Source organism: Lissotriton vulgaris, chromosome 3_1 (assembly GCF_964263255.1).
Source record: "Lissotriton vulgaris chromosome 3_1, aLisVul1.2, whole genome shotgun sequence".
Classification (NCBI taxonomy): Eukaryota; Metazoa; Chordata; class Amphibia; order Caudata; family Salamandridae; genus Lissotriton; species Lissotriton vulgaris.
In genome coordinates, this window is record NC_141689.1 from 307,061,927 (window position 1) to 307,206,105 (window position 144,179).

Here is a 144,179-nt window from a genome sequence, read left to right on the forward strand (position 1 = left end):
ATAACTCTCGAATTCATTTTTCACTATTGCAAGACCAACCTCCCCATAGGATAGGATTGGGTTATTTTATTTCATTTACTAAGTGATAATTTCCATTTGGGAGCAGATCGGAATATCATGTTTGGTGTCTGAGGAACTGTAATCTAGAACCCTGTTCAACGGTTAAGTCGTATTTTAAGTCACAATTCTGAAAATGGCACTGTTCGAAAGTTGTCATTTTCTTGTTGTAACCATTTGTTGCCTGCAGCCTGTTCCTGGGTTAAATGAATAGGTGTAGTTGGTAATTGTCCTTTGTGTTTTCCTCTAAGACAGCCACACAATGGAGGGTTTAGTATTGGCAGGATGGGCTATCCTGACTTGATGAATGATGTGGAGCTGTCACTTGCCACACTTGCACGTCGGAGACATTGCCTCAGCTCACAAACCAACAATTTTACACTAGCCTATTGTGATTGCAGACAGACGGGGACCAGGACATGGACGTAGACAATTCCTGGCACTTCTGTAGGGGGAAGACTGCAGTTCCTCCCACTTCAAAGTGGGCAACAGGTATAACAAGCATTTGCAATGCAATAGGACTCGCATTTACGTGAGACCTATTGCATTTGTGACGGTACTGCGGGTGGGCGCAAGAAGGCACGAGCACAACTAGGAGTGCGCGGGAGGCGGGCCCCAAAAAGTCACGGACTGTGGGAGGTGAGAATGGGAAGAAAGCATTCTGTGCAGTAAAGGGGCCGGTAGCCATGGAAGGACACACATGATGACATGCTCGTCATAAGGTGGGACTAACATGGCTAAAACCAATGGGAAGGCAGCATTTAGGACCTAAGCCAATCAAAAAGATGGGTGGAGAGTGGGTGGAGCTTCCACAAAGCTTCCACGCTATAGTGTATACTGCATGCCTCGCAAAGCAAGCACCGCATGTGCGCTGTAACTCTAGGCGAGACCTAAAAAGGAGACCCTCAGACGCACTCTTCAGTACACTCCTGGACCTGTGAATACTCTGGAAGAAGGACTGCCCTGCTGCCAGAGGACTACCTTGCTGCATGAAGCCTGCCCTGCTGTCTGAGAAGGAAGCATAGACATGCACCCTTTACCTCAGTCTGAAGGGACTCTAAGGGTCAGCTAACTGACCTCCTGTTCTGAGCTACAGGGACACAACAAGCTTGAGGGGCCTCGCTGCAAATGTCCAGCTGACCTGCTGTACTGGGCCTGCGTGAACCTGCAACTGGACCTGCCTGAGCCCTGCTGGTCTCAGCTGGAGAGAGTTCCTATACCTCAAAGCCTAGGTGTGGCTTCAGTTGAGCTCCTCCTAAGAGAAAAGAAGAAATCCTGGAGTTTTTAGATTATCATTGCTGTGAACAGGCCCAATTGCGCAAAGATCTTGCTGCCCGCACCGACCTCCAATGAACCCTACTCTTTGCGCTACAGCGACAGCCAGCAATGATCGGCAACACGAGATCAGCACTTGGCGCTATAGCACCGACATCCTTCAGTAATTTTCAACAGAAAGCTCCAGTAATGACCAGCTGCAGTGCCCGACAAGATTTTCACCCTATAACAACCATCCAACACTCTCCCTTCTCTTTGCAACCTCCTCTACTGCAAACAGAATCCTTTGTGCTGGACTTAAAAATGTAACTTTGTCAGCAGGACTAACTTGGTCCATGTATCTGGCCTGTGCTCCATTGAGTTTGGTCTTAACTTGTTCCTTTTACCCACTCTCGCAAGACAAGATAACTGCGAGTGATGATTTGTGCTTTTTGCCGCTTCACCTACCTAAAATCTGAAATTGCATATTTCCGGTTCTATTCATTTTTGTATTTTGGTGTCAATTTTTCTTGCATTGTGTTTTCACTTTATTACTGTTTGTGTGCTGCATAAATACTTTACACATTGCCTCTAAGTTAAGCCTGACTGATTTTTGTGCCAAGATACCAGAGGGTTAGGCATAGGATTAGTTTAGTGACTTTTTCTGGTTCACCCTTACAAAGATCGCGACTGTTGCCTTAGAAGGACTCACACCCCTTCAACCAACAACCCAATTTCTCACACCAAGCCTTGTGGTGAACCCCATGTCACACAAGAGTGGTGAAGGGTTGTCCACTCATGGGGGGTTGGGTGCAGGGTTCTGGTTGCAGACTACGCTATGCTCATTAGGAGAGGTGGATAAATATAATCAAAAAGCACAGGAAAGTTAAAGTAATGTTATAGTAAGGTATAGTATTAAGAGTTTACTTTACGTTAAAAAAAGAACACTGGAAGTTCATTGGCAAAAACATAGGTTAAAGTGGTGTTATAGTTAGGTAATTTTTTCTTTTTTTAACTAGAAATTCACTGAACAAAACAAGGGTTATGTGATGTTATAATTAGGAGTTGCAATAATATAAAAAACTAATGTTTAAAACAAAAAAACACTGAAGTTCACCAGTTATGGTGTACTGAGCTATTATAATGTAAATATCACAGTACAGGAAAGCTGAAAATATTCGTGGACCTTAATATTACATGTCATGAATATATACATGCAACCTCTATTCCATGGTATCAAAATTATTTTTTATTATTTTTACAAATCAATGATACTGAATGAACACATTAAAAAAGGAAGAGAAAACATATGATCCTCTATATTCAAATGTACACTGTGATCTGGCAGTGAAGATTCAAAAATCAATTCTCACATTGACCCAAAATCAAGTACAATTCGCACACTGTCAATAGTAGATGTCTTTGAAATGAAGTTGTTTACAATAGTTCAATTTATATCAATACATATACATAGTGAGAGAATAATCACTTCATTCTGTACAGAGGGCATTCGTTTCCGGCATGGCACTTGGAATTCTGTGTCCTACACGCGTTTCCGCTGTACGTCTTCATCAGGAAGCCATGTACGTAATCAATTAAACCTAAATAGGGTGCATATAGATACAAGATATATATCAATATTAGAAAAATGGTCCTACTAGGTTTTTAAATGCCCCAAAAAATGGGTCTAAACATGTACTAAAACAAGTACGAATTAAAAACACTAATTGCAAATCAACCATAAATACAATAAGCACGTAAAGCATAAATGGACTATACACCATCTCATTTGTGCTTAGATCCCATCACCAAGTGTAAGACAAAAGTTCAACATTCAAACACCTGAGTGTCAGAATTAGAGTAGAAAAGTGGTATCCCAAGTTAAAGAAGAAAGAAACCGGAGTAAAATCGCAAAGTCCAAAATTTACCGCCCTATATCCCTCCTCCCCAAACCTGCTAAGGTTCTGGAAAAAGCCGTGCAGCTGCAGCTCACGGAATACCTGGAGAACAACCGACTTCTGCACGACTCGTAATCTGGGTTTCGGGCAGGATACAGCACGGAGACGGCCCTGCTGGAGGTCTCGGAGACCATTCGAGAGTGCGTGGACAGAGGCGAGGAGGCCATGCTGGTCCTCCTCGACCTGTCCGCGGCATTCGATACGGTATCCCACTCCATCCTCCTTGACCGACTACGACAGATGGGCATTGGCGGCACTGCCATCAGGTGGATCGAGTCCTTCCTCTCTGGAAGAAGTCAAAGGGTGCTGTTGCGGCCCTTCAGATCGGAGAAAAAACCCTTATCTTGCGGTGTGCCACAGGGCTCTGCCCTCAGCCCTCTGTTTTTTAACATATACCTTGCCCCTCTGGCAGGCGTGGTGGAGTCCTATGGAGTCAGGGTGGTCTCTTATGCTGATGACACTCAGCTAGTGTTCTCCTTTAGGGGCCACTCTGACTCCGCGTTCTCCAGCTTCCGCCGGTGTCTTAACAACATCAGTGATTGGATGTCGGAAAACCATCTGCGACTCAACGCTGACAAAACAGAGGTGCTGTTTTTTAACCAGAAAAATTCTATCCCCTCCTCCTGGTGGTGGCCTACTGCATTAGATCCCGCCCCTTCTCCGGTCCATTCGGCCCGCAACCTGGGCTTTCACTTCAATGACTCTCTATCCTGTAAAACCCAGATTCAAAAAGTGACATCGGCTTGCTTCCTAAAGCTGCGCATGATCCGGAAAATCCTTCCCTATCTCCCTTTGGATTCCCGCCGGACAGTCACCCACGCTCTCATCACGTCCCATCTGGACTATGCCAATAGTCTCTATGCCGGAGCTCCTCAATACCTGACTGATCGGCTTCAGATTGTCCAGAATGCGGCAGCGAGGCTGATTGGCAACATTTCCTATCGTCAGTCAGTTGCCGCATATCGTAGGGAACTGCACTGGCTTCCGGTGGCTAGCCGAATTCAGTTTAAGATCCTCACTCTGACTCATCGAGCCATCAACGATCGCGGACCTAACTACCTAAAAAAACGAGTTCTAATATCCAGATCCATCAGATCTTTAAGATCCAATGACCTATGCCTCCTGATCTCTCCCCGCTTTAGACTTTCCAGAATGGGCGGCAGAGGATTCAGCGTCATTGCTGCTAAACTTTGGAACTCCCTGCCAGTTGATCTCAGATTCTGCTCCTCTGAATCTGTCTTCCGGGCCAAACTCAAGACCTGGCTCTTTTCCAGACTTTGATCTTCATGTCACATCCCCTGTCTGTTCCCCCCCTTCCCTTTGAGACTCAGGTTCCAGCGCCGGGACACCCCTTCGGGGGTAGCTGTGCGCTTTACAAGCTACATAAAATAAATAAAATAAATAAAAATGAAGAGAAGGTTGGAGTATTTACTAGTCGGGTCTCCCAAGACTGTAGGTTATTCTTGAATACATGACAAGGGGAGAGTTGTGATGAACTGAAATTATTACCACATGGAAGAATGACTTCTGAACTAAGATCGGGTGGGCCTCAGACTTGATATAGGGTAATAAGGCCTACACAGAGACAACAAGATATAGGAGAATTGAAGAGTAGCAAAGCTATACCAATACTAAAAACAGAGCAGTGTAGGGATAATAGCTACGCGAAATGCGTTACTTTTCGTCCAATGGAATCCAAACTGAATAGGAAACTCAACAGTGGAGATCATTGGGTCCAACGTGGATAACCAGAAAATGGTTAGTAGTGATGCCAGGCAGAGTATGACTACAATCCACTGCAATAAAAACAACAATGGAGACGTTTTGTGGTTTAATGGGTTATATATGAACTGAATTTTTTTTTTTACATCTGAGAGCCTGATCTATATCTAGCTGTACCACTCAAAGATCTGAGAAGAATAGATCTGAATAGAATAAAGACTACTGTGTGACAGATTGGTTAAAGGCTAGGAAACCGACAAAACGGTCGCAGGCAGTAAAGAAATACTCCCGACCATGTTGTGGTTATTCCGGGAACAGGGTCTGATTGGAAGAATGTCTCACATGAATGATTGTCACCTAGATATTACTGGACATAAGGGTATTTTAAAATTTGAGCAGAGATCGTAATTTACAAAATGTGTACCTGCACGGTAGAATAGGAAAAATGCAACTGGCATATATCTCAGCAAGAAGCAAAGGAACTCAGGATAGTGCTGCAAAGAACATGACTAGTGTTAGCCAACTACAGCCATTACATAGGTAGACCTAAATTAGGTTCAAGGTGGAATACGTGCAAAACGACACTTACCAATTGTTTTGTTTGTACGGCAGGAAAAGTTTCGAGCTACGGTCCCAGAACTGTCTGAAGTATTTGGATATTTATGGCCATGCCTCTTGGTCAGGGTGCCGCTCAGTGGCGCAGTGTTATGGTTGGCGTGTTATAGTGCAAAAATCAGAAAAGGGGTTAGCGTTCCGATTCTGATTCACCTCCCATATTACAACGCTTATGACATGCTAAAGGACATCATTTATCTCAAATCACACTGTTGATGACAGCACTGATGACATCATCAAGTTACTGCTTCACAAATAGAAACATGGTTGTGCTGGAGACAAATGTCATTCAGTAGGGTAAAAATTATCTGAGAAAGACTTTTGCTACCTGTGAAGCTGTAAGTTCAAGCAGTACTTCACTAAATTGCATAACTATTGTGAGTTGCAGTCATATCTTACAAATAGGTCAGAAAAACAAGAATTTCTCCTTATAATTCAATATTTTTCTGTGGAATTCTGAATAAATGCAGACATGAAAGAGTTGTCTTGTAGTACCACAGACAATTTCTATTAAAAAGATTTATAATGTAGAGAAATGTATTTCCAAACGTCCACTGAAAATTCTTGGATATACATTGGTGTAGAAAGTAAAACACTTCAAATCACAATATGATTGTTTGTGTTTTAAAAATAATGTACAACATTCTGCTAATTTCGGGAATATGTATAAGGTATTTTTCCATACAACGAGGTTGTCTATAGGGCCTTCAGTCATCTAATTCCTCTTGACAGGGACCTAGGTGTGATTTATGGCGAACCACGAATAAGCTGGTCAGGTACAAAACCAGGTTAGTACTAGGCGGAAGATTTACCTTCTGACTTAGGGCCTAATTATGAATTTAGATGGACCCCAAAGACCCATAATGGCAGTACCACTACCGGTTCAACACCTTCATACCGCAACTTTCATTCCGCATACCTTCAGTCCGCATACCATTATAACGAAAGTACCATCAGTCGGCAAAATTTTAAAACGCATGCCATTATTTCTTATATGCTTATACCACGCATGCTTTTACAACGAAATTAGTTGTAAAAGCATGAATGGTAAAAGCATACGTTTTTAATATTTAAGTGTAAGGTAAGTATATGGTTTTAGTTTGGGGGTGTTGGGGTATATGTTTTAGGGGTTCAAGAGTATTTTAAGGGTGTGTTTGGGGGTGTTGGGGTATATGTTTTAGAGGTACAGGGGTATTTTTAGGGTTTAGGGAAAGGTGTGGGTTTTGGGGTACAGGGGTATTTTTAGGGTTCAGGGCTAGGTTTGGGTTTTGTGTACAGGGATATTTTTAGGGTTCAGGGATAGGTTGATTTTTGGGGTACAGGGGTATTTTTAGGGTTCAGGGCTAGGTTTGGGGTTTGAGGTACAGGGGTATTTTTAGGGTCCAGGGATAGGTTTGGGTTTTGGGGTACCGGGTTTTTTTAAGGGACCAGGGATAGTTTTGGGTTTTGGGGTACAGGGGTATTTTTAGGGTTCAGGGATAGGTTTGGGTTTTGGGGTACAGGGGTATTCCTAGGGTTTAGGGATAAGTTTGGATTTTGGGGTACAGGGGTATTTTTAGGGTTCAGGGCTAGGTTTGGGGTTTGGGGTACAGGGGTATTTTTAGGGTTCAGGGGTAGGATTGGGTTTTGGGGTACAGGGGTATTTTTAGGGTCCAGGGCTAGGTTTGGGTTTTGGGGTACAGGGTGTATTTTTAGGGTCAGGATGGGTTATTGTTTAAGGGTGCTGGGGTATTTTAAGGAGTAAGGGTGGGTTATGATTTTGGGGTGCAGGGGTATTTAAAGGGACCAGGGTTGGATATTTTTTAGGGTTTACAGGGTATTTAAAAAAAAAATATATATATATACATATATATATATGTATTAAATATATATATTTAAACAAATATATTTATAAATATTTCAATTTAAATGAAAAAAAGTTTATTTTTAAATTAAGTAAAATATATTTGTATGTATATGTATATATATATAAATAATGTACCTTTACAAAGTATATGCCTTCACCACGCATGCCTTTGCGGTGTGATGGCATGCGTGGTAAAGGCATATGGGGAGTAAATGTTTGCGGGATCATGGTATTTCGTTGTATTGCTCTTGCGTTATAAAAAATGTGGACTAATGGTATGCGGGATATTATCCCGCGGAATAACGTCATTTATTCACCACTACCACTACGCTGGCAGTCCGACCACCGTATTCCGAGTTGGACGTTCGGACCGTCAAGGGACCGCTGCTACAGCCAGGGATCCGTGATCAAGGCTCACTCCAGCAAGCCACCAGTAGAGTCCAGGGCAGACCAAGTTAAAAACAGTTGGGTTCTTTAGGAAAAGGGGCTTCTTGCAGCTTTTTGTAGCACTGTTACTTAGTAGAACATCAGCTAACTGGCCTAGGAAGCATAACCAGTCCTTCAAGTCTCCTCACAGGCATCAACAGCTGGTGTAGTCAATCTTCCAGGTCCAGTAGTGTTGTGAAGAGAGTGCCCAAATGTGACATATTTATACTTGGAACTAGCATGCAAAAGGGGATGACTCCTGGCCCTTCCTAAACAATAGAGAGAACGTTCCCAGGAGTAATCCTACTTATGCTTGCCTCAGTTTCTGTGTGGTCTAATGCAAACAATCTTGTAGTGCCTGTCTCTGGCCAAATCCAAGATGGTGAAACCTGTTTCTTATTGTGCAGAGCCTTTGTGTCTACTCCATTGGTGAGACTAGGTAAATGAACACCCTTCCTTTGTTGTCACTTCAAACCAGTTCTAGTAGCAGCTTCTCTCCCACTGAGATTGGTGCCTGTCTGACTGAGGGACAAATGAGGGCCCATCCCAGGTGTCACCTAGCATTGGCCAGTGATAGGGTAAACCTCTTTGAAGTTAATCAAGTTCCTCGGTACAGCCCAAATGGTTGTCTTGCCATAGGAACAAAAAAACATCCAACACCCAAGGTAATGGTAAGCCTGGAGTCATGTTTGCACTATCACTGTAATGGGTTGCACAATGGATGCTGAAGTCCACTAGTGACATTTAACTCATAAGCCCTGGGTACACTTTGTACCATATAATACGGACTTATATGTCAATTCAGAATATAACCAATTTCAACATTTTAGGCGTCTGGGCACATCAGAATCTCAGTGCACAGAATAAAAAAAAACAGCAGAATCCGGCCACAAAAAATATAGGTGGGATCATGCAAAAAGAGGCATCTTCTTACGAAGCCTGAAAAGACCAACTGAATATTAGTGAGAAGTAAACCATGCATAGTATGTTAACTTGGATGTTTCTGCATTAACAGACTAAAAGTGTCATTTACTGACTAGGCTCGGATTACAAAGTCTACTTTCAGTCTAAAAATTACAATCATGTAACGCGGCTTAGGAAGAATAAGAATTCCCATTCTCGTGACATTTTTTCCTAAACAGAAAAAGACTTAGGGCCTGATTATGATGGACTGTTGAACTCATTAAGGAGGTGAGGTGACAGTCGGGGACCAGTGGTCCAACCGCCGGATTAGGAGTACGGCGGTCGAACCATTTGGGAACTGCTGCAACCGTCGGGGATCCGCAATGTGAGGCCGCAATATGCTTGCTGGTGCAGCTGTAGCACCGCCCAAGCATATTATGAGTTTCCTCACTGCAACTTCATCCACAGTGGTGATCCCACCATGACTGCACCAGTTTGCCATTGGTTCAATTTTCAAAAGATTCTTCAAGCACTCACAGTGTGGATCCGTGGTTGCCTAGTGATCACCGTCATCGAATGCCTGCCATTCTACCGAAAGATTCTCTTCACCACGTTCTGCTCTCCGTCACCTTGTCTCTGCGAGCTCACACATGATTGCGCAATCATCGGATGCCTGCCATTCCATTCTACGAGGATTATCTTGGCGCGCTCTGGTTTCTGTCAGCTATCAGCACAAGTCATGGCGCTGTGAAACATGTCACAGCGGCCATTTTTGCCTGAAATTCATTAATGTTTCAGAAGAGTTGAGAACAGCTGTCTGTATTTTCTATGCACTTACTGCTTACTGGTTATTGACAGTAAGTGTATTATGGGGAATTTAACTTATGCATTTCATGGAGTATTTGTGGTATAAAAATTGTTTTTCTATTCATGGATTACTGTTGCTACGAAAATTGAGATCCACATTTTTCATTCGGAGTTACTCGGAGGGGATTCTGAGCGTGACATCTGTATGATGCAGTTTGACCCTCCAGCTAAGTTTCTTCAAAGTAAAAGAGAACCTCCTATTCTATGGACTAGGTGGAAGGAGGAGTTTTCCACATACATGAGAGCTATAGATGGGGAACGGATGGGAGCGGAAAACAAGAAAAGTATTTTCTTGTACTGTTTAGGTTCAGAAGGTCAAGTTGCTTTCAGGACTTTACCAAAAGCTACTCTACCAAGAGGGCAACTTGACATGAATGCTTACAAGGAAGCCATGTTAAGGATAAAACTCAGCTTAAAGCCCACCATGAGTGTTGCGCTTAATAGGTTCAAATTCAACAATAGAGCACAAAAAGAAGAGGAATAATTTGATGATTTCTTTCCAGCTTTGAGTGGTTTATCCATGCATTGCAACTTTGCCCTATATTGGATGAGATGATCAGGGATCAAATAATTGTACATGTGAAGAACAAAAAAACTCAAGAACAGCTGTGGGTTATGGAGATCTCAAATTGGACGAAGCTATCTCCAGTGCTAAAGCATTGGAGCAATCGGAGAAAGGATGTCTATGATTAAAAATGTTTTTCAGCATGTGAGGGAGGAGGAAGATGTGTGTGGGATTAAACATGCTGAGGTTGAGTAGCGAGTGGATGATTCTCGTCCTGACAAATGGGGTACGAATGCCAGTAGTATGCATCACAATGGAAGTGGCAATACCAAGAGGTGGGACAAAACTGATAGATCTAGCCCACATTTGTATTACAGGTGTGGGAGTTGTTCCCATTTAGCTTCACATGGTGGTTGTCCTGCAATCAACAAAGAATGCTTGAAGTGTGGCCGCGTGGGGAATTTCACACTTGTGTGTAAAAATTCCAAGAAAGGTGTCAGTCAAGGTGGGGGTAGTATTTCATGTACTATGGAATCCTCTACATGTAAGTCTTAGTGTGTGTGTGTGTAGTTGTTTGGGTCACACGTAGAAAGGCATCTTGCTCTCCATTTAGCACAGCGATGTAGTCACAACTTCTTCAGAGCATCCCAACTAGTTGTCTCCCAAGTGTCTTGTGACCGTAGCTGGCATACTGTCGACTTTATTAGTGGACTCAGGTTCATCCTGGACTATTATTACTTGAGAGTATTTCAGTGAAAAATGTCAAGATATGTTTATATTAGGGAAATTGGAGCCACCAGATGTGGTAGCTGAAAGTTTTGATGGGTCAGTTATTGACCTGGATGGTTATATGAGCGTTTCTTTAGTGTTTAAGAACAGGATTGCTCAGATCAAATTATATGTGGCTGCCAAAGGAGTGAACGTGTTAGGCTGGAAGAACCAGTGGAAATTGGGAATCATTCTCAACCCACAAGCGGATGGTCTTGTCCAATTGTGCGAGGGAATGGAAGTGTTGCAAGTTATGTCAGTTGATGAGACTGCATGTGGAAAAGTAATTGTAAAGCGCTTTCCGGAAGTATTCACAGATAATTTAGGAAAATTACGAAATTTTTCCCATAAAATCAGACTTAAGAAAAACGCTGTTTCTGTGAAGCAAAGATTGCGTGGTGTTCCCATTAATATGAGGGGGAACTAAAGGTCATGATGGATCATGTGGTGAATGGTGGTATAATTGAAGTCAAAGAATCTGCTGAATGGGTTTTTCCCATTATTTTTGCATGCATGGTGGCTCAACAATTGAGGCTATGTGTTAATTTGAGAGCATTAAATGCTAATATTGTAATTGACAGTCATCCTCTTCCCAACATCAATTAAATTGTTTCAATGTTAGAGGGTGCCAGCATATTTTCTAATTTGGACCTTAGGTATGCGTATCATCAGATCGAACTGTTTGAGGAATCCAAGCAACTCACCGCTTTCATCACTCCACTAAGCCTATATAAATTTACCGGGAGGCCTTTCGGCTTAGCGTCAGCCACCTCAGTTTTCCAAAGGGCTGGTGTCACCCAGTGCAGTAACACATGGTGTCACCCTCTCAGGTTTAACTGTAGGGAATCTTAAATCAGTTGCAAGTTGCCCTGGACTGGTCGCTACCTGTATCAATTAGAAAGTAGCACATATAAGGCAATGTACTCAATCGTGGCTTATTAATTCTAATTGCTGTAGCCTCAATTTCATATTCACTTGCACCCACCTTCAGTCAACTACTTAGGTTTGCCACCTAACTGGTTTCCCTTCCTGCACCGAGGCGGAATGGCTGTAGTAAAATATAAACCAATTGGATAAAACACAATGGTGTAATCTGACAAACCTTCGCTTCTATTAGCACGAACGCGTAATAAAATGAAGGGTGACTTACTTATTTTATGTCCTTCTTGTATTAAGGCCCTTTCATTCAGCTACAAAGTAAAAGCCAGAATATTACCTTTTCAAGTAAAAGTCGAGACAGACATACTCACTGCCTATGGTATCTTTCGCCCAGAATTACAAAGGCTTGGTTTACTAACTTTCTCTATTTTAGCCCCGTAGCCTGACTGGCCGTATTAGATATCATTGTGGAAAAGCCAAAACATCCTTACTTCCTCTATTGTATTTGCTTCACAATTGAAGAGGCTTGATTACTACCTTCCTCTATTCTAGTCCCGTACTCAGACTAACCCCACACAACTTCACTTTCCCTATTTAGGATCTATAAAAAAAAGTCTTCCCCCATGACGGCGTTCCTCATCCAGAACCTACCTCATTCAGGGAACCATCGGTGTCTCAAAACTTCAGTTTCTGTCTTTCGTGCAATTAAACGCCATCTCGCTATGTTGGCACCTTAAATGCCTCATCAAATTTTCTCCCACGTGAATACGTGAACGTCAGGGTCATGTGACCTGCATTTCTACATCTTAGCGGACTGTTAACTATTGGCACTCCGGTTTCGCAACAAAAACTTTTAGGAATTACATAAAACACCCGTATTGCACCTTCCATCATCTAATTATACGTTCAACATTGTAAATAGTCTCATTTGGGAAAGGTGTCACCCCATGTGATGGTGTTGATGGAGCAAGGATTCGCACGTAATGCGACTTGCTTGTATTCAGTCCTCTCGACATAACGTTAATATACTGATCAACATGTTTTGTCCTATTAATTTTGCATTACATGACATCTAAGTGAAGCTTGCATATGTGCTTTTACTAATGATAATCTGCTTGTATTAATATTGCTGCTGCTACGCAGGATTTCTTACTGCGCATGCGTCTGTCACACTCACGTGATATGACGTACTCTCTGCTTTTGGAGGGAATCTTTTGCTTCTGCGCACTAGAACTAAGATGGCTGCTCCATGTCCTCACATGCAAAAAGCTTGCACTGTTGCTTTTGCTAAGCAGTTGGTTCTGCTTAACTCTAATGCAATAGTTAAATATAAAGTAATGGGAATAGAGTAGAGATAAATGGTATAGAGTGAATTCATTTATTCTGTGTTCTAAAACTGTTTCTTTCTATTTTTTCTTGTAACTATAATCTTGGGCCTGGGTTGTGCTATTACTCGATCTTAAAAACCCATACTCCGCATGTCAAAGTCCAGAAGGAGATTAAGTCATTCGTCATTGAACCACAGCCAAGCTTACAGTATACTAGAAGATGTGCCTGGGAGCGTGAACTTTCAACCCCAGGAGAGGAAGCTGGACTGTACAATACTGAACGCTATTGCTACTAATTGATACATTCATTGCCGGGTGGAATAAAAGTGCATGGGAAAATAAAATTATGGGCGGGAATGTTAATTTTAATATCATCAAGAAAAGTCTTATTTTGGTATGGTGTGATGACCTCTCCTCTCTTCTTGTCCAATCAAAATTGGGGATCCTTACACTTGCAACATTGGGGGGTGGTACACTGACCTGGAAAACAGTATAACTAGAGTAGGCTTGGCTAGTTAATTTGTCCGACTTGTCCGAATAGCTGACCTTCCACTGACCCAACGCACTCAATAGGTGATTGGGAGCAGAGGTGCTGGTGGAGCCCTCTGTCAGAAGGTTCGAAACACAGATCGGGGTTCGAGAGCTGAAATGCTGGTGAAGCACTTTGTTGGAGAGATCGATAACTCTTACCGGGTTCTGGCTGTTAGCTGCGGAGAGGGAGTAACGCAGGCGTTGCAACTTTAACTGCGGGTGCCGGCCTTAGCCTGTGGTGGTCCTGTCCTGATCCAATTTGGCTTTACCTATCCTGATTCTGATCTGCGCCTGCTTGCATTTATGGTGCCTGCACTTTCGGGGTTCTGTCCTTTAAACTGACCCGTGGCCAGGGTTAGTTCTTCACGCCATATTACGTAAATATTCAATGTGGGTATGTCATTGTATTGTTTCCTTCTCTCTTCCCACCCTAATGTCAAATGCGTAAAGTTTGCTTTATAAAATCTCTGCATATTTTCATTCTAATCATTATTTTCCTGATTGAAAAATTTCTGATGTTTAATATTTGGATTAAGACTTTTAAGAAATGTAGATAAGAGTTTAAACCTAAATCGAGTTGTGGTTGTTTTATGAGTGCATATGTTCTTATTCTACCTATTATTCTAACACCTTTGATCCCTTAGGACTCTAGGTACCAATGACGAAGATTAGTAAGTCAATGGTATAGGTCCTAAATGAAATGTATAAATCACTGATTAGAGTAAGTGCACAGGTTTCCTGAATAAACTCTTAGGGCCCGATTCACAGAACGAACTTAAGACAAAATCCTAAACTTACTACCATTTTGGTATTCACAGAAGGCACTTACTCATTTTGGTATTCACAGAAGGCACTTACTCATTTCGGTAGCCACAGAAGTTAGGAGTGCTAACTTTAGGACTCTTAAATGCCTTCTGTGAATACCGAAAGTCTTAAAGTTAGGATTTTTCTAAATGTAGTAGTAGTAAAGTTAGGACTCCTAACTTTAGGACTCCTAAATTTCTTCTGTGAATACTGAAAGTCCTAAAATTAGGATTTTTCTCAATTTAGTAGTAGTGAAGTTAGGACTCCTAACTTTCGGACTCCTACATGCCTTCTGTGAATACAGAAAGTCTTAACATTAGGATTCTTCTCAACTTTACTACTACTAAACTGAGATGGTTCGACCCTAAAACGTGGTAAGTGCGCCTCGCGTGTGCCACTGATAATCACTATAGCCTCAACTACCGCGTTAAATGTAATTTTTAATACATCAAGCACTCTTTCATGCTCTCCCATCTTTCAGTACGAATAACGGAAGAGTGTGTTACATTAAATACCTCCCGTTTTTCAATCATGGCTGTCCTGATTGTATTGCACCACAGCCTGGACTATCTGACGACAGTGTCTGGCTAATTGACTTTTCAGCAAAATAGCTTCACCACTCACCGTTTTTAAATTAATAAACAAACAGGCCTGTAAGATGAGGCACGCATTGTACGCGTATCGTTTCAGATGCACGGCTGCCCTGTTAATAGCGTTTTTTAAGAAGGGGTGGGAGAGTCCACCAAAGGTCTGGGAGATAGCACTAACCTGGGTGAGTCTAACAATACTTCAATTGTGATGTATTATCATATACATATGAGACCGAAATTTACCCTAGGTCTCCGCTTTACCCCCCCAGGTGATCGATACAATCTCTACTTCCAATTCCTTCACCGGCTGGTGAGGAAAATCACAACATTTACTGAATAAAGTATGTACGAATAGGAACGTTCACTTTTTTTAAATACCAATGATTAGTTGGGTATTGATTATCAACCTTATCCGCAGATTCGGCTTCTGACGGATCCACTACCGAGGGTGTCGGCTGACCCCCCTCCCTGCCCAGACGACTGTTAAAAAGAAGGAAAACCTTCAAACCTTCAGGTGAGCTATGCCACATGTGGCAATGACTCACGGTTTTAGAACCCCCATTTTTTTACACACCCAGAACCAAAATAATTCCTTATTCGTCCCCAGGTTGTCCCCTGTTGTCTCTCCTGATGAAGACCCGATACGGTTGCCAGAAAGTCTGCACCTCTTTTTAGGGTCGAAACGTCGACGTTATGTTATCTGTCTGTCCATACTAAGTTTCAACCAAAAAGGAAAAATATACGTGTTTGTTGGAACAATTAGTTTCAAATTATTGACTGATATATATGTATACATCTTTGTATGGTATTGTTTCACTGCACAGTCATCACTTGTCACTATCACTCACTTGAGCACCTTATCGTAATTGTGATACTATGTTAGTAATGTTTTGGATGACCCTTGCTCAGTTTTGTTTATGATTAACACATACCTGATTTTAAAAATAGAATTTTTTTGTGAAAATCGAAAGTTTGCTGTGTATGTTTTCTTCCTTTTTCAAAAAGTTATGTTGTCTCTGCCTTTCCAAAAACAATTTAAAAAGTATTTCCAAGAATAATATTGTGAAATATATACAAAGGGCTACAAATAAATACTTGGATCTGACAAAGAAATGTGTGCATTCCCAACAGAACCATTGTTTTTGTATACATCTTACAACCCAGGTTCTGAGGGTCACCGGGCCACCCCATTAAATTTAATGGAAACAACAGCAGCAGGTAATACAAACCTAGTTACCTCTTGCACCTATGTCAAATTTTAGGAGCAAAGCACACCAGAGTGTGAATACCACAAATTAGGAGGGAAGTGAAAGGAGAGACACAGCAACATCACAATTTCTTTTGAGTGATACGTGTTTTAGTGAGGACACATACTGACGGTGCCTGAGAGGGGAGGACGAGGAGTGCGTACTTGCCGGTAGACCAGTCAGGACCATACATTGAAGGACAGGTTGAAGGAAATGATGTCACCTTTCTATTGGACACTGGTGCTACCCGGTCTACTGTGAGAACAGCAGACAGTCCAAGCCTACCCCTCTCGGGAGAAGCGATCCAAGTAGTGGGCTTTTGTAATAAACAAATTAGTACCCCAGTTACAGAACCAATGGAAGTTAGAATAGGCAATTTTAAAGAAATGCACAGATTTGTTGTGGTGTGATTCAAGTCCAGTAAACCTGTTAGGCAGAGACTTGTTGTGCAAAATGAATTGCACCATCTTTTGCACCCCAAGTGGTGTTGAAATTCAAACCCCAGACGAAGATGGAATTTATAAACTAATGTTAGCAAAACAAGAAATAAAAAGTTAACTATAGAAGATTTACCAGGAGAGTTAGAGCATACTGTAAATCCTAATGTGCGGGATTTTACTGGAAAAGATGTAGGACTATGGCAAATGTCGATCCAATAAAAGTGACAGTAAAGTAAGGTGCAGATTACCCAAATATTCGACAGTACAAAATGAGCCCAGAAATAAAAGCAGGTGTTGCAGCAGAAATAACGCGGGTAGTTGAAACAGGCATTTTACAAGAAATAATGAGCAGTCCATGTAATTCGCCCATAATTGGCATAAAGAAACCAAACGGCAAGTACAGGGTCGTACAGGACCTCAAAAAAGTCAATAAGATTGTTGTCCCATGCTGTCCAGTTATGCCAAATCCTGCAGTGGTTCTGTGTCAGATACCGTGGGAAGCAAGTTAGTTCACTGTAATAGATTTGTGTAACACATTTTTCTCGATTCCATTGCACACAGATAGCAAATTTCTTTGTTCTTCTGAATTCGACAGTCATGTGTACGTCTGGAACCGCGTTCCTCAGAGGTATACGGAGAGTCAATCGATTTTTAATCAGATTTTGAAAAAGTGCCTTGAGTCTTTGGTGCTGCCTGGTCAGTCAGTCCTGGTCCAGTATATAGACGACCTATTAGTGGCGTCAAAAACTCGAAATGACTGTGTTGTTGATACCATTGCTTTACTGAATCATTTAGATGAAGGGGGACATAAGGTGTCACCTGAAAAAATTTGCACCACATCAGTGAAATATCTGGGGCACCAGATAAAAAGAGGTGTCAGAAAGGTTACCTCAGAAAGAATCAGAATAATCAAAAACATGAATCTACCTCAAACTCAGAAAGAAATCTGAATGTTTCTTGGAGTTGTAGGTTACTACAGGCAATGGGTCGTGGGGTTTGCAGTCCTAGCAAAACCATTGATACAAATGACAAAGAAAAGAGCAAAATACCAAGTAGAATGGGATGACGAAAGCATGACTGCTTTCTTGAAATTACGAGAATGTCTGTGTACAGCTCCAGCATTAGGGATGCCTAACTATTCAAAAGATTTTGCACTATTCTGTGATACACAAGATAATTGTGCACTTTCAGTTTTGACCCAAACTCACGGTCTGATGAGACATCCTGTGGCATATTTTTCTTCCACACTAAACCCAGTGGCATCTGCATTGCCAGGATGCCTGAAAGCAGTCTCTGCAACCTGCATGAGCCTTGAGCAAAGTGAGTCCATTATTATGGGACATCCAGTCACAGTCTATGTTCCACATGGAGTTGTGATTTTGTTAACAAGGGCCAAGACTCAGTACCTCACTCCTAGTCGGCTGACTAAGTATGAGCAAATTATTGTAGGTGCAGGAAATGTCACCATTACCAGGTGTAATATTCTAAACCCAGCAACACTGCTAACTGATTCACACTTTGCAGAAGTGAAGGGAGAAGTTGAACATGATTGTATCGACTTGTCTGAATACAGTACAAAACCACGTCCAGACATAAGAGAAGAGCCATTAATTGATTCAGAATATGAGCTATTTGTAGATGGCAAATGTATGAGACATGAGGAAGGTGGTTTGAGTGCTGCCTATGCAGTGTGCACATTGGGGGCCCAGTTGAAGCATCCTATTCACCTGGAGTAAAGTCTGCACAAGTAGCCGAATTGGATGCATTATCAAAAGCCTGCAAATTTGGGAAAAATTGGAAAGTAACCCATTTACACTGATAACCAGTATGGTTACGGGGTTGTGCACGACTTTGGCCAATTATGAATGCAAAGGGAGTTTCTGACTTCTTCAGGTACTCCTATTAAAAATGGTCAATATGTAAAAGATTTGCTTTAAGCAATTCAATTGTCAAAAGAAGTGGCCATGGTCAAGTGTGCTGTTCACCATTCTGGAAATGACAAAGTGACAGCTGGTAACTGATATGCTGACCAGTTAGCCCAACATTGTGCAAAATTTAAAATGGCTATAAACAAGAAAATTGAAGTGGGTGGAAACAGCTGCCAACTTATGTTGCTTGAAGGTGTGAGAACGGGGGAAGAAGTGAGAGACTTGAAGAATGAAGCAGAACCAAAAGAAAAGGGAGAGTGGAGGAAGATAGGTTGTCAGAGAAGGGTTGAAGATGGTGCCATTGTTTACTTTGATGGTAGGCCTGTGTTACCAGACTGCTTGCTCCTATGGCTAGGGTGTTCCACGGAGATTCCCATTTGGGAAGAGATGCCATGATTCGTTTGTTCAGACAGTCATGGGTCAATGCGAAATTCAGAAACATAGCAGAAGCACTTTGCCATGGATGTTTAATTTGTCAACAAATGAATCATGGAAAGAAAACTGTAGTGTTACCAGGAAAGATTTGGAAGGCAGCGGGTCCCTTCATACGATTGCAGATTGATTTCATTCAGTTACCCCCTTGTCGAGGACTAAAAGACATTCTTGTCATTGTCTGCCTATTTTCAAAATGGGTGGAAGCTTACCCCACACATAGGAATGATAGCATCACTGTAACCAAACTTCTACTAAGAGAACTCATACCTAGATTCGGTTTTCTAGTAACAATTGAATCAGACCAAGGCTGCATTTTAATAATGAAATAATTGTCCTAATCTGTGAAGCATTCAACATTAAGCAAAAGCTGCACTGGGCATACCGCCTGGAGGCTTCCGGAGTGGTAGAACAACTGAATGGGACAATCAAGTCAAGACTGGAAAAGATGTATGAATCTACCTGATTAGAGTGGCCAGATGCTTTACCTCTTGTTCTGATGGGACTCAGAAGTATTCCAGACCGGAACACAGGCTTGAGTCCTCATGAAATATTAATGGGCAATGAGGCAGGCATGGGTGCCAGGACACAAGCTGATAAATATATCTGATGATTTAATACTGGAGTACTGCAAAGAACTGGCTGACCAATTGCGTTCTATCTCTCACCAGGTTAGGGAAGACACTGTCACCAGACAAGCAACTCCAGCACATGACCTAAACTCAGGTGACTGGGTAGTGCTAACGAAACATACTAGAAAATCTTGCCTTGCACCGAGGTGGGGAAAGCTACGTCAAGTAATCTTAGTTACCACCACAGCTGTAAATTGAGAAGGAGTTCCACACTGGATTCATGCCAGTCACACGAAAAGAGTGACTGAACCTGATGAAACTGAACCTGAAGGTTGTGCAGCTGAGGGGTCCCAAGATATCGATCCTGAAGTAGCTGAAGAAGAAGAACCGAGCACCAGTCAGGATGATTGGATCCCAGTAGTCGACATACCTGCAGAATACGTGAGAACCAGAAGTCAGACTTATCTAGACAGTCAGAGTGATAGTGAGGACGAGATAGGTCTCGAAGAACGTACTCAGATTACAGAAATCCAAGCCAGTAGTAATCCTGATGAAGAACAGAAAAGGAAAGATCAGAATACTCAGCCAAATGACACTCCACCAAGAACTCTTGAGTCTGAGGAAGGACAGATAGGTAATAGGGCGAGAGCTCAGGCATAAGAAAATATAGGGTTTGAAGAGCTTGAGCAGGGCCAGATAGGAGTAGAAAAATGTGTTCAGGAAGAAAAAGGTGAATTAAGTCAAAGTCAAATTCAGCAGATACCTGAACAAGGCCATATTAGTAACCAGGCAGAAGAAACAGAAATAACACCTGGACCTAGCCAGATAGAGAGGAATACAGAAGACAGCATTGAAATAGATGTGCCACAACTGAATGAAAATAAGAGAACACTTGAAGAAGGGCAGAGCACAGTGCCAGCTAAAAGGCTCAGAAAAGGAGACAAGTGGCCTAGGTTTGTCAAAAGACTGAGCTTTCGTCTAAAGACAATAAATGAAGAACCAGAACAAGTAAATGAAAATAACAAGTCAAACTGAAAAATCTACAGTGCAACCAAGAAGGAGAAGTCCACGACTGAAAAGGCTGAATAATACATTTAAAGGCCCTGAATGGACTTACATCGTCCTTGAAGATTTTGAAAACTTAGAAATAAGTGATGAAAGTGATGACAAATTGATTGCTAATCAGACTGACGGAGAAGTGAGACACACTTGAAAATTTCACAGGTTAAAAGACTGTGTAAAAGCTACAAAGAGGGGTTAAGTCTCCTTGGTCAGAAATTGCTGATCATACTGTTATTGGAAGACCGAAAAGAAACTGTTTAAAAACATGCTGTAGAATATGCACATGTAGTATAGCGATAGTACTCATAGCATGGTTAGGACTGACAATAGCTATTCCTTACATAATGAGTAGAGACATGAAGAATAATACTAATGAGCTACACACTATAGGTATACGTAGAATAATAGATACACAAGAGAAAGCACTTAGCATTAAACAACAGAAGGTAGATTTAGAAGCATCAGATGAGGAAGGACTACATTATACTGGAATTAAGAACAGAACTCACTGAAATGTATTTGCAAACCTATTAGTACACTATGTAGAAGCCATGGAAATAGAAGATTGCTATGTTTGTATGAAGTTACCTACTTCGGTAGCCGAAGGTGTGACTTACCATCATTTACCACTAACCTATGGTATTTCATGTAATATTTTAGCTAGTTTATTTTATAAGAAAGGACCTTTGCAGTATTACTATTCTAATTCAGATGTGATATTTTCTGAACTTCCTATACGTAGTAACCTGAATCCTGTACAGACTAAGAATGATGTAACACGTTATATGGGTGAATACTTTCTAACAATAGGTACAATAGATATAGCTGAAGCACACAAGAATAATTTAACATGCTTATTACGAGAAAAACAGAAAATATTTTTGAATATGGTTGAGAAAAGGAGAGAGAATTTCCAAAGAAAGGCGAATGATAGGAATCATAAAATTCCTAAATGGGCTGAAAATATAGGGTTCACCCCAAATGGCAAGACTCATGCTGCTATGTTGCTGGATTCTCGAAAAGAAGGGGAAACTCTTTGTCTCCACAGGGAAAGAACTAGTTATTATAACAATATATTCATTGGTTCCAGTGAATGTGAACACAATTATAAGGTAATTGGGGGTTGGGGTTTCAAGGATGGAACTGAACCTGTGTTTCCGTGAATTTATTTTATATGCGTAAACAAGGCTTATTACAAACTGCCAGATCATTGGTATGGGAGCTGTTATTTTGGAGTAGTCTTCCCAAAGATATATCATGTAAACAGAATCACTGGAAACAATGAAAAAAATAATGGATTAATACGTAGCAAAAGAGCTAGTTTTGGAGAAATAGTAGGTGATAAATTTAGTGCATTGATACCTACAATCGGAGCGGCTCTGAATACACAAAGAATTTGCAAATTGTCAACAGTAGTGGATTGGTTATCAACTGATACTGCTGGAGGGTTTTTTAATGGTCAATACCGAATTGGTTGCGATCAGATCAATGGTTTTACAAAATCGACTTGCTCTTGATACATTATTAGCAAAAGAGGGCAGAGTCTGTAGAATGTTGAAAGTGCAACATTGTTGCACTTACATACCTGACAAAAGTGTTGAAATTAAAGGGTCTGTAAGAAGTATTACACATTTGGAAAAAGAGCTCAAACCACTGGAGGTTAATAGTGCCTGGAAGAGACTTACCAATGGTCTCTCCTCTATAGGTAGTTGGCTTTCTAATGTAGGAAAAAGTTTTGTAGGTAGAATACTTATGGCAATGGTGGGAATAGGCCTACTGATTTTAGGGATAATAATCTGTTGCAAATGTCGGAAGCACAAAAAGACATATACAGTAAATAAGAGAGGGAAAAAGAGAAATATTGATGAGCTGGAATTAGAAGAGTTAAATGGAAATATATACAAGAAAGTAAAAAACTTTCCCACAAACAATGAAAAAAAAAAAATAGAAAGTTTGAAGAAATTGAGCTGAGTGAAATTTGAAAAGTTGGCATCTGTTTCATTATTTGGTGATGATATAAAATATCATCAAAGAGGAGATTGATGAAGCAAGGATTTGCACGTAATGCGACTTGCTTGCATTCAGTCCTCTCGACATAACGTTAATATACTAATCAACATGTTTTGTCCTATTAATATTGCATTACATGACATGTAAATGAAGCTTGCCTATGTGCTTTTACTAACAATAATCTGTTTGCACTAATATGGCCGCTGCTTCGCGGGATTTCTTACTGCGCATGCATCTGTCACACTCATGTGACACGACGTACTCTCTGCTTTTGGAGGGAATCTTTTGCTTCTGCGCACTAAAACTAAGATGGCTGCTCCATGTCCTCACATGCAAGAAGCTTGCACTGCTGCTTTTGCTATGCTGTTTGTTCTGCTTAACTCTAATGCAATAGTTAAATATAATGTAATGGGAATAGAGTATAGATAAGTGGTATACAGTGCATTCATTTACTCTGTGCTCTAAAACTGTTTCTTTCTATTTTTTCATGTAACAATAATCTTGGGCCTGGGAGGTGCTATTACTCCATCTTGAAAACCCATACTGCGCATGTCAAACTCCAGAAGGAGATTGTAAATGTAAATGTATTTGAGCTTATATAGCGCACAGCTACCCACAAAGGGTTTCCCGGCGCTTGCTTAGGGAACCCGTCCTGGTATTCCCCTGTGAGATAACCCCGGCAGGGTATCCACAAGGTGAAAGCCAGGCATCCCGCCGCGAGGGGCCGTTGTGGAGATTAAGCAAGCTATTGCCCAGAGTCGCAGAGTGTGAACCCATGAGTCGAGAAGGCACCGGAGCGAGAATTATCGAGTCCGTGGAATTTTTGAGCCCAAGACCCGCCGAGGCGGGGAATTGAACCCTGGTCCAGGGCCGATCTCAGCTTCCGGGTCTGCCGCCTCTAACCCCTGAGCCACACTTCTCCAGATTAAGTCTTTCGTCATTGAACCACAGCCAAGCTTACAGTACACTAGAAGATTGGCCTGGGAGCGTGAGCGGGAGCGTGATCTTTCAACCCCAGGAGAGGAAGCTGGACTGTACAATACTGAACGCTATTGTTACCGATTGATACATTCATTGCCGGGTGGAATAAAAGTGCATGAGAAAGTAAAATTATGGGCGGGAACGTTTATTTTAATATCATCAAGAAAAGTTTCATTTTGGTATGGTGTGATGACCTCTCCTCTCTTCTTGTCCAATCAAAATTGGGGATCCTTACACTTGCAACATTGGGGGGTGGTACACTGACCTGGAAAATAGTATTACTAGAGTAGGCTTAGCTAGTTAATTTGTCCGACTTGTCCGAATAGCTGACCTGACCTGTCACTGACCCAACGCACTCAATAGGTGATCTGGAGCAGAGGTGCTGGAGGAGCCCTCTGTCAGAAGGTTCGAAACCCAGACCGGGGTTTGAGAGCTGAAGTGTTGGCGAAGCACTTTGTCAGAGAGATCGATAACTCTTACCGGGTTCTGGCTGTTAGCTGCAGAGAGGGAGTAACGCAGGCGTTACAACTTTAACTGCGGGTGCCGGCCTTAGCCTGTGGTGGTCCTGTCCTGATCCAATTTGGCTTTACCTTTCCTGATTCCGATCTGCACCTGCTTGCCTTTATGGTGCCTGCACTTTCGGGGTTCTGTCCTTTAAACTGACCCGTGGCCATGGTTAGTTCTTCATGCCATATTAGGTAAATATTCAATGTGGGTATGTCATTGTATTGTTTCCTTCTCTCTTCCCACCCTACTCTCATATGGGTAAAGTTTGCTTTATAAAATCTCTGCATATTTTCATTCTAATCATTATTTCCTGATTGAAAAATTTCTGATGTTTAATATTTGGATTAAGACCTTTAAGAAATTAGATAAAGAGTTTAAACCCTTCCAGAGCTGTGGTTATTTTATGAGTGCAAATGTTCTTGTTCTACCTATTATTCTAACACCTTTGATCCCTTAGGTCAATGGTATAGGTCCTAAATGAAATGTATAAATCACTGATTTGAGTAAATGCACAGGTATCCTGCTTAAACTCACAATAAGTTATTTCGTTTTATGGGCCCAGGTGAGTATGGTAAACTGAGTCAGGTGACCTGCGCGCTCTATCAGTGTCACCCGATGCGGTCCACACCCCGCACCCTCCTAGTGACATATTTTCTGTTCTTCAAGAGGAGACTTCATCGCTGCTGGTCGCCCTAACTCGACCTCTCTCCCTGCTTTGCTGTGCCGGTCTCCCTCCCGCCGCCGCTGTTGTTACCTTAGCGGCCGCCGAGCGGAGGGAGACTACAACTCCCAGCCTGCCCAGCGACCCGGATCCACTCCAGCGGGGTCATCGCGCCCTGAGGCGCTAGAAAAACGCTGCTCCCTCGGCAGAGCGGGTGTTCTGTTCTTCAAGAGGAGACTTCATCGCTGCTGGTCGCCCTGACTCGACCTCTCTCCCTGCTTTGCTGTGCCGGTCTCCCTCCCGCCGCCGCTGTTGTTACCTTAGCGGCCGCCGAGCGGAGGGAGACTACAACTCCCAGCCTGCCCAGCGACCCGGATCCACTCCAGCGGGGTCATCGCGCCCTGAGGCGCTAGAAAAACGCTGCTCCCTCGGCAGAGCGGGTGTTCTGTTCTTCAAGAGGAGACTTCATCGCTGCTGGTCGCCCTGACTCGACCTCTCTCCCTGCTTTGCTGTGCCGGTCTCCCTCCCGCCGCCACTGTTGTTACCTTAGCGGCCGCCGAGCGGAGGGAGACTACAACTCCCAGCCTGCCCAGCGACCCGGATCCACTCCAGCGGGGTCATCGCGCCCTGAGGCGCTAGAAAAACGCTGCTCCCTCGGCAGAGCGGGTGTTCTGTTCTTCAAGAGGAGACTTCATCGCTGCTGGTCGCCCTGACTCGACCTCTCTCCCTGCTTTGCTGTGCCGGTCTCCCTCCCGCCGCCGCTGTTGTTACCTTAGCGGCCGCCGAGCAGAGGGAGACTACAACTCCCAGCCTGCCCAGCGACCCGGATCCACTCCAGCGGGGTCATCGCGCTCTGAGGCGCTAGAAAAACGCTGCTCCCTCGGCAGAGCGGGTGTTCTGTTCTTCAAGAGGAGACTTCATCGCTGCTGGTCGCCCTGACTCGACCTCTCTCCCTGCTTTGCTGTGCCGGTCTCCCTCCCGCCGCCGCTGTTGTTACCTTAGCGGCCGCCGAGCGGAGGGAGACTACAACTCCCAGCCTGCCCAGCGACCCGGATCCACTCCAGCGGGGTCATCGCGCCCTGAGGCGCTAGAAAAACGCTGCTCCCTCGGCAGAGCGGGTGTTCTGTTCTTCAAGAGGAGACTTCATCGCTGCTGGTCGCCCTGACTCGACCTCTCTCCCTGCTTTGCTGTGCCGGTCTCCCTCCCGCCGCCGCTGTTGTTACCTTAGCGGCCGCCGAGCGGAGGGAGACTACAACTCCCAGCCTGCCCAGCGACCCGGATCCACTCCAGCGGGGTCATCGCGCCCTGAGGCGCTAGAAAAACGCTGCTCCCTCCGCATCGCGGGACGCGAGCGGGACGCCCGGACGAAGCCCGGACAAAGGGCGGGCCGTCTGAGGCCGTCCGAGGCTGGACAAGGTTGGGTTGGGCCCGTTACTCTGCTAGAAAACCTGATTTAAGGAGGTGAGCCTGTGTTATAGCTGGGGGTTATTTATTGAATTATTGTCTCTTGGAGCACCTGTTTACCCCGTACTTTTGAAAAGCATTGTCTGTTAGTGAAATATGCCCAGCAAAAAGTTATCCCCTGCAAAAAACACTATGGACAACTATATCTTTCAGGTAGTTGCCAAAATCAATAGTGACAGGAGAACTTCGCTTGGCCGGAGTTCACCGTCTGCCTTGAGTTCACCAACTTCGCCGGCTTCAGCCTGTGCCGAGTCCACGGAGCAACCTACCTCCTACTGTCCACCTGTAAATGAATCTGACCAAGCTGATATCGCTGTAATGAACCGGTCGGCTCTGATTGAGTTAGACAGCGAGAGTGAGATGGACACTGATCAACAATTACCCGAGGACAAAGCCCCCACTCCGGTGCCTGCTCCACGATCCACCAGAGGGGCTAAAAAGCCACAGCCACAGCCGAAACGATTTGGGCTCAGATCAAGCCGCAAAAAGATTGCATCGCCCCCTAGCAAATCCGCAAGGGAAAAAGAAGTCACTCTGGATGACGTTTCTATGTCTCTTACTAGTGGTCAATTTAAGAACTTACTGAGTATGATAGACACTAAGATAGAGGACATTGTTAATCCGCTGTTAGGCAGAATTGATAAACTCACTAAGGAAGTGAATCGCCTTGGGGGTTTACTGAATCAAACCTTATCTGAAGTAGGCAAACTACCAGAAGCTGTTTCTAGCAGGGTGGAGTCCAGTAAGGCCTCTTCTTCTTTGGTGGGTGGTGGGGCTTCCTCACTACCAGTTCCTTCGGTGGCTCCCTTGATATCCATTATAGATAGTGCAGAGAACAAAAACGTTCCTTCAGATACATCCTCCGCCCCAGAATCTGTAAATGGCTCGGTAGAGTTGATAGTTGAGGCCTCTCCATTGGTCTTGGTTTTAGCCAATGTTCCTCTTTTGCAGCCTGGTCAGGAAGAATCTACCTCATCCCTATTGTCTAAAGCACTTTATTGGCTAACAAATAACATGGTAATAACTCCTAGGGGTAGGCACCAATTGGCTGACGAAATAGTAAAGGCTAGAAGGGTGAGGTGGATAGGTAATAGTACAAAGAAATTTCTGGGTGACTGCGTCATCCTACATTTTTCTGACCCAGAGGTTTTGGCCAATATTCTACCCAACCTTCTACCTCCGCAGCGGAGATCGACTGAAATCATTCCACTCACTTTAGACTTTTTCTATCAGTGTAGTGGGAGGGTCTCTAATAAAACAATGCTAAAAACTAAGTGGAACGTTGTCCCAACAAAAGGGCGGAGGGAAGTGAAGCAACCAGAGAGGGGTTTAAATCTAGAGAATAGATTTTCAGCCCTTTCCAATCTTGATGACTGTGATTGACTCTCTATAAATCTAAATCAAGTACCACTAGCTCATGGGGATCAAAATTCGGATAGCTTATCTACCCAGAATGTTAATTGCCTTACTAATGATTTGTTGAATAACTTGGTTGTCCAACCAGAGGGTGAGGCTTGTGTACTAAACTCTTTTCCTGGATTACGCCAGGGTCGCTTGTCTGGAGTTGCTAACCTACTCTGCTGGAATATAGCTGGTCTGACATCCAAGCTCGATTGTGGGGACTGGCTTGGCTTTGTTACCCAATTTGATATTTGTATATTCCAGGAGACTTGGGCTTGCGATCCTGTCTTTGTATTAAGCTATTTGAATTTTTATGTGGCAGCTGTCAAGGGTCCGAAAGGTAGACCTATGGGGGGGCTTACTATCTGGATTCGACAAGCACTAAATTTCTCAGTTAAAAATATAGCTACTGGACACAATGATATCCAGCTTATTAGGATTTCTAATGACAGAACAGGGTCACTTGATATTTACAATATTTATATTAGGAGTTCCAAAGGTCGATCTGAAACATTATTAACCTTGGCCGACCTCATCGAGGAGCACTCCATTAAAAATAACATCGTTATAGCAGGAGACCTTAATAGGACGTTTGAGCCATTGGTTGTGGGAGAGGCTTTCACTGGTGCTGATGAGGATTCCTTCTGGGGCATCCCTGAACTACAACTGAAACCAGTCTCCCGTTGGACAGAGGACATTATAGCTATTAATGCACTGTGTCTTGAAAAAGGTTTGAGAGCTATGAACGGGAGAACAGCTGGGGACAGAATTGGTTCACCAACTTTCGACAATGGGAGGCACAAAAGTCGAATTGACTATGTGATCTGCAGTTTGCATCTGTGGCCTGCCCTTTGTGATATGGAAGTCATCATAAGATCTGAGAGTGACCATAACCCCCTAAGTCTGACTCACAAATGGTGGCCTGCTGAATCAAACTTTAGCTGCATGAATGAATTCGTCCCTCCGCCCATTATCCCCGAGAACAATATGCGTAGGCTACGTTGGGATACTGTAGCGAGAAATCAGCAGGCTATTGATATTATTAACAGTGAAACTGATCAAGCCATTCTAGCTATGGAACTGGCTAATGCCTCTCCTAAGGACCTGGGTGAAGTGGTCAAAATACATGATACCCTCTTTGGTAAGATCAAGGCGCACTTTCTAAGACCTGATAAACATAAGGGGGTTATTACCAGAAAAGATGCTAGATGGTATAACTCTGATTGTAGGAAGGCAAGACTCGACCTTGGCCGGGCAATCAAGAAGCGAGACTGTGTGTCTGTTTCTCTAGCCAGGAAAGAATATAAAGTATGCATTGTTAAAGCTAAGAAGGATTGGGACGAGCAACACTGGTGCAAACTGAAAATGGCCAGTGACAGGAAGGATTCCAGAGTATTCTGGAATATTGTAAAATGGGGTTCTGAGAGAGCTGAAGAGTCACCAAGTAATAACGTCTCACAGGAGGCATGGGTTAAATTCTTTAGTTTGCAATACACTCTTAATACCCGGGTCTCAGTTGACGTCAGTACGGCTATGAAGTTTTTTGAAGATGACAATTTTAACTACAAAGAGATTATGTCTGCTATCTGTGCAGTAAAACGCGGGCGAGCTCCAGGACAAGATGGAGTACCCGCTGATATATTCCTAAATGATAGTGAACGCTGGTGCAAATATATACATTTGCTTATAAACTCAATTGCTCAAGGAGCAGATGTCCCTGATTCATGGAGGGGTGCAGTTATTATCCCCGTGTATAAGAAGGGGGACCGAGCTCAGCCCTGTAACTATAGGCCTATTAGCCTTATTGACACTGTGCAAAAAATCGTGGGTCGCGTGGTGGTCAATAGGCTTCTCGACTGGGCTGAGGATTTTAATATTCTATCTCCATTCCAAGCAGGTTTTAGAAGGGCAACAAGCACGATCGATCAAGTGTTCCGCTTCCAATTATTACAGTGGAAAACCGTGGTTCTGGGGGGGTGTAGCCTGTACGCGGCATTTGTCGACTTGCGGGCTGCATTCGACCTGGTCCCACGTGCAAAACTGTGGCAGGTCTTGCATAGCTTGGGGGTTTCCGATGAGTTACTAACCCTGATATTGCGCCTCCACGAGTCTAACTATGCAAAAATTCAGTGGGGCGGTCACGGGATGGTCACTCCTGATTTCCGTGTTGAAAAAGGGGTCAGACAAGGGTGCTCAATGGCTCCTACACTATTTACATTGTTCATAAACGGGGTAGTTTCTCGATTGGTAACTGCGAATGTTGATGCTCCTTCTCTTGCAGGACTAAAAATCCCCATATTAATGTTTGCGGATGACATGCTAATTTTATCAAAAACCCCTAGTGGACTACAGCGTGCTCTGACAATTTTTGAGAACTTTTGTGGGGAACATGGACTGGAGGTGAATACTACGAAAACTAAACTAATGAGCTTCAAGCCGCAGCGTAGCTTTAAGTCCAAAATTATGATGAGTGGTGGGCCTTTAGAGTTAGTTAAATCATTCACATACCTAGGTATCCAAATAACTGATGACCACAGGTGGAGCCAGCATATAAATATTGCTATTTTGCGACACAAACAAATAGCTGGCACAATTAATTCTGAACACAGGAAATCGCTAACCAAACCTGTTAAACCAGCCCTATTGGTATATGAAGCAAAGGCTATTGGGTCTGCACTTTACGGCGCTGAAATGTGGGGCTTTGAAAATCTTACATCTCTACAAGCCTCTGAAAATAAATTTTTAAGAACTCTTACCGGTACACCTAAAAGTACTCCGTTGTTGCCTCTCCGATACGATCTAGGAAGGAAACAAATCAAGGACTTGGCCAGATTACGCCCGATCTTGTATTGGCGCAGACTCTGGACCACTCCTGAGCTCTCACATTATGCCGCGGGTTTTGTGGATGTGATCAAGGCTGATGGCTTTCACAAGATAAGCTGGCTTAAATCATTGAAATCTATATTGTTTGAGCTAGGGCTGAGTTCTTTATGGCAGGACCCTGCTGGGACATCTTTCCCTTCTAAGCGTGTCTTAAAAGATATTTTTTGGGAATGGATTGCTACTAAAACTTTAAATGTTGCAAGCTTTGGGTCCATGTCTTCACATTTTCTTGAGGCCAAAATGTATCCAGTCTTGGAACCATATTGGGATATCATCTCCAAACCAGGTGATAGGAAGCTCTTATTCCAACTGAGAGCTGGTGCACTTCCTATAAAAATATTGACAGCTAAATGGGGTTCAGGTGGAAATAGCACCTGCCCAGCTTGTGGGTTGGGGGATGAGTCTCTGGGTCACTTTCTGTTTTCATGCGGATCATATGCTATTCCAAGACGAGTATGGTTAGCTCCAATGTGCAGGAACCTTGGGACATCAAGTAGTTCTGTAGCTATGCGAATTATTTGTACGACTCAAGTTTCTTGGATCCTGATAGCTACAGCAAAATATCTGGGTTGGGCATGGATGCTCAGGCAGAGACTGCTAGTTAAATAACTATTCTCTGCCCGACAATTTAGACAGAGACTGCTAGTTAAATAACTATTCTCTGTGTGACAAATTGGCCCTCATGAATTTGACATTACTGCTTTTTATTAATCAAGGACTATGTATCAAGATAGAGACTGCTAATTAACCAACTATTCTCTGTCTTGATAATTGATTTTTTGCATTTGTATAATTGCTTTTAGACTCCAGCGTTTCTCATCTTGAAAAGTATTTTTATCAAATGTTTTAATTCTTCTTTTAACCGAATGAATTTTTTTATATGTAACTTATAGTGTTGCGTCAATGTGCTGGATTGTAAATTTAATTTGTTTTTAAAATTCTTGTGTATAATATGCTTTTATGAGTAACAACTCGAATAAAGCACTTTGACTTGACTTGACTTGACATATTTTTAGAAACATCAATAGCTTTGTCAAGTGCTTCCAAAACAATAATTTGACTTTTTTCTAAAAATGAGAACGAACACATGGGACAACTCATGTAGGTTTGCAGTAGGTTGAAGTATCATGGGCTTACACTCAAAAAGAAGAAATGCAAACCGTTTAAAAGGTCTGTGGAGTATTTGGGGCACACTTTATCTGGGAATGGAGTAGTGCCTAAAAAATCCAATGTGGAAGCCATTGTTGGTGCTCCTGCCCCTGCCTACAAGGATCAGTTGTTGTCATTCACTGGTATGTGTGAATATTACAGCACGTTTATTAACAACTTTGCCACCAAGATGGAACCTTTAAGAGCGGTACTGAGGCACAATGTCTCGTTTGAGTGGTCCGAAGCCCAACAAGCAGCTTTTGATATCATAAAGTGTGACATTGTAAAAGCGCCCACATTGAAGCCGTTCTGTGCGGGAATATTACGTGCGATCACGGTGGATGCCAGCTTGTATGGTGTTAGGGCTGTTTTATCCCAGAATTGAGGCAAGGAGGAGTGGGATGTTTCTTTTTCTTCCCGTACCTTGAATGAAACCAAGCGCAGGTATGCAGTCATAGAAAGGGAAGTGCCTGCTTGTGTGTGGGGACTGGAGCATTTTAGGAACGGGGCTGCAGATTTGTGCTTAGGACCAATCACAAGCCGTTAGTGAACATCGTGGCCCCTGGTGGTAGATGGAATTCCACGGCGCGCATTGCCAGGTTGGCTTCCCTCTTCAAAGAGTACACCTTTAATGCTGAGTTTGTGCCTGGCAAGAAGAATGTGACTGTGGACTGCCTCTCCCGCTTGCCGTGCCAAATTAATGATGTTGTTGAAGTAAGTGAGTTGGCTATGGTTGCCAGAAAAAAAGATGTGTTTGATGGCGTGTTTGCGGGTATCTCTGAGGAGTTGTGGACGCAGTACAAAGAGTCAGATGAGGTTGGGAAGGATGTGAAAATATTTGTGATGGAAGGTTGACCCAAGTAGGGGCAAGTAAAGTAGGAGTTGGAGGGTTTGTACAAAGTGGCTGAGGAGTTTGAAGTGGAAGGTGGGTTGTTATTCAAAGGGGGCAAGTGTGTTCCGCCGAGGTGAGTTTGTGATGTCATTCTTAAGCTGGCTCACACGGAACATCTGTGCATGTCAGCGATGAAGCAATTGGTACGAGTTCATTTTTGGTGGCCTGTTATAGATAGGATGATAGATCGTGTTGTGAGGGAATGTGAAATCTGTGCTTCAAGTAAGAAGATGCTAAAGTTAAATGTTCCACCTTTGAAGAGTGTGGAGTGGCCTGTTTTGCCTTGGCAGAGGTTAGCTTTTGATATATCTCGAGTGTTCAATGTTTAGCCTGCAGACCTCAGTTTTACTTTGGTTTTGGTGCATTACTATTCCAAATGGTCAGAGGTCAAGTTTGTCCCATATATCACTACTGGTGCTGTGATGGATTTCCTCAAAAAGGTGTTTGCGAAGGAGGGTTGTCCCTCTACTCTTGTGACTGATACTGGAGTAGAATTGAAGTCTGATGACATGGAAGCATTTCTTGAACACTGCAACATAAAGCATGTTACTATATCATTGTATGAGCCCCACAAAAATGGCCAAGTTGAGAGGTTTAGTCGTGTTTTGAAAACATTTGTTGTGGAAGCACATGCTTCAGGGAGTAATTGGAGGAGAGCTTTAAGAGAGAAGTTATGGATGCACAGGATTACCCTGCATACCATCGCCAAAATCAGTTCTTTTTAAAGGGAGGAATCATGCTTCTCGGTTGTGTCCTTGGTGGTTCAAGAAGAAATGGTGTTGCCTTGGTGAGGAATGTGATGTGGTGATGTAGCTGAGAGAGTCAAGAGGAAACAAAATAAGGCCAAGGAGTGGTTTGGCGACTTTTGGAGGGCCAAACCTCATGGATTTTCTGTGGGCGATTGGGTGAGGGTACGCAAACCTGTTTATCAGGGCAAAGGTGTGCCTAGGTTTGGTAAGTCTATGAAAGTGCATAAGGTTTTTTCAAATACTATCATAACTCAGGATGGTATGGTGTGGAATGTTAGAAAGGTTTCAAAGTGCTTCAAGCCTGAAGACCATGGCCTGGGAAACGAGAATGGGAATGGGAATGGCAGTTGATTCAGCGCTACTCCGGAAATATTTTCTAAAACCCTATCACCTTTACCTGAAGTACCAAATCATACATCTAGTCATCAGTGGGGCCCATAACACTGCGAGTTACTCACAAAACACTTCCATCCTACTTCATGGATCAGTGAGATTCAAAGGAGAGCTGCTGTATCATATCTAAATCAAAACTAAATATTTATACTATTTACACCTGCAGTTTAAATGAGTTTTACCATGGTTTTATTAAAAAAGACATTTTATTCAGACACACCACCATTATAGTCAATGAATCTGCTAGTAAAAAAATTAGGCTTAGGAAAATACTAGACCAGCTTAATTCTCCATTTTTCTAAATTTTTATTAAAAGCTAAATTTAGCATGTCTAACAGTTTATTTGCTTTATTTATTTATTTCTTCAAAAAAATAACTTTAAAGGAGTAAAAGTTTTATCTCAAACAGGTATATTCATTTATTTCAGAGATTCAGAAATAGATATTATTATTTAGATTTCAGAACACAAATATTAGCAAAAGACAGATAGTTCCTAAAATTCATTTTCTCCTAACTTCCCTAACTAATAACCTCATCTAAAGCACAGTTCTCACTCAAAGAAATAAAACATTTATTCAAGAATTCTTTCATCTCAGGAAAATCAGCATACCTACAGCATCTCAGGAGGAAATCGAAAGAGAGTTTTTTCTTAAGAAGAGTCACAACTTTTTATACCCTTTTTCACTAACTTTATCTATCTACAAAAGTAACTATCCGAACAGACTCAAGTCCTGATTGGACAATTTGAGGGTGGATGAGCATCACCTCATCATCCTAATATTCAATTTCCGCTGAATTTTAAAGAGTCCTTTCTTTGGAAAAGTCTTTGGCCTAGTCACATCCTCAACTAGTTACTACAGGTTCCTTTTTCCATGATCAGTACCTCAAATGTTCATTCTGTTGGCAGTCATCAGGACTTCCAGGGTAAGCCGTCCTTGAACCGCTCTCACTCAGGCACAGGCAGCTCGCATTCAATTTTGGCTTTAGCTGCACCTGCGCAGTATCTTTCGCTGTCACAGTAATCAAAAGCCTCCATTTTTAGGTAGGCATCATGAGCCAGAATAGGAACTATCATAGAAACAAACACAAATAAATGTTCATTATTGAAATATAGCCCTTCTGTTTACCTTCCCCCCATACTAAGGGTTTCCCTGTTAGTTGATACCTAGCAAATAAGCAACACATATATATGCATGTTATACTCACCTAACTCCATGTTTTTGCCACAAAATACATAAACAGAAAGCACATGTATGCCGCTTTTGAATAAATTAAAGCCTTGCATTAATAAACAACATGACAACATTACTAAATTAGTCAGTTATAGTTTCCCATGCAAGCAGATTAGTATTCCCACGTATATTTATGTGTGCATTCTATACTACGTTGATTAGTTTTTCGAAACCACACAATTAATCGAAGTTACAGTTATGAGGAAATTACTTTACGAGGGGTATACAAAATTTTGTTTCTTAACCTCGCTCCATCACAGTGATTTCATGGTGAGTTTTAAGGTACCGGAAACATTTGGTTTACTGGAAAATGTTCACCAAGATGTTTCTATGTCGCCTCAGTCGTCTGAGAACTCAGATGCTTCCCGTGTTAACCCCTTCGATGCTTGTGGCAAGGTCAACTCGTCATGGGTGTTACCTGCGCTGTGCGTTTGACGAGTTGAACTTGTCACATAACAAGGGATTTTTAAAATTGCAGCACAGCACAGGAATGTGCTGTAGCAATGATGCGGTTAATGAAGCCAGCAGGAATCATTTTGCTCCTAAACGTTATGCTGATTTTGTTTAGAAGATGCTCTTTATTCTTGTTTCTGGTTTGTCGTTTCTTCTCTTGTTTTCTGTTTCTTCCCTGTTCTCTTCTTACTTCTTTTCTTGTTTCTTTGTTTTCTCTTTATTTTTCATTCTCTTCTATTTTTTGCTTTATCATGTACCTGTTGTGTTTATTTTCATCTTGTTCCTACATTCCATGGGAGTGCTCTTATGGAATGCTGAGAGCCAGTGCAATTAGTTCAGCAGCTTCTACTCTTGTGGCTGCTCATTGCTGTGTCACTGAATAAATGCCTTCTACATATATTGCCTGGATTTGGATTCTTACAGGGTGGCAGTGAGGTAACTCTGAGGGGTAATAGAGGGACCCCTTGTACCTCTGTGCAAGTGGGTGCATACAGGAGGGCACATGTTGAGCCATCTGTATGCTGAACACTGTGGTTGCCATTCAAAAGCTCGATTACTGAATACCAACAGCAACATTGTTTGCCAGATAGGTTAGGAGTGCTGGTGCTACTAGGAGCTTACGTTAAGCCACTCCTGAGCCAGTATCTTTCTGTGATCAGAAGGGGGTAGAAAACATAGACAAAGAAGGGAGACAGTGCACACAGACAGTTATCGCCACAGTGACATAAATTAAGAAGAGAGGTATTAAATGTTTCTACGTGGCAAGCAATTTATCTCAGGAAAAACTTGCCTTTTTGAATAGTTACCACTTCTAACAACCACCATCGTGAATTGGGGTGGTAAAACGGATGCATTTGGGCTATAGGCCCGGACTGGCCATAGCAGGCACCGGGCAATCCCCGGTGCACCGCAAGGGTGGGGGCCGGTTTTGAGCCCCTGGGGACCGATTTTGTTACAGGGCCGTTTTTGCAGCATAGCTGCAAAATCGGCCCTGCAACAAAATCGGCTGAAAACTGGCCCTAGCAAAGCGCTCGGCGGCACATCTCCAACCCCCCTGAGTGGGGAGGGGGGCCAGCCGAGCACTTTGACAGGGCCGGTTTTGGTTCCCAGTCCGGCCCTGTTGGGCTACTTACGCTAACCACAGCCATACCCGTTCTCAATCATTGCCTCTCCCACACATCCATCAACTGCACTCGGAATGAGACGTATTTCCACTATTGCCAAAGAAGAGGCTGGCAATAGACTGAGAATGGTGGAGCACTGTTATTAGCAGGTTGCAATCTAGGCAACACCGCATTGGTGCCTACTCTTTGCCACCTGCGTTCTTTCAATCCCCGATATTGAAACTGCTGCACCTAATTATGGGAAACCACAATGTCCACTATAATGCTGGAAACTCTCATGACAGAACTAAAAGATTTTAACCCCTCCCATGTCATGAGCCACGGTGCTCCGGTGCTCATGAAGAGCTGAGCTTGTCATGGCCCGTGGAACGCTCGCACGCTGGGCTAATTCCCCTGCTGTGCTGAGCGTTCCATTAAACGGGCGTGGTCGTGACGAGCTCAGCTCGTCATGAGGATAGGGGCACTGTGCCCGACCCCCCAGCACAGCAGGGAAATAGCCCCAGCAGCCAAGGGGTTAAAAATCAATAAACGTAGTATAATCCTCAACCGTAAAAACAATAAAGTTAAAAATACAGAAATAATTAACAATGCTGAAGGCTGACATAGACCAATCCGACAAACAAATCGAGGAACTAGAGGAGAAAAGTATGACATGTCCTGATCATTGGACATATAGTGCAACAATCCCAAGTAAGAAACCATGGACTTTACACCTTTGAGAGCCTTGATGGCATTCACAGCTGAAGTTTCCTAAAAAATAAATGTTCTCCGCAAAACAAATTCTTTCACTTCGCCTTCTCCTATGCAATAAATGTTGTACATATGGGAAAACATTGTAGTTCCAATACCCATGTGAATTAAAAAGAATGTTAGAACATCTTCCCCCCACCAGAAATGGAAATGGATTTAACTACAAACTAAGAGCATACAGAATGCCCCCCAAAAATTAGAGAGCACTGTAATAGGTGTAGAGTCAATGACTTAGACCAGAATGAAAGCACCTCAATAGAGAAAGACAGGGACAAATTGAGATTGCCACTAAAAGTTGAAAAAATTACATGTGCAGTCTTATCAATACCTTAAAAACAGCAGTGATATGAACATCATGTCAGGCTGCACATATACAGCATTCTACAAAATTTACATCTACCCATCATAAGACTAATATTTTTATTAATTTCGAGAGAGACTAGTACTTTGGGCTCACATGAACCCACCATGGAATGTGGTACACCCACTCACCCGCCTGAAGTACTTTGACTTTATAGTCTAGTTGAGACTGAGAATGAACTGTCACCTTAAGACCGTACTATTTATTAACCTACACTACATATATTAAACACGAAGCAATAGGACAACACCTAAGCTTCCAGTTTTTTTTAGTTTTACTAGACCAATAACAAGCATACAGCTATTCAAACATGACTCACAATAAAAGCCTGACAATATGGTCAATAAAAAAAGGCTCATCCACTACATTAAAAGGAAAGAAGTTCTATCATACATGGAAACTAAACTCACATATATGGGTGTAATAAAAGGTGACACACATGGCTGGAGTAGAATCAGAAACATGTAAAAGAGAATGGGTTTGAAAAATGATTTCTTCACCTACCAAACACAAGGACTGCACTCATACCTATTCCCCCACCAACAACAAAAGATAAATGGGGTTTAGAAAAACTATGTCTAGCCGAGTACATATGACATGGATCGATCTGAAAAAGGTAGATATGTCTTTGCCAATTTATCAGTTGAAGGCACAACGTTCATTATAGGGTGTGTCTATACTCACATCAATTCTAAATATAGCTTCTTCTTCCAACGATATAAACTGGTTGCAGAATATGGACATGCAAATATAATCATAGGGAGAGCATGAAATATAACCACCGACACAATCTTCGATAACTTGGGTCATTCTGACCTCTGGAATAACAATGACAGAGGAGTCTTGACAAATTTTATGAAAGATCGTATTCTGATTGAAACTGCCTATGGCAGTTGCAAAACCCAGGTACCTTTTGACGACTTAAGGTACAGAATCATGCATTGACTTCTTTTCAGTCAATGGAACATTTCTTCTAAAGTATGAGACTGTGGTGCAAAGGTGCAACCATGCCGCAATTCACATACTACTAGATCCGCAGGCACACTCGTGGCGAATGAAAGTAGCCAATTATAAGTCACAGATGATAAAAAGAAACTATACACAAATCTGAAGCAATAGTTGACACTCAATGGCCAACCCAATATATTTTCTCAACTGCTATGGGCTGAAAAAAATCATATTTTGTGACTGCCTAATCAAAAACTCATTGGAAAAGCGGAAAACTATAGTGCAACAAACTCTAACCCTAGAAAGCACCACCCAAGCCCAAACCAATGGAATACAAACTGAAAACTCTGTTAACTAAGAAATATGAATTAAGTGTGATCGTCAGAATGAGCAGTTACCATAATTAAACAAAAACTATATGCACTCAGAGAGAAAGGTGCTTACTATTGGCTAAGCAACTACACCAAGGAGATGCACAACAGAAAATATCAGTCTTTCATGATAGCAAGGGGAGGATCTTGACACATCAGGTGAAAATCACACAAGGATTTTCTTCCTTCTATGAATCACTATATTCCTCTGAGGCAAGACAACTCTAAGACCTCAATCCGCATTCTAATAATCCAGCAATATCTACAAGACTAGCTCCAAATTGACATATCGGACATGGAAGAATCGGAACCCATTAAGACAATGGTCAAGGGAAGGTACTGGGTGAAGATGAAGATTTCCGTTCCGAATTTAACATGACCTCTATGTAGTACCTCGAGTGCACCCATCTTGGGACAAACCTTCTGAGAAATGGTGACAGAGGAAACTAAAATACCAGAATTAAAGCAATCCTCTTACTAATCCGAAAACCATAAAGAGATGTTCTTTATTGCAATTACTAAACAATCTCCCTCCTTTTTTATGTCTTTATTTCTAAGTTCCAGAAAATGCAAAGTTCCAGAAAATACAAATGATCAACAATAACATTGCGCTATCATAGTAGGTGAGTGGGTGCGAGCCGCACACAAGAAATATCCAGCCTCCCTCCTCAATTGTGATCTGAATATCCTGGTGAATGTTTTTGCGGCAAGTCTAAGCACATTGATACCCCTGTTGATACACAAGAATTAAGAGAGTTTTGTGCCACATCATTCTTCAAGGAATGATAGTCACCTACTACGACACCTTCTATCACCTTTTCCCTTGATGCTGATAAAGTGTTTAACTGAGTGGTGGAATGGGTCGATGTATCTCATACAGTAGCAATATTTGGGCTTGGAAGTCCATTCATCAAATATTACAGCAACTTTATCACATCCCAGCAGCAAAAATAAGCTATAATGGCTTTCTCCCATGAGAAATCGTGATTACCAGAGGTAATAGACCCCTATCCACCTTGCTTTTTTTACTGGAACTTGTACCTCTAGCAACAGTAATTCAAACTTCAACCAACAATAAATTGATGCTTTACACTAATGATATCCTATTGACAGTAAAGAAAGCTGAATCTCTTTTGGTTCCCACTGTACGCTACATAGGCCAGTGACATAAGAATTTGAGGGATGAGTTGAAGATGAGCTTAGAATGTTGAGTTCTGACTTACACACAGCGGGATACAGACCTGTAAAATTACTCTCCGTGTGTGGCATAGTTATTTTGCAAGTACCTGGACTGATAGGATGATACAACTGGTGACAAGATAGGGCATACCAAGCCTATACATGCAATTGCTCTTCAAAAGAGTTTGCTGTTGTCCAGCAAACTGCTTGTACTGCTTGAATCAATGTTGGCAATAGCGGAGTTTCAGCTTAACACCAGTCTGTGTAAAACGCTTGAAGATAAAGAAAGCAACACTGACTGTCAATGTTGGTGGCGAAGAACTGAATGAAATGGCTGCCAATAAAAGGTACTGCCCATAAGCAAATTAATACAATACACTAAACAAGGTAAGTATACTATAGGTGGATGCAACCAGGCTACGAAAGCAGCGCACAAAAACAGATTAACCTGAAATTCATGCTCTATGAAACAGAGTTTAACCCAGTCTTTGTGAAGAAACATTTAAGCATAAAGCCAACCAAATATCATAACATTATCTGCTTTCATGGACTTCCAGTATACAAGGATTATCTACCTACCAAAACCATTAACAAATCATCGTGCCACAATGTACTGCGAAGCAGCCGCAGAAGGAGGGTCAGGAGACTGTTCTTGCAGAGCTGTCCCCAAAAGAAGTAGCCCACCACTAAAGCTGATGCTTCGAGGCTCAGAACAACTTCCTAGACTGTCATTAACTAATGAGCTCCAGTGGAGATCCAGAACGAGGTAAAAGCTCTGAAAGTTATTAGGGCTAACCCTGAAGCCAGCATGTCACAAGACTTCAGAGAAGCTTAGTGTGAACAGGTTCACCAAGAAGCACCTGAGAGACCATTACTGTCCACCAATGCATATATGCCTGCTGCATTCTTAGAAGTACCATCAGCATTTGATACTGCCAAAAACCACAATATTGGCAATACATGACTGCAGGGATAGGGATGTTTGAAGATTTCATAGATGCAATAGATGCAAAAGACGATAACAAGATTGTAAAGTATCTGAAGAGCATGGCTGGTGAAGGAGTGAAAGAAGCCATAAAAGACGTACCACAAGAAGGTGATGTGACATAAAATCAAATCAAAACAGCGTTGAATGTCAAGTTTAGTCAAGGGCCAAATGCAGATTATGAAAGATAGATATTTAGTCAAGAACGCCAGAGACCAGGTGAAACCATACATGAATTTGTGGAGAGGCTGGATGCTCTGATGAAGCACTGTAAATTCAATGAATTTAATGATGAGGAAGCTACCTGCTTCAGAGTTATCAATAGATGTCTGTCAGATTCCTTTCAACGATGAATGCTGAAGGAAACACTGAGCTTGGGACAAGTCCTCAAGGCTGCTTGTGCTAAAGAGAGTGCTCATCATCAAGCAATTGACATGGAAGCCAGAGGCATCAATGTGTGTCAGTCATATGCATGAAAAGTAAGCCAAAGTGCAAGGCCGAGGAGCACAAAGTGATGTCTCCACAAAAAAAGAAAACATGTTACAGATGTGGACTCTCATTTCCACTCAAAGGAAAATGTCCCGCCATTGGATAGATATGCATCGGCTCTGATAACGCGAACCATTTCATGACGATTTGCAAGATGAAGAGAAAAGTAAGTGCATCCCAGTGTGAAGACCAAATGGTCATCCAAACACTACCTCAGCGGTATTTGATGCACTCCCACAAGGCCTACAGTCACACCAACTGAGATAAATCGACACCAAAGTCGATCATCATCCAAATCATTGACAAAGAATTCCTCATTATCAGTTTCCAGTGAAAGTGACAATGCCAATTGTGCAATGTCAATGTTTACTCCACAAAGGCATACACATGTGGGACTAGTCAAATATGAGGAAAAACTCAAAGGTAAGAAAAATCAACATGAAAAAACACCAAAGACATTCAAATCTTGTCAGATGATTATCCTAAAGATAAATGGGTGATCATTACCATTCATAATTGACAGTGATACGTCGTTAAATATCTTGCCTGAGGAGAAGTATCAAGAATTGTCTCTATTACCACAACTTACAAAGTCAAAAAGTAAAATCCATATATGGGCTGCCTCAACGCCCTTAACAACTCAAGGTTTGTTTGTAGTCACAATGAAAACAAGAAAACAGTGTTACAAGTGCCCATTCAGGTACTTAAAGGAACTGCGTCAAGTACCTATATACTGAGTGTCAATACTGCTTATGATTTGGGCTCTCATTAGTGAACAACAATATGAATGCACGTCATAAAAATCAGCTTCCTTCATTATTTTATGGGTTAGAAAACTCAAAACAATTAAAGTAAAGTTACATATAAATGAGGATGTTCGTCCTGATGCTCAAAGACACAGACAAATTGCATTCATATGCAAGAAGTTGATGAAAAGGATCTTAATTTGTTGCCTAAGAACGACATCATTGAATGCACCATGGGTTTCTCCCATTGGAGTGTACCTAAAACAGATAGTGAGAGAGACATCCAGGTTTGCACACTGCTGATATAACTCAATTGAATGATACAAAGCTCGTCTCTCCATTCAACTTAAATAAAGGATATCACCAATTTGAACTTGAAGAAAAATCGAATTATTTTTCGCTGTATCCTCTGCTACAGGACTTTTCTAAGATGTAATTTGGCATATCATATAGCATGTAACTATAGCGATGACATATTGGTTTTCGGAGCCACTCAGAAAGAGCATGACAAAGCTCTCATGCAATTATGTTGTTTGCTGATGTAGACTTAGCTATAAATGTTGACAAATGTCAATTCCACCAGATAAGTAGGCCTGGGTGCTAAGTTCCACTCCGCTCGCAGAATTCAGCAACTACACGTTTTGCGTTACCAGCAAACTCAGTGAAGTGATGTCACTGACCATCTCATGAGTGATGTAATATGTGAAGTCATAAGCAGTGCATTGCGCCGTGCGCAAGTTACAGTTAGCTCACCTAACTATAACTGCTGAATTTCACTGGTTTTTTACGAGTGAAACCTGAGCCTAAATAAACGTCCCTATAACCTTTGGTATTTTGAAAGAATTTCCGAGGTTTTTTTTGGTTCCATTTCTGAACTATAACTTCCCTGTAACCTTTGATTTTTCCAGTGAATTTCACAGGTTTTTTTAATGCTAATTCCTAACTATAACGTCCATGTAACCTTTGTTTTTTTCAGTGAATTTCCATGTTTTTTTAACAAGTATTCGTATTTGCTGTGTGGTGGAGAAAGGGGGCAGGCCTCCGACTAGCTTTTCTGCAATTGCACTGTCTGGGACCTTCTGAAAGTAACAGAAAGGGTTCCTGACTCCCAAGAACACTCACCATCAAAGCGGATTTCAACCCCCAACCAGCAGTGTGCCAGGAGGCGCGTTTGCAGAGGGATGAAAAAAGTGCTTCGCCTCTCATAACCTCTCAGCAATTCCGCTGTGTGGGAGTTACTGTAGGTAACAGGAGGGGTAGTTGGCCCCCAATGAGCCTGAGCAGCCTTGGGGACTTTATCCCCCAACCAGCAATGCGCTAGGAGATACATTTGCAGAGTGGTGGAGACAGGGGGAGTAGCCTCTCAAGACTTCTCCGCAATCCAGTGTGGGACTTACTGGAGGTAAGAGGAGAGGTAGTTGGCCCCCAAGGACCCACTAGAGCCAAAGGAACTTCATTCCCCAACCAGCAGTGCACAAGGAGGTGCTATTGCAGATTCGTTGAGAAAGGGGGCATGGCCTATGAAGTCCTCTCAGCAATCCCTCTGTGTGGGACTTACTTCAGATAACAGGAGGGCCTGTTGGCCCCCAAGGACCCTCAGCATTAAAGAGGGCATCTTCCCCCAATTAGTAGGGCACCACAAGGTGCATTTGAAGAGTGGTGGGAAAAGGGGCGTAGCCTCTGACCACCTCTAAGAAATCACGCTGTGTGGGACTTACTGAAGGTAACAGGAAGGGGTTCTGGCCCCCAAGGACCCTCAGGAGGCAAGGAGACATCATCCATCAACAAGTAGTGTCCCAGAAGGCACGTTTGCAGAGTGGTGGAGAGAGGGGGAGTGGCCTCCAAAGACCTCTCTGCAATCCCACTGCGTTGGCCTTACTGGAGGTGACAGGAGAGCTTGTTGCCCCTCAAGGACCCTCTGGAGACAAGGGGACTTGACCCCCAACCAGCAGCACACCAGGAGGCACAATTGCAGAGTGGTGGGAATGGGAACAGGGCCTCTGGTGAGTTGCCAGGTGATTTAAAAAAAAATATTTAGGGCAGGGGGCTGCATAGCCCCCATTGCATGGGCTGGTTTTGGCCCTGGGGACTCCATCCCCAAGGGCCAGGTATTTTTTAGAATGAGAAGAGGGCCACATGGCCTGCCTCCCTGGGCCAATTTCAGCTTGGGTACCTCATCCCCCGTAGCCTGCCCCCCCTTTTTCTTTTTGAAGGGAGGGGGCTGTGTGTTTCCCTTCCGGGCTGATTTTGGTCCCGGCCGCATTCCCCGGGGCACAGCCTCTAGTCTGGGTGCCTTGGTCCCCTCCAGGGAACTCAGACACTTTGTTAGGGAGCCTGAAAGGCCCCTCAGTCCCTTTCGGCTCCCCGCTTTCTGTGGGAGCTGGCATTGCATGGATAGAGGGAGCTGCTGAACATGTAGCTCCCTCTGTCCAATAGCAATTCTGCTCTGTATTCAGCAAGCAAGAGCATCTTAATGCTCTTGCTTGTTGAAAGCTGGAGCAGCATTTGCTATTGCTTGGTGGGAGCAGTAATGCTCCCAACAAGCCATAGCAGACAGCTATATCTCAGGGGTGGGCACCCCGGGACATAGCAGGAGTCAGCCCTGGGGCCCAGGGCCATATTTGGCTCAAAGAGGGTGGCCGTACAGCCCCCTCCCTTCTCCCATTTTGCCCCGGGAGGTGGTGGTCCCCGGGGCTGCAGGGTAAAGCTCAGCCCCATCCGCATTACATTTTAGAAATACTCAAGGGAGGTAGAGGTCATCGGGGCAGGGCGATGGTCCCCGTGGCCCCTGCACATTACTTACAATTAAAGCTACGGGCAGGTGGCAGCCTGTCAGAACCACAAATCTGAGTGCTGGTACGTGCGGGTATGTTCCTTGGTAGAGGAGCAGGAGTTCACTAATTGTAGTACGTGGACCGGGCTGGTCCGCAGTTAGAGATGCAAGATGGCACTTAAGACGGCCACCGATGGAAGAACTGAGGTGAGCAGTCTAGTCTTGGTGCCCACAGCTGCAGGAGAATAGAGAAGCAGCGCGAGCGCCTTGTGACGATGCACTTCACCAAAGAAATCAGTCAGGAAGGTTTGTTATTTTCTCGCTCGTTTATAGAAACGTCCCAATCCATCTAGAGTATTATTTATTTCCTAAATTGATATTCGGAGAATTGTAGGAGAGAATTGCAGCGTAACTCTGCACCAGAGTCCGGCGCGAGTTATTTCCGAGAGCAGAAATTCGGAGGAGTGTCGAGGGCAACTCAAGGTTCCTCAGCAGATAGAGTCGTCAGTGAAGACTTGAACAGTTTGAAAGAAGTGACCCCAGTGAACTGAGCTAAGTGCAAATATTCTCGAAGTATGAGAATTGTGTAATCGAACTTACCAAGATAGAAGTCTAGTTGTTGTAGAACCTGAAAACAGAAAGGACAAACTTAGTTCTAATACATAGAAATTAATGAAAGCAAGAAGACTTCACTTGTAAACACTGTAAATACTTACCGGAACAGAACTTGGGGTCATATCGGAATACCTGCGATAGGAAGAAAGGAAAAGTTAGTTTTCTTAGTCTCCTCAGAATACAAAAGAAGGTCGAATGTAAAGTGTAAATATCTTAGAACAGAAGTCGAGTATTCCAGAAGACCTGTGAAAGAAAGAACAGGTTAAATTAGACAACATATTAAAGACAACAGCTTTAAGGAACAGATAGAGAAAAATAAAGAAACCCATTTAAAGGAGTACTCTACAGTTAGTGAGGTAAGTGCCCTTACAATTAAATTAATAAGATAAATAGGATAAGAAGAAGGTTGAAGAACTAATGATTGTTTTCTTTATCAGCTACAACTAATTGGTGAGGAAGACTGAAATTCATCCCAAAAAACCAGAAGAGAAGCAAGGTCCAGGAAAACTAAGGTGGGTGAGATGCACAGTAGAGTAAATTAGAGTAGAGTAGAAGTAAAGGTAGTAATGATGCATTATTTTTAGGTTCCACTGAAAGAAACAGAAGGCGTCTGCTGATGGCTGACTGAAGGAACCATTCCGGACCAGTCTCTTCTCTGTTTATTATTTTATCCAATTCCCCCGTCCCCCAAAGTAATGGTCTGGAGGTTCTGAATAAAGACCTACTAACATTGCCGAGCGGGACAAGGGACCTAGCATCTCTGTTCCCGTGCAAGAAATGGTAAGACATTTTTAAGCGTAAACTAAGTTCTGACACAGCCCCTTGAGGGTCCACACGCCCCCTCTAATTCTTTAAGCTTAAAGCCCTGGGGAATTAAATCTTGACAAAGCTACACTGCTTTTTGTCTGCATTCTCCCCGAGAGTGCACTGAAATGAACTTTTTGGATTTCTGAGATATATATATATATATATATATATACATATATATATATATATATATATATATATATATACTGACAAAACCATAGGTTTCAGCCACGTTATAGTTAGCTGGATGTTTCACTTATACAAAACCATTGAAATTCCCCCGTTATAGTTAGTTCAGCTAACTATAACTCGCAAACCCGCAATGCAATGCTGATGACGTCACATATTACATCACTTACGACATGGTCAATGACATCACTGATGACATCTCAAATGACATCACTGATGGTTTTTTCAGTGAATTTCTAAGGTTTTTTAAATGCTAATTCCTAACTATAACGTGGCTGAAACCTATGGTTTTTTCAATGAATTTCAAAAGTTTTTTAAATGCTAATTCCTAACTATAATGGGTGTGACACCTATGGTTTTTTCAGTGAATTTCAAAGGTTTTGTAAATGATAATTTTTAAAGGTATTCATTATTATATTTCTGTCTTTCTATACTAATTTCCTACATTTTTATTATTTATTTATAGTTATTTTATTTTTTAAGTTACATTTCATATTCTTAATATAAAATAATAACAAAACCAAAGTATTTTTTATTAATAATTTTTTTTCTCCAATTTATGAAAATCAAATTCTATATATTTGCTTATTCCTTTTTGTATAATTGTTTGTACGCGTACAGTGATCGCACATACTTTGTACAAGTAATCAGACACTGCGTGTACCAATGCATACGTTACAAATACGTTTTGACGTTACATGTCGCATTGACTCTTCCGTGTGATGTCATGTACGGCGCCCAGTGCGCGTACAGCGCGAAAGTTTCTAATTGTTTAATAACATATATTTATGTATTTAATGTACATACTAAGGAAAGACTATCTGGGATAATCATGAAAATACTTTTTTTTTAACTTTTAATAACCGTATATTACTTTTGAAAGCAATTACGAAAAATGCAACTGTACGTCGTACGTACTCGCAGGGTATACGCACAGTAAATGCACTGTAAGTGTATGCAAAGCCATGTGAGCATAAAAGGAAAGTTTTGATTCGTTCATAATACTTCACATTTAAACTGTTGAAAGACCCTTCCTATTTTTGATCATTTTACTTGGACTTTCTCAAGGGAAGCATCTATTCTGTGGAGCTGTAGTCCTTTAGAACCAAACTATACAATGGCTCCTCTTTTTGAAACTTCATCAGAACATTCCTGTGAGGAGAATTTGTTGCTGAGCAACTTCAGAAAAAGAGAAAAGAAGCTTTCATTTGCAAGTTTTTTTACATATCCTGAGGGACTGAAAAAAGTCAATGCACCAAAAGTAACTTGCAAGATCTGTGAGGTTGATACCATTAAAAAGTACTCTTTTAATACAACCAGCATGGTTCGCCATGTCAAAAATTTGCATCCAAATAACTATGCAAGGATGGCAACAAAAACATTGCAGGAGAATCCTCAACCTGAAGTTCCTACTACCTCAACTCTACCACCACCTCCTCCGAGCAGTCTGCATCCTATTATTGTGCCACAGTTTCCAGATCTGAAATTCCATTGTAAATATTGTAACAAATTACTTTGTTACAATCAGCAGTCTATTGATCTCATTGTGAAGACCAAAGAAGAGCACCGTTGTCCAAAACATTAATTTTATTTTTAACTTTTTTGTTCCTGTTCCACGCTTTTTTTGTTCCAGTTCAATTATTTTTTTATTTTTTTTAAACTTGTTGGAAAAATACAAACAAATTGAAAACTAAAAAGACAAATAACACAGTTCTTATCAGAACTACCTTCACTGGTCAAAGAAAGAACTATATTTCTATATTAGTCTGTGAAAGTTTGTCAAAATGAAAGTGCAGTTCATAAATGAATAAATGAATACATTAGTAGTGTATGGTGAATGTGAAACTGCCAAGTGAGATTGAAAGTGAGAGTGTCTGGCTGAATGCATAGCAGCTTCACTTTTAGAACAGTATATACATAAGCACATACTGCGGAATGACTCACTAGAACATTGAACCAGTAATGTGAGAGTGTTTGGTGACAGTCTAATGATACACACTAGGGAATAGAACCTATAAAAGACAAGTTTGCCGGTGCATAAAAAAATACGTATGTTGTTTATAGGGGTTTGAAACAGTCCATAACCTAAGACCCACTGTGCACCATGACTACTTGGGTAGTAGCTAAATGATTACAATTCTGGAAGCAGAGTTTCTCAAACCATTATTAATATATAATAATTCATTTATTCTTGTAACATTTCACAAGTTAATACAGCTTCCATTATAATTTCATCAGGAATTTCATTTTACTGGATCTCATTTTCAAAAGTCATCTGATGATTCTCAATCTCATCTAATGCTTCCAGAAAAGCATCATCCAAGGTTTCATCAGGAAAATCACACCTGATATCTCCAACATTCATTTCTTCTACTTCAATAACGTTGCTCATAAAAGCTATGTTCATTTCTTCTACCACAGTGTTAGTATTTTCAAAAATCCTCTTCCATATTGCTTTCTTGATTTTCCATTGTGAATTTGTTATGCAGACCTCCTTCTACAAAAACATAAACTTTATTTTATCTTTTTTCCTAATACAGAACACAAGACTAGCTTTATCAACTAATTTGCCCTTTAATAAATATTATATAAATACCATTCTCAACTACTTTATAACATTATATAATTATAATTAATTATATGAACGTTCAGTTTTGACATTTCTTAAATTACCAAACCAGTCACTCCTTATCACTATCTGAAAAAAAAACAGGCTGGTATTATAAAATACAGTAGCAAAAAAGTACAATATCTCTATTCACGTTACCTGGTCCAAACTAGTACATGTGTTGTAGTGAAATGCAAAGAATACTGGAACACTCAGTATATTTATATTTTAAGATTTTCTAATCTATATAAAAGATACAAACCATCTTTGTATCATTTACATGAATACATAACGGAAACTAACAAAGAACAATTATTTAATAACCCACTCTATCTCTATTACATATCTATAATGTAGTCTAATGCTGCTAATTACCTACTCCTTGGTCTTTCGAACTAGCCTCTCCTCTAGTGTTTATCTGCAACCTTTGTGCTTTCTCTTCAGGAATATCTCTGAAGCAATTCAAAATAGTGCTCTAATACTTGTGTATTCTCTAAACAAGTATCACTCTTTCATTGTTGTTCTGCAATTCAAAATAGGTCTGAACTCCGGTGCGTCATAGGTGAAGTGCGCACTCGTTAGGGAGCACGCGCCTCACCAAGGATTCCACACAGGTGTGTGATAAATGACCAGACGGACACTGCGTCTTTCCTCGACAAGGCCATATTTGAATTCCACTAAAGCACTCCAAGTCTATTTCCTTGCGGATTCTTCATCTCTCCTGCGCCAGCTAGGGTTTAGATAATCCATTATCGTATCCACTGATTAATTAGGGGTTCTGGCAGATACACTGACTATCTAATTTTTTTAAATGTCTTTAAAAATACAAACCATCTTTACACACTTATGTTCTCCAACCCTTGTTTTGTTACTTCAGCTCGGTTGAAGCACATTCCATTGACCATTTTCAACAGTTCTTTGTACTTACCTTAAGCATAATAAATATTTAAAAAAATATATATTATAAAATTACCATCTGTGGAAGACACAAAAAAATACAGTTACAATATGTCTTTTACAATACAAAATAATTTGTAAAGTATTACATTTGCCTTTTTTGCTTTTCTCAGAATATATTGAATTTAACTAGAAACAATGACTTCAACACTACTCATCACATAACAGCAGGCAAAAAAAAGACAATCAATAAGATTATCTTAAAAAAAACCATTGAACATTCTCAATAACAATCTAAGAAATAGAAATAAAACATATCTTAAATGTTTTTTTGTAAGAGCAATTTCTTACGTAAATATGACATATCTCAAACAATCATGAAATAACAAAGCATTATGAGTAATTTCCATACACTGTAAATAATGTTACTTACAAATATATGCTGACAAAATATACAACAAAAACTCGTTATTGCTTTCACATACTTTTCCGCTCGGCCAAATAGTATGCGTCAAATTCTTTCTTTGCAAACTGTCTAATAGTAATCCTGAGCATCTGCCTCCCAGCCTTCTGATCCAAAACCACGGACATCATTTCCTCCGTTCACCAGTCTTCATCCCTCAACCCGCGCTATTCAACATCTACATGGCCACCCTCACACAAGTAGCCCACCATCACAATTTAACAACATCTCCTACGCCAACAACACCCAGATCATCCTCTTCCTCACCAAAAAACGACACACTACCAAAAGCAACCTCCATGACACAATGAAGGACGTCATCAACTACATAAAGAGCAGCTCTCTAAACATGAACTCGAACAAAATGAAAGTACTCATCCTCCGACCCACCCCCTCAGCTTTGGACAACTCCTGCACAGCTACACTGTGGACAGTACCAACACCTACCAACCATGTCCACAACCTAGGATTCATCCTCAACTCCTCCCTCTCCATGTGTAAGCAAGTCTACACGATCTCCTCGTACTGCTATAACACACTACACATACTCCGCAACATTTAAAAGTGGATCCTAACCAAAAGAAGAAGAACAGTGACACAGGCCCTCATCAGCAGCAGACTACACTGTGACAAAACACTCTACACAGCAATTCCAGCCAAACACCTGCAACAACTACAACAAATCTAAAACACCTCCACCTGAGTGATCAATGTTACCTGCTGCAGACACATCAACCACCACCTGATACACCTACACTGCCTCAATATCAACAAGACAATCACCTTCAAGCTCCTTACCCTCACTTACAAAATACTCTACAACACCAGACTAATCTACCTTAACAGCAGGAATCCAGAAAGGCCAAATTTTGATCTTAAAATTTTGGCTTTAAAAATATTAGGTAAGAATTTAGTAACTCTTTAGGCAAACGTTGCTTAAAAACTAATTGACTATCATTACAATGTATCCAACCTTTCAGACATCTTAAATTAACAGTGTAATGTCCAGATGTTGTAGAAAGTCCATCATGAAAAATGATTGCAACAGCTACTAAAGTTCTTCCTGATATTGAAACTTGACCAGCTACAACATTTTTAATTAAAGTTTCCAATTTTCTTCCATCACCTCTACAATGTTGCAGCATTAAAATTACATACTGTCCATATCTTTGAATAAATAATGTTGATGACATTTTCTGATTTGCATTGGCTACACTCCATGTTTTGACTTGCGCCTTTAATTAGATTGTTATAAGACACTGATTTACAGTCAGGTAAAGTCAAATATATGAATCTTTCAGTGTCTATGTTAGTGCTACATGTAAACAAACAATTTTGACAGTCATGTTGCCATTTATAAGAAAGGCCAAAAAGCTTTTCAATATCTATACCTTCATCTTCCAGTACAGCAAGCATAAACATTAAAAATTCCTGACAATCTTGCTGAATATTCGGCGTAAATTGATTAGAACCAGAACATATGTCCAAAACATTTTGAATATCAGAAACACTTTGTATTTTACTTTTGTCACTACTACATTTCTCATAAACAGAATACAACAATGAACAGAATCTTTTGTCCCGATTTTCAACAATTTGCTGTTGCAAACTTCCAAGAACAAAAACAACATTAACAACTACATTAGCATAGCAGTTGACACCACAACTATTTTCAAACAGATAACCAACATTCTCTTCAAAACTGTCCTTTTTCTTTTTGCTTGCAGGCGCAACTTCATCTTCTTTTTTTTCTTTCTCTACATTTTCACTACAGATATTCTCAAATCTTCTTTTTCTACCTACCACACACTTTTCAAATACTGGATATTGACCTAAATTAGGTGCATATTCTCTTCTTAACCTATTATACCCTTTCACACAATTTACATCTGCACTAACCTTTGTCTCATCAAAATCAATCAAGTACAATCCAGATAAAGTTCTGACTCGAGACAAAGCAACATATGCCATACCCTCTTTAAACATGGTACTTCCAATATTCACTAAAGCACTATCTACACTTAAACCTTGAGATTTATGAATGGTCATCGCATACGCCAAAGAAACAGGAAACTGTTTTCTGCGAACATACAAATCTTTTACAAGCAAAAATCGAGCTGAACAACGACTAAATTGATGTACTTCTTCAATTTGAACAAATTTTATTTTCAAAAATTCAACACCATCTCTATTTACGTAATTAACAAAATCAACAACTTTACCCATTGCTCCATTTACTAAACCTTTTTCCACATTCAAATTACATCGTAAAATTACCCTACAGTTAACACATGCATACAAATTATTTTCTAAACCAGCAGTTTTACTCTTCAACTTTTCACTCAAAATAATAGTGATTCCTTCATGTTCTATTTTATCAATAGCTTCCAATTTTAAAATGTCTTCATTTTCCAACTTCAACATTTCTTCATTGAATTTAGAACATTCATGTAGTGTTGGCATTAAGCAGATTACAGATTTATTTTCTGCAATTGTCATGTATATTTTCTCTGGTACAATATTTTCATTTGGAAACAAATTGGAAAGTAATCGTCTCTGTAAAGCTTGTTTGCCATGTCCAGTAATTTTTCCAATTCTTATATCTTGAAGAATAGTTCCATATTCAACATCATTTGCGTATCGCATATTTGCAATAAGTTCCTTATACACAAAATATGAACAAATGTTTACATTTCCAATACTCCCCAAAGACTTTCAAGTATCTTCATGCAGCAGTGTTTTAAACACTGGTTGTCCTTTTACAGGAGTAAGTTGTAGAAGATCTCCAAAAACTATGACGTGCTTTCCTCCAAATAATACATCATACTCTGTTTTAAGAATTTGCTGCATTCTTAAATGCACAAAAGCAAACATTAGGTGTGATACCATGCTTACCTCATCAATAATAATAAATTTCATTTTCCTCAAAACTCTTGAAACTTGACAACAAGCTTCTCCAGACAGCTTGTGGTATTCTAATTTGTTTTCATGCTCTACTGGTAGCATTAATAAACGATGTAAAGTAATTCCTTTAATATTGTGGGCTGCTAATCCAGTTGTAGCAGTGAAAACACAAGACAAATGCGACTTAGTTGTTTTCTGTAGAAAACTTCTGATTACTTTAATTAAAAAACTTTTGCCTGTTCCAGCTTGTCCACTCACGTACATTCGGATTGGTTCAAATGATGAACAAGAGCACTCTTTCTTCTCATGAAGTAATCCATGGTCAATCTGTTCTCTCACTTGCTCAGATATTTCTTTCTGCTCAAGATTTAGTTGTTCTTCCAAATTTCCTAAGTTTCTAACATCTTCTTGACCTTGATACATTGCTGTTTCCACCTCTTCCATAGCAGTTGCTGCTTTATTTTGAACAATTGGTTCTCCTAGTGGGTCCTGACTTAACAGAGCAGAAGTTTGACTGTCTTAAGAACTGTCTCTAGCAATCTCAGCCGCAATTATAGCTTCTTGCTAAATTTCGTCATTCAACATTTTCACATAATTATCAAAAACAGCACATTGTATGGTATCTTTAGTTGCACTGAAGGAATCTTTATAGCTCTCGAAATCGCCAAGTAATTCCAATTCTGAAAGTTATGTTATGTTATGTTATAACAATTTATTATGCGCACAGCGACTCCAGCGAAGGAGCATCCTGGCGCAGAGACACGGAGCAAACACAACACAACAAGGAGATAATGCCACAGAAAAGTGCAAGAACAGACTAAAAACAGGAGGCTAGAACAGGAAGGTCTTTATGGCTCTACGGAAAGACAGCAAGTCCTCAAGTAGCCGAATTTCAACTGGGAGGGTGTTCCAGATTAACGCGGCTCTCACCCTAAAGGAGCGGCCCCCCATCCTGCTGAGCCTAAATCTGGGGACAACAGCAAGGGCCTGACCTTGAGATCGAAGATTGCGGGTAGGGACATAAAAAGAAATAGAGTTGGCCAGAATCTCAGGGCCTATGCCTCTTAAGATTTTGAAGGTCAGACACAAAACCTTGAAAAGAATACGCTTCCTGACCGGGAGCCAGTGCAGGGAGCGGAGGACATGAGACACCGGGCAGAACTTAGGTAGTCCAACAATGGCTCTCGCCGCGGCGTTCTGCACCCGCTGCAGACGGGTTAACTCAGCCTGGTTCGCCCCAGCCAGCAAAGAGCTGGCGTAGTCCAGACGAGAGATGATGGTTGCCTGGACCACAAGCTGTCTGGTAGGGGCATCGAAGAACTTAAGCACCGGCCTTAAACCTCTTAAGAGTCCAAAGCAACAGGCTGCGATTTTTTTGGTGTGCCCTATAAAAGTGAGACCAGCGTCTAACCAGACCCCTAGATTCTTCACCTCCGGCACCGGGGTCGGAGTGGGGCCCAACTCCGAGGGCCACCACTGATCGCCCCAAAGCTCCACTCCCTTCCCGACAACCATAACCTCTGTTTTTGTGGCATTAAGCTGGAGACAGTTACCTGTCAACCAGCTGGCCACCGCCTTCAGTCCAGACTGAAACCTGGGGGCATCCTGTTCCGCATCCCCGCTGAGAGTAACCGCCAGCTGTGTGTCGTCGGCATATGAGACCATGGTTAGGCCCCACTGCCTTGCGACATCAGCCAGCGGTCTCACGTAGAGGTTGAACTACGTGGGACTCAGCGAGGACCCCTGCGGACCCCCCATGGCCAGAGGCTGGAACCTGGACTTGAAGGGAGGGATGGCAACACAGAAGGAGTGGTTGTCTAGGAAGGAGCGGAACCATTGTAGCGCCTGGCCACCGATACCAATCTCCTCGAGCCGCTGAAGGAGGATGCTGTGCGATACAGTATCGAAGGCGGCGCTGAGGTCTAACAAAATCAGCGCCGCCGTCTGACCAGCATCCAACCTTGCACGGAGATGTTCCACCATCACAAGAAGGGCGGTCTCCGTGCTGTGGCACGCACGGAAGCCATTCTGTGTGGGATCGAGGGCATTGGACCGGGCTAAGTGTTCAGACAGGGCCAGGTTGACATGGGCCTCTGTCAACTTAGCTGGCCAGGGTAGCAGCGAGATGGGACGATAGCTTTCCGGCTTAGACGGGTCAAGAGAGGGTTTTTTAATGATCGGCGACACCACCGCCTGCTTCCAGCTAATGGGGATAACCCCCGTCTCTAGGGAGAGATTGACAAGGGAGCGTATAGCCGCGCGTCCCAAGAAGGTCTGGTCTCGAAAGAGGGCAGGCCTCACTGGATCGGATGGAGACCCAGATTTAACTTGCGTAGCAAGTTTGTCAAACCCTTCCAGAGTGAGAGGGGGAAATGAGAGCAAAGCGGGCTGGTGAGGTGTCTCCTTAGGACCACCCAACACTTTACCAGTGCTCGGGAATGTCCGATATATGGCCTGGACTTTTCCCAAGAAATAGGAAGCGAGGGATTCACAGTGTGTGACAGAGCTCTCAACCGTGGAGATAGACCGCTTAGACATAAGATCTTTCACCGCCTTGAAGATAGCCTTCGACGGGTTAGTGCTGTTCCGGAATTCCTCGGCATAAAATGCCGCTCGGGCACGACAAATGGCCCGGTGATAGAGCTTGACGGACGCGACATATGTAGCTTTTAACTCAGCCCCATATGTCTTCCGCCAAGCCCTCTCCGCCCATCTACAGGCTCCCTTCAGAGCGCGCAGAGCGTCATCATACCAGGGGCTTGACACTCGAGGATTGATCTTCGTTGTTACAACAGGTATCAAGGCGTCCAAAGCCCTAGTGAGCCAAGAGCAGAAGAGATCATACCCCTCTTCTACGTTGTTTAATGGGCCCAGAGGTTCCACTGACAGAAGATGGTAAAAGTCATCCAGCCTGAGTTTACTCCAGGGTCTCCTGGGTACCCGCTTGGCTGAAGAAGTGGAAATGGTGGTTATCATAGGGCAGCAGATGGATACCAAGGAATGGTCAGACCACTCTACAGGAGCCACCGACGTGACTATAGCCTCGGTCAGATTGGTAAAAAAAGGGTCAAGAATATGTCCCCCGGAATGAGTAGGCTGGGAGACCAGCTGAGAGAGTTGAAAGGCCTCTAAGTCCATAAGAATACTACGTGCTGTCAGACAGGATGGAGCATCGAAATGCAGATTTAGATCGCCCAGAATGGAAAAATTGGCACAGTCAGTGACCAAGGTGGCGACAGTGTCCGGGAAAGCATTCCTGAACGCCATGGCTTGAAAAGTTGTAAAAGAGCTAAATAGTAAAATTCCCTTTTGTCAGGTGTTCCGCAACTCAGTTTATGGTGATTATTCAAAATTCCTTTTCTTTGTTTCACCAGACATCCTTCGGAACCATTCACGGCATATATACCATTATTGATGTTTTCTGTAATATTCCGTTTAAAAATATAGTTTTGCAGCACTTCATAGAGACAAATGTTCTCAAGATGATGACTTCTATTTGGATAATATGTATCCAACGTATTTGTTTTCACAATATCTGTACTTTGTGGCTCTTTTTCAGCTAAATATTCAATTTCTTGTACAGATTTAAGAATTCTCTTATGTGTTGCAACAAGACCTAGACTCACCCAAATGATTCTTCTTGATTTGGAGTATAGACTTGCAGGTGATAAGCGATCCGAGCATTCATAGGCTCCAATTTCTCGATGAGATAACATCTTCAAACTGTAAGTATATAATTTCTTACTTAGACTCTTCTCGTAGGAAATCTCTTCCCACATTTCCTTCAATTCCGTCTTTTCTGATTTTGTTATGTACGATGTTACATATCGAGCAACAGCCATGGAATTGTCTGCAACATATTGAATATCCATGTTAGCATTCCACATGGACAAATTAACTGGGTTATAGTCATTTATGTATTTTAACTCTTCGTTTCTTCTTAAGTTGTAGGTATTTTTTGGAGACTTTCTTGTGATAGTATGTCGCAAAGATGACATAAAACTGTTCCCTCTTCCTTTCGATATTACTGGACGTGGAAATGCAAAATGACATTTGGTGTAGAATTTGTCCTTAGATTTGCACTTTCGATGACAGTATTTGCCACAACGATGGCTTTGGAATTGTAAGACTTGTTGTCTTAAGTCCTTATCTTGTGTACTTTTGGGTATATCACATGTAGCATATTCTTCAATAAAAGACAACACAGTATCATCTGAGTATGTACCTAATTTGGGAGCATCTTTAATCCATATTAGCATGTGTATGTGAGGAGCACCTCTTGCTTGATACTCCTTTCGGCAAAAGAAGCCCAGAACCTCTCCAAGAGGAGGATTTTTTATACTGGTGATAAAAGACATCATAGCTTCAAATCTATGATTGAAATACCTGCATACATTAACTGGATCCAAAGAGCACAATTCTCCAGGTGTCTTGTATTCAATATTTAGTATATTTGGATTTGCCTCATGAAGAAATTGAAGTAAATCATCCCAAGCATATTCAGCACAGCTTAGAGTAAGGAACCATGTAGGAGTTCCTAAGTTCCTTAGCATACATTTGAGTTCTCCATGACGACGGTACCAGAACTCATTAGTACCACGCTGACACGCCATGAGATTAATTAGCTGAGATTCCAAAACATTATCGTTCTGCAGTACTTTATCCATAAATTCCTTTGCCGAAACATTTTGCAGATGTACACCTGTTTTCAATAAATGGTTTACTGCATAAGAAAGCCCAGACAAATCACTCTCAAACAAAAGATGAAACAAATACAGAATACTTTGTCGAAATCTTGGATCTTCTGCATATAATCTTGATGTCCAGTATTCAGATGCAGGAATCTGCACAGGTCAGTCATCATATCGTCCTCCTTTTCCTGTGGGAAAAAATTGAGGGAAACAACGAGATTCCAAGCTTTTTTCCCATACACTAATGAGACTTCCTTTTGCTTCTTTAATTTGGAATAACTCTTTAGTATTCTCCATCACTTCTTTAGAATGCAGTGGATGAACATTGTAATGTTCGTAGATTTCTTCAGTTCTCGACACATCCACTTTTTCAATTTGTCCAGATGGCAAGTTACTATCTTCTTCTACAGTTATTTCTTCTTCTCTCACATACACATTTCTGTAATAATCATTATTTTCTACCAGATACAACGTTGTCTTTTTCACTTTCTTAACATCCACTAATTCTTGCCAGATTTTCTTACTCCTAGTAGGAACGCCATTACCAAGAATAACTAAAGGCTCATTCTCTACATTTTATACACCAATTGTTTCAATGTTTTTCTTTACATCTAGAGGCAAATACACCAACAAATAAGTTGCAAAATCCTTCCACTCATTATTATTTTCCTTTTCACCCTTTAAATACAAATCAACACTCCTGGTCTGATTTTTATAATGAGTTCATCGACAACAGACACAACAATAATTTGGCCTTTCAACTGAAATCACCTGAAATCACCTTAAACTTTGTCATTTCTTGCTCAAAATTATCTGTACTACAATGTTGTACATTCTCTGGACTTTTTGCACAATACAATCTTCTGACTAATTTCCTCATTTCAGAATGATGTACTGCTAACATCCTGAAATGGTAAAAAACACTTCAACATACTTTTTTAGAAACACAAGCCGGAGAATGACCTTGCAAACCAGTATTTTCTCTTACTCTGCAAGGGTCTAGTCCTTGCAACATCTTAATCTTCTGTTTCACACTTTTCTTTGTATAGTTACGTAAGAAATTGCGTAAAAAATCAATAGATTCTTGCCGTACACTACAAATACTACTACAATTCCAAGTGTACACTGGAGCTTTAGGACATCCACCCTAAAACTTCATCAGCTAACACCTCTTCTGCATTTCTAGGAACAATTTTCTCTTTCTCAATAGAACAACCATTTCTAACCTCTTAAGCACGACCACTAGTGTTATCTGCATGCAACAAATCATTCCTCTGAAGATAACTTTCTTCATTAAAAAAAGGCTTAGAACTTGAACTATGTTTCCATTCACCCAAAGAAAACTCACAAAAATTATTTCTGTTAATTACTCTTCTCCACTTATTTTTGGCCTTCATTAAATGGATTGGTTTTTCTAGTGATCGAATTCTATTTATTAATAAAATAAACAATTTTGTTTTCAATTCAAAAGCTTTCTCAAATACATTTTCTTTACCTTTCTTCTTCTTATAAACTGTTTTTTTACATCCCTTAATTTCTGTAATTAAATTTAACACAAATCTATTAAAAACATTTTTTTCCTGATTTCCATGAATTGGTTTTTCCTCTTTTTACTATAGACTATTTTTTCTGCAGTTGACTTTCCATGATTGTTCTCTTTATTCTTCTTTTTCTTTTTCGTTGCAGACACACTAATACCATTTTTTCCTTTGTGCACACTACTCTTAGTCTTTAATATTTTCCTCAGAAAGGTGTTCCTTCTCTCACCAGGTCTTTTTTCTTTTTCTTAACACATGGTTCTTCATGTAAATCTTGTGGATGCCTTCTCTTCAAATAAACACCTTTCTTTCGTTGTTTCTTCTTTTGACATTTGGTAGGCATGATACTGTTTTTTTCAGTATTGATAAACAGAATCTATTAATATATATAAAACATTACAAAAATAAATATATGAAATATTCTATAATATTACTTATAAGAACAGAGGGAGGATTATGAGAAACGTGAGACTATGAAAATAAAAGTACTTACAACAAGAGAGGAGGAAGTATGAAATATGGGAAAATATAACGAAAAAGGGGAGTATAAACAGACACTGCAATATAAAGGAATAAAGGAAGTATGAATAAACTGGAAAGTATCAATAGGTAAGACAATGAAGAGAAAGTTGGAAATATGAGGATAGAAGAAAGAGTATAAGAAGAAAAAAAGAAACTAAGAAGACAGAGGGGGCACTATAAGAAGACAGAGCAAGACTCTAAAGAAAAAAAAAGGAATATGTGAAAAGACGCGCAACTATAAGAACAAAAAGCGAATAGTAGCAAAGCACAGTGTGTATAAGGACAGACAGAACAGTACCAGAAGAGAGCACCAAGAATGTGGGGAAAAGTGGAGCATAAGGAAAAAAGGGATGTACAAGAACAGAGGATACAGGCTGAGGAGAAAAGAAGGAGTATAAACAGATAGAATATTGTGAAGTGTGAAGAGTGTATGACGAAAGAGGCAGAAGTGTGACAAGATTAACAAATATAAAGAGAGAGATTAGTATGAAAACACAGAGAATATGAGGAAAGTGCTGCAGAGTGTATGCAGGGAGTCAAGGAGGAGTAAGATAAGAGAGCAAACAATATCAACAGATTCAAGAAGTATAAACAGAGAGGACAGAAAACGAAAAGAGAATAGTAATATGAAGATCAAGAAGAAAGTATAAACACAGAGAGAAGGAGTATAGGAAAAAAAGGAATATAAGAATAACTCAGTACTATAAGGAGACATGCACAAGTAAGAGAAAAGAGAGGAGAATATGAAACAGGGGGGAGTATAAGAACAGGGGGGAAATGAAGAGATGAATATGACAATAAGAAAAGACGGCTATATTATTATAGAGTGCAAAGTATAAGAAAAGAGAGGAGAAATGTGAGTACAGAGAGAAGAGTATTAGAAGAAAAAGAAAAGTGTGAGAAAACAATAGGGAGTACATACAAAGAACAGCGAGAATAACAAGAAACAGAGAATATAAGAACAGAAGAGTATATATGAGGGAAGAGGAAAGACTGTAAAAAGACACAGAGACAAAAATGTGGACAAAAGACAATTATAATAGAAGACTGACCGTATAAGGAGAGAGGGAGTACTATGAGAAGACAGTAGGAACTATGACAACAGTGGTGAATATCAAGACAAGAGAGACTATAAAGAGGAGGACAAAAAGAGGAGCAAGTATGAAAAAAGTATAAAAAGAGAGCATAGTATAAGAAAAAGAAGATAGTATAATGATAGAGGAGTAAGACGAGACAGGAGGGAGTATAACAAGAGAGTGTAGAAAATATGCAAAAATGTTCAAATATAGGGCCATATTATCAAAATTATCGCCGGTTAATCAGCAGGAAACTGCTGCTAAAGTGCCGATAATGGGCTTGATAATACGCCCTTGTTTATTCTCATAGAAGCCCATGTTAACATCAGAACATGGGCTTCTATGGAAATTAACAAGAGCGTATTATCACGCCCATTACCGCCTTTTTATCAGCAGTTTTCTGCTGATAAAACGACGAAAATTTTAACACCGGTCCTTGATAATATGCCCCTTACACAATAAAACAACAAAGACGCACAAGAGGCTTGTAAATCGACCCAGACTATATACGGAGGGAGAGAAACAATAAAGAGGACAGAACTGGGAGTATCAAGAAAAAAATTAAATATAAAGAAAAAGGGAAGAAAATGAGGAGACAGAAGGAATAAGAGAAGAAACAGGAAAATATAAAGACAAACAAGGGCAATATGACCACAGAGGACAATATAAGAAAAAGACAGTAGTACCGAGAGAGAGAAAGGAGTAAGAGGACAGAGTATAAAAAGAAAGGCTAGAAATTATGACAAAGGGACAAATATAGGGCCATATTATGAAGAAAGGGCGGCACATTATTGCCGTTTTTATCGGCAGGAAACTGCCGCTAAAGCGGCAATAATGGGCTTGATAATATGGCCTTGTAAATTCCTGTTGAAGCCCAGGTTAACACCATAACCTGGGCTTCTATGGGAATTCACAAGGGCATATTATCAAACCCATTATCGCCGCTTTAGCAGCAGTTTCCTGCAGATAAAAGCAGCGATAATGTATCGCCCGTTCTTGATAATATCACCCATAATTCCTTAATGTACACAGATACACAATGTGATATGAAACAAAAAAACATAACAGCAAGCATTATAGCAAAACACATTTATGACTATAAAACGTTTAACAAGGGAAGAATATAGGGGCATATTATCAAGACAGGTGATAAAATTACAGATCAATCACGCAGTTGTCATTTATCACAGGCTATCACGTCAGGCTATTTTCTTTTCACATCACGTTTACTGCTCTTCAAGTCAATTTTTCATTACAATTCCCCTGAAGAAGGGAACCCCCCGAAATGCATTGGGCCTTTATTTCAAATTATGTTCTTTCATCATTCGATTGTTTTTGCAGTTTTGATTTAATTTATATGATTGACTGTGTTTTATTGTCTTTATAACCACTACACAATAACATTGATGCATTTGATTTTTTCACTATTATGTATAAATTCATCAGTTTCCTGGATTTGCAACATAAATGTATAGCTTGAAGAAATATAAGATTCTTTTTTGAAAAGATTCTCATGAGTGATTACTAGGACAAGCAACAATAGATTAATTGTTTCTAATGGCAATACTTTAAACAAGTAGTGCGTTTGGTATACTAGTGGAGTTTCCACCAGAGGTTGATCATGACTTGAGAATAAACCAGCTTATCTTATGTAACATTTTTTTCTATCAGATTTTCTTAACCAATAAAAACCAGGCTTTTTAAAAACAGAAACATGCATACTAGCTTAGTGTAGAATATTGTCGAACAACTAATCATTTCTTTTCTTTTTTCAAAACTGCATGTTCTCCCTCATTTGAGAAAAATCTTACTTTTCAAACTGCCATTTCATTTACAGAGACCTTCAGAGTGCATCTAAATCTCTCTTCAAGATGTTTACGGTGTGGATTGTGGGACACAGCTATATTTTCTGGAGCCAAAGGTACGCACAACAGAAAATAATTCACAGAGACCTAGGTTTACCAAATGTAGACATTAAATGGATTGGACAGAGAGGATTAAAGTTACATCAATTGATGCCATTGGTGAAATCCTTTTTACATCTCCAACACCCTGACCTCATAATTGTGCACTGGGGTGGCAATGAGCTAGGCACTCTGACAGGGGTAGGTCTGGAAATGCTTATGAAGGACACCTTTCAACAATTGATGACACTGTTCCCCAAAACTGCCTTTGTATATTCTAATATATGCCAAAGGCAGAAATGGAAGGGGTCCAACCACTATTGTCCATAGATTGAAAAAGCTAGGAAACATGTGAATACATCTGTTTCTGCCTTTCTCCAAGACTATAGAATGGGGTCCATCTACCACAACAATCTACGTTTCAATATGGATGGCATCTATAGGAGAGGCGGTGTACATTTTACAAATGAGGGAAACAGAGTATTACTCTTGAACTTCAGACTCTGCATTGCTACTTACTTGTAGGTACTAAAATCTCCCAATAAACACAAGGGCTCTTTTCAGAGCCACCCAACATCTAAACACATACACTTCATAAATATCTGAAAAATATTCTTCTTTTTCTTCCTTCAGTACGCTTATGGGACGACTTCCAATCTTCGCACCGTACATTGTCCATACGTGCTTGGTACACGTACAATAAATCAACCATAACAAATTTTGTATAATCCCTGAGGACCCCATACCCCGGGCCTCAAATGTAACGATGCGGACCGTGGGAAGAGCCACAAGGCCTCCACGGTCCCAGCCAGCTCCCCACTTCCTGCGGGAACCAGCATTGTTTTTTGTCACAGACAGCAGCTAACATGCTTACATTCTACTTTCAAAGATGATTTCGACAATTATACATTTTATGAAATAATATAGTACTGCACGCTAAAGGAGAAAAGTCAGCACAATTATACTAGAATAGAAACTAGAAGAAAAAAAATACTTCCACACTCAACCAACTCGTAAGCAGACTTCACAATTTAATTTAAAAGCACGCTACCACAACTAGTTTTTGAAACGCATTATACAATAAAATGCATCACAAAATAGGATACATACATGGTGACTGTATTGTACCGTACAACGAAAAGAGTATCCACGGGTCTGGGAAAGTATTGTCTGATCTACCACAAAAAATAAAAACACCCACAACTTATTAAGTTTGCTTCCCTGATAAACTTGTGAGTGATGTGAATGAGGAAACCCAGGTGATGAAACAGATCATCAAGTTTGGTGACTGATGGGTATCCAAGAAAGATAAAAATTATTTTTTATTCTTAGTGGGTGGTTTTATTTTTTGTGGTAGATCAGACCCGTGGATACTCTTTTTGTTGTACATTGATATTCGTAGGGCTAGGTATCCATGCTGGTCTTTAAAGATAGCCTTAGAACCTCCTCCCAAATAAGTTTTTTTTTACTGTATTGTAATGTCACATAGAAAAAAGAAAGCCTCTCTTACGCTACCAGAAAAACACAACAACACTATAAAGCCCAAATTTCCATTGTAGTGATTTCTTATTGCAAGTCTGTGTCGGATCGACACACACACTCCCTCATGACTGGTATGCACCCACACCACACCCATTCAGCGTATCCGTCACTACACATGTGACCCTATGTATAAAAAAGACGGAGCGCACAAGGTGTACGCCATTTTAGAGTAGTTCCCAAAGCACCGAACAAGGGGCCCACTACCACATTCGTGGCCTCTTTGATCACTGAGTTAGTGGTGCCAGAAGTACTGGGCGGGTGAAGAAACTGTGATGATGATGATGGGAGCACGAATATGTCGTTAGCCATAGAGATATCAAGACTTAGCACCATATATGAGACTTCTTTGTTGGAGATCGGAACTACCTCATGAAGAAGGAGTCTTTTCCAAGAAAAGGTGAGCTTGAGTATGCATCGGAAGGAGTCAAAGGGTTGTAGCTGACAACATACAAAAATGCAACTTAGTATTTTAGACAAACGCACTCCTACATAATGTATTAATTTACATGTTTAATTCTTTTTCCCAATAGCAGTAACGTTTTTATAATCGCTGAAATGTCCGGAATATATTCACAATACAATCAACATCTATAAAAGTGCTATATTATCTAACTCCAAATTAATATAGCAAGAATATCCAATCATAACATCTTTCTTTTAATATCTTTTAGATATACAGCTTCACGATGCATTTTGTAACACGGACAATGGGAATAGCACAAGGTGAGCAAACAAGCTGGTTTCTGAAACAACGACAAGTTATCTGTCAAAGGAGAGAATATGTAGTATGCAGCAGGTGCAAAAAAAACATTGGGCTAATGGGGCTTCAGCTAGGATGAGATAGCTTCCTGGGCCCACACACAGTCGCACCCGAGTACGTCACAGGTCTTTTAAAAATAATTTGCTTGTTAATGAGGCTTTGATAATCCCCCCCGCTTACATCCCCTGCAGCTCCAATCTTCTTTTTGCTTGAACTAAAGCCCCCACCCCAAATGTTGTCTAGCCTTCTCACCCCGATATTTTTGACTGTGGTTGTGCCTCTGGCGTCATGTACCCCTCCCCTGTCGTGTGTGTCTCTCCCACGTTTTAATGTTTTTTTTCCCTTTCTCTTTCTTACTCTCTCACATCATTTCTCTTTCCTTTTTAAAGATTTGGACGGCACTATCTCCACTCTGCTGTATACAACCATATCTGAATTGAAATTATTAACTCTCTTGATTACAGTGAAGTCTTCTTCCACACGTAGAGCACCATCTTTCAATAAAGCCAATGGCACTAGGTGACAAAGAATTTTGCTTCTGAATCAACAAATTATCTATGAAAGGAGTGAGTGGGTAATGTGCACCCTTTTCACTGTGTAAAATGCAAAATTACCTCCGAGCATTGACAACAGATAGGTTACAACAGTCTGACAAACAGATCTACAAGCTTATTACACCACTTTTGTGTCACTTTTAACATGGGAAAAGTGACTCAAGGAACTTGTACATCTACGTCTGACTTTTCAAGAAAAAATTTCAACTCTAGACTCTGCGAGTCAGTTTTAATGTTGTTTTCTCTCTCTTTCTCTCTCTCACTCTCTGTGACATAATTTCTCTTTTTCTTTTAAACTTATAGAAAATGCTGTCTGCTTTGACGTGTAGAAGCAAAGGTGTCTAGTGTTTGGCCGCAGTGTTTACACAACGGTAAGCACAGAGGCCTAGATATACAATGCCTTCATTACAATGCATTAGAAATAAGTCGGTGTATTTACAATCCCGTTGTGCCACTTTTGTGTCAGTGACGCAATAAGCACTTCCATATAGACACCACTTGAATGCGGCGGTATAACAGAAGTAAAATGTACCAGGCACACTGCACACGTAAAATCGTACTGCTACCTTGACTTGTAATGCTTCAGCTCCTTTACTCAAAGCTACATAATTCTAAACTCTAATTTTCTTTTTTGTTTAGCAGATTACCAATCTAACGTCTTTTGGAGTCCACTTCACAATTTGTTTATAATATTGTTTTTTTAAAGTTATTTTTCTAGTTGTTTATAATATAGTTATCATTAAGTTTTGTTTACAGTTATTCTTTTAATAAAAGTTAATTAAAAAAGAAAAGCGGATTTGAGTGGAAACAGCTTTAATTGAGTATACAGACCCGCCCAGGTGGGCGTTAGCAGAACAGGGCATCATGGTCTTTGTAGTGTAGCCCATCGTCGCTCTCTGTTATTTCCATACACAACCCGGTTGGGTACCGTTTTTCACCTTGGAATGTTCACAAATTAATGTTTACCCCAGTGGGCATGAGGATTGCCAGGACCGCTTCCAACCCAGCCAATGTAAATCCAGCAGTTAGGCCCTCTTCATTCCTGCCAGCGCTCGTCACCTCCGAGCGCCATGGAGCCGCAAAGCAGCGGCAGGACATCCTCGCGGCCAGGCTAGCCGCTAAACATCAAAAACATGAGTTGCCCCATATGAGGATATCACACATGAAGAGCTAACGCCCACATGGGCGGGTCTGTATACTCAATTAAAGCTGTTTCCACTCAAATCCGCTTTTCTCTGCATTATGGAATGAGCCAGTGATCAAGAGCATTACATGCTCAAAACGCGTTTGGCAGTCACGTTTTGAAGATTGGAGGGCTGACTGAGAATCCTGCTGCCAGCAGCTGTGTGCGCTCACCTCTTCATGTGTGATATATATATATATATATATATACGCATACAAACAGTTCCGGTAAACTTGCCAGTTCCGCTCGCGGGTGGGTCTAGGTAGGGCTCCCGGTCACCCTATATATTCAAAACAAGTTCCCATACTTGTACAAGAACGTACTCGACACTCCAAAGTTGCTGGTGCACGAAGAAATTTAATGGCAGGAAACAACGCGTTTCACCCCTCGGCTTGATCACGTTTCAGCCGTGAAAACCCAACAGTGTCCTTTTAACTTCATTGTTAAACAGAGAAATAGGACTATCCCATAGTGACAAACAAACAGTGCAGATTCGTGGCGGCCATTACTGACTGGTGTAACATATCGTTTCACATTAGTGTAATACACTTAATACACTTAATAGTGATGCAAAGTCCAGATTGTATATGTACCTTCAACACAAATGTTTTTGAGACATTCTGTAAGGTCAGGTTAAATCAACATTATAAATGGACATTATAAATGGGTTGCCCCATGTTTAAAAATGTCACGCTGTTGCATCTAAAAAAGCTGTCAATCAGTGGAAAAATACACTTAATTGCATTTACGTCCTAGTTGACAATAAATCAATTATTGATGAAAATTCATCTATCCACATTATTTACGTCCTGCCCTAGTGGGCATGTTGACAAATTGATACAATTTCGCATGTCTACAACATACAATCGGCATGTCACCCTGTGCTAGAGTCCTGCCCAAGTGGGCATGTACCCTGATCTACAAACATTTTACAGCACATCTCCATAGTGTATTGTTCCAACCGAATCTTTGCAAGTTATTCCACAAGTCTCTAAGGTATTTTTCAAGGTAATGGTCCAACCAAATCATTCAGAAAGCCTATAAAAAAGTTAAAAATATAAAATCAGACACCAGGAAGGCACATTTTAGATACATATCAATTCAGTACATAATATTCTATCATGCAAGATGAACAGCCAGTTCTTCATTGAAGTTTAAGCCCTTCGGGGTCATACATTCAAAGTCTAATATGTATCTTGACTCAAGTTTACGTAGGGCCAGTTTTCTGTCGCCTCCACGCATTCCCATATCAATCATATCTATCACGACCATTCTCAGTTTATTTACATTCTGGAAGTGATGCTCATAGAAATGTCGTGCCACAGGGTACTGTTCATTGTGATTTATAATTGCCCTTAGATGTTCCATAACTCTCTTTTTGGCTGTGTGTATTGTACTGCCTACGTACCATTTGTTACACAGGCAAACAAGCACATAGACACAGTACATGGTGTTACACGAAAGTGATTTGCGAATAGCAAATTCTCTGCCAGAAGTGGGGATAGTTAAAGTTACACAGTCCTTACTGTTTCTACATGCCTTGCATTTTCTGCAGCATCTGAAACCTGGCTTGCCCTTTGTTGGATTTTTACTAGTGTCAGAGTTAGGGCTCATTTCATCCTTTAGAGATCTACACTTTCAAAATGTAATGTGAGTAAAATAAGGTTTTGTAAATGCTAATTCCTAACTATATATGGTCTATAACCTATGGTTTTTTCAGTGAATTTTCAAGGTTTTGTAAATGCTAATTCCTAACTATATATGGTCTATAACCTATGGTTTTTTTCAGTGAATTTCAATGGTTTTTTAATAGCAAATATCAAAAATATCAAAAGATGTAAAATGTATTCTTCTTTTAAAGGAAAAATATATTTTATATGTATTTAATATAATTTTTTTATGTATATACATTTTTTTTTAATTATTTTTTTTGTTTCGCTACCGGTCCGCGCACCGGGTAGCTTCCCGTTAGCTCAATTTGGTGCTGCGACCCGATCCGTGCACCGGGAAACGTTCCGTTAGCGCAACTGCCACGTTCAAAAACAACATTGTGACGCGTCGCGTAAGCGCGACGTATCGCGTTGCCGCGTAATGGGTCTTATTACGCGCCGCGTTACACTCGGAAGTGCTCCGGAGCGCGACCCGAGGCGCGAAGCGCAGCACCCCAGAAGTGAGGGTGAAAGAAAAGAAGTAACGATACAGGAAAAGTGAGGGAAAGACTAAGGGAAGCAGTGTAAGAACAGTAAGCAAAGTGAAGGAGGAAAGGGAGTGAGGGAGAGGGAAGTGAGGTGAGGGAACGAATTTATCAACTATCATGCTGAAGAAGAGTGTGGGGAAAAAAAAACAAAGAGGAGGACTAAGAGGAAAGAACAATCAGTTCAAAAATACAATTGCTTTAAAGCATGAAGTGCTTTTCCACACATTTACATTTAAATAACCCATATTAGAACATACAAAATATCTACAGAGAAGACGGTGTACATTGAATTTTAGACTCTTCATTGGTACCTACATGTTGGTACTTACATCACCCACACAACACAACAGCTCTTTTCAGAGCTACCCTACCTCAAAGCACTCTCAAATATTATTTTACTGTTTCCCTTGGTTTTCCCCTTGTTACGCTTTCCAGAACGCTACCCGGTGCGCGGACCGGGCGCTAACCGGCTAACCGTTACGCTACCGGTGAGCTACCCGGTTCGCGTACCGGGTTGCGCTTCCACCGCAAAAAATCTTTTTTTTACATTTTTTTGCCCCGCGGGGCCCTTTAATAGCCCCCACATCAGTCCTAGGGGGTCAGGAGGGGTCTACCTTGCCCCCTTTCATTAATTTCCCCCTTCGTTTATTTCCACCTCTTGTCTCTCGATTCTACCGAGAGACAAGATGGTGGCCGCTCCGGACTGTTTAGAATGTTGACAGTCACCGGAGAGCCAATCCGCTTCTCCTCGCGAAGTTCCGTTACGCGTCTGGTACGCGAACCGGGGCGCTAACCGGGACGCTGTCAAAGATATATATATTTTTTTGAATGTTAATTTCTCAAAATCCACTGGAGCACATATCTTGAGACCTAGCAAAGGCACATCGGGCAAACAGTCTCTACAATTTTGCCAAGTTTCATACAAATCCATTCAGCCGTTCGAGCTAAAAGTGAGTCCAACCGTCCTATGGAAAACTCAATGTTAAAAACTCGTTTTGGGACCCCCCTTTTTTCTCGGCCCCCGCTTGACGAAATCCCCCCAAACTTTCACGGGACGCTCAGAAACAAAATGTGCCATTTTCCTGTAAATGTCAGCCAATTCCGTCTATCAACGCCAAAGTTATTCAACATAGAATGTTCAGAAATCCCTATTCAAAAAAATCCTAACTATATATACCTACTGGCGATATATATATATAATTTCTATGGCAAAATGAAACCCCTCATTTTGTTCCTTTTCAAATTAAATGTATTAAGTGTTACCACTTTGTTCCAATCAAGATGACTTCAGGTGTGCCATACTTTTGTCATAAGTAAGACTGTTAGCGTTCTAGTTGTTCTTTAGAACACTCTGGGACATTCTTTCATTGGGCTATAGTTGGGCTACATCTGGCTGATATTTGGGCTACATTTGGGCTCTTTTGTCTCTGGTGGCCATCTTGGGAGACTGCATATCAGAATTTTTTTAATGAAATATAAGAGGATTTGAGAAGTCACTCAAAATGTGCCCTAATTTTTCTTTCTTCAGCACTAATCATAATTTCTATGGCAAAATGAACCCCCTCATTTTGTTCCTTTGCAAATTAAGGGCCCGATGTAGGAAATCTCGATTTACCTACTCTTAAATACCGAATCATACCGATTCGGTATTTAAGAGTAGGTAAATGGGATGTAGGTAATTTCTATTTTTAAATTACCGAATCGGTAAGATTCTGTATTTACCGAATTGGTATTTACCGATTCGGTAATTGCCATTTATTCCTATGAGCCTGTAGGCCCATAGGAATGAATGTCAATTACCAAATCGGTAAATACCGATTCAGTAATTGGGGGAAACATTGAAGGGTGGCAGGGTGTCACTTTGACACCCTGTTGCACCCCTCAATCGTGTATGGGTGCACATGTTGCAGACATACATGCCCTAAGGACATATATGTCTGCAACATGGCAGCGTTTGAAAAGCAAAAAAAAATGCTTTTCAAGGCTTTTCATTATTTACCACCAACTTCTAGTTGGTGGTAAATAATGAATTCTGAAAGCCCTGTAGCACTGATTACAGTGCTACCTACATCGCAAAATACAGATTCGGTAATTTTACTGATTCAGTAATTTTACCGATTTGTTAAAATTACCGAATCTGTATTTTACGTGGTCCTACATCTCATTTTATAAATACCGGTCAGTAACGGCCGAAATTACTGAATTTCGGCCATTACCGACCGATATTTGCCTACCTGCATCTGGCCCTAAATGTTTTAAGTGTTAACACTTTATTCCAATCAAGATGACTTCAGGTGTGCCATACTTTTGTCATAAGTAAGACTGTTAGCGCTCTAGTTGTTCTTTGGAACACTCTGGGACATTCTGTCATTGGGCTATAGTTGGGCTACATCTGGCTGATATTTGGGCTACATTTGTTTTTTTTTGTCTCTGGTGGCCATCTTTGGGCAACATTGGGCTACATTGGGCTACATTGGGCTACATTTGGGCTCTAACATATATATAGCCCAATGTAGCCCAATATATATTTTTTCAAAGTTAATTTTCGTAAAAACCACTGGAGCACATATCTTGAGACCTAGCAAAGGCACATCGGGCAAACAGTCTCTACAATTTTGCCAAGTTTCATAGAAATCCATTCAGCCGTTCGAGCTAAAAGTGAGTCCAACCGCCCTATGGAAAACTCAATGTTAAAAACACGTTTTGGGACCTCCCTTTTTTCTCGGCCCCCGCTTGACGAAACCCCCCAAACTTTCAGGGGACGCTCAGAAACAAAATGTGTCATTTTCCTGAAAATTTCAGCCAGTTCCGTCTATCAATGCCAAAGTTATTCAACATAGAATTTTCAGAAATCCCTATTCAAAAAAATCCTAACTATATATACCTACTGGCGACCGCCAGTAGGTATATATATATATATATATATATATATATATATATATATATATATATATATATATATATATATATATATATATATATATTACCTACTGGCCAGTAGGTAGTTATAGTTAGGATTGGCTACCATAGAAAATCCGCAACATTCTATTGGGAATAACTTTGGCGCCGATTGAGAGATCTGCCTGTAGTTTTCCTTAAATTTGCCTCGTTGCACTCCGCTCCTTCCCCAAAAGTTTCGGGGGGATTCGTGAAGTAGGTGCTGAGAAAAAAGGGGGGTCCCAAAACGTGTTTTCCCCATGTTAATTTCCGTAGGACGGTCTGACAAGCCTACAGCCTGAACCTCTGAACGGAATTATGGCAAACTTGGCAAAATTGTAGGGACTGGTACGCAGATGTGCCTTTGCTATATTTGCTGAAAATTGCTCAAGTGGTTTTTTTGATAATTAACTTCAAAAACACATATATATCTACAGGCGCGCTCCGAGCGCTCACGGGTGCGCGTACTTGGGAGCGCACCCGGCGTGCGGGAGTGCGCGATCAGAAAAATGATTGGCTGTCCGGTGTCTGTCAACATTCTAAACAGTCCAGAGAGTCCGCCATCTTGTGTCTCGGTAGAAGCGAGACACAAGAGGTGAAAAAAGAAAGGGGGATATAATTAAAAGGGGGCAGAGTAGACATCCCCAGACCCCCTAGGTTTTCTGAGGGGGCCTAGAAGGACCCTGAAGGGCAAAACAACATTTTTCTTTTTTTATTTTCGCGGGGTAAGCGCTGGGTTCATTCCCGGGTACGCTCTCCGGTACGCTCTCCGGTACGCGCACCCTGAGCGCACCACGGGGAAAAACAGTGTAAAAAAATAGAGTAAAAAAATAATGGAGAATGTTTAGTGGTAAGTTAGCTCTGAAAAGAGCTGTTGTGTTCATTGGGTGTTTTTTGTACCTACAAGTAGGTACCAATGCAGAGTTTTATATTCAAGAGGAAAACTCTATTCCCCTCATCTGTAAAATGCACACATCTCTCCTATAGATGTCTTGCATGTTGTAACGCAAGTTGTTGTGGTAAATGGAACCCATAGCATAGTCTCTGAGGTAAGCAGAAACAGATTTATTTACATGTTTCCTTGCTTTCTCAATCTGTGGACAAAATTGGTTGGACCAGTTCCATTTTTGCCTTTGGCATATATTAGAAAATACCAAGGCAGTTTGGGGAAAAAGTGACATCAATTGCCCAAAGATGTCCTTTAAAAGCATTTCCAGACCTACCACAGTCAAAGTGTCTAAGTCATTTCCACCACAGTGCACAATTATACGGTCAGGGTGTGGTAAATGCATAAAGGATTTTATCAATGGTATCAATTGGTGACTCCTCAATCCTTTTTGTCCAATCCATACAATGTTCACATTTGGTAAATCAAGATTGTAAATACCTCTGTTAGTTGCGTATTTTTGAGCCCAGTGGACATAGCTATGACCCACAAACCAGACTTTTGTCATTTTGAAGGTAGGTGTGTGAAGGTAGGTGTGCTTCTAGTCAGATGAGTTGTGGAAATGAAATGGCTGTTTGAATATGATAAAAAAAAGTGTTTGAGAATCAGTGCAGATGAATATGTAGGAATGATTGGAGCTTTGTTAAAAATCTCCACTGAAAATTAGGGTGAATGCTTTTTTTTTTAAAGAAGTCATTTCAATGGTTGAGAAAAAGTCATTTAAAGAAACATTGCATTTTATTAGCTAGTAGATTGAGAGGTCAAGCAGGCTTGATGGATTTTTTTGCAACATAGTAATATGAACTTGCGAACTCTGTCCTGGTTTTAGAGGGAGTTACCATGGTTACTTGGTGAATGAGCACTGGGGGGATGGGTGAATTCTATGTGAGTTTCAAAGTATTGAAATCTTCAACCAGTTAAAATGTGCAGTTTGGTTTTGAATTTGTGGGGGAACAATTGTTATTGGCTATGTGAAAGAATATGGCTCTGAAATCAGAAAGAATCTGTGCCATTATTGAAAGGCTTCCAGTGAAGGAAGCATTGTTCAGAGATTCTGCTTAAGAATTTCTGTTCACTGTGACTGACACTGTTTGACATCTTCCAAACCATTTTTAAAGGTGAGTAATGATTCTTTTAAAAAAGATAGAGAGTTTAAAGATTTTTTACAAGTATCATAGTGTGTGTCTCTGTGAATTAAGGAATTATATTTTACTTTTTTCCATAATGTTAGCTGTGTGTTTATAAGGTAGTCTTTTTTATAAATAGTTTTTTATGCTTGGATTCAATGCTGGTTTAGAAGTTGTGTAATGGTTTCATTGGAGTTGTAAATATGCTCATTTTTATTAAGCACATTGTGCAACCTGTAGCATGGGTGGAAGGAGTGAATGTCTGGAGAGGGATAGGAATAGCAGATAGAAAACCATATGAAATGGTGGGGAGATGTATAAAGTATTTCAGTAATGGTATCAAAAGAGATGTAATATAAGATAAAGAGTAACATATTTACAAGACTTTTGCGCAAGTTTAGACATGGATGGAAGCAGAAAATGCATGCAGAAAAATAAAATATGTACCCAGACAAGAATATGAAATGCCGTGAGAGATGTTAAAATTGTGAGAGTCTAACTAATAAACACACAGCTATGTCAAAGATTGTGCACGCAGCTTGTAAATATGCAGGCAGACAAAGCAATCTTTGACATAGCTGTGTGTTTATAAGGTAGACTCTCACAATGATAAGATCTCTCACAGCATTTCATATTTTTGTCTGAGTGCATATTTAGAAGCTGTGTGCACAATCTTTGGCACAGATGTGTATTTATAAGGTAGACTCTCACAATGTTAACATCTCTCAAATTTCATAAGGTAAGGTAATGAACTTGCCCCATGTGAAAGGATGCATTGCTGAAAATAATTTTTTACTACAATTTTTTACACTGCGCTTGAGGGCCTCATTTATAAGGCCATGCGTCACTTTTACGCCGCCGGTGCATACGTTTTTGTGACACAGCAGTGGTGTAAAAATTGCACCTTATTGAGTTATATTTACAAAGTGACGCATTTAGGTCGATGTGTCACTTTGTAAAGCCAAGTGCCACATTATATGTGAGTCAGGTGTAATGTATGCAAAGGGGGCGTATTGACGCAAAGAAGGGTTGTACAAATGACGCAGTGAAATCTATGAGATTTCACTGCATCACTTTTAGGACGCTGTTGTATCAAAATTTTGCACCTGCCTCACAGCAGGTGTAAGACTGACGCAGGTCCTTTCACTTAGGGCTTGCCCCATGTGAAAGGATGCATTGCTGGAAATTATTTTTTTAAATGGCATAAATTGAGATAGAATATACAAAAAAAGAGAGACATATTTACAAGCTGTGTGCGCAATCTTTGATATAGTTGTGTGTAGGGAATTATATTTTTACATTTTTCCATAATGTTAGCTGTGTGTTTATAAGGTAGACTTCTTTATAAATTGTTTTTCATGCTTGGATTCAATGCTGGTTTAGAAATTGTGTAATGGTTTCCTTGGAGTTCTAAATATGCTCATTTTTTGGAAGCACATTGTGCAACCTGTAGCATGGGTAGAAGGAGTGAACGTCTGGAGAGGGATAGGAATAGCAGATAGAAAACCATATGAAATGGTGGGGAGATGCATAAACACACAGCTATGTCAAAGATTGTGCACGCAGCTTGTAAATAAGCAGGCAGACAAAGCAATCTTTGACATAGCTGTGTGTTTATAAGGTAGAATCTCACAGTGATAAGATCTCTCACGGCATTTCATATTCTTGTTTGGGTGTATATTTACAAGCTGTGTGTACAATGTTTGACATAGCTGTGTGTTTATAAGGTAGACTCTCACAATGTTAACATCTCTCACATTACATAAGGTAAGGTCATGGGATTGCCCCATGTGAAAGGATGCATTGCTGGAAATTATTATTTTACTACCATTTTTTACACTGTTTTTCCCTGTGGTGCGCTTGAGGGCCTCATTTATGAGGCCATGCGTCACTTTTACGCCGCCGGTGCATCACTTTTTGTGACAGAGCAGTGGTGTAAAAATTGCACCTTATTGAGTTATATTTACAAAGTGACGCATCTAGGTAGATGCGTCACTTTGTAAAGCCCTGTGCCATATTATACGTGCGTCAAGTTTAATGTATGCAAAGGGGGCGTAATGACGCAAAGAAGGGTTGTACAAATGACGCAGTGAAATCTATGAGATTTCACTGCGTCACTTTTAGGACGCTGTTGTGTCAAAATTTTGCACCTGCCTCACAGCAGGTGTAAGACTGATGCAGGCCCTTTCAATTAGGGCTTGCCCCATGTGAAAGGATGCATTGCTGGACATTATTTTTTTAAATGGCACAAATTGAGATAGAATATACAAAAAAAGAGAAACATATTTACAAGATGTATGCGCAATCTTTGACATAGTTGTGTGTTTATGCTTCTCCCCACCAATGCTGTGAGAGATGTTAACATTGTGAGAGTCTAGAAGCATATTGTGTTTTTGTATGGTGTATATTGGAAATGAATTTTGGAAATGAGATAGGTTCCTGCTTTGCTTTGTAGTGGTCATTTAAATGGGTTGTGCTTTGTGTTAAAAAAGATTTAGTATGGAAAATGTTTTCTGGTAAAAAGTCTGGTAAATACATATGCTTATAGATAGGTTGCCTGTTTTTGGCCAGTAGAGACAGTGAAATAATATGAGCAGAGACACATATACTGCTTGCAGAGGCAGAGATGGTAAATTACATGTAATATGCTGCTCATATGTTTACGTTGACATTGTGAGTCAACCTTCATTTGAAATGGATCTGGCTGAATAATATGCTTACTTGATGTCTTAAAAAATATGGAAGTACATGTTTTTTAAAGACATGGTATATTACATGTGACATTCTGGTCATCTGCCTAACATCACACTGATGGGTGAATGAAGCTTTAGTCATAATGTTATTTTAGGCACATGAGCAGGATGTTATATGTAATGAGCAATTAATGTTATGTGTTGCTTATATATAGGTGGCCTGTTTTTGGCCAGTAGAGACAGTGAAATAATATGAGCAGAAACACACATACTGCCTAAGATCACACTGTAAGTGAAGCTTGATTCACCCATCATTGTAATCTTAGGCAGAGTCACACATACTATTGGCAGAGACAGACATGGTACATTATATCTAACATTCTGATCATGTGCCTAAGATCACACTGTGACTGAAGCTTGATTCACCCATCACTGTGATCTTACGCAGAGTCACACATACTGTTGGCAGAGACACACATGGTACATTATATCTAACATTCTGATCATGTGCCAAAGATCACACTGCGACTGAAGCTTCATTCACCCATCACTGTGATCTTACACAGAGTCATACATACTGTTGGCAGATACACACATGGTACATTATATCTAACATTCTGATCATGTGCCTAAGATCACACTGTGTCTAAAGCTTGATTCACCCATCACTCTGATCTTAGGCAGAGTCACACATACTATTGGCAGAGACAGACATGGTACATTAGATCTAAAATCCTATTAATCTGCCTAAGATCACACTGTGACTGAAGCTTGATTCACCCATCACTGTGATCTGAAGCAGAGTCACACATGCTGTTGGCAGAGACAGACACGGTACATTATATCTAACATTCTGATTATGTGCCTAAGATCACACTTACTGTTTGCAGAGACAGACACAGTACATTATATCTAACATTCTGATCATGTGCCTAAGATCACACTGTGACTGAAGCTTGATTCACCTATTATTGTGGTGTTAGGCAGAGTCACATATACTGTCGGCAGGGAAAGACATGGTACATTATAACTAAAATCCTATTAATCTGTCTAAAATCACACTGTAAGTGAAGCTTGATATAATGAGCAACTAGAGTGCTAACATTCAGAATATATTGCAAATGTGTGACACATCTGAATGCCTTCTTGATGGAACTTACGTAAACAAGCATTGAAAATACAATAGATTTGGTGTGATCTTAGGCACATGTGCACCATATAATCTACCATTTCTTTGTCTGCAAGCAGTATATATGTCTCTGCTGATATTATTTCAAATTATTTTCAAGCGAAAAACAGACAACCTATCTATAAACAAGACATAACATTAATTAGTAAATTATATTTAACATTGTGGAAGCGGTTTGTAAGTATGCCAATGAAATCTTCACACTATTTCTGGACCAGCATTAATGTCAAACATTCAGAATTTTTTGCAAATGTGTGACACATCTGAATGCTTTCTTGATGGAACCTAAGTAAACAAGCATTAAAAATGCAATAGATTTGGTGTGATTTTAGGCACATGTCCATGATATTACATGTAATCTACCATCTCTGTCTGTGGAAGTAGTTTGTGTGTCTCTGCACAAATTATTTCTCTGTATCTACAGGTCAAAAACAGGCCACCTATATATAAAGAAGATATAACATTAATTAGTAAATTATATCTAACATTGTTCAAGCGGTTTGTAAATATGCCAATGAAACCTTTACACTATCTCTGGACCAGCATTAATGTCAAACATTCAGAATTTATGGCAAATGTGTGACACATTTGAATGCTTTCTTGATGGAATCAAAGTAAACAAGCATTGAAAATGCAATAGATCTCGCCCTCGGTGTCACACATACTGTTGGCAGTGACAGACATGGTACATTATATCTAAAATCCAATTAATTTGTCTAATATTACACTGTGAGTGAAGCTTGAAATAATGAGCAACTAGAGTGCTAACATTCTAAATTTATGGCAAATGTGTGACACATCTCACTGCTTTCTTGATGGAAGCAAGGTAAACTAGCATTGAAAATGCAATAGATTTGGTGTGATCTGAGGCACATGTGCACGATATTACATGTAATCTACCATCTCTGTCTGTGCAAGCACTATGCGTGTCTCTGCACTAATTATTTCTCTGTATCTACAGGCCAAAAACAGGCCACCTATTTATAAACAAGATGTAACATTAATTAGTAAATCGTTTTTGGCACAAAGCAAAGCACATGTAATGTAAATGAGCCTTTTGTCGTATACTAGTGTTTATATTGTTTACTTATTGTAATTGCTATGTAATATGTTTGTAGTGGTGTATGATATGTTATTTCTTTTATTTTCCACAGATTATAATCATCTATACAAACAAACAAAAAGATGCCTTCTAAAACCAGAGCAGAGAAAAATTATAAACGAAAATTAAGGTCTAAGGAAAAAGAAAATCAAGAACCAACCAAAATAAAAGAAAAATGCTCCTGGTAAGCAAAGTAAAATTTTTCTGAGGAACTTATTGAAATGTCAAGCAAAAAAAAGTTGTTTACCTAAGAAAAATGAAACACTTGTAATTTAAAAAAAGACAGGATATCCTTCTAAAAATGTTAGACGTGTACAAGGAGACAATATCTTGCAAAGAAATACAATATGGCCGGGATGCCTGTCACCCCCTCCCAACACAATCCCCTAGGATGGGAAGACGGACGCAGTTCTGACTTTTTGGAAGGCGGGAGGGAGTTACCCTCCCGGCCGTATTTATTAAAATATGAAACAAAATTAAAACATTAAAATAACAGTTTCATATCATGTACAATTTTCATTTATTACATTATGATGAAGACACGTTGATTGGCTAACCTTAACAAATCTCTAGTACAAAGGTTTTCCTAGCCGAGTCTAACATCCTGCCAATGCATACTTTTCTAAATTAAAATTGTACATCCTAGCATTACGGGCCAACGGCAAGGTCGCAACCGGTGTCAGATCCCAACTACCAGAACTCCCCCCTCACGGTGTGAGGGCGGGCGCACAGAGGACTGTACCTCTGTGCCAACTCCAATTTCCCTTGTCTTTGCGGGGGCCCTCTATTTAACTCGACGCCATCTTAATGGTCGTCCGAGGACTCGTGTGAGGTGTCTAGAAGGTAGCGTGGACCCCCCTCCCACCCCACACTGCTTCTCATATCCGCCGTCGCGGATATCCTGGCCCCGGGAAATTCGTAGGAGGGGCATCGAGCCACCTCCTCCCCTGGAAGGGGCCTATGACCACCTTCCCTTAGGCGACCCCATAGTTAGTGGGTGCCGCGAAACTGTAAACAAAAACAGAAGACAAGAGGCGTGAGTGCATGACAGTGGCTTTATAACATGTGCAACCGCACATACCTCTTATAACAGTTCGAGGACCATCGCCCCAGTTGTTTCACATTCTCAACACTCTGACCCCTGGCTGTAGCTTCTGTAGCAGCCCCTATCCTAAAGGAATGGGTCCCGAAATCGCCCGGGTCCAAGCCCGCCGCTGCGATTGCCATCGTTAGCACCCGCTGGAACTGAAACCTTGTCAGTGGGGTGGCGTCGATGTGTCTCAGCAAGCTTCCCCCCCATGCATCCGCCCTTCGCGCCAAATATTCCTCAACGCACTTCACCGGGCACATGGGGGACCCGCGCATGCGCTGGACAACAATACTGTCTCCCATAGCACCCTGATCGGTCTTGGACCTGGCTATCGTGATCACCATTGAATCACCCTTGATCAGAATGTGATCCCGGCACAACCCTCCCTGTATGTCTTTCTTATTTCTTGCTACCAGCTCGCTCACCCGCATGGCCCCATGGAACGCTAATGCGAAAGCGGCCTGGAACAGCACTGCTTCAAACTGGGAGGAACATGTCGTGGGGAGTATCAACATCAGCAGGGACAACCTTTCTAACCCAATCGGGCGCCTCTCGTCTACCTTCGGACCCTCAAGGCGTTGCCAACCCCGAAGGGCCTTCGTTACCAAAAAGGAAGATGTGGGGTCCCTGATGCCATGAGCTTGCGCCATGAATGAAATGGCGGCTCGGTGCCTATTGGCTGCTGCCGCTGATCGGCCTGCCCTGTGTAGTGCTACAAGGAAATTCAAGACACCCTCCTCCTGACCCCACTTGACCTCCCCAGCCGGCCCCAAAAATGCACAATAGGAACGAAACGCTCCTTCGTAAGCCTTCCATGTCCTGGGGGCTAAGCTTGCTGCCACGAGGTCTTGTAATCCGGGGCACCGAGTAGCCAGAGTGCTTCGGGAAACCGAAGCCTGAAAGCCTGAAAGCCTGCATGTGTGAACGAGAGAGTGCATCAGCCGCCTGGTTCAGTACACCCGGCACATGCTTTGCCCTGAATTGTACGTTCAATCTCATGCAAAGGAGTACAATTTCCTTGAGTAATCTCAGTATCCACTTGCAGCGTGCTGCCTGACTATTTATACATTCAACAACAGTCATATTGTCGGACCAGAACACCACAGAGCGATCTCTAAACTCATGCGGCCATGCCATCAGCGCCACAAGAATGTGGAACAATTCGAGAAACCCAATGTTACCTGTGAGACCGCTGTTGTGCCACCACGGCGGCCATGTTTGCGCCGACCATCGATTACCAAAGATGGCGCCAAATCCCACGCTCCCCGCCGAGTCGGTCCACAAACCCAGCTCGTCCGAGGACGCTGGTGGTTTGTTCCACACCACTCGACCATTGAAATCTGCCAGAAATGCCAACCATATGCGCATGTCCTGGCGAACTTCTGCAGACAGTCTCGTGCGATGGTGTCCTTCCTTGAGGCCGACCATGGCTTGTGCAATAGAGCGGGAAAAGGGGCGGGCCATTGGTATCACTCGGAGGGCAAAGTTAAGCTGGCCCACTGCTTGTTGTAGCTGATGGAGCGTGACTTTTTCTTTGCTAATGCACAATTCCAAGGAGGCCCTGAACTTCGCTACCTTCCCCACCGGCAAACGGAAACATCCCTCGACAGAATCGAGCTCAATGCCTAGAAACTCGAGTGAAGTTGATGGTCCAACCGTCTTACCTGGTGCCAATGGCACCCCGAATTGCTCCATGAGAGTGCAAAATTCTCGTAACGCCTGCGCACACTGAGTGTCGCCGGCTGCCCCCAAGAACAAAAAATCTTCTAGGTAATGCATAACCTGGGTATGGCCCGTGGCCTTGGTGAACGCCCATTGCAAAAAAGAACTGAACTTCTCAAAATAAGCACAAGAGATGGAGCAACCCATTGGCATACATCTATCCATGTAGTAACGCCCTTGAAAAACAAAGCCTAACAGACGCTGATCCTGTGGGTGTACCGGGAGCAACCGGAACGCTGACTCGATATCTGACTTTGCCATCAGTGCTCCGGGCCCCAGGCGATTCAACATGGCAACGGCATCGTCGAAGGATGCGTACCGCACTGAACTAACTCCTGGGTCAATTGCATCATTCACTGAAAGACCCTTCGGAGCTGACAAGTTATGGATCAGCCTAAACTCCCCCTGGTCTTTCTTGGGGACTACTCCCAATGGGGAACAGATAAAATTAGGTACTGGCGGGTCCTTGAATGGGCCAGCAACTCGTTCAAGGGCAACCTCCTTTGCAATCTTCTTTTCTACCACCACAGGATTATGCAGAGCCGACAGTTGGTTCCTACACAGTGACTACCCACGATAATCCCCCGCCGGGATGTGGAAACCATACAAAAAGCCGTTCCTCAACACCCCAGCGGAGACGTGATCAGGGTATTCATTTAGCCAGGGGATCATCGCCATGATATCAATGGGGGAAGGTGGCGGTACGCCATGGTCCCCATCAGACCTGCTTGGCCCCCCCCTCTACTCCCAGTATCACCATTCTTGGCTCTGCACGAACTCTCGGGGTGCGAAGGATTTCCGCAACCTGCACACTCGTGCCTGAACTTACATGTCCCCTGAGGTCTCGTGCACTTGCCCCTGTTAAAATTCCAACAGACCCCTTTCCTACCCCCATTCCCGCCATTCCTTGGTTGGTGGTCACCAGTGGGGCTCGTTCGAAATGGCGCCGCTGGCTGACGGCGGGAAGGCCCGGACCCATTCCCGCCAAGCGACGACGACTTCGTCGCGCCCGGTAGGAGCTGTTTCTGCCAAGATATCGAGTCGAGACAATCCCACGTCAGAGATGAATCGAACTCCCTGGCCTTACGAAACTTCATATCATAACCTATCCATTCATCACCTTCGTATGTCTCATAGAAATCCATTATTCGTGCCTGGTAGCAGGACAATTCAGTCAAAACCTCGGGCTCACGCTCCCCAATAATTGCAGTAAAAATAGCAAAGGCCCTGGCCCAATTAGATATTGTCTCATCCACCCTGAAACCCGCCATCTTCGCTCGCCATACACTCGGGTGCCACAAGTCTTTTTGTGATTTAACATATTCCATCTCGCGGTGGTCGGTCAACAGGGAAAACATATTAACGTACTTATCAGTCCAGATCATCTCTTTTGTGGCCAGCGGTATATGCTGGACCACCTTTTCCCGTCTGGAGGGCAAAGACCCCTCCCTTGCCATTGGCAATGCATGCTAACCTGGCTCCATTGCTGTTCCCGCCGTTTTTTCCACACCAACTGCCGGTCCTCCTGGGATCACCTGTGGGGGGACACAAGGGAGATTCGCCTTCGCGGCATCTCACGACTGCCGCAACTGCTCTATTAGTAACTTGGCCTCCTCGGCCGTGTCTGCCGGTGCCGTAGCACCCCCTGATTTCTTACCAAGCCATGCGGCCAACTGGGCGGCCAACTCGGGAGGCATGTCTTCGTCGCTGGCGGGCGTAACAACAACCAGAATCGGTTGACATGCGTCTGGGACCGGTACCGAGGCCTCAACTGGAGCGACCGGGCTTGCCGGGGGTACCTCGGGAATCGGGACTTCCCCCCCTGCCGCCCTATTTCTGACCCTTCTACCTCGCCCCGCAGGGATAACGCCCGGCAATGCAGGGCCTATAACTTTCTTCGGTCTACCCGAATTACTCATCGCTGCCATCTGCTTCTTCATACTTGCCATGTCCTTTATCAGCATTCGCAGCATCTGGTCAGTCCCAGACTTCTTTCCGGCCTTCTTGCCAGGCATCGTTCAATGGATATCCGATCCTTGTTTGCTGAACACGGTCCTGGATCCTAAGGCCGAAGTTCTGAAAGAGAAACGCAAAAGATTACAAGTTCTCAAAAATTGCTCCTTGTTCCGTCGAGGGCTCACGTGCAACGAGGGGTGCAGCTTCCTAGCACAGGAACAAGAGGATGCTTCTTCGGATTGCTGACCCTTTTATTCCTCTTCGGGAGGGCGTGTACCCTCCTCCGGTACGCCTACGGGGCGTGGCCAACGGTGTAGGTGTCTAGGACAACCCCTCTTGGGCGGGAAAAGGCGCGCCCCGGCTACGCCGCTTCGGGCATACCAGCCGTGACACGCCCCCCGCACAAAATGGTTTCCCGGGAGGATCCAGGCCCCCGACCATACGTTCGGGGGGACCGAGTGGTCGCCCCTTTCCAGAAGTAAACAATTTTCTGACATTCGGAGACAAATGTTTTACAACAGAATTGTTTTAAATTTATTAAAAAATATCAAAAGGTATAAAAAAAGACCGTTTTTTATAAGAAAAAAAACATAGTTAAGATTGTGGATGAAGCATTTAAAGTGAAAAATAAATTGTTTAGTTTAGTAACGAATTGAATTCGTACACTTGATAAGATAATCAATGTGTTCAAATCAACATGTAAGTGGAGGAGAGTAATTAATCAAACTAATTTCTGTGATGTTTTTTCTGGAGAATGGAAGCATAGTTCAAGTTCTGAGCCATATTTTAATGAAGAAAGTTACTTTCAAGATAATGATTTGGTGCATGCAGTTGACACCAGTGGTCGAGCACATGAGGTGAAGGATGGTTGTTCGGTTGAAAAAGAAGAGATTGTGTCTCGAAATACAGAAGAGGTGTTAGCAAATGAAGTTTTAGGGAGATGTCCTGAGGCTCCAGTGTATACATGGAATTGTAGTAGTATTTGTAGTGTTCGACAGGAATCAATTGATTTGTTTTGCAGTTTCTTACGGACATATACTAAGAAAAGTGTGAAACAAAAAATGAAAATTTTACAAGACTTAGAGCTACATCTGGCTGATATTTGGGCTACATTTGTTTTTTTTTGTCTCTGGTGGCCATCTTTGGGCAACATTGGGCTACATTGGGCTACATTTGGGCTCTAACATATATATAGCCCAATGTAGCCCAATATATATTTTTTCAAGGTTAATTTTCGTAAAAACCACTGGAGCACATATCTTGAGACCTAGCAAAGGCACATCGGGCAAACAGTCTCTACAATTTTGCCAAGTTTCATAGAAATCCATTCAGCCGTTCGAGCTAAAAGTGAGTCCAACCGCCCTATGGAAAACTCAATGTTAAAAACAAGTTTAAGGACCTCCCTTTTTTCTCGGCCCCCGCTTGACGAAACCCCCCAAACTTTCAGGGGACGCTCAGAAACAAAATGTGTCATTTTCCTGAAAATTTCAGCCAGTTCCGTCCATCAACGCCAAAGTTATTCAACATAGAATTTTCAGAAATCCCTATTCAAAAAAATCCTAACTATATATACCTACTGGCGACCGCCAGTAGGTAGTTATAGTTAGGATTGGCTACCATAGAAAATCCGCAACATTCTATTGGGAATAACTTTGGCGCCGATTGAGAGATCTGCCTGTAGTTTTCCTTAAATTTGCCTCGTTGCACTCCGCTCCTTCCCCAAAAGTTTCGGGGGGATTCGTGAAGTAGGTGCTGAGAAAAAAGGGGGGTCCCAAAACGTGTTTTCCCCATGTTAATTTCAGTAGGACGGTCTGACAAGTCTACAGCCTGAACCTCTGAACGGAATTATGGCAAACTTGGCAAAATTGTAGGGACTGGTACGCAGATGTGCCTTTGCTATATTTGCTGAAAATTGCTCAAGTGGTTTTTTTGATAATTAACTTCAAAAACACATATATATCTACAGGCGCGCTCCGAGCGCTCACGGGTGCGCGTACTTGGGAGCACACCCGGCGTGCGGGAGTGCGCGAGCAGAAAAATGATTGGCTGTCTGGTGTCTGTCAACATTCTAAACAGTCCAGAGAGTCCGCCATCTTGTGTCTCGGTAGAAGCGAGACACAAGAGGTGAAAAAAGAAAGGGGGATATAATTAAAAGGGGGCAGAGTAGACATCCCCAGACCCCCTAGGTTTTCTGAGGGGGCCTAGAAGGACCCTGAAGGGCAAAACAACATTTTTCTTTTTTTATTTTCGCGGGGTAAGCGCTGGGTTCGTTCCCGGGTACGCTCTCCGGTACGCGCACCCTGAGCGCACCACGGGGAAAAACAGTGTAAAAAAATAGAGTAAAAAAATAATGGAGAATGTTTAGTGGTAAGTTAGCTCTGAAAAGAGCTGTTGTGTTCATTGGGTGTTTTTTGTACCTACAAGTAGGTACCAATGCAGAGTTTTATATTCAAGAGGAAAACTCTATTCCCCTCATCTGTAAAATGCACACATCTCTCCTATAGATGTCTTGCATGTTGTAACGCAAGTTGTTGTGGTAAATGGAACCCATAGCATAGTCTCTGAGGTAAGCAGAAACAGATTTATTTACATGTTTCCTTGCTTTCTCAATCTGTGGACAAAATTGGTTGGACCAGTTCCATTTTTGCCTTTGGCATATATTAGAAAATACCAAGGCAGTTTTGGGAAAAAGTGACATCAATTGCCCAAAGATGTCCTTTAAAAGCATTTCCAGACCTACCCCAGTCAAAGTGTCTAAGTCATTTCCACCACAGTGCACAATTATACGGTCAGGGTGTGGTAAATGCATAAAGGATTTTATCAATGGTATCAACTGGTGACTCCTCAATCCTTTTTGTCCAATCCATACAATGTTCACATTTGGTAAATCAAGATTGTAAATACCTCTGTTAGTTGCGTATTTTTGAGCCCAGTGGACATAGCTATGACCCACAAACCAGACTTTTGTCATTTTGAAGGTAGGTGTGTGAAGGTAGGTGTGCTTCTAGTCAGATGAGCTGTGGAAATGAAATGGCTGTTTGAATATGATAAAAAAAGTGTTTGAGAATCAGTGCAGATGAATATGTAGGAATGATTGGAGCTTTGTTAAAAATCTCCACTGAAAATTAGGGTGAATGCTTTTTTTTTTAAAGAAGTCATTTCAATGGTTGAGAAAAAGTCATTTAAAGAAACATTGCATTTTATTAGCTAGTAGATTGAGAGGTCAAGCAGGCTTGATGGATTTTTTTGCAACATAGTAATATGAACTTGCGAACTCTGTCCTGGTTTTAGAGGGAGTTACCATGGTTACTTGGTGAATGAGCACTGGGGGGATGGGTGAATTCTATGTGAGTTTCAAAGTCTTGAAATCTTCAACCAGTTAAAATGTGCAGTTTGGTTTTGAATTTGTGGGGGAACAATTGTTATTGGCTATGTGAAAGAATATGGCTCTGAAATCAGAAAGAATCTGTGCCATTATTGAAAGGCTTCCAGTGAAGGAAGCATTGTTCAGAGATTCTGCTTAAGAATTTCTGTTGACTGTGACTGACACTGTTTGACATCTTCCAAACCATTTTTAAAGGTGAGTAATGATTCTTTTAAAAAAGATAGAGAGTTTAAAGATTTTTTACAAGTATCATAGTGTGTGTCTCTGTGAATTAAGGAATTATATTTAACTTTTTTCCATAATGTTAGCTGTGTGTTTATAAGGTAGTCTTTTTTATAAATAGTTTTTTATGCTTGGATTCAATGCTGGTTTAGAAGTTGTGTAATGGTTTCATTGGAGTTGTAAATATGCTCATTTTTATTAAGCACATTGTGCAACCTGTAGCATGGGTGGAAGGAGTGAATGTCTGGAGAGGGATAGGAATAGCAGATAGAAAACCATATGAAATGGTGGGGAGATGCATAAAGTATTTCAGTAATGGTATCAAAAGAGATGTAATATAAGATAAAGAGTAACATATTTACAAGACTTTTGCGCAAGTTTAGACATGGATGGAAGCAGAAAATGCATGCAGAAAAATAAAATATGTACCCAGACAAGAATATGAAATGCCGTGAGAGATGTTAAAATTGTGAGAGTCTAACTAATAAACACACAGCTATGTCAAAGATTGTGCACGCAGCTTGTAAATATGCAGGCAGACAAAGCAATCTTTGACATAGCTGTGTGTTTATAAGGTAGACTCTCACAATGATAAGATCTCTCACAGCATTTCATATTTTTGTCTGAGTGCATATTTAGAAGCTGTGTGCACAATCTTTGGCACAGATGTGTATTTATAAGGTAGACTCTCACAATGTTAACATCTCTCAAATTTCATAAGGTAAGGTAATGAACTTGCCCCATGTGAAAGGATGCATTGCTGAAAATAATTTTTTACTACAATTTTTTACACTGCGCTTGAGGGCCTCATTTATAAGGCCATGCGTCACTTTTACGCCGCCGGTGCATACGTTTTTGTGACACAGCAGTGGTGTAAAAATTGCACCTTATTGAGTTATATTTACAAAGTGACGCATTTAGGTCGATGTGTCACTTTGTAAAGCCAAGTGCCACATTATATGTGAGTCAGGTGTAATGTATGCAAAGGGGGCGTATTGACGCAAAGAAGGGTTGTACAAATGACGCAGTGAAATCTATGAGATTTCACTGCATCACTTTTAGGACGCTGTTGTATCAAAATTTTGCACCTGCCTCACAGCAGGTGTAAGACTGAGGCAGGTCCTTTCACTTAGGGCTTGCCCCATGTGAAAGGATGCATTGCTGGAAATTATTTTTTTAAATGGCATAGATTGAGATAGAATATACAAAAAAAGAGAGACATATTTACAAGCTGTGTGCGCAATCTTTGATATAGTTGTGTGTAGGGAATTATATTTTTACTTTTTTCCATAATGTTAGCTGTGTGTTTATAAGGTAGACTTCTTTATAAATTGTTTTTCATGCTTGGATTCAATGCTGGTTTAGAAATTGTGTAATGGTTTCCTTGGAGTTCTAAATATGCTCATTTTTTGGAAGCACATTGTGCAACCTGTAGCATGGGTAGAAGGAGTGAACGTCTGGAGAGGGATAGGAATAGCAGATAGAAAACCATATGAAATGGTGGGGAGATGCATAAAAACACAGCTATGTCAAAGATTGTGCACGCAGCTTGTAAATAAGCAGGCAGACAAAGCAATCTTTGACATAGCTGTGTGTTTATAAGGTAGAATCTCACAGTGATAAGATCTCTCACGGCATTTCATATTCTTGTTTGGGTGTATATTTACAAGCTGTGTGTACAATGTTTGACATAGCTGTGTGTTTATAAGGTAGACTCTCACAATGTTAACATCTCTCACATTACATAAGGTAAGGTCATGGGATTGCCCCATGTGAAAGGATGCATTGCTGGAAATTATTATTTTACTACCATTTTTTACACTGTTTTTCCCTGTGGTGCGCTTGAGGGCCTCATTTATGAGGCCATGCGTCACTTTTACGCCGCCGGTGCATCACTTTTTGTGACAGAGCAGTGGTGTAAAAATTGCACCTTGTTGAGTTATATTTACAAAGTGACGCATCTAGGTAGATGCGTCACTTTGTAAAGCCCTGTGCCATATTATACGTGCGTCAAGTTTAATGTATGCAAAGGGGGCGTAATGACGCAAAGAAGGGTTGTACAAATGACGCAGTGAAATCTATGAGATTTCACTGCGTCACTTTTAGGACGCTGTTGTGTCAAAATTTTGCACCTGCCTCACAGCAGGTGTAAGACTGACGCAGGCCCTTTCAATTAGGGCTTGCCCCATGTGAAAGGATGCATTGCTGGGCATTATTTTTTTAAATGGCACAAATTGAGATAGAATATACAAAAAAAGAGAAACATATTTACAATATGTGTGCGCAATCTTTGACATAGTTGTGTGTTTATGCTTCTCCCCACCAATGCTGTGAGAGATGTTAACATTGTGAGAGTCTAGAAGCATATTGTGTTTTTGTATGGTGTATATTGGAAATGAATTTTGGAAATGAGTTAGGTTCCTGCTTTGCTTTGTAGTGGTCATTTAAATGGGTTGTGCTTTGTGTTAAAAAAGATTTAGTATGGAAAATGTTTTCTGGTAAAAAGTCTGGTAAATATATATGCTTATAGATAGGTTGCCTGTTTTTGGCCAGTGGAGACAGTGAAATAATATGAGCAGAGACACATATACTGCTTGCAGAGGCAGAGATGGTAAATTACATGTAATATGCTGCTCATATGTTTAAGTTGACATTGTGAGTCAACCTTCATTTGAAATGGATCTGGCTGAATAATATGCTTACTTGATGTCTTAAAAAATATGGAAGTACATGTTTTTTAAAGACATGGTATATTACATGTGACATTCTGGTCATCTGCCTAACATCACACTGATGGGTGAATGAACCTTTAGTCATAATGTTATTTTAGGCACATGAGCAGGATGTTATATGTAATGAGCAATTAATGTTATGTGTTGCTTATATATAGGTGGCCTGTTTTTGGCCAGTAGAGACAGTGAAATAATATGAGCAGAAACACACATACTGCCTAAGATCACACTGTAAGTGAAGCTTGATTCACCCATCATTGTAATCTTAGGCAGAGTCACACATACTATTGGCAGAGACAGACATGGTACATTATATCTAACATTCTGATCATGTGCCTAAGATCACACTGTGACTGAAGCTTGATTCACCCATCACTGTGATCTTACGCAGAGTCACACATACTGTTGGCAGAGACACACATGGTACATTATATCTAACATTCTGATCATGTGCCAAAGATCACACTGTGACTGAAGCTTCATTCACCCATCACTGTGATCTTACACAGAGTCATACATACTGTTGGCAGATACACACATGGTACATTATATCTAACATTCTGATCATGTGCCTAAGATCACACTGTGTCTAAAGCTTGATTCACCCATCACTCTGATCTTAGGCAGAGTCACACATACTATTGGCAGAGACAGACATGGTACATTAGATCTAAAATCCTATTAATCTGCCTAAGATCACACTGTGACTGAAGCTTGATTCACCCATCACTGTGATCTGAAGCAGAGTCACACATGCTGTTGGCAGAGACAGACACGGTACATTATATCTAACATTCTGATTATGTGCCTAAGATCACACTTACTGTTTGCAGAGACAGACACAGTACATTATATCTAACATTCTGATCATGTGCCTAAGATCACACTGTGACTGAAGCTTGATTCACCCATTATTGTGGTGTTAGGCAGAGTCACATATACTGTCGGCAGGGAAAGACATGGTACATTATAACTAAAATCCTATTAATCTGTCTAAAATCACACTGTAAGTGAAGCTTGATATAATGAGCAACTAGAGTGCTAACATTCAGAATATATTGCAAATGTGTGACACATCTGAATGCCTTCTTGATGGAACTTACGTAAACAAGCATTGAAAATACAATAGATTTGGTGTGATCTTAGGCACATGTGCACCATATAATCTACCATTTCTTTGTCTGCAAGCAGTATATATGTCTCTGCTGATATTATTTCAAATTATTTTCAAGCGAAAAACAGACAACCTATCTATAAACAAGACATAACATTAATTAGTAAATTATATTTAACATTGTGGAAGCGGTTTGTAAGTATGCCAATGAAATCTTCACACTATTTCTGGACCAGCATTAATGTCAAACATTCAGAATTTTTTGCAAATGTGTGACACATCTGAATGCTTTCTTGATGGAACCTAAGTAAACAAGCATTAAAAATGCAATAGATTTGGTGTGATTTTAGGCACATGTCCATGATATTACATGTAATCTACCATCTCTGTCTGTGGAAGTAGTTTGTGTGTCTCTGCACAAATTATTTCTCTGTATCTACAGGTCAAAAACAGGCCACCTATATATAAAGAAGATATAACATTAATTAGTAAATTATATCTAACATTGTTCAAGCGGTTTGTATGCTTTCTTGATGGAATCAAAGTAAACAAGCATTGAAAATGCAATAGATCTCGCCCTCGATGTCACACATACTGTTGGCAGTGACAGACATGGTACATTATATCTAAAATCCAATTAATTTGTCTAATATTACACTGTGAGTGAAGCTTGAAATAATGAGCAACTAGAGTGCTAACATTCTAAATTTATGGCAAATGTGTGACACATCTCACTGCTTTCTTGATGGAAGCAAGGTAAACTAGCATTGAAAATGCAATAGATTTGGTGTGATCTGAGGCACATGTGCACGATATTACATGTAATCTACCATCTCTGTCTGTGCAAGCACTATGCGTGTCTCTGCACTAATTATTTCTCTGTATCTACAGGCCAAAAACAGGCCACCTATTTATAAACAAGATGTAACATTAATTAGTAAATCGTTTTTGGCACAAAGCAAAGCACATGTAATGTAAATGAGCCTTTTGTCGTATACTAGTGTTTATATTGTTTACTTATTGTAATTGCTATGTAATATGTTTGTAGTGGTGTATGATATGTTATTTCTTTTATTTTCCACAGATTATAATCATCTATACAAACAAGCAAAAAGATGCCTTCTAAAACCAGAGCAGAGAAAAATTATAAACGAAAATTAAGGTCTAAGGAAAAAGAAAATCAAGAACCAACCAAAATAAAAGAAAAATGCTCCTGGTAAGCAAAGTAAAATTTTTCTGAGGAACTTATTGAAATGTCAAGCAAAAAAAAGTTGTTTACCTAAGAAAAATGAAACACTTGTAATTTAAAAAAAGACAGGATATCCTTCTAAAAATGTTAGACGTGTACAAGGAGACAATATCTTGCAAAGAAATACAATATGGCCGGGATGCCTGTCACCCCCTCCCAACACAATCCCCAAGGATGGGAAGACGGACGCAGTTCTGACTTTTTGGAAGGCGGGAGGGAGTTACCCTCCCGGCCGTATTTATTAAAATATGAAACAAAATTAAAACATTAAAATAACAGTTTCATATCATGTACAATTTTCATTTATTACATTATGATGAAGACACGTTGATTGGCTAACCTTAACAAATCTCTAGTACAAAGGTTTTCCTAGCCGAGTCTAACATCCTGCCAATGCATACTTTTCTAAATTAAAATTGTACATCCTAGCATTACGGGCCAAAGGTAAGGTCGCAACCGGTGTCAGATCCCAACTACCAGAACTCCCCCCTCACGGTGTGAGGGCGGGCGCACAGAGGACTGTACCTCTGTGCCAACTCCAATTTCCCTTGTCTTCGCGGGGGCCCTCTATTTAACTCGACGCCATCTTAATGGTCGTCCGAGGACTCGTGTGAGGTGTCTAGAAGGTAGCGTGGACCCCCCTCCCACCCCACACTGCTTCTCATATCCGCCGTCGCGGATATCCTGGCCCCGGGAAATTCGTAGGAGGGGCATCGAGCCACCTCCTCCCCTGGAAGGGCCTATGACCACCTTCCCTTAGGCGACCCCATAGTTAGTGGGTGCCGCCTCCCCGTTTGAGGGGCCAATGGCCGCCTCCCCCCGGGCGCTCCCATCCATAATGGGTGGCGCCCCCCCTCTAGGGATCTTGAAATTACTGCTCACCTATCATGACCTTACCGCCACAGGCCGGATAGTTGACCGGCTATCCGGCCCCCCCACAAACTCCTACTAAAGGTCATGCTTTTACAACCCCCTTAACCACGCTATGAAATCTCCTATGAGTAAGACATTCCCCTCCCGGGATAAATGAACCCCATCCTCGAGATACATGTGATCCCCCCGAATACATCCATGCGGAATACAGTGCAACTGCGCCGAGCGAAACAACCTACTAAGTTTGTTATTGACCTTTTTTACTGAATTGTTCAGTGCAGACACAGAGAGGCCCCCCGCCACACCTTCCTGGGAATCATGTGTGACCATGCTATCGTGCACCCCGGGACCCTCCTCGCCAGCCAGCTGACAGTAGATAGAACCCCCTCGAGTAGCACGCGCCGACCAAGTGTCACTAAGTCATTGCCTCCCAGTTTGACTATGATTGCGGACGGCGGTGACCTTGTCCGCCCTAACAGTCCCTCAACAAAACATTGAAACTGGTCAATACAGAGCCCGCCCCTTCCGTGGAAGGTCACCCTGTACCCGTATTCCCCAGCCGCGTGAATCAAGTCACCTGCTTTGAATACGTCCCCGGCCCGCCTCACGTATGAGTGGCCCACGACCCACACCACTCTTTCCTCAGCCGGTGATCTCTGACCGCTGGTCCCCAGGTGCCGGGTCGACGGCACAGTCCGCCCCGCATAGCATGCTCGCGAAACTGTAAACAAAAACAGAAGACAAGAGGCGTGAGTGCATGACAGTGGCTTTATAACATGTGCAACCGCACATACCTCTTATAACAGTTCGAGGACCATCGCCCCAGTTGTTTCACCTTCTCAACACTCTGACCCCTGGCTGTAGCTTCTGTAGCAGCCCCTATCCTAAAGGAATGGGTCCCGAAATCGCCCGGGTCCAAGCCCGCCGCTGCGATTGCCATCGTTAGCACCCGCTGGAACTGAAACCTTGTCAGTGGGGTGGCGTCGATGTGTCTCAGCAAGCTTCCCCCCCATGCATCCGCCCTTCACGCCAAATATTCCTCAACGCACTTCACCGGGCACATGGGGGACCCGCGCATGCGCTGGACAACAATACTGTCTCCCATAGCACCCTGATCGGTCTTGGACCTGGCTATCGTGATCACCATTGAATCACCCTTGATCAGAATGTGATCCCGGCACAACCCTCCCTGTATGTCTTTCTTATTTCTTGCTACCAGCTCGCTCACCCGCATGGCCCCATGGAACGCTAATGCGAAAGCGGCCTGGAACAGCACTGCTTCAAACTGGGAGGAACATGTCGTGGGGAGTATCGACATCAGCAGGGACAACCTTTCTAACCCAATCGGGTGCCTCTCGTCTACCTTCGGACCCTCAAGGCGTTGCCAACCCCGAAGGGCCTTCTTTACCAAAAAGGAAGATGTGGGGTCCCTGATGCCATGAGCTTGCGCCATGAATGAAATGGCGGCTCGGTGCCTATTGGCTGCTGCCGCTGATCGGCCTGCCCTGTGTAGTGCTACAAGGAAATTCAAGACACCCTCCTCCTGACCCCACTTGACCTCCCCAGCCGGACCCAAAAATGCACAATAGGAACGAAACGCTCCTTCGTAAGCCTTCCATGTCCTGGGGGCTAAGCTTGCTGCCACGAGGTCTTGTAATCCGGGGCACCGAGTAGCCAGAGTGCTTCGGGAAACCGAAGCCTGAAAGCCTGAAAGCCTGCATGTGTGAACGAGAGAGTGCATCAGCCGCCTGGTTCAGTACACCCGGCACATGCTTTGCCCTGAATTGTACGTTCAATCTCATGCAAAGGAGTACAATTTCCTTGAGTAATCTCAGTATCCACTTGCAGCGTGCTGCCTGACTATTTATACATTCAACAACAGTCATATTGTCGGACCAGAACACCACAGAGCGATCTCTAAACTCATGCGGCCATGCCATCAGCGCCACAAGAATGTGGAACAATTCGAGAAACCCAATGTTACCTGTGAGACCGCTGTTGTGCCACCACGGCGGCCATGTTTGCGCCGACCATCGATTACCAAAGATGGCGCCAAATCCCACGCTCCCCGCCGAGTCGGTCCACAAACCCAGCTCGTCCGAGGACGCTGGTGGTTTGTTCCACACCACTCGACCATTGAAATCTGCCAGAAATGCCAACCATATGCGCATGTCCTGGCGAACTTCTGCAGACAGTCTCGTGCGATGGTGTCCTTCCTTGAGGCCGACCATGGCTTGTGCAATAGAGCGGGAAAAGGGGCGGGCCATTGGTATCACTCGGAGGGCAAAGTTAAGCTGGCCCACTGCTTGTTGTAGCTGATGGAGTGTGACTTTTTCTTTGCTAATGCACAATTCCAAGGAGGCCCTGAACTTCGCTACCTTCCCCACCGGCAAACGGAAACATCCCTCGACAGAATCGAGCTCAATGCCTAGAAACTCGAGTGAAGTTGATGGTCCAACCGTCTTACCTGGTGCCAATGGCACCCCGAATTGCTCCATGAGAGTGCAAAATTCTCGTAACGCCTGCGCACACTGAGTGTCGCCGGCTGCCCCCAAGAACAAAAAATCTTCTAGGTAATGCATAACCTGGGTATGGCCCGTGGCCTTGGTGAACGCCCATTGCAAAAAAGAACTGAACTTCTCAAAATAAGCACAAGAGATGGAGCAACCCATTGGCATACATCTATCCATGTAGTAACGCCCTTGAAAAACAAAGCCTAACAGACGCTGATCCTGTGGGTGTACCGGGAGCAACCGGAACGCTGACTCGATATCTGACTTTGCCATCAGTGCTCCGGGCCCCAGGCGATTCAACATGGCAACGGCATCGTCGAAGGATGCGTGCCGCACTGAACTAACTCCTGGGTCAATTGCATCATTCACTGAAAGACCCTTCGGAGCTGACAAGTTATGGATCAGCCTAAACTCCCCCGGGTCTTTCTTGGGGACTACTCCCAATGGGGAACAGATAAAATTAGGTACTGGCGGGTCCTCGAGTGGGCCAGCAACTCGTTCAAGGGCAACCTCCTTTGCAATCTTCTTTTCTACCACCACAGGATTATGCAGAGCCGACAGTTGGTTCCTACACAGTGACAACCCACGATAATCCCCCGCCGGGATGTGGAAACCATACAAAAAGCCGTTCCTCAACACCCCAGCGGAGACGTGATCAGGGTATTCATTTAGCCAGGGGATCATCGCCATGATATCAATGGGGGAAGGTGGTGGTACGCCATGGTCCCCATCAGACCTGCTTGGCCCCCCCTCTACTCCCAGTATCACCATTCTTGGCTCTGCACGAACTCTCGGGGTGCGAAGGATTTCCGCAACCTGCACACTCGTGCCTGAACTTACATGTCCCCTGAGGTCTCGTGCACTTGCCCCTGTTAAAATTCCAACAGACCCCTTTCCTACCCCCATTCCCGCCATTCCTTGGTTGGTGGTCACCAGTGGGGCTCGTTCGAAAGGGCGCCGCTGGCTGACGGCGGGAAGGCCCGGACCCATTCCCGCCAAGCGACGACGACTTCGTCGCGCCCGGTAGGAGCTGTTTCTGCCAAGATATCGAGTCGAGACAATCCCACGTCAGAGATGAATCGAACTCCCTGGCCTTACGAAACTTCATATCATAACCTATCCATTCATCACCTTCGTATGTCTCATAGAAATCCATTATTCGTGCCTGGTAGCAGGACAATTCAGTCAAAACCTCGGGCTCACGCTCCCCAATAATTGCAGTAAACATAGCAAAGGCCCTGGCCCAATTAGATATTGTCTCATCCACCCTGAAACCCGCCATCTTCGCTCGCCATACACTCGGGTGCCACAAGTCTTTTTGTGATTTAACATATTCCATCTTGCGGTGGTCGGTCAACAGGGAAAACATATTAACGTACTTATCAGTCCAGATCATCTCTTTTGTGGCCAGCGGTATATGCTGGACCACCTTTTCCCGTCTGGAGGGCAAAGACCCCTCCCTTGCCATTGGCAATGCATGCTAACCTGGCTCCATTGCTGTTCCCGCCGTTTTTTCCACACCAACTGCCGGTCCTCCTGGGATCACCTGTGGGGGGACACAAGGGAGATTCGCCTTCGCGGCATCTCACGACTGCCGCAACTGCTCTATTAGTAACTTGGCCTCCTCGGCCGTGTCTGCCGGTGCCGTAGCACCCCCTGATTTCTTACCAAGCCATGCGGCCAACTGGGCGGCCAACTCGGGAGGCATGTCTTCGTCGCTGGCGGGCGTAACAACAACCAGAATCGGTTGACATGCGTCTGGGACCGGTACCGGGGCCTCAACTGGAGCGACCGGGCTTGCCGGGGGTACCTCGGGAATCGGGACTTCCCCCCCTGCCGCCCTATTTCTGACCCTTCTACCTCGCCCCGCAGGGATAACGCCCGGCAATGCAGGGCCTATAACTTTCTTCGGTCTACCCGAATTACTCATCGCTGCCATCTGCTTCTTCATACTTGCCATGTCCTTTATCAGCATTCGCAGCATCTGGTCAGTCCCAGACTTCTTTCCGGCCTTCTTGCCAGGCATCGTTCAATGGATATCCGATCCTTGTTTGCTGAACACGGTCCTGGATCCTAAGGCCGAAGTTCTGAAAGAGAAACGCAAAAGATTACAAGTTCTCAAAAATTGCTCCTTGTTCCGTCGAGGGCTCACGTGCAACGAGGGGTGCAGCTTCCTAGCACAGGAACAAGAGGATGCTTCTTCGGATTGCTGACCCTTTTATTCCTCTTCGGGAGGGCGTGTACCCTCCTCCGGTACGCCTATGGGGCGTGGCCAACGGTGTAGGTGTCTAGGACAACCCCTCTTGGGCGGGAAAAGGCGCGCCCCGGCTACGCCGCTTCGGGCATACCAGCCGTGACACGCCCCCCGCACAAAATGGTTTCCCGGGAGGATCCAGGCCCCCGACCATACGTTCGGGGGGACCGAGTGGTCGCCCCTTTCCAGAAGTAAACAATTTTCTGACATTCGGAGACAAATGTTTTACAACAGAATTGTTTTAAATTTATTAAAAAATATCAAAAGGTATAAAAAAAGACCGTTTTTTATAAGAAAAAAAACATAGTTAAGATTGTGGATGAAGCATTTAAAGTGAAAAATAAATTGTTTAGTTTAGTAACGAATTGAATTCGTACACTTGATAAGATAATCAATGTGTTCAAATCAACATGTAAGTGGAGGAGAGTAATTAATCAAACTAATTTCTGTGATGTTTTTTCTGGAGAATGGAAGCATAGTTCAAGTTCTGAGCCATATTTTAATGAAGAAAGTTACTTTCAAGATAATGATTTGGTGCATGCAGTTGACACCAGTGGTCGAGCACATGAGGTGAAGGATGGTTGTTCGGTTGAAAAAGAAGAGATTGTGTCTCGAAATACAGAAGAGGTGTTAGCAAATGAAGTTTTAGGGAGATGTCCTGAGGCTCCAGTGTATACATGGAATTGTAGTAGTATTTGTAGTGTTCGACAGGAATCAATTGATTTGTTTTGCAATTTCTTACGGACATATACTAAGAAAAGTGTGAAACAAAAAATGAAAATTTTACAAGACTTAGGATCTTGTAGACTGAGAGAAAAAACGGGTTTGCAAGGGCATTCATTGGCTTGTCTTTCAAGAAAAGTATGTCAGAGTGTTTTTCATCATTTTAGGATGTTAGCAGTGCATCATAATAAAGTGAGGAAATTAGTGAGAAGGTTGTACTATGCAAAAAGTCCAGCACTTAAACTAAAACAGTTAAACAGTTCTCTTTTGCATGGAACTGAATTAGATGTCAAAAACATTTGTGATGAAATTGAGTCTTGTTACTTTGGTGAAAAAGAGGTCAGTACATAAATTGATACACTAATAGAAGGTAATGTAGCAGAGAATGAAGAGATTTTAAGTACAGAAAATTTTGAAAATAAAATTATAAAGTTTAAAGTCAATTCAAGTGAAAGGCCTAATTTTTCTTGTGTTTGTTGTCGACGAACTCATTATAAGCATCAGACTAGATTAGTTGATTTATAAGTAAAAAGCGAATGGAAAGAGGCGACCATTCGGTCCCCCCGAACGTATGGTGGAGTACCACGATCCCCCCGGGAAGCCATCTTGGGCGGGAGGCGAGTCTCGGCTGGTATGCCCGAAGCGGCGTAGCCGGGGCGCGCCTTTTCCCGCCCTGGAGTGGGTTGTCCTAGACACTGACGCGACCGGCCACGCCCTCGGAGGCAGGCGGGGGCGGGTTTACGCCCGCCCTGAAGACGGATAAAAGGAGCAACAAGCCAAGAAAGCATCCTCTTGTTCCTGTGCTCTGAAGCTGCACCTCCCCGCTGCACGTGAGCTCGAGTCGGAACGAAGAGCCAATTTTGAGCGTTGTAATCTTTCTTTTTTTTTTACAGATATCTTCGTTTGAGAATGCCAGGCAAGAAGGTCGGAAAGCGGGTCGGTACCGATCAGATGCTCCGCATGCTCATAAAGGAGGTAGCCGATTTGAAAAAGCAGATGGCGGCTAAGAACGGGGAGGGAGGACCGAAGAGAGTCAACGGACCAGCTTTGCCAGGAGTGATCCCTGGTGGAAGAGGCAAGAGGTCCAAAAGGGGGGCACTTGGGGGGGAAACCCCGGTTCCCGATACCCCACTCGAGGAGCCAACCCCGGTTCCGAAGGAGGGGCATCCGATCCCCGTAGTGGTCACCCCCGTGACCGGGGAAGATATGCCTCCCGAGTTAGCGGCACAATTGGCAGCGTGGTTGGGAAAGGATAGTGAGGGCACCACGGCTGACGACGCCCGTGCAGTAATGAGACAACTGCGGGAATCTAGAGAGGCTGCGATGGCACCATCTTCTGTTACCCCGCCAGTTCCGGCGGCGGAAAATGCAACAGGCCCAAGTTCGGCGGCAAATGCAGCATCTGGTTCAGGTAAGCGGCCATTGCCGATCGCGGGGGAGGGGTCTGTACCTTCACGAAGGGAGAAGGTGGCTCAGCATGTTCCACTGGAAATTAAGGAAAAGATTTGGGCGAATAAGTATGTGAACATTTTTTCTTTGCTTACCGACCATTACGAGATGGAGCATGTTAAGAGCCAAAAGGAGCTCATGCATCCGAGTGTTTGGCGCGCAAAAATGGCCGCCTTTAAGGTTGATGAAAACATTGGTACTTGGGGCAGAGCGTGGGGCATTTTTACCTCCATCATGGGCGAGCGCAGGCCCGAGTTACTGACCGAGTTGCCTATTTATCAGTCACGTATAATGGAGTATTCAGTATCGTACGGGGGCAATCAGTGGTTCTGTTATGACAATATTTTTAGAAAAGCTAAGGAACACGACCCAGTTCTGACTTGGGATTGTTACGACTCCGTTTCATGGCAAAAAATGGAGAGTTCAGGAATGTTAAAAGTGCCATTGTCAGGGAGTAACGGGGGTGAATATTCCCGCCAATTCTCGGGGACACCCTTTCGGACGGGTGCAGGTAACGAGCACCACTCGAAGCCGAGTGGCAACGCAGGTAAAAGGGGGATTTGTTGGAATTTTAACAGAGGGAAATGTACGAGGCCCCAGGGGTCATGCAAGTTCAGACATGAATGTGGGGGGTGTGGGCAGCCATCCCATCCTGAGTCCATGTGCAGAGCCAAAACGGGTGATAACGGTGGTAGGGGAAGCGCCAAACAGGTCTGAAATAGTCCGAGGGGCGCCTTTACCTACTCCGATCGATACCATGGCAATGATTCCTTGGCTCAACAAATACCCGGATCATGCTTCCGCTGGGGTGTTGCGAAACGGGTTTTCATATGGTTTCCGCATCCCAGTGGGGGATTTTCAGGGTGTAGCAAACTGTAAGAATCAACTGTCGGTCTTGCAGAATACGTCGGTGGTACAGGTAAAGATTGGGAAGGAGGTGACTCGAGGTCGTGTCACCGGTCCATTTGATTTGCCACCGGTTGCTAACTTTGTTTGTTCCCCTCTAGGGGTGGTCCCCAAGAAGGACCCGGTGAGTTTCGGCTGATACATAACTTGTCAGCCCCACGTGGTCTTTCCGTGAATGATGCGATAGACCCGGAAGTGTGTTCGGTGCGGTACGCATCTTTCGATGAGGCCGTCGCCATGTTGAATCGCCTGGGGCCCGGGGCGCTGATGGCAAAATCAGACATCGAGTCAGCGTTCCGGTTGCTCCCGGTACACCCAGACGATCAGTGTCTCCTTGGTTTCAGGTTTCAGGGTCGCTATTACATGGACAGATGTATGCCAATGGGATGTTCTATATCTTGTGCCTATTTTGAAAAGTTCAGTTGTTTTCTGCAATGGGTCTTCACAAAGAAGACGGGTTTTCAACATGTTATGCATTATCTCGATGACTTTCTGTTCCTGGGGGCAGCCGGGGATCCAGAATGTGGACAGGCTGTAAATGAATTTTGTGTCTTAATGAACCAATTTGGTGTGCCATTGGCGCCAGGTAAGACCGTGGGTCCCTCGACTTCCCTCGAGTTTCTGGGGATCGAGCTCGACTCGGTAGAGGGTTGTTTTCGATTACCAAGAGAAAAGGTTTTGAAATTCAGGGCATCCCTTGAAACATGTATTAGGGAGACTAAGGTAAAACTGCATCAATTGCAACAAGTGGTGGGCCAGTTGAATTTTGCCCTGAGAGTAATGCCGATGGCCCGCCCCTTTTCCCGCTCAATTGCACAAGCCATGGTCGGCCTGAAGGAGGGTCATCACTGCACGAGGCTCTCGGCAGAGGTTCGCCAGGACATGCGCATTTGGTTGGCATTTCTGGCGGATTTCAATGGTCGAATTGTCTGGAACAAACCGGCGGTGTCCTCTGAGGAGCTGGGGCTGTGGACAGATTCGGCGGGGAGTATAGGTTTTGGTGCCATATTCGGCACACAATGGTCGGCTCAAAAATGGCCGTCATGGTGGCACAAGTGCGGATTGACGAGTAACATTGCTTTTCTCGAACTTTTCCCTATTTTGGTGGCCCTGAAAACTTGGCCTGAGGGGTTCCGGGATCACTCTGTGGTGTATTGGTCTGACAACATGACCGTGGTTGAGAGTATCAATAGGCAGGCAGCACGTTGCAAATGGATGCTGAGACTGCTTAAAGAAATTGTGTTATTGTGCATGCAGTTGAATGTGCTCTTTAGGGCAAGACATGTCCCGGGGGTACTGAACCAAGCGGCTGATGCGCTTTCTCGTTTCCGTATGCAGGCCTTTTGGGGTTTTCTGCCCACAGCGGACCCGGTGGCGGCACCCTTTCCCGAAGCTCTCTGGTCTCTCGGTGCCCCGAACTACAGAACCTCGTGGGAGAGAGTTTAGCACCCAGGACAAGGAAGGCATACGAAGGGGCGTTCCGTTCCTATTGGTCCTTTTTGGGTTCTGCCAGGGGGAAGCTTTGGGGCCAGGAGGAGCTTGTCGTAAAATTTTTGCTGTCTTTACATCAGGCAGGCAAATCAGTAGCTACGGCCCAGAGGCATCGGGCCGCTATTTCCTTTATGGCAAGGGCTCATGGGATCCAGGACCCGACAGCGTCTTTTGTGGTGCAGAAAGCGCTACGTGGGTGGCAACGCCTTGAGGGTCGCAGAGCAGATGAGAGGCACCCGATAGGTCTGGATAGGTTGGCCCTGTTATTATCCGTACTCCCTGCAACGTGTTCATCACAGTATGAAACAGTGTTATTCCGAGCCGCTTTTGCGCTAGCATTCCATGGTGCTATGCGGGTAAGCGAACTAGTGGCGAAGAACAAGCAGGATACGATGGGGGGACTGTGCCGAGAGCACATTCAGGTCAAGGGGGAGACGATGACTGTCTCGTTTATTAGGTCCAAAACCGATCAGGGTGCGATTGGGGACTGCATAATCATACAAAGGATTCCCGGGTCTTCCATGTGCCCTGTGGTTTGCGTAGAGGAATATTTAGCGCAAAGGGTGGCATCATGGGGGGGGACTTGTTGAGACACGCTGACGCCACCCCACTGACGAGGTTTCAGTTCCAGCGGGTGCTTGCGATGTCGATTTCTGCCGCGGGCTTGAACCCCGGCGAGTTTGGGACCCATTCCTTTCGGATAGGGGCTGCTACAGAGGCTACAGCCAGGGGTCTGAGTGTAGAAGAAGTAAAACGTGTGGGGCGTTGGTCCTCGAATTGTTATAAAAGGTATGTGCGGTTGCACATGTTGTGAAGCTGTTATGATGTACTCACGCTTCTTGTTTTTGTTTGGTTTTCAGTTGCGCAAGCCTACGAGGCGGGGCGGACTGTGCAGTCGACCCGACACCTGGGGACCAGCGGTCAGACATCACCGGCTGTGAAAAAGGAGGTGTGGGTCGTGGGCCACTCATACGTGAGGCGTGCCGCGGACGTATTCAAAGCAGGTGACATGATTCACGTGGCTGGGGAATACGGGTACAGTGTGTCCTTCTACGGAAAGGGCGGGCTCTGTATTGACCAGTTTCAATCCTTTTTCGAGGGTTTGTTAGGGCGGACAAGGTCACCGCCGTCTATAATCATAGTCCATCTTGGGGGCAACGATTTGGTGGCCACTGGTAGACGACTTCTTCTTGAGGCAATGCTTTCCACAGTAAGTTGGTTGGCAAGAAGAGTTCCAGGGTGCACAATTGCATGGTCCCATATGATCCCACGAAAAGTGTGGCGGGGGGCTATTTCGGTTTCTGCTCTGAATCATTCAGTAAGGAAAATAAATAACAAAGTGAGTAGATTGTTTCGTTCAAGTACACTGCATTCTGTTTCGCATGGTTGTATCAAAGGGGACAGTATGTATTTGGGGGATGGTGTTCATTTGTCCCGGGTGGGGAATGAGTTACTCATAGGAGACCTCATAGCTTGGTTAAAGAGTTTATAACATGACCTTTAGGCAGGAGTGGTTGTGGGGGGTCCGGATAGCCGGTCAACTATCCAGCCTGTGGCGGTAAGGTCATGATCGGTGAGCAGTAATTGGAAGATCCCTATGGGGGGGGCGTCACCCATTACGGATGGGAGCGCTCGGGGGAGGTGGCCATTGGCCCCTCAACGGGGAGGCGGTCCCGTCTAAGGATAGGCCGCCAGAAGGAAAGGAAAGGTGGTCAAGGCCCCTTCCTGGATAGGAGGGGCTACGGGCCCTCCTGGGGAATTTCCCGGGGCCAGGACATCTGCGACGGCAGATGGGTAAGTTGTGTGGGGTTCGGGAGGGGGTTTACGCTACCTTTTAGACACCTCACACGAGTCCTAGGACGACCGTTAAATGGCGTCGAGTTCATTGGGGCCCCCGTCAAGTTCAAGGGAAATTGGTAGATGCACTTGAGGTACGCCTCTGTGTGGTTGGTCCCCTCACAAGTGAGGGTGGTATTTCTGGTTTAGGGATCTGACACCGGTTACGACCTTGCCGTTGGCCCTTAACGTTAGGATGTACAATTTCAAGTCAAATGTTTTGTAGGATGTTAGTTCGGCTAGGAGAACCTTTGTATTAGAGATCTGTTAAGGTTAGCCAAACATCGTAATGTGGAAATGAAATTGTACATAATATGAAACTGTTATTTTAATGTTTTGATTTTGTTTCATATTTTAATAAATACGGCCGGGAGGGTCACTCCCTCCCGCCTTCCAAAAGTTCAGAACCGTTTCCGGTTTCCCATCCTTGGGGATTGTGTTGAGAGGGGGTGGCGGGTATCTCAGCCATATGGAAAGGGGCGACCATTCGGTCCCCCCGAACGTATGGTGGAGTACCACGATCCCCCCGGGAAGCCATCTTGGGCGGGAGGCGAGTCTCGGCTGGTATGCCCGAAGCGGCGTAGCCGGGGCGCGCCTTTTCCCGCCCTGGAGTGGGTTGTCCTAGACACTGACGCGACCGGCCACGCCCTCGGAGGCAGGCGGGGGCGGGTTTACGCCCGCCCTGAAGACGGATAAAAGGAGCAACAAGCCAAGAAAGCATCCTCTTGTTCCTGTGCTCTGAAGCTGCACCTCCCCGCTGCACGTGAGCTCGAGTCGGAACGAAGAGCCAATTTTGAGCGTTGTAATCTTTCTTTTTTTTTTTACAGATATCTTCGTTTGAGAATGCCAGGCAAGAAGGTCGGAAAGAGGGTCGGTACCGATCAGATGCTCCGCATGCTCATAAAGGAGGTAGCCGATTTGAAAAAGCAGATGGCGGCTAAGAACGGGGAGGGAGGACCGAAGCGAGTCAATGGACCAGCTTTGCCAGGAGTGATCCCTGGTGGAAGAGGCAAGAGGTCCAAAAGGGGGGCACTTGGGGGGGAAACCCCGGTTCCCGATACCCCACTCGAGGAGCCAACCCCGGTTCCGAAGGAGGGGCATCCGATCCCCGTAGTGGTCACCCCCGTGACCGGGGAAGATATGCCTCCCGAGTTAGCGGCACAATTGGCAGCGTGGTTGGGAAAGGATAGTGAGGGCACCACGGCTGACGACGCCCGTGCAGTAATGAGACAACTGCGGGAATCTAGAGAGGCTGCGATGGCACCATCTTCTGTTACCCCGCCAGTTCCGGCGGCGGAAAATGCAACAGGCCCAAGTTCGGCGGCAAATGCAGCATCTGGTTCAGGTAAGCGGCCATTGCCGATCGCGGGGGAGGGGTCTGTACCTTCACGAAGGGAGAAGGTGGCTCAGCATGTTCCACTGGAAATTAAGGAAAAGATTTGGGCGAATAAGTATGTGAACATTTTTTCTTTGCTTACCGACCATTACGAGATGGAGCATGTTAAGAGCCAAAAGGAGCTCATGCATCCGAGTGTTTGGCGCGCAAAAAAGGCCGCCTTTAAGGTTGATGAAAACATTGGTACTTGGGGCAGAGCGTGGGGCATTTTTACCTCCATCATGGGCGAGCGCAGGCCCGAGTTACTGACCGAGTTGCCTATTTATCAGTCACGTATCATGGAGTATTCAGTATCGTACGGGGGCAATCAGTGGTTCTGTTATGACAATATTTTTAGAAAAGCTAAGGAACACGACCCAGTTCTGACTTGGGATTGTTACGACTCCGTTTCATGGCAAAAAATGGAGAGTTCAGGAATGTTAAAAGTGCCATTGTCAGGGAGTAACGGGGGTGAATATTCCCGCCAATTCTCGGGGACACCCTTTCGGACGGGTGCAGGTAACGAGCACCACTCGAAGCCGAGTGGCAACGCAGGTAAAAGGGGGATTTGTTGGAATTTTAACAGAGGGAAATGTACGAGGCCCCAGGGGTCATGCAAGTTCAGACATGAATGTGGGGGGTGTGGGCAGCCATCCCATCCTGAGTCCATGTGCAGAGCCAAAACGGGTGATAACGGTGGTAGGGGAAGCGCCAAACAGGTCTGAAATAGTCCGAGGGGCGCCTTTACCTACTCCGATCGATACCATGGCAATGATTCCTTGGCTCAACAAATACCCGGATCATGCTTCCGCTGGGGTGTTGCGAAACGGGTTTTCATATGGTTTCCGCATCCCAGTGGGGGATTTTCAGGGTGTAGCAAACTGTAAGAATCAACTGTCGGTCTTGCAGAATACGTCGGTGGTACAGGTAAATATTGGGAAGGAGGTGACTCGAGGTCGTGTCGCCGGTCCATTTGATTTGCCACCGGTTGCTAACTTTGTTTGTTCCCCTCTAGGGGTGGTCCCCAAGAAGGACCCGGTGAGTTTCGGCTGATACATAACTTGTCAGCCCCACGTGGTCTTTCCGTGAATGATGCGATAGACCCGGAAGTGTTTTCGGTGCGGTACGCATCTTTCGATGAGGCCGTCGCCATGTTGAATCGCCTGGGGCCCGGGGCGCTGATGGCAAAATCAGACATCGAGTCAGCGTTCCGGTTGCTCCCGGTACACCCAGACGATCAGCGTCTCCTTGGTTTCAGGTTTCAGGGTCGCTATTACATGGACAGATGTATGCCAATGGGATGTTCTATATCTTGTGCCTATTTTGAAAAGTTCAGTTGTTTTCTGCAATGGGTCTTCACAAAGAAGACGGGTTTTCAACATGTTATGCATTATCTCGATGACTTTCTGTTCCTGGGGGCAGCCGGGGATCCAGAATGTGGACAGGCTGTAAATGAATTTTGTGTCTTAATGAACCAATTTGGTGTGCCATTGGCGCCAGGTAAGACCGTGGGTCCCTCGACTTCCCTCGAGTTTCTGGGGATCGAGCTCGACTCGGTAGAGGGTTGTTTTCGATTACCAAGAGAAAAGGTTTTGAAATTCAGGGCATCCCTTGAAACATGTATTAGGGAGACTAAGGTAAAACTGCATCAATTGCAACAAGTGGTGGGCCAGTTGAATTTTGCCCTGAGAGTAATGCCGATGGCCCGCCCCTTTTCCCGCTCAATTGCACAAGCCATGGTCGGCCTGAAGGAGGGTCATCACCGCACGAGGCTCTCGGCAGAGGTTCGCCAGGACATGCGCATTTGGTTGGCATTTCTGGCGGATTTCAATGGTCGAATTGTCTGGAACAAACCGGCGGTGTCCTCTGAGGAGCTGGGGCTGTGGACAGATTCGGCGGGGAGTATAGGTTTTGGTGCCATATTCGCCACACAATGGTCGGCTCAAAAATGGCCGTCATGGTGGCACAAGTGCGGATTGACGAGTAACATTGCTTTTCTCGAACTTTTCCCTATTTTGGTGGCCCTGAAAACTTGGCCTGAGGGGTTCCGGGATCACTCTGTGGTGTATTGGTCTGACAACATGACCGTGGTTGAGAGTATCAATAGGCAGGCAGCACGTTGCAAATGGATGCTGAGACTGCTTAAAGAAATTGTGTTATTGTGCATGCAGTTGAATGTGCTCTTTAGGGCAAGACATGTCCCGGGGGTACTGAACCAAGCGGCTGATGCGCTTTCTCGTTTCCGTATGCAGGCCTTTTGGGGTTTTCTGCCCACAGCGGACCCGGTGGCGGCACCCTTTCCCGAAGCTCTCTGGTCTCTCGGTGCCCCGAACTACAGAACCTCGTGGGAGAGAGTTTAGCACCCAGGACAAGGAAGGCATACGAAGGGGCGTTCCGTTCCTATTGGTCCTTTTTGGGTTCTGCCAGGGGGAAGCTTTGGGGCCAGGAGGAGCTTGTCGTAAAATTTTTGCTGTCTTTACATCAGGCAGGCAAATCAGTAGCTACGGCCCAGAGGCATCGGGCCGCTATTTCCTTTATGGCAAGGGCTCATGGGATCCAGGACCCGACAGCGTCTTTTGTGGTGCAGAAAGCGCTACGTGGGTGGCAACGCCTTGAGGGTCGCAGAGCAGATGAGAGGCACCCGATAGGTCTGGATAGGTTGGCCCTGTTATTATCCGTACTCCCTGCAACGTGTTCATCACAGTATGAAACAGTGTTATTCCGAGCCGCTTTTGCGCTAGCATTCCATGGTGCTATGCGGGTAAGCGAACTAGTGGCGAAGAACAAGCAGGATACGATGGGGGGACTGTGCCGAGAGCACATTCAGGTCAAGGGGGAGACGATGACTGTCTCGTTTATTAGGTCCAAAACCGATCAGGGTGCGATTGGGGACTGCATAATCATACAAAGGATTCCCGGGTCTTCCATGTGCCCTGTGGTTTGCGTAGAGGAATATTTAGCGCAAAGGGTGGCATCATGGGGGGGGACTTGTTGAGACACGCTGACGCCACCCCACTGACGAGGTTTCAGTTCCAGCGGGTGCTTGCGATGTCGATTTCTGCCGCGGGCTTGAACCCCGGCGAGTTTGGGACCCATTCCTTTCGGATAGGGGCTGCTACAGAGGCTACAGCCAGGGGTCTGAGTGTAGAAGAAGTAAAACGTGTGGGGCGTTGGTCCTCGAATTGTTATAAAAGGTATGTGCGGTTGCACATGTTGTGAAGCTGTTATGATGTACTCACGCTTCTTGTTTTTGTTTGGTTTTCAGTTGCGCAAGCCTACGAGGCGGGGCGGACTGTGCAGTCGACCCGACACCTGGGGACCAGCGGTCAGACATCACCGGCTGTGAAAAAGGAGGTGTGGGTCGTGGGCCACTCATACGTGAGGCGTGCCGCGGACGTATTCAAAGCAGGTGACATGATTCACGTGGCTGGGGAATACGGGTACAGTGTGTCCTTCTACGGAAAGGGCGGGCTCTGTATTGACCAGTTTCAATCCTTTTTCGAGGGTTTGTTAGGGCGGACAAGGTCACCGCCGTCTATAATCATAGTCCATCTTGGGGGCAACGATTTGGTGGCCACTGGTAGACGACTTCTTCTTGAGGCAATGCTTTCCACAGTAAGTTGGTTGGCAAGAAGAGTTCCAGGGTGCACAATTGCATGGTCCCATATGATCCCACGAAAAGTGTGGCGGGGGGCTATTTCGGTTTCTGCTCTGAATCATTCAGTAAGGAAAATAAATAACAAAGTGAGTAGATTGTTTCGTTCAAGTACACTGCATTCTGTTTCGCATGGTTGTATCAAAGGGGACAGTATGTATTTGGGGGATGGTGTTCATTTGTCCCGGGTGGGGAATGAGTTACTCATAGGAGACCTCATAGCTTGGTTAAAGAGTTTATAACATGACCTTTAGGCAGGAGTGGTTGTGGGGGGTCCGGATAGCCGGTCAACTATCCGGCCTGTGGCGGTAAGGTCATGATCGGTGAGCAGTAATTGGAAGATCCCTATGGGGGGGGGCGTCACCCATTACGGATGGGAGCGCTCGGGGGAGGTGGCCATTGGCCCCTCAACGGGGAGGCGGTCCCGTCTAAGGATAGGCCGCCGGAAGGAAAGGAAAGGTGGTCAAGGCCCCTTCCTGGATAGGAGGGGCTACGGGCCCTCCTGGGGAATTTCCCGGGGCCAGGACATCTGCGACGGCAGATGGGTAAGTTGTGTGGGGTTCGGGAGGGGGTTTACGCTACCTTTTAGACACCTCACACGAGTCCTAGGACGACCGTTAAATGGCGTCGAGTTCATTGGGGCCCCCGTCAAGTTCAAGGGAAATTGGTAGATGCACTTGAGGTACGCCTCTGTGCGGTTGGTCCCCTCACAAGTGAGGGTGGTATTTCTGGTTTAGGGATCTGACACCGGTTACGACCTTGCCGTTGGCCCTTAACGTTAGGATGTACAATTTCAAGTCAAATGTTTTGTAGGATGTTAGTTCGGCTAGGAGAACCTTTGTATTAGAGATCTGTTAAGGTTAGCCAAACATCGTAATGTGGAAATGAAATTGTACATAATATGAAACTGTTATTTTAATGTTTTGATTTTGTTTCATATTTTAATAAATACGGCCGGGAGGGTCACTCCCTCCCGCCTTCCAAAAGTTCAGAACCGTTTCCGGTTTCCCATCCTTGGGGATTGTGTTGAGAGGGGGTGGCGGGTATCTCAGCCATATGGAAAGGGGCGACCATTCGGTCCCCCCGAACGTATGGTGGAGTACCACGATCCCCCCGGGAAGCCATCTTGGGCGGGAGGCGAGTCTCGGCTGGTATGCCCGAAGCGGCGTAGCCGGGGCGCGCCTTTTCCCGCCCTGGAGTGGGTTGTCCTAGACACTGACGCGACCGGCCACGCCCTCGGAGGCAGGCGGGGGCGGGTTTACGCCCGCCCTGAAGACGGATAAAAGGAGCAACAAGCCAAGAAAGCATCCTCTTGTTCCTGTGCTCTGAAGCTGCACCTCCCCGCTGCACGTGAGCTCGAGTCGGAACGAAGAGCCAATTTTGACCCACCCACCAGCCCCTGAGGACAGCTAGTTGTTTTGAATAAAGTTTGATGTGGTAACTCTATTTCTTGCAGGTTGTGATGATTGTCGTGATATTTTTGAATATGCAATAAAGATGGTCACTTTCAGTATGTTTTGCAAATAAAGTATTTTGCACTAGTGTTGATCAGTAATCATGCTTGTAATAAGTTATAATTATTTTTGTAATTTAGTAATTTAGGTAGATTTGTCGTATTTATTGTCGGGCGGTAAGGTCATGATCGGTGAGCAGTAATTGGAAGATCCCTATGGGGGGGGCGTCACCCATTACGGATGGGAGCGCTCGGGGGAGGTGGCCATTGGCCCCTCAACGGGGAGGCGGTCCCGTCTAAGGATAGGCCGCCGGAAGGAAAGGAAAGGTGGTCAAGGCCCCTTCCTGGATAGGAGGGGCTACGGGCCCTCCTGGGGAATTTCCCGGGGCCAGGACATCTGCGACGGCAGATGGGTAAGTTGTGTGGGGTTCGGGAGGGGGTTTACGCTACCTTTTAGACACCTCACACGAGTCCTCGGACGACCGTTAAATGGTGTCGAGTTCATTGGGGCCCCCGTCAAGTTCAAGGGAAATTGGTAGATGCACTTGAGGTACGCCTCTGTGCGGTTGGTCCCCTCACAAGTGAGGGTGGTATTTCTGGTTTAGGGATCTGACACCGGTTACGACCTTGCCGTTGGCCCTTAACGTTAGGATGTACAATTTCAAGTCAAATGTTTTGTAGGATGTTAGTTCGGCTAGGAGAACCTTTGTATTAGAGATCTGTTAAGGTTAGCCAAACATCGTAATGTGGAAATGAAATTGTACATAATATGAAACTGTTATTTTAATGTTTTGATTTTGTTTCATATTTTAATAAATACGGCCGGGAGGGTCACTCCCTCCCGCCTTCCAAAAGTTCAGAACCGTTTCCGGTTTCCCATCCTTGGGGATTGTGTTGAGAGGGGGTGGCGGGTATCTCAGCCATAAAGATAAATTATAATGAGTGGAAGGATTTTGCTACTTATTTGTTGGTTGAAATTTTTTTTGATTTGGGCTCTGATCAACGTATTTGTACATATTGCTATAATAAATTAAATGAAAATAAAATGCCTGCTAGAGCTGTTCATAATAATATGGAGTTGGTAGACATTCCTTCTGAATTGATGGATTTAAATACATATGAGTCTATTCTGATTCAATGTGTGCATCCTTTTCAGGCTATTGTTCGCTTGGAGCCTAAGACTGGGAAATTGCCTCCTTCAGATTTACAAAGAGGATTAAAGGGAAGAGTTGTTAATTTGCCTCTAGATTTTAAGGAAAATATTGATATGATTGGTGTTGAAAAAGTAGAAGAGGAACCTCTGGTTATTCTAGTTGATGGTGTTCCGATGAAAATTAAGAAAATCTGGCAAGAACTAGTGGATGTTAGGAAAGTCAAGAAGACAATGTTGTATTTGGTAAAAAATAATCAGTACTATAGAAATGTGTATCTGGGAGAAGAAGAAACAACTGTAGAAGAGGACACTGATGTCTCTGCTGGGCAAATAGAAAAAGTTGATGTCTCTAGAAGTGAAGAAATTTATGAACATTATAGTGTTCATCCATTGCATTCCAAAGAAGTAATGGGGAATGCTATTGACTTGTTTCAGATGAAAAAAGCCGAAGGAAGTCCCATTAGTGTATGGGAAGAAAGTTTGGAAGCTCGTTGTTTTCCACAGTTATTTCCAACAGGTGAAGGTGGACGATATGACGACCAACCTGTTCAAATTCCTGCATCTGAATACCGGACTTCAAGATTATGTGCAAAAGATCCAAGGTTTTGTCAATGCATTCCATATTTGTTCCATCTACTGTTTGAGAGTGAATTGTCTGGACTTTCCTATGCAGTAAACCATATACTGAAAAGTAGAGCACATCTACATAATGTTTCGGCAAGGAATTTTATGGATAAAGTTAAACTGCAAGACAGTGTTTTGGAATCTCAGCTAATTAATCTCATGGCATGTCAGCGTGGTACTAACGAGTATTGGTACCGTCGTCATGGGGAATTGAAATGTATGCTAAGAAACTTAGGAACTCCTACATGGTTCCTCACTCTTAGCTGTGCTGAGTGTGCTTGGGAAGACTTACTTGAATTTCTACGAGAGGCAAATTAAAACATTGAAAATATTGAATACAAGGCACCTGGAGAACTGTGCTCTTTGGATCCAGTTAATGTATGCTGGTATTTCAATCATAGGTTTGAAGCTATGATGTCTTTTATTACAAACAAAAAAAATCCTCCGCTTGGAGAGGTGTTGGATTTCTTTTGGAGAAAGGAGTATCAAGCAAGAGGTGCTTCTCATATACATATGCTGCTATGGATTAAAGATGCACCAAAATTTGGAACAGATTCAGATGAGAAAGTGATGAGTTTCATTGAGCAGTATTCTACATGTACTGTTCCGAAAAGTACAGACGAAAACAATTTAAGACGGTAAGTTTTACGCTTTCAAACCCATCGTTGTGGGAAATACTGTCGTCGAAAATACAAATCCAAGGACAAGTTCTACACGAAATGTCGTTTTGCATTTCCACGTCCAGTAACATCGAAAGGAAGAGTCAACAATTTGATGTCTTCTCTGCGACATACTGTGACAAGGAAATCACCCAAAAATACAAACAACCTAAAAAGAAATGAGGAATCTAAATACATAAATGACTACAACCCAGTCATTTTGTCCATGTGGAATGCTAACATGGCTATTCAATATGTGGCTGACAACTCTATTGCTGTGGCTCGATATGTGATGTCTTACATCACAAAATCAGAAAGAACGGAACTGAAGGAAATGTGGGAGGAAATTTCACATGAAAAGAGTCTAAGCAAGAAATTATACAGTTACAGTCTAAAGATGTTGTCGCATCGAGAAATTGGAGCGTATGAATGTTCTGATCGGTTGTCATCAGCAAGTCTATATGCCAAATCTAGAACCATCATTTGGGAGAGTCTAGGTCTTGCCGCAACACGAAACCGAATTTTGAAATCTGTACAAGAAATGGAGTATTTGGCGGAGAAAGAACAAGACAGTACAGATATTTTTAAGACAAACATGTTGGATACATACTATCCAAATAGAAGTACTCACCTTGAGAACTCTTGTCTCTATGAAGTTCTGCAAACCTACACTTTTAAAAGGAACATCACAGAAGACATCAATAAAGGTGTATATGCTGTAATTGGATGTGAAGGCTGTTTAGTAAAACAAAGAAAAGGTCATTTGATTAATCATCGAAAATTTAGTTGTGATTCTCCAGACAAAAGAGAATTTTATAACTTAGCACTTTTACAACTCTTTAAACCTTGGCGTAGAGAAGAGGAACTACTTGGAGATTTTCTTACTTATGAAGATTTGTTCAATGCAACCAAAGATACCATAGAATGTCCTGTTTTTTCAAGTTATCTGCAAATTTTGAACGAGGAAATACAGCAAGAAGCTACAATTGCAGCAGAGATTGCTAGAGACAGTTCTCAAGACAGTCAGAGGTCTGCTTCATTGAGTCAGGATCCAATAGGAGGACCAATTATATAAAATGAAGCTGCCACTGCCATGGATGAAGTTGAAAGAGCCATGGAACAAGCTCAGGGGGATGGAGTTGACTTAGAAGATTTGGAAAAAGAACTAAACGTTGAACAGGGACAAATATATGACCAAGTCACACAACAAATTGAGCATGGTTTATCACATGAGAAAAAAGAGTGCTCATGTACATCATTTGTGCCTATCCGACTATATGTCAGTGGAGAAGCAGGAACTGGGAAAAGTTTCCTGATTAAAGTGATTGCAACATATTTGCAGAAAAAAACGGAGTCATCGCTCTCTTGTGTTGTTACTGCTCCAACTGGGTTGGTAGTACACAACATTAAAGGAATTACTTTACACCGCCTATTGATGCTGCCAGTGGAGCATGATAACAAATTACAATACAACAAGCTATCTGGAGAAGCTTGTTGTGAAGTTTCAAGAGTACTAAAGAAAATGAAACTTCTTATCATTGATGAAGTAAGCATGGTATCAAATGTAATGCTTGCGTTTGTGCATTTAAGAATGCAAGAAACTCTTAAAACAGACTATGATGTGTTATTTGGAGGCAGACACATCATTGTTTTTGGACATTTACTGCAACTAACTCCAGTGAAAGGACAGCCATTGTTTAAAATGCTTACGCATGAAGATACCAGGAAGTGCTTAGGAAGCATTGGAAATGTTAACATATGGTTAAATTTCAAATATGAAGAACTACTTCAAAATATGCGACGGGCAAAGGATGAAAATTATAAAAATATTCTACAAGATATAAGAATTGGAAAACTAACTGAGCATGGCAAAGAAGCTTTACATGGACGATTAATTTTAAATTTGTTTCCAACACCAAAATGTTAAAGTTGGAAAATCAAGAGATTGTGAAACTGGAAGCTTTTGATAAAATAGAACATGAAGGAGCCACTATTATTTTGTCAGAAAAATTGAAAACAAAATTGGATTCTTTGGAGAAGACAATATCTAAAACTGCTGGTATGGAAAAGACTCTGTATGCATCTTTAAATTGTCGTATAATTTTACGACGTAATTTACATGTGGAAAGAGGTTTAGAAAATGGAGCAATGGGTCATGTTGTGGATTTTGTGAATTACCGAAATAGAGATGGAATTGAAATTATAAAAATTAAATTTGATGATATTGAAGAAGTACAACAAATCAGTTGTTGTTCTGCTCGCTTTTTGCTAGTGAGAGATTCATATGTCCGCAGAAAACAGTTTCCTGTTTCTTTAGCATATGCAGTAACTATTCATAAATCTCAAGGTTTAAGTGTTGATACTGCTTTGGTGAATATTGGAAATTCTGTGTTCAAGGAGGGCATGGCATATGTTGCTTTATCTCGAGTCAGAACTTTATCTGGATTGTACTTGATTGATTTTGATGAGACAAAGATTAATGCTGATCTAAATTGTGTAAAAAAATATAATAGGTTAAGAAGAGAGTATGCTCCAAATTTACCTCAATATCCTCTGTTTGAAAAGCGTGTGGTAGGCCGAAAAAGAAGAAATGAGAAAAATTGTAGTGAAGTTGTAGCAAAAAGAAAAAAAGTAGATGAAACAGTAATTGTAAGCAGAAAGGAAATGGATTCAGTTAAAGATGTTGTTGGATTTCAGTTTGAAAATAGTTCTGGTGTCAACTGCTATGCTAATGTAGCGGTTAATGTTGTTTTCTTTCTCCAAACTGTAAAAGAACAGATTGCTGAAAATTGTGATCAAACACTTTGTTGTTTATTAAATTCTGTGTTTGAAAATGTATCAGTGATAGAACAAAAATACAAAGTGTTTCTGAAATTCGAAAGGTTTTAGACATATGTTCTGGTCTAAATCAATTTTCACAGAATATTCAGCAAGATTGTCAGGAATTTCTAATGTATATGCTTGTTGTTTTACAAGATGAAGGAGTAGAAAATCTTTTTGGCCTTTCTTATAAATGGCAACATGACTGTGACAATTGCTCCTTTTCAAGTAGTACTACATTATACACTGAAAGATTTATATATTTGACTTTACCAGACTGCAAATCAGTTTCTTTTAATAATCTAGTTAGAGCAGCAAATGAAAATATGGTTTGTAGTCAATGTAAATCTAAAATGCTATCAACTTTATTTTTAATAAGATATGGACAGTATGTTATTTTAATGTTCCAACGATGTAGACCTGATGGGACTAAATTGACAACATTAATTAAAAGTTTTGTGGCTTCTCAATTATCAATTTCAGGAAGAACCTTTACAACTGCAGGAATTATTTACCATGATGGTCCTTCAACAACTGTGGATGGTAGCTGTGCACTGCTCTAGGTTTATCCTTTGGTTTAAGGCGTAGGTCGTGCTCCTATGGATACTCCCTGCTCGGGAGTATGTGAAATAACTGAGGATTGCGCTGGCACTATAAAGTGCAAGTGTCTCCTAGGGCACTGACTGATGTGTGCTGAATTTGTCAGCAAAGTTGTGAACAATAAAGTTATCAACAAAGTCTGTTTTCTTTTTCAACTCTCTTAGGTATTTTATTCATACTCGTTGAGGTTGTCATTTGCAGGTTTCATAGATTTTTTCAATCTGAGGTTATATATATTCAACAAGTGTTTTTTATATCCAACTTATTTTTCAAATAAGTAAAAAATACATTCCATACATTCCAATGCATAACGGCCGAGGGGCCTTCATCAGGGAAATCTGTGGAACAAAGATTGTATCCATCACTGAATGGTAAATATAAATCAATGCACAGTGTGAAAACAAACAATACGACATTTATCAAACTCAGACCTGATAAATTATATACGACCACAATAATAGGATTGTCACAAACGTATTTGTGATACCTGACACTGGTAATAGTAGATACAACGTAATCCTTAATTTACGCGCTAAGTTGTTACTAACTTTCTGGGGTATGCGTCTAGATCTATCGCCTCTGATCTCAAACCAATGTACCATAATGCCGAGAACGGTTTTAAGATAACGTGCCTGAAGATGACGCGTTTATTAAAGTACATGTCTCGGTGTTTAATAAGCAGCGCTTGCGTATTAGGCTATACGGGTTCAAAGTTGACTACAACATGAATGCTGAGAACGGTTTTGAGATAACGTGCCTGAGGTTGACGTGTTTATTAAAGGACTCGTCTGAGTGTTTAATTAGCAGCGCTCGCGTGTTAGGCTGTACGCATTCAAAGTTAACTACAACATAAATACTTTTACGCGCGTAAAAGTTCTTACCGGGAATGTACTGTTGTCAGAATTCTAACCGCGCTGGGTACGACTGCTCTGACCGCGGCAAAGTCGGCGTGTGACGTGTATGGGTTGGGCTATGTTTATAAAGTGACGCACGCCTCCATTAAAGGGCCAGACTATGGACTAATCTACTAAACGAATTCTCAGTGTCTACGAGGTTGAGATTTGAATCTCTGATAGTCATAAGGTGGTGATTAAGTTTGTATACCAAAATGTTAAAAAAACTGTGTAATGCACAGCACCATAATAATACTTAATGTATGTCTAGAAAACACAAATTTCAAGTAGCAACTAAATTCTGTCCGTTCATTAATCCCATGTGGGCGTAGAGTCTGTAAATAGTATATCCAGTGGTTTTCACGTTTTAACAAGGCTTTTCTATTGTCTGTTTCTTCATTCTTTTCCACTACTTCCAATATACATGCTTTGATTTGGTTGATTTGGTGGTTATGTTCAATGAAATGAGTGGCGACAGCTGATTTTAACACTTTAGTTCTTATATTACTTTTGTGTTCGGTTAACCTGGTTTTGAATTTGCGTTCTGTCTGTCCAACATAGGCTTTACCGCATGGGCATTTCATCATGTATATGATATTTTTGGTGTCACATGTGCCATTAACCCGTAACTTAATTTTATTTCCTCTCATGGGGTGAGTTATAGTGTTGCCTTCCATAATGTTATTGCAATTGCTGCAGTTTTTGCATGGAATGGTTCCTTTGAATGTTGTTAGGGGTTTCACGTACGTGGATTTCTTGATAATTTCTCCTATGTTTTTGGCTCTAGAGAATGCAAACAATGGTTCATCAATGAATATATTGTGAAAGTCAGGTTCGGTTTGTAGTATTCGCCAGTGTCTTTTGATGATTTTCTTGAACTGTGGGCTAACTGTGGAATATTTACTTACACATGTGATTCTGTTAGACTTTTTGCTTTTTTGCGAAGAAAGTAAAGTTTTTCTATCCTTAGATTTTGCTCTTTCTAGAGCTCCTTGTAGTACCTCGTTTGGATATCCTCTTTTTTTGAATTTATTTAACATGATTTGTGCTTGCGTCTTTGATTCTTCAGGGTCTGAGACAATTCTTTTCACTCGGAGGAGTTGTGAATATGGGAGGTGTTGTTTGAGGGGGGTTGGGTGGAAGCTCTGGTAGGCAAGTAGATTGTTCCGATCAGTGGTTTTGGTGTGAAGGGTAGTCTCAAATTTATCACCTGTTTTTCTGATAGTTACATCAAGGTAATTAATTTGGCTGTCATGAATTGCGTAGGTAAATTGTATCCTTTGATCAATGAGATTGAGTTGTTGAATATTAGTGATCAAGAGTTCTCTGGTGTCTTTCCACAAAATGAAAATATCGTCAATATATCGTAGATATAAACGTAGCCCTTGTTGCCATTGTTCATTTTGTAAAATGTGATTGTTCTCATATTGATGCATAAAGATGTTAGCGTATGATGGGGCTGCCGTATTTCCCATGGCAGTTCCCGACTTTTGTAAGTACCATTTGTCTTCCCATTTAAAATAACTATGCATCAAAGTAAAGTTAAGTAATTCCAACAGAAATACTTTCATATTTTCTTCATATTCCATATGAAGAAGTGCTTCTTCTACAGCCTCTAACCCCAATAGGTGGGGTATAGAGGTATATAACGCTTGAACGTCGATGGTACACATAGGTATTACTTCATTACGTTCAAGTTTTATGTTATCGAGCTTGGTCAAAAAGTCAGTAGTGTCTTTGATATAAGAGTTCATGGTGATAACATATGGTTGGAGATACTTATCAATCAGTTTACCCACTGGTTCTTGGATGCTACCACAGGTAGATACTATAGGGCGACAAGGAGGTTGATGAAGGTCTTTGTGGATTTTGGGTGTCAAGTAAAATTTTGGTGTTTTAGGATGATCCGTGGTGAGATATTTCTTCATTTTGTCATCTACACATCCTTTCATGATGCCTTCTGAAATTATGGTTTAGAATACCACTTGTATTTCCTTCGTTGGGTTAGTGTTGAGTTCCATGTACGTGTTTTCATCTTGTAGATGCACTAAGGCTTTTGAGTTGTAGTAATCCTTATTCATGTTTACTAGAGCGCCACCCTTGTCCGCTCTCTGACAGATGATTTTGGGATTGTCCGCAATGTTTTTGAGGATAGTATATTCTTTTTGAGTGAGATTCTTGGTTTTGGTTTTTCTTCGATAATTGATTTTGTTTAAGTCCTGTTTTACTAGTTGCTCAAACAGATCCAGGGTCTTGTGGCTGATGGGAGCCATGTATGTACTTGTAGTAGTGAGACCTTTCAATGAGTCTTCCTTATTTTCCTGATTTTCCTATTGTTCTCCGATGATGTTAGAGAAGAAATATCGAAGTCTGAGTTTTCTCATGAGTTTAAACAAGCTAATATTGACCTCTAGGTGGTTGGTATGAGCGGTAGGTACAAATGATGTCCCTTTTTGGATGAGTTTTAGTCTGTAGTTTAGTGAGGTTGACGTCTGAGATATTGATTACCAAGTTACCTATCTGTTCTTCTTTTTGTCTTTCTTGGTCGTTGCATTCCGAGTTTGTGGGGGTCTTTCTCCTTCACTTGTTCTGGGTTTTCTTCTGGACCTCCTGGGTCGTCTCCTTCGTTGGGGCCTACTCCTAAAAAAAGCTGAGCAGATGTACTGGCGTTGACTGTAGATATTGGTATAGTGGGTCTTCTTCTAGATGTGTCTGATGTGCCATCAGTATCTGAGGAGGATGTATCCGTCTGTTGTGTATATGGGCGATTTTGTCTTTTTCTTGCATGTACTTCAGCCCAATTGTACACTTCACCCAATTTATAATCGATGGTGTCTCGACGATATTTGCGTAATTTTCTTTCATTAACTTCTTCCGAATGCTTTGCCAATTGGGTCTTGATATCCTCTAATATTTTGTTCAGTTCTTCGGGTGTCATCATTTTACCTAGATCTTCTTTCACGGGCGTTATATCTTTCTCTAATTCTTCAAGTATTTGGGACAGTTCTTCAATAATCAACAGGATAAGGTCTAAGGAACACTTATTGAGGATTGCGTACCATTTATCGGTGAATTTTTTGGAATTTTTGCACAGAGATGGTTTCAATATTATTCTCAGTCCCCTTGGGATTCTAGACGCTTTGTGGTATCTAACCATAGTGCTGGCATGTAGCCGCTGGTTGATGATTTTGCGTGACAGATACAAGAGTTGTTTCACTTGTTGGTCTTTTGATTTAGTTGTAGTATATTCAATAGTTTCTTCATGGATAAGTGAATATATTTTAGAAGATTCTTCACTGGAGTATGCAAATGTGTCTGCTTTAGTTTCCGTAAGTTTGGTGATCTCATCATATTGCATTTTTCTTGATAGCCTGCTACAGCCACAGAGCAGGATTAAATCAAACAATTGTGGATGGTAGCTGTGCACTGCTCTAGGTTTATCCTTTGGTTTAAGGCGTAGGTCGTGCTCCTATGGATACTCCCTGCTCGGGAGTATGTGAAATAACTGAGGATTGCGCTGGCACTATAAAGTGCAAGTGTCTCCTAGGGCACTGACTGATGTGTGCTGAATTTGTCAGCAAAGTTGTGAACAATAAAGTTATCAACAAAGTCTGTTTTCTTTTTCAAATCTCTTAGGTATTTTATTCATACTCATTGAGGTTGTCATTTGCAGGTTTCATAGATTTTTTCAATCTGAAGTTATATATATTCAACAAGTGTTTTTTATATCCAACTTATTTTTCAAATAAGTAAAAAATACATTCCATACATTCCAATGCATCAACACTCATCCACATCAGGACATTACACAGCTTATTTAAAATGTGAAAAAGGTTGGAAGCTCTGTAATGATACTCAATTGACTTTCAAACAACGTTTGCCTTCTGACTTAGTAAATTCTTACCTAGTGTTCATACAACCAAAATTTTAGGGAAGGTAATTGGCCGATGAAGATTGCAGCAGTTAATATAACTTAGTTTCCTCTTCAAAATTACTTTCTGAATGAGAGTGATGAAGGTAATAAAAAACATGTAGTTCTTATAGAGATAGTATATGTTTATTATATAAAGTGTGCTGTGAGTATTATAGAAATTATTTATTAAATGTAAGCTAGAGATGGAAGTAAAACTCTTGTCTCATAACGTGAAAGTCGGGTAAATGAGACATTACGAAAACAGTGGACTAATTTACATAGAAAAGGACTTTCCATATACTATTTGGCCTCGTGGAAAAGTGGATGGATCAAAAGTGAGTTTAGATATGGTTTTTAAAAATGTACATTATTTAAGTAATTATTCAATGGGTTTTTTAAACACAATCATTTTGATTGTGTTTTTTTTGCCCGCTGTTATATGATGAGTACTTTTGAAGTCACTGTTTTTAGTGAAATTCAATATATTCTGAGAACAGCAAAAATAAACCATAGAACATGTTGTTGAAATTATTTTGTATTTTCCATTATTAAATATATATTATTTTCCCATTCTCTTTTGCTCACTTACCTATTTCCACCCTTTATTACTCCTCTTAACTCACCCTCACTGGCCTTTTTTTTACTCTCCCTCACCTCTTTTCCCTTACTCCACTTTCCTCACTTATTCACAATAACCACTCCTTCACTGCCCTTTCCCTCTCTCCCATCCACTACTTTCCAGCTGTCAGTCACTCTACTTCACTCCCCTACCCCTTGTTTTCTCTCTTTGACCCTTCAATAATTCCCCTTCTCTCACTCACCTTATTACACTTCACTCACTCTTTCTCTCACTTCCTCTGTCCACTCACATTCTCATTCCCTTTCCCTCACTCTCTGTCTCTTAGCTTCAGTCTTTCGATCCTCTTACTCTCTCACTCTTCTTCCGTCATTCTTACATCCTAAAACGCACCCACACTCCCTTACTTATCTTTCTTTGCTCTGTTACTCATTAATGCTGGCCCAGAGATACTGTATTGTTTTCATTGGCCTATTTACAAGCCGTGTGTGCAATGTTTAACATTAACGCCGGTCCAGAGATACGTTTATTGGTTTCCTTGGCCTATTTACAAGCCGCATGCGCAATGTTTGACATTAATGCTGGTCCAGAGATACTGTATTGGTTTATTTGGCCAATTTACAAGTCACGTGCGCAATGTTTAACATTAATGCTGGTCCAGAGATACTGTATTGGTTTCCTTGGTCAATTTTCAAGCAAATATAGCAAAGGCAACTAACTATATAAGAGCATTACATTTCACTGTCTTCTGAAACTACACAAAATGGCGGCGATAGTGTACATTAGAGAGAGACAGTGAGAGAAAGAAGGCATGGGCTGAAGAAGAGATGTAAAATACACATTGGAGAAAATATAGTGGGAGAAGGGAAGTAACTGTGAGTAAACTCACTATGTAATACAGAAATGTTCCACTCTATACTATAAGTCTCACTTTATACCACAATCATTTCACTACTATCTCATAAATTTCAAGTAGAATAACAGAAAAATGTCTCAAACAATTTATAAGTTATAAATATAAATTTATTCTGCAGAATTTTCATAATTTAGAAGTACTTCTAGCATTAATTGATCAGGAATCTCCTCATCAGAACTCTTCATAAATGACTCCTGGAACTCAACATAGTTCAAACATTCCATTAATTCAACATCCAAAGTCTCATCAGGAATATCCTCCATTCCATCTTCTCTCAAAAGAAGGTCTTCTTCATGGATAGTGTTATGATTAGGATCATTTGAGACCTCAATCAAACTCTTCTCAACAAAGGTTGCAGAAATTTCAAAATTAATATTAACGGTGTCCTCATTGACATCCATATTCTTTTTAAATTTCTTTCTGTAAATAGTAGAAAAAAAAATCACTTTAATTTATCGTTTTTAGTAATACATAATATTAAAGTAGCTTTATCAAGTATTAAATTCCCCTTACAAATTAACAACTCACCTTTTAGAAAGCAGTAAAAGAGATAATACTGTGTAAATTTCACACCAGAAATAGAACCCCAAAAATTCCTCACAAATGTACCTCAAAGAATACTATCACAAAATGGCTGTGTTTCCCTCTCATTAGAGAACAATTTCATTAGTAGAAAACCAATGAAACTTCATCACACACAAATTAAAAACCAAAGAAACATTTTGATTGGTTGTAAATTTCAAAAGCTAATTGGCTCTTGAGTGTCTGTAAAAATTCTAAATGGTCTGCATAGTCCGCCATCTTGTGACTCTGAAGAACAGAGACACAAGAGGTGAAAAATAAATGGGAAAATAATTAAAAAGCAGCAGAACAGACACCCTCTGACCCCCTAGGTTTTCTGAGGGGGGCCCAGAAGGACCCTGATGTCATGAATGATGTAATATGTGATATCATCAGCAGTGGATTGCGGGCGCGCGAGTTATAGTGAGTCCAACTAACTATAACTTGGGAATTTCAATGGTTTTGTATGAGTAAACTGTTCAGCTAACTATAACTGGTGTGAAACCTATGGTTTTTTCAGTGAATTTCAAAGGTTTTTTAAAAGCTAATTCCTAACTATAACGATTGTGAAACCTATGTTTTTTTTAGTGAATATATATATATATATATTTACACAAATTTGCTCAGATGTAAGGCCGCACTCCACTCGCAGGACTGTTTCCAAAAACCTTTTTTGAAAAACATGCAGCTTCTCATCCCGATGTTTAATCCCTTGGTCTGACGCGTTCGAAGCCTTCTTGCTTCTCATCAGAGTCCACATGTCAGGAATGCAGTTCATTGCTCCTCTATTTCCCTCGCTTCTTATTTCAATTTTATTTGGCCTCAGGTGTGCCCCCATTATCGTCTTTCAACAGTGCATGCTGGGAAATGAAGTGAAATTACGCAGTCCATACCCTCCAGTGGGTTCGATTCCTGCATGAGAGTTTGGGATAAATGTAAAGCCCTCCAGTGGGCCCCCGGATAAGACTCTGCATATTTAAGTGTTCAGCCTGCTGCGCCATTACATAAGAGGAACGTTACCTCTCGTGCGGTTCTTTGTTTTTAATCAGGCGGTGCGATCCCTCCACGGCCGGAGCCGCCATGATGACATGTTTATCCAAATTTGCTCAGATGTAAGGCTGCACTCCACTCGCAGGACAGTTTCCAAAACCTTCATTGAAAAACATGCAGCTTCTCCTCCTGAGGTCAATTTAAATTGAAATAGGAAGCGAGGGAAATAGAGGAGCAATGAACTGCATTCCTGACATGTGGCCTCTGATGAGAAGCGAGAAGGCTTCGAAACGTGTCAGGTCAAGGGATTAAACATCGGGATGAGAAGCTGCATGTTTTTCAATAAAGGTTTTTAGTTAGGACCTAGTTTCCATAGGAAATCCGCATCATTCTATTGGGAATAACTTTGGTGCAGGTTGATGAATCTTCGCGAATTTCCCAAAGAAGATGGCCTGCTCCGCTCCGCTCCTTCTCTGAAAGTCTTGGGAAGATTCGTCAAGCAGGGGCTGAGAAAAAAGGGGGGGTCCCAAAAAGTGCTTTCCCCATATTAATTTCCATAGGACGATTAGACACGGCTACAGCCCGAACCGCTGAACGGAATTACACCAAATTTGGGAAAAGGGTGGGGTCTGGTACGCAGATCACGCTTTTGTTTAAATAGTGTAAATCCCTCCAGTAGTTGCTGAGAAAATTAAAGTTGAAATCAATCATATATCTATAAGCGCGCACTGTGCGCGCACCTTGCCGTGCACGAGCTTCATGCTGATTGGCTGCCACTGTCTGTCAACACTCCAAAACAGAAATTGATGGCAGCCATCTTGTGCCTCAGTAGACTGAGGCACAAGAAAGCAGAAAAACAAACGTGTAGAACTCAAAAAGGGGGCAGGGTAGAAGCACCCTGATCCCCTAGGCCTGCTCAGTGGGTCCCACAGGGACCCCCAAGGCAAAAAATAAAATAATAATTCGAAATATCGCGGGGTGCACGCACTGTCTAGGCACCCCGCGATTCCCCCCCAATTTTTTTTTTTCTCCTTGGGGGTCCTTGTGGGAACCCCTGAGCAGGTCTAGGGGGTCAGGGTGCTTTACACTGCCCCCTTTTTGAGTTCTAAAACTTCCCGAACACGAGCTGCATGCTCATTGGCTTTCAACACTTCAAACCAGGAAGTGTTGGCAGTAATCTTGTGCTCGGTAGACCGAGGCACAAGAAAACAAAAAAACAAACATGTAGAACACAAAAAGGGGGCACAAGGACCCCCAAGGCCAAAAATGTTTTTTTATTAAAAAAAACCGGTATGTTTATTTAAAAATTACCCCCCAGCGGGACCAAATTGTGGGGGCATAGTGATAAAGAAGTGTGGGTGGTGCCCAATCCCCCCCCCCACACTGCCCCGTGGACCGCTGCCCTCCGGGGCAAAGCAACACAGCCAGCTGGCGCATACTGGAGGCTACTGGTGGGCTAGTTGCCTCCCAGGTACCCCCAGTTTGCAAGGGGAATTAGTTCCCCCTCTGCAAACACGCCCGGTGGCTGCGTTGCAGAAAGGTGCAAAAAGGGCATAGCCTCATTACACCTCGCTGCAATGCAGCCCCCTGGCGCATACTGGAAGTTCCAAGTGGGCTAGTTGGCCCCCATGGACCCCCAGTATGCAAGGGGAATTAGTTCTCCCTCTGCAAACGCGCCCGGGGCTGCGTTGCAGAGAGGTGTAAAAAAGGGTGTGGTCTCATTACACCTCTCTAAAATGCAGCCTCCTGGCGCATACTGGAGGTTACAGGTGGGCTAGTTGGCCCCTAGGGACCCCCAGTATGCAAGGGGAATTAGTTCCCCCTCTGCAAACACGCTAGGGTGCTGCGTTACAGAGAGGTGTACAAACATTTTTTTATCAATTTATATTAAAATTATGTAATGTAATTTCAAAAATAATATATCTAAAAATAAAAGAATTATAATAATGTAGTAAATCAGTATAAAAAATATAACATTATTACATTAAAGCCTTTTCATTTACAAAATCATTGAAATTCACTGAAAGAAACATAGGTTTCAGCCACGCTATAGTTAGGAATTACCATTTAAAAAACCTTTGAAATTCACTTAAAATACCATAGGTTACAGCCACGTTATAGTTAGGAATTAGCATTTAAAAAACCTTGCAAATTCACTGAAAAAACCATAGGTTTCACACACGTTATAGTTAGGAATTAGCATTTTAAAAACCTTTGAAATTCAAAGAAAAAAACATAGGTTTCACACCAGTTATAGTTAGCTGGTCATTTTACTCATACAAAACCTATGAAATTCCCCTGTTATAGTTAGTTCAGCTAACTACAACTCATGCGCCCGCAATGCACTGCTGATGACGTCACATATTACATCACTCATTACATGATCAGTGACATCACTCAAGACATCACAGATGACATCTCAATTGACATCCCTGATGGAAGAGGCTGAATGGATTTCTATGAAACTTGGCAAAATTGTAGAGACTGTTTGCCCGATGTGCCTTTACTAGGTCTCAAGATATGTGCTCCAGTGGATTTTGAGAAATTAACGTTCCAAAAAATATATATATCTGTGACAGGGTCCCGGTTAGCGCCCCGGTTCGCGTACCAGACGCGAAACGGAACTTCGCGAGGAGAAGCGGATTGGCTCTCCGGTGACTCTCAACATTCTAAACAGTCCAGAGCGGCTACCATCTTGTCTCTCAGTAGGATCGAGAGACAAGAGGTGGAAATAAACGAAGGGGGAAATGAATGAAAGGGGCAAGGTAGACCCCTCCTGACCCCCTAGGATTGATGTGGGGGCTATTAAAGGGCCCCGCGGGTCAAAAAAATAAAATACATTTTTTTTCGATTTTTCACGGTGGAAGCGCTACCCCGTACGCGAACCGGGTAGCTTACCGGCAGCGTAACGGGAGTCCGCCATCTTGTGTTTCGGACGAATTTAGTCACAAGATGGAGGATAAACAATGTTGGAAATGGGTATAAGGGGGCACGGGAGACATATCCTGACCCCCTAGGTTTTCTGAGGGTGGCTGAGGAGGCCCATATATGTAAAAAAAAAAAAATTGCACAGTTAGCGCCCGGTCAGCGCACCGGGTAGCGTTCCGGAAAGAGTAACAAGGGGAAAACCAAGGGAAATAGTAAAATAATATTTTAGAGTGCTTTGATGTAGGGTAGCTCTGAATAGAGCTGTTGTGTTGTGCGGGTGATGTAAGTACCAACATGTAGGTACCAATGAAGAGTCTAAAATTCAATGTACACCCTCTCCTCTGTAGATATTTTGTATGTTCTAATATGGGTTATTTAAATGTAAATGTGTGGAAAAGCACTTCATGCTTTAAAGCAATTGTATTTTTGAACTGATTGTTCTTTCCTCTTAGTCCTCCTTTTTTTTCCCACACTCTTCTTCAGCATGATAGTTGATAAATTTGTTCCCTCAAAAAATTTATATACATAAAAAAATTATAATAAATACATATAAAATATATTTTTCCTTTAAAAGAAGAATACATTTTACAGCTTTTGATATTTGCTATTAAAAAACCATTGAAATTCACTGAAAAAACCATAGGTTATAGACCATATATAGTTAGGAATTAGCATTTACAAAACCTTGAAAATTCACTGAAAAAACCATAGGTTATAGACCATATATAGTTAGGAATTAGCATTTACAAAACCTTATTTTACTCACACAAAACCATTGAAATTAGCATATATAGTTAGTTGCACTAACTATATATCGCGCACCTGCAATCCACTGCTAATCATGTCACATATTACATCATTCATGACATGGTCGGTGACATCACTGATGACATCACTGATGACATCTCAAATGACATCACTGATGACAACATCCAGTGACTGTATGTTTCTGTAAAGTTAAAATATGTCTTACATATTGAAGAATGAGTGGATGTATAAGTGTCTGGATGAAGGATTTAGTAGGTGCATGACTGACTGTATGAGTGAGTGATTAAATGTGTCTCACTGAGTGCATGGGTTAGTGGCTAAACTGTCTTAATTTGTGCATCATTATGTCTGTTGTTCAGTAGACTGCTGCATGTGTTGATCAGTAGCTATATGAGTAACTATATGGGTTATTGATTGGTTGCCCAAGTATTTGTATGGGAGACTGAGTGTGTGTTTGGGTGGCTGGGAGGTGTATGACTCTGTGCATAGATGTGTGAGCAGTTGATTCACTAGATGTATGGGTTCAAAAGTGCATGTAGAAACAGCTGTATGGGCGGTTGACTGTGTGCATGAGCGTATTGGTGAGTGAATGGATATCTCAGTGCTACATGTCAAAGTAAGTACATATGTAAAACTCAGTACATGTGAGAGTTGACATATATAAATAACTGTGCATAAGAGCCAGTGAATGTGTGAGTGGCTGTATGGATCATTGTGAACTTGTATCAGGGATTGTATAAGAGAGTAAATATGTGTTAGTATATGTTTGAATAAATAAGGTGTGTATAACTGTATAGTTTGGGAAATGGATGTGTGATTGATTCTTTGGGACGCTTTGCTGTGATTACATGGAGTGTGCCGGGCACAGCGTGCTGGGACCTTTTTTCCTGCCTACTTCTCGCAGAACCCGCTTCGCGGGTCCCGCATCGCTGGGATCGCCTGCTGTTGCCCCAGGACTTCTGCCTGTAGCTGAGAGGTGGGTCGTAGGAGCTGAAGGGCTGCGAGCGGAGCGCGGGGCTGGGACTACCTCTCCCAGAAGCGCCCGCCGCCCAGATCAACAGCACCTGGGCTGCTCTCCCTGCTGGCCCCTCCCCATCAGCTTGAAAAACTTGAGCCTTCACTCTTCCTGTGGGACGCTTTGCTGTGATTACCTGGAGTTTACCGGGCAGAGCGTGCTGGGACCTTTTTTCCTGCCTACTTTTCGCGGACCCCGCTTCGCGGGTCCCGCATCGCTGGGATCGCCTGCTGTTGCCCCAGGACTTCTGCCTGTAGCTGAGAGGTGGGTCGTAGGAGCTGCAGGGCTGCGAGCGGAGCGCGGGGCTGGGACTACCTCTCCCAGAAGCGCCCGCCGCCCAGATCAACAGCACCTGGGCTGCTCTCCCTGCTGGCCCCTCCCCTTTACCACAGACTTACAAATTGACTAGATCAGTGACGCTGAGCGGGAGCACGCGGGAGCGCGCGGGAGCGACCGGGAGCGACCGGGAGAAGCCCGGGACAAGGGCAGGACCGTCTGTGGCCGTCAGGGGCCGTAGGAGGCCGGGCTGGGCCACCCCTCTTGGCTTTTTGGACAAAGACCTGGTGAACACTACTATTAGGTGGTAAAGTGGCTTAGTTGCCCATATAATCATAGTTGATGTTGGGTGTCCACTGTGACTATAATTCCTGTACTCTGGTTGTATAGCTTGTTTACTCGTTAACATGCCTTTACGTTCGGGTAGAGATCGCTCTGTAGCACTTCAGACTTCAAAGGGGGTGGTATCAGGCCCATTAGATGCTTTTATAACTAAAGCTACGGGTATTTTAGAAAAAGAAATTGCTTTCGTTGAGAAAAGGTTGTCCTTAGATTTAATAAATGGGAAACGTTCTTCTTTGGGGCACATTGTTACAGTACCAAGCCCATCACCTAACTTACCACCTCCCCCTTATTTGGTTCTTGTACCAGTCGAGATACATGATGATACTGAAGGTTCCCCTCTACTGCATTGTATTTCGGATAATAACATTGGTGATGCAGATTCATCTGTGAGTGGAGTAGAAGATAGCGTACTATCTGCTACACCTTCACTACTGGACTCCTCCTCTGAAGAGGAGACTCTGGAGATGAATCACCCTGGTAAGAGGAAGCGTAACAAAGTTAGGCAGAAAGGTGGAGTTTCAAAGGCATTAAAAACCACTAGTCCATTGTTGCGTGTGCCTGAAACTCTCCTTTCAAGGGATGACCCATTACTTACTATACCATCGGGTGGCTCTGTTACTTCTGCTTCTAACCTCACAGGGGTCCCCCTTACTAGCATAGTAAATATGAATGGAAATAATGTTGACCTACTAGCACAAATGGAAATCCTAATTAAGACACTTTTGCTTCCGGTACTAGAGAGAACTAGACTTATGAATAAAAAAATTGACAGCTTAGAGACCCTCATTACTGATAATTCCTGTCTACTTAAACAACTGGCTAGCCATCAGGCTAAGCATTTGGTCTCTTCTAGTGGTTCTGGTCATTCTAACCCCAAATCTTCAGGCCATCCTGATACAGTTACCAAGGCTATCCCACCTGGGGATCCGTCAAAGGTTAGGGACACCAGACCGGTCCCTAAGGCTAGGACTTCAAAGCCACCTAATGCACTAAATAAACCTTCTACCCCGGTTACCCAAACTGCTATACCTAAGAAGGCAAGCTTTAAATCTCATGGTTTACCACTGTTATCTACCTCCAAGCCTGTGAGCTCTGCAAAGGCCTCTACTTCAGGGGTAGGCAGCTCCAAACTGACCTCCCATGAAAATGCTAGTACTAGTGTTGCAGCTGGGTGTACACAACCTCCTAAGAGAGTTACTAGAAGAGGGCCTCCCCCTGCAGATCTGCCATTCGACGCCACACCTTATACTATCGTCCTGACAGGTGTTGCACCCTTAAGGGACAGACAATCGGAATCACATGGAGACTTAATGAACAAAGTAGCCTTTTGGCTTAATAAAAATCGTTCCCTTCCACCTTCCTCTTCCACCAAGATTCTAACAGTTCGCAGAGTTGATTGGGTGGGTTATTGTCCAAAGGACTGGGAATTTTCGGGATCCATGGGTGGTCGACTACATCCGCAGAGAGGCAAGATTCGCAAGAACAGGTATGTACAATCATTAAGCTTGTCTTACTTTTATCCTAAAAGGTATGGTCCGCCCCCTCCCAGAAATGTTCCATCTCATAGACCGGTGGGGAGAAACGCGGTAGAGAGGTTTCCCAACTCGCCCTTCCATCCGTGTCTCTCAAACAGGTTTGATCCACTGTCTGGGCTGGAATGTGTGGATTGACTGGGGTATGTTCATGGTCCAGATAGCTCATAGGTTGTAGCCAACTCTCCATCTCCCCAGGAAATAATGCTACTGAGGAGGGTAATAGCAAGGACCATGTAGAATTATACCTTAAATCACCTCCTCTAAGATCTAGTCCCCTTTGGAGGGTGAATATTGAATTAGAAGAGGATAAGTGTATCTTAGATGCAGCCCCATCTTGTAACCAGGTGGGGACGGCTAAAATAGTTTCCTGGAATATGGAGGACTAAGGGGTCGTATGGATAGTGAAGATTCGGCTGATTTCATTGACTCCTTTGATATTGTCATTCTACAGGAAATCTGGGCAGTTGCCCCGATCCATAGGGCGGGGTACCTAAACTTTTTCAAGCCTGCTATACAGGGCTCAAAGGGCAGACCCTCAGGAGGGTTAGTAGTATGGATAAGACAGTCTATGGGGTTTAGTCTATTGGAGATTTCGGTAGATAATCCGGATCTCCTGTGTATTAAGTGTAGTAGAGGCAACAATAAGGACTTAGTACTCATAAATATATATGCTAGAGGACGCCCTGGAGGTCGTAAACAGTCAGTTATAGACGATCTGGACTCACTGCTGAGGAGAATAGGCAGTGACAGTTTTGTTCTGATCGCTGGTGACTTGAACTGTTCATTTGAGCCTCTGAACAGTGTGGGGGAGGATCTGGGGGCTGATGAAGATGCGGCATGGGACATCCCGCCCTTATTAATAACAAGGGGTGTCAAGGGCACTGAGGCAGCACTTCTTTGGCTGGGCTTATGCCTGGAGTGGGGGTTGCGTGCTGCCAATGGACGCACGCCCTCCGACAAATCAGGCCAACCGACTTTTAACAACGGGGTCAGTAGGAGTCGTATTGACTACTTTCTTGTTAAAATCGAGCTCTGGTCCCAGGTTATTGATATGGAGGTTGTGGAACGCCCAGAGAGTGACCATAACCCCCTTACGTTGAGTCTCAAGCTTCTAGGCGTTGGAGATGGGCCTTCTATTACCACCTGCTCAACGTCAGAGGTCATACTGTGTAATGACAGGAAAAGAGTAAAATGGTCTAGGGTAGTTACAGACCCTTCCATAATAAAAGGTATAGAGGAAGAAGTGGCAAAGACACTGGTTGCAATGGAAGTTGTTTCATCCTCCCAGGGGTCTATCTCCCAGATTAGTGATCTTCACGATCAGTGCTTTGCGGAACTAAAAACCCTGTTAACAACCCCATTAATTCCAAGGAAGGATAAAGTCCGGACCAAATGGTATAATAAAAGTTGTAGGGTAGCACACAGCAGACTGATCTTAGCGATTGAATCTAGAGACATTGCAGATATTAGAACGACCCGGTTCATCTATAAAAAAACGCTATGGGCCGCGAAGAAGGAGTGGGAGGACCGAAATTGGTCAGAGCTCCTCTCGGCATGTCTAACATCAAACCAAATTAAGTTTTGGGAAATCGTTAAGTGGGGTGCGAACCAGGATTCCAAAACCCCCGTGAATCATGTTTCAGTGGAAGACTGGGTGGCTTTTTATTCATTGCAGTTCAGAGCTCCGGATGTGGATCAGGATTCTCACCAAGAGTCGGATGTAGTCTTGCCTTCTAACCCTGATTACTCGCTTGTTTTCAATACCTCTGACACGAAGTATGCTTTGGGTGCAGTCCACTCAGGTAGAGCGCCTGGGATGGACGCAATACCCTCTGATCTTTTTTAAATGAATTTTGACATTTGGGTTCCCTACATAACCATGCTTGTGAATGCAAGCGCTGCAGGGGCAAGGATCCCCGACTCCTGGAAAGGGGCGGAGATTCTACCAGTATTCAAAAAAGGAGACCGCTCAGTCCCGGGGAACTATCGCCCTATAAGCTTGATAGATTCTATCCAAAAAATAGTTGCCAGGATGGTACTTGTGAGAATCCAGGGGTGGATGGAGCAAGAAAATATTCTGTCCCCTATGCAAGCTGGATTTAGAGTAGGCACCAGCACCCTAGATCAGGTCTTTAGACTTAACATGTTGTTTTGGAAGGTTGTCAAGCTGGGTGGTGGTGCCATTTATGCCGCTTTTGTGGACCTTTAATTGGCTTTCGATTTAGTACCAAGAGACAAAACGTGGAAATCCCTTAGACTCATGGGTCTGCCACCTGAACTTCTTGACTTAGTGGTTAGACTCCATGAAGAAAACTTTGCTAAAGTGAGATGGGGTAAACAAGGTCAGGTGACTGATAGTTTCCCAGTTACAAGCAGTGTGCGACAGGGATGCGTGTTGGCACCCACCTTGTTCCTTTTGTTTATTAATCAGGATGTAAAATTCTTTTCTGATACCCCGACCGATGCACCATCTTTGGGCGGGTTTAAATATCCGATGTTGATTTTTTCAGATGATACCCTGCTCCTCTCAAAAACTCGTAGGGGGTTGCAAATAGCCCTCAACAGGTTTGCTGAGTTTTGCATGGTTAATGATCTGCAGATCAACACGGATAAAACCAAATTTATGGTTTTTAGCAATAAAAGCCCTATCAAAACTTCTATTACTTTGAATGGTACCGTGATTGAACAAGTGGATACAATGACGTACCTGGGTGTGACCCTGGACTACCGCTTTAGCTGGAAACCCCAGATTGAGGCTTTATATCTTAAGTTTGTCCGCCTCTCGGGCTGCTTATTACAGGAGCAAAAAAAGTCCCTGACCAAACGTATTGCCCCGGTGATAAAAATTTACGAAGCAAAAATTAACACAGCCATATTATATGGCGCTGATGTGTGGGGGTATAAAGATTTGCCTCTCCTTGTTAAGGCAGAAAATAAATTCCTGAGTAATTTGGTGGGTCTTCCTCAATCTACACCCACCAAGCCACTGCTGTTAGATTTGGGCTGCAAACCCTTCAGTGACCTGGCTCGTTTCCGTCTGGTCGCCCTATGGCGATGGCTCTGGACTACTCCAGAGCTTAGCCTATTTGCCAAGGAACTGGATGAAGTTAGGTCATTGTGGGGGGCTTCCCAAATCCCCTGGCTAAGGGAAGTAAAATCTGTGCTGGATGAAATGGGTCTCGACCACCTCTGGTCCAATCCGGGGGATTCCCTCTTTCCCTCTAAATAGGATTTCAAGGATTTATACTGGGCCACAGCAAAACATCTAGCAGTGGTCCAGTCAGATGCTTCTAACCTAACTGGACATTTTCTGGTACACAAACTGACCCCTTCTTTAGAATCTTACTGGGATGTGATCACTAAAACCCTCGACCGGAAATTATACCACCAGTTCCGTGTCGGATCACTCCCAGTCAATTCTTTTGCCGGGAAATGGTCTGCGAATACAAATCATACCTGTCCTTGGTGCCCTAATCACCCGGAAAGCATGGGTCATTTTTTCTTTGCTTGCCCAGCCTACCGTGTACCGCGGTTAAAATGGCTTAAACCCATATGTAGTAATCTTGAAATCAAAGGGTTTTTAGAAGCCATGAGGATATTTTGCACTAACACTTCTGAAATGGTGGCGGTTGGTGTGGCCAAGTATCTAGGCTGGGCCTGGATTATTCGAACTAGGAACTCTAATGTCTCTTAATGCCTGTTTTTTTTTACATATCTTATAAAGTTGATTGTATTATAACTAGAAATCTTTATTAAATTGTCTATTAAATTGTTTAATATCTTTTTTAAATGAGGAAAACTTTTAGATGATGATCGTTACTATGGTTTTACAAAATATTGGTGTTTTTAATGTATTGTCTTTTATGAATTGATATTCGAAATAAAGACTTTTGAACTGATTCTTTGCATGACTGACTAGGTGTGTGAGTAACTCCATGGATGAGTGACAGTCTGTGAGTGTCTGTTTACACTGAGTGTATCTAAGGTTATATTAGAGTCTGAAGAGGTTCATCGTATTATCACATGAATGATGTCATCAGTGATGTGATCAGTAATGTCAAATGAGATGTCATCAGTGATGTCATCAGTGATGTCATTTGAGATGTCATCAGTGATGTCATCAGTGATGTCATTTGAGACGTCATCAGTGATGTCACTGACCATGTCATGAATGATGTAATATGTGACATGATCAGCAGTGGATTGCGGGTGCGCGATATATAGTTAGTGCAACTAACTATATATGCGAATTTCAATGGTTTTGTGTGAGTAAAATAAGATTTTGTAAATCCTAATTCCTAACTATATATGGTCTATAACCTATGGTTTTTTCAGTGAATATGTATATAGATATATAGTTAGATAGATAGATAGATAGATAGATAGATAGATAGATAGATAGATAGATAGATAGATAGATAGATAGATAGATAGATAGATAGATAGATAGATAGATAGATAGATAGATAGATAGATAGATAGATAGATAGATAGATAGATAGATAGATAGATAGATAACCTACTGGCGGTCGCCACTAGGTAGTTATAGTTAGGACCATGGTAAATTCGCAACATTCTACTTGGAATAATTTTGGCGCTGGTGGACGAATCTTCGCGAACTTTTTAAAACTAATGCCAGGTCCGGTCTGCTCCTATCCTGAATGTGTCGGGGTGATTCGTGAAGCAGGGGCCGAGATAAAGGGGGGTCCCAAAACGTATTTTCCCCCATGCAATTTTCCATAGGAACTGTTCATCGCGGCTAAAGCCCGAACTGTTGAACGGAATTACACCAAATTTGGCAAGAGGTAGTCCTTCGTTCAGACTCATGCCTTTTGCTTAAATGGTGTAAATCTGTTCAGTAGTTACCGAGAAAATCACAATTAAAAGTACATATATATATGTATGGCCGCGGTGGATCTGCGCATCCTGAGTGTACCCTAAGCGCAAAGTCCCGATCACGTGCTGAATGCTAATTGGCTGTCAAGTGGTTGTCAACATTCGAAACAAGGAAGTGTTGCCAGCCATTTTGTGGCCGGGTAGATGCGAGGCTGAAGAAGTCAGTGGAACAAGTGTGCAAAACGTATAAAGGGGGCAGGGTAAAAATACCCTGAACCTCTAGACCAGCTTAGGGGATCCCACAAGGATGGCAAAGTATGCGTAGGGTGCGCGGATCCTGCTGTAAAAAATAAATAAAACGTTGCTTCTTTAATAATTAGCCCGCCCGGGAGCAAAATTATTAAATTTTATGTGGGGCCCAGAGGGGCCCCCCATCCCCGAGGACCATCACCCCCGGGGCTACAAAATAAATGGTTGAGGGGGCTCTAAGGCCCCCCAGCAAAATACGTGGGTGGGGGATCAGTGGCTCCTCCAAGCCCCGGGGGCGTTGTGTTTTGTGAGATGAGGGCCATGTGGCCCCCCTCCTGGAGCCGTTGTGGGCTGGGGACCGCCAACCCCCAGGGCTGGCTCCTGCAGTGTCCCAGGGTGCCCACCCTGGGACACTGGTGTTTGCTATGAGAGGGCAGGAGTCTTGCGGCTCCCGCCCTCCAATAACAAACTTGTTTTGGATTTTGAAAGATAGAGTAGAGAAACCTGATCTCTCTTTCAAAATCCAAACCAAATTGCTTTTCCACACGGAGAGCTGCATGTCAGCAGCTCCCCATGTGGAAAAGCAATGCTGGCTCTCGAAGAAAGCGGGGATCCGGCTGGGACCGTGGGGGCATTGGGACTCCCCCCACGGTCCCCAACATTTTATATGAGCCCCGGGTGATGGGGTCCCCGGGATAATAGAAATTAGTGATAGGGGCTATTTTGTTTTACGGTAAAATAAGGAGTCGCGCACCCAGCGCAGCGCTCAGTGTGGTCCCCTGGTGTGCACGTGTTGGATGCACGACTCCTAACGTGTAGGGTGCACGTCTCCAGTGCGTTTGGTGCACGACTTCTACGCGTTGGTTGCGCGACTTCAAGCTAAATTCTTTTATATTTTTGAGATATACATCAAGCTTATGTGTTTAGATCTTGGGTGGCTCTAAAAAGAGCTCTTGTGTTTATTGAAAGATTTTGGTACCTACAAGTAAGTACCTATGCAGCGTCTAAAGTTGATGAGGAAGACTCTGTTACCCTCATCTGTAAAATGTATACCATCTCTCCTATATATGCCATCCATATTGAAATGCAGATTGTTGTGGTAAATAAACCCCATCCTATAATCTCAGAGAAAAGCTTAAACAGATTTATTGACATGTTTCCTAGCTTTCTCAATCTGTGGACAAAATTGATTGGACCAGTTCCATTTCTGCCTTTGACATATGTTGGAGTAGACGAAGCACAAAGGCAGCTTGGGAGAAAAGTGACATCAATTCTGTAAAGGTGTTCTTCATAAGCATTTACAGACCTACCCCAGTCAAAGTGCCTAGGTCACTGCCACCACAGTGCACAATTATGAGGTCGGGGTGTTGGAGACGCAAAAAGGATTTAACCAATGGCATCAATTGCTGCCACTTTAACCCTCTCTGTCCAATCCATTTAATGTCTACAATCATAAGTTCACCTAGTGTCTCTCCTTGTAATAGTCTAATCATTCAGTCAGTATCCATGTACTTATGCAGCGAGTCAGTCCTTAGGATATGGACTGTTTTAAAGTCCTATGTACTATGCATGTAGTGGTCTAACCACCTTTTAACTTGTGTTTCAGGTCTACAATTCCCCAGCCAGTATCCATGCAGTTCAGCAAACACACTGTGAATGCTCTTGAAATCCCATAGTGACTGTTTCATTACCATGTACTAATCCATTCACTAAAGTAAAAGTCAACCACCAATTATAAATTCACCCAGTTTATCTCCTGGTAGTACTCTAATCATTCAGTCAGAATCTATGTACTCATGCAGCGAGCCAGGCCTTAGGACATGGACTGGGTTAAACTCCTATGCACTATGCATGTAGTGGTCTGTCACCTTTTCACTTGTGTTTGAGGCCTACAATTCCCCAGTCAGTGTCCATACACTCCAGCAAACACCATGTGACTGCTCTTGCAATCCCATAGTGACTCTTTCAGTACCATGTACTAATCCATTGAATAAAGTAAAACTCAACCAATTAGAAACTTCACCCAGTATATGTCCTTGTAGTACGCTAATCATTCAGTCAGTATCTATGTACTCATGTAGAGAACTAAGCCTTAGGACATGGACTGCTTTAAACTCCTATGCACTATGCATGTAGTAGTCTAACCACCTCTTCACTTGTGTTTCAGGCCTACAATTCCCTATTCAGTATCCATACACTCCCGCAAACACCCTGTCACTGCTCTTGCAATCCCATAGTGACCCTTTCAGCTACATATAGTAATCCCTTCACTGAAGAAAAACTCAAGAAATTATGAGTTCACCCAGTGTTTCTCCTTGTAGTAGCCTGATCATTCAGTCAGTATGCATGTACTCATACAGCAAGCCAGGTCTTAGGACATGGACTGCGTTAAACTCATTTGCACTATGCACTTAGTGGTCTAACCACCTTTTCACTTGTGTTTGAGGCCTACAATTCCCCAGTCAGTATCAATACACTCCAGCAAACACCCTGTGACTGCTCGTGCAATCCCATAGTGACTCTTTCAGTACCATGTACTAATCCATTCACTAAAATAAAACTCAACCAAATGTGAATTCACCCAGTGTCTCTCCTTGTACTACTCTAATCATTCAGTCAGTATCTATGTACTCATGCAGCGAGCCAGGCCTTAGGACATGGACAGCTTTAAACTCCTATGCACTGTGCATGTAGTCGTCTAACCACCTTTTCACTTGTGTTGAGGCCTACAATTCCCCAGTCAGTATCCATGCAGTTCAGCAAACATCCTGTGACTGTTCTTGCAATCCCATAGTGACTGTTTCAGTACTATGTAATAATCCATTCACTAAAGTAAAACTCAACCAATTATAAATTCATCCAGTGTATCTCCTTGTAGTTCTCTAATCAGTCAGTAAGTATCTATGTACTCATGCAGTGAGCTAGGCCTTAGGACATGGACTGCTTTAAACTCCTATGCACTAGGCATGTAGTGGTCTAACCACCTTTTCACTTGTGTTTCAGGCGTAAAATTCCCCAGTCAGTGTCCATACACTCCAGCAAACACCCTGTAACTGCTCTTGCAATCCCATAGTGACTCTTTCAGTACCATGTACTAATCCATTGAATAAAGTAAAACTCAACCAATTATAAATTCACCCAGTGTATGTCCTTTTAGCACTCTAATCCTTCAGTCAGTATCTATGTACTCATGCAGCGAGCTAGGCCTTAGGACATGGACTGCTTTAAACTCCCATGCACTAGGCATGTAGTGGTCTAACCACCTTTTCACCTGTGTTTCAGGCCTACAAATCCCCAGTCGGTATCCAGACACTCCAGCAAACACCCTGTTACTGCTCTAGCATTCCCATAGTGACCTTTTCAGCTACATATAGTAAGTATTGAAATACACAATGGCCTAAGTTTGCACACAGGAGAAGAAAGGGGAGATGGACGGAGTAGATATGTGTGGAAAGATGCTCTGTGGGCGTTTTAAGTTACAGGATAAAGTTAACATGAATACTGAGTGTCACTGGGGGCCAACTAGCCCACCAGATATGTGCAGAAGTGCCAGAGAGTTGCATTGCAGAGAGATATAAAATAGGACATGGTTTCAGAGCACCTCTCTGCAACACACCTATATAGTATTAATAGAGAGACACAATGAGCTAGTAGGGCCGAGGTACTTTCAGGATTAAAAGAGACATAACTCCTTAACTTAAAACACTTCACAGAGTGTATTTGCACATGTCACATCAGGCCCCATTCCTTTTCTTCACTAATCTATAAACGTGTCCTATCAGTTTGCCAAAACGTAAGTACTTGTAAATGTATCTTCTTTTCTGTTTGCAGTACTGAAATTACTGTACTTATTACTTGTATAGCTATGGGTTGGTCTAACTATTAATCATAGTACTAATTAATTTCTTTATATACAATGCAAACAAATCTGCAAGAAGCTACAAAGTATTAATTTACAGCTAGATTCATCAAGCGAAATGCGCTCGCAAAAGGGCCAGATTCTGAGAATCTGGCCCTTTGCGAGTGCAATTTTTGCATTTGGGATTCATCATCCCGAATGCAAAAATCGCTAATAAAGAATTCGCAAATTTGCGAGGATTGGCATTTAAGGAATCGCTATTCATGAAACATTAAAAAATTGCGAATTCGCAATTTAGGACCGCTATTTACCACGAAGTCAAACCTCGTGGTAAATAGCGAAAACTTAGAAAAATGCATTTAAATGCATTTTTCTAAGTTGCATGTTACACACACACATGTCCTTCGGACATGTGTGTGCACAACATCAGTGTAAATTCAGATTTCAGGGGTGCATTGGACACCCCTGCACCCTTGAAATCTCAATTTCATTTTGCGAATCGCTATTTGCGATTAGCAAATTGCGAGTGTCTTCCCATTCAATCCAATGGGCCTCTAGGCCAATAGGAATGAATGGGGAGATATTCCTTAATTGCGACTCGCAATTTGCGACTCGCAATTAAGGAATAATTAGAAATCGCTATTTCTTGAGTGATTTCTTGATGAATAGCATTTTATTATTCCTTAATAGCGAATCGGTAAATTTCGCTATTAAGGAATCGCAAAATGTGTTCTTCATGAATCTGGGTGATAGTCTTGAAAAAACCCAGTTTATACTAATATAGTTTTGGAATCTCACTGTCATAGGATATTGTGTGACCTAAAAAAAATGATTAGATTGGTTCCTAATATTTTTTATTGTACCTATTGAAGAACCGCAATCATTTCAATCACCCTTCTTTGAGCATCTTTGCAGACATAAGTCTATGCTTAACTCCTATCACTCTCATGCAATTAACTAGCAATATGTCTGCCAATACCTAAGTACTTATGGAGAATTTTAGAAGCATTGTGTACCAACAATATGTCACTTTTTGAAACATAGTTATAGCGCAAGACACTCTTTCACATTTACAAACAGTGGAAACGGCAGTATGTGTACCTTTTCTTTTACATGGAAATAGGACCTCATCATACATACCACTTTGCATTGAAAAGGCATTCTATAGGTGTTACTGCGCGTGTTTGCACAGAACACTCATAGAACAAGACACATCTCTGGATTCATCAGAAATGATAAATCTGGACATGTGTGTGAATGCTGCAAAATCCTCCAAGGCACAACAAGGAGAATTATTTTAATTTGTTCTCTTTGAATATATGCTAGAAATACACAGCATACATTGAAGGAGAAAAATGCCATCAGTGATGTCACTAACCATGTCATAAATGATGTAATATGTGACATCATCAGCAGTGGATTGTGGGCGCGTGAGGTATAGTTAGTACAACTAACTATAACGGAGGAATTTCAGTGGTTTTGTACAAGTGAAATGTGCAGCTAACTATAACACCCCTAAAACCTAAGTATTCTTTGCCCCACCAAAACAAGAGGTGCATCGTCCAATAGACTTCTCGAGTCGAGTCTCATTAATATTACAAGAAATTATGATGACGCCGTGTGCGATTTTTAGCTTTTATTTTCCGCCACTACCAAACGCGTTTCGACTGCCAAGCAGTCTTGTTCACTGGTAAATAAAGCCATTTTTAAAGTGCAAAACGTGCATTAAATTACAACTACAAACGTTTAACGCCATGAAAATAGACTCGTAGTTTTTGCCTTAACATTCATGTTACATTTCTTTTAAATTTCATTCAAAACTAAAAACAATTGCTATTGTGCTTCAAAATTCATATATTACACAATGCTCATATTATCAACTCACATCGTATATAGTGTTCTTTTTACATTTTACTATTCAAGCTCAAGTGAGCTTTGTTAGCCGTGCCCTTCAGACATCAATTTCAATATTTTTACGCTCAAGTGAGCCTATTTACCATCACGCATTGAGTGACTTGACTCAACATTGATTTATTGCATTAACCTCTTATTTGTATCATGCCCAAGTGGGCTCAATCCACACAATAGAAAAGAATTTTTGGGAAAAAAACATTTTCTCCAAAACATGTAACTCTTCCTGATTGAACATATTCTTTGAGTCTGTTCATAGTCGTGTACATTTCTAAAAAACATTTCTGATCATAGGCGACTCTTTTCTATAAATTGCGTTAACAATGTGTATTCTAAGGACATTAAAATGGAGAAAACGCGTTTTGGGACCACCCTTTTTTCTCGGCCCCCACTCGACGAATCACCATGAAACTTTCAAGACAGGAGCTGAGCTGAGTGAAGCATTAGTCAAACGGCGCCAAAGTTATTGGCAAAAGAAAAAATGCTATTTGTATAGAAAAAAGGTCCTAACTATGACTACCTACTGGCGACCACCAGTAGGTAATACATATATATTGAAATGTTTATCATCTTTTTGTTTGCAATGCTGCTGACATATTCTCTATGAAATGTACTCCCTTTGGGAGTAATATGAACCAACTAAGATAATTTGTGGTTATGTCCCCTTTAAAACTAATGTTGTTTTTAATTGGTGGTGGTGAAAGTGCAGTGTTTGCCCTTCAAATTGACACTCTTGACTTCACTCTATGACCCAGTAGAAAATGCAAGCCGAAACGCGTAGGCCATTTTTGTTTGTATGCACACCTGCACTTTCCTGGCTATGGAGGCTGATTTAACTCAGAAAAAATAAACAAGTTACCTCATTTTGAAGGATTTGTCTGTGCTGTTTTACTGCCCGACCTAGAGACGCGTGAAGAATTGAAGGGCATATATACATACATGCTCTCATATCTCTGAAACTTCTAAACGGATTTACACCAAATCACAAACAGCATGCTTTCTGGGCCAATATCTAGCTTTCTTACAAATTTGGTGAAATTCTGTTCAGCGGTTCTAGCTGTAGTCGTGTTCAAA

General features: G+C 42.4%; 1 pseudogene; it reads left to right on the forward strand.

The window, feature by feature from the left end:
• The first annotated feature begins 26,489 nt into the window (after window positions 1–26,489).
• On the forward strand, window positions 26,490–114,096 carry LOC147726367 (uncharacterized; annotated as a pseudogene).
• Window positions 114,097–144,179: the final 30,083 nt, after the last annotated feature.